This window comes from Sycon ciliatum, chromosome 13 (genome assembly GCF_964019385.1).
Source record: "Sycon ciliatum chromosome 13, ocSycCili1.1, whole genome shotgun sequence".
NCBI classification, from domain to species: Eukaryota; Metazoa; Porifera; class Calcarea; order Leucosolenida; family Sycettidae; genus Sycon; species Sycon ciliatum.
This window is the reverse complement of record NC_088655.1, coordinates 20,994,541-21,128,794: the sequence shown is the minus strand read 5'-3', so window position 1 is coordinate 21,128,794 and position 134,254 is coordinate 20,994,541. Positions and strand designations below refer to the sequence as shown.

The following is a 134,254-nucleotide window of genomic DNA, read 5'->3' as shown; positions in this document are numbered from 1 at the left end:
GGCAGTTAGAGACCCTAACCTTACCTGAGCTAGCTGTGGTGGCAACATGACACGGTGATTGCGTACTCTGACTAACCACCGACGCAAGCATATTGACAAGTGAACTCTTACCAGCACCTTTAGAGAACAACCAGAGAAACAAGACCAACAGCCATCTCTGCACATTCTCAAGGCTTTTCATTCCATGAAGCACTGTATATTGAAGAGGTAGTGGTGATTTCTTGCAGGTTTGTCAAGTTGAAGGTCCGGTTGACATATCGTGTGCGCTACATGGTAGTCAAGAGTCAGTCAAGACTCAAGTCAGGGGAAAGGTGCCAGCTCTAGCAACCACATTGAACAGCAGATCATTCCGGACGATCTGGAGGATGGACGTTTTTGTTGCTGTTTTTACTAGGGCTCAAACGGTTAGTCCGATTAACCGGTTGCAGACCGGTTACGAAGAATTAACGGTTAACCGATTGTTGTGTATCGTGTCGGAGAAAGGTCTTCTGGGGTGTCGTCGAGATTTCGTTGCGACCGTGACTCCTGCTTGTCTCCCTGGCTAGGTGCTGCTTGCTTTGCTTTTTTGCGTAGTGTTTTTGATTATTGTTTACTATTGCGTATTGTTAGTGTTCGTTGTGATTTGGTACAGTACTTGTTACGAGATACGACACATTGTGTAGTGTGTGTTTGCAGCGCGAAGAAGACTGCTCACCAGAACGGTTAGCTCAGGAGCTTGGGCTTACCTTGTGCAATCACAGTTCATCAGCTTGGACATTGCGCTTGGTCCCATGCGAATAACCGACTAGAATAGTAATTATTTCTTCGTTGCATTTTTGAATTGTGTTCTTGCTAGCTCGTTGATTTATTTAGTTGATGTGTTGATTTGTGTTTGATTACTTATTTATTTGATGCGCGATTTATGTGCGCTGATTGCGTGATGGCATGCAATTATGATCATGCTTGCGCCAGCTAGCTAGATGCCTGCGCCGCGCACTGATGTTGAATGAGTTAGCATGCGCCCCGCGCTGTTCATGCATATATGGTACATGGTGTGTAATGTTTGCCGCACACGCGTATAGGTGCCGCGCCTCGTACTGCTCATGTGCCTCGCGCCGTACTATTGCTGTCGCTTGGCCAAATTTAGCTTCCGCTTTCCGAGCGCTGTACGCTCTTCTGTACGCTCATGCCAAAGTTGGACGCACGTTGTGGCTGGCCAGCGCTTTACCCCTCATGCGTTGTTCTTTTCCTTGATGCTGTGGTTTGTTTTTCTTTAGTGTTCTAGAGTTCTCTTTCCGATGTAGTTCGTATTTTTCCAGTCTCTTCTTCTCAATGTATTCTACTGTTCATTCATTATAGTCCGTAAAGAATTACGTGACCTTTTGTCTTGTGGCGTCTGTGCGATCCTGAAACTTTTGAGGTGTTAGTAGTGAACACAACATTTTGGCGACCACGCCAGGATCGAGACGCGTGAACATGGATGAGGTAGAAGCGAAGCTGATCGCAAATGGTCAAGCTTATGGCTACACTGGAGAGGCATTGCGTACTTACGTAGAGGAGCGTATCGAGAAGCACGAGGAGAAAGTGCGTGCAGAAAGAGAGCGCGACGAACGAGCAGGAAGTAGATTGGAAAGGAAAGATGACGAGCAGCTGCTTGCGAGGATTGCAGATTTGGAGTTGCAAGTCCAGCACACACGAGAGACTCAGAGTGATGAGAGCACTTTGTTGAATACGACGAATGGCAGTTTAGCGAGCAAGAGGGCTGCCATCAAGATGCCGAAGTTCGACGGTAAGCAGACTGTTGAGACCTATCTCGAACTGTTCGAGGATGTGGCAAAGCAAAATGAGTTCAGCGACGACGAGTACCTGATCCGCTTGCGCGTGGCTGTTGCTGGCAGCAAGTTGGAAGGTGCATGCTATGGCTGCAACACCTTTGCCGAAGCGAAGCGCGAGCTGCTGATGGCGCATGGGAAGACCGCCGACAAAGCGTGGCAAGCCCTGATGGCCATACAGCAGAAAAGTGATGAGAGTTTCTACCAGTTTGTGGTACGAGTGACGCGCGAGACGGAGAAGTGGGCAAAACTCGCCAGGCCTAGCCGTACCTCTAGCCGCGGACAAATCGGTGAGCTGGACGACACTGAATTGTTCGGATGTGTCGTACGTCAAGTCCTGCTAGAAGCTGTGTCGGCAGAAACTAAGGCCTTCTTGATCGAGAAGAGATGTTACGCGAAGGACTTGAAGGCGTTTGCGGAGGATGGTATGGCTTACCAAACAGCCCACGGACGTAGCAAGCTGAAGCCTGCCAAGTCTAGCACCAGCGACAAACGTATACCGTTTGCGTCGGCAGAGTGTTTGACGGTCAGCGTTGATGATGCTAACAAGAAATTGTCAGCTATGGCGTCTGAGCACCGAAATGCGTACGTCAAGGCAGAGGGACTGTGTTTCAACTGCCTGAGACCAGGACATCGAGTGATGAATTGTCAGAACAAGGGTCGTTGCAAGCACTGCAACAAGCGACACCACAGTCTACTGCACAGAGAGGACAAACAGGTAACATCCGAACCGATAGCCGAATCGAAAGTCGGTACGTATGAATGTAGTGCAAACAGCGTGCACTTGATGACCGGCGTGGCTGAGGTACAAGGACCTAGCCGAAAGGCCAGTGTACGCATATTCATCGACCCAGGTGCGCAGGCATCGTTCATCACCGCACCACTGGTGAACTCGCTGCAACCGGCACACCTTGGATCGCAAACTGTTAGGCTGAAGGCGTTTGACGTGGAGCCGAAGTTTGAAAAGATGGACAGGTACCGTGTCACCATCAAGGGTGCAACGAAGTCCATTTCCGTCAATGCCTGGCAAAAGAAGTCGCTAGGTCTCCGGTTCGATCCGTTAGCAGACAGCACAATTGCACGTTGGCAGTCACAGGGATTGCAGCTGTCTGATGACTCGACAAAGGCCGGATCAAGCGAAGTGCACATGCTGATTGGAGCTGACTACTGCAATGAGTTCCTTCTCCGCAAGGAGCAAATCAATGGAGAGACGGCCTGGCACACTGAAATAGGCTGGGTGCTGTCAGGACCGGCTAATAGTGAAACCAAGTCAGCGACCGTCAGTGTGAGTTGTATTGAACTTGACCGACTGTGGAAGATGGAAGAGGTGCCGGAAATAGCTGAGACGTTACCGGACTTCCCGATAGAGCGGCAAGGCCCTCATTACCAAGTGGGATTGCTATGGCGATCTGAGAAGCGTCCGCCAGCCAACCTCAACCAAGCGATGGCAGCGGCACAATCACTGCTGAAGCAGCTACAGAGACGAGGTCAACGTCCAGCGTATGATGACGTCCTCATCACTGAGTACTTGAAGCTGGATGCCGTTGAAAAGGAACCGCATCCGGAGGAAGCCGGCTATTACATGCCGCATCATGCCGTATTCCGTAGCGACGCCTCAACGACGAAGACACGGGTCGTCTTCAATGCATCCGCCGCCTGCACCGGAGCACCATCCCTAAACGACATGGTCGATCCCGGGCCATCACTCCTACCGGATCTCACTGGTATCCTCCTCAGGTTCCGTGAGTATGAATGTGCTGTACAAGCCGATATTCGCAAGGCTTTTTTTATGATCGGAATGCGTGAAGAAGATAGGCCATATCTGCGTTTTGTTTGGCCTGAGATAGGTAGCGAAGAAATGTGTATCTGGCGTTTAAAGAAGCTGCCTTTTGGAGTGAATTGTTCTCCTTTCATACTTAGTGCTGTGCTGCGCTTTCATCTCGATAGTGCATTCGAGTCTGCTTCTGCTGCTGAGCGTGATATCATAGAGCTGTTGCTGCGTAGTTTTTATGTTGATGATTGCGTTTCTAGCTTGCCATGCTGTGCGGATGCTGAAAAGCTGCAGGAGTATAGCATTAATGTTTTGCAGGGAGCAGGCATGGAGTTGCGGAAGTGGCGAGGGAACACGATGACCTCAGACCCCGAGGCTGGTTCCAAGGCACTGGGTATTGTGTGGAACACCGAGTCAGATTGTATTTCGGTGGCTGCGCTCGGTGATGTTGAGTGTCCCAAGGAAGTGTCTGGTTGGTCTCGTCGTGCTTTGTTGCGTTGTGTTGCCGCTGTGTTCGATCCGCTAGGTTGGGCGTCACCCGCAGTTGTGCCAGGCAAGATGATGTTGCAAGAGAGTTGGAAGCTCGGCGGTGGTTGGGATGACCCATTCCCTATTGATTTGGCTGTCCGATGTGCTTCATGGTGGGGAGAGCTCGCAGCGCTTTCTTCCGTTAAAATCCCCAGATGGATCGGGTGTACTCCAGATGCTCCAGTCACGTTGCATGTATTCTCAGATGCATCCGAGAAGGGCTATGGCTGTTGTTTCTATGTTGTGTCCGGTTTGACGTCTTCCTTGTTGTGTGCGAAGGCGAAGGTTGCACCTGTTGTACGTCCCACTCTTGCGCGTCTGGAATTGTCGGCTGTGTGTCTTGGCGTGAAGATGTTGTCCTTTGTCGTCAATGAATTGAGAGTGCCAATTGAAAGGATTGTGGGGTGGACAGACAGCCTAACCACATGGCACTGGATCTCAAAGCCGTCGTATCACTGGAAGACGTATGTTGCTAATCGAGTTGCTGCAGTGCAAGAAGTTTCGCAGAAGCTGCAAGTAGAATGGCGTCACTGTCCAGGAGTTAGCAACCCTGCAGATCTTGTCTCGCGTGGTGTCCCAGTGTGTGACTTGCAGAAGGAGATGTGGCTGCATGGTCCGTCATGGTTGAGCGATGAGACTCAGTGGCCACCAGTCATCTCGTTTCAGAGCACCAATGAGTCCGTCACCGAAGCACGTGTGTCGGCTGTGGAGGTTGACACTCCAGTTGTTTGGCCGTGGGAGAAGTTCTCCAAGTGGCAACGAGCTCGCGGTTTGGTCGCAAGTATGCTGTCATGGCGACACAAGGGTGTTTCGCGTGCAGAATTGATTCCATCTGCTGAGTCTGTGATGTTTCGCGCCATCCAAGAGCAATGCTTCCCCAAGGAGTTGTCCCAGTTGCGGAGCAAGGAGCCACTGAAGAAGGGTTCGAAGCTGTTCAAGTTGTCTCCGTTTCTGGATGAAGCTGGTTTGCTCAGAGTTCGTGGTCGTCTGCAGGAGAGCGATCTGTCCTACGAGGTTCAGCATCCGATCATCCTGGGCAGATGTTATCTAAGTGAGTTGTTTCTGCGTGATGCTCACCTTCAGCGAATGCACCAGGGTGTAGAGAGCGTGCTTGCGTTTCTACAACAGCAGTTCTGGATTCTCGGAGCTCGTCGGTTTCTTCGTAGCGTGTCGGAGAAGTGCATTGTTTGCCGCAGATTTCGCGCACAGACTGCTGCTGAGGAGATGCCGCCGTTGCCCTCAGACAGGGTGAAGCACCACCAGCCATTCGGTCTCACAGGTATTGATTATGCAGGTCCGTTGTACTTGCGCAGTTCATCAAATGTTCAGAAAGTGTGGGTCGCACTCTTCGTGTGCGGTACTACTCGCGCAGTGCACCTAGAGCTCGTGGATAGCCTGTCGACAGAGGTGTTCCTGCTAGCATTGCGTCGTTTCATCGCCCGTCGTGGGAAGCCGCTGCGTATACGTTCAGATAATGCTACGACGTTCAAGTCCGCCGCAGACAAGGTGGCAATCCCGTGGTTCTTCAATCCGCCATCTGCCCCGTGGCATGGAGGGTTCTATGAGCGTCTGGTGGCATGTGTGAAAGCTCCCTTGAAGAAGGTTCTCGGTCGAGCGTCATTGAGTCGAGACGAGCTGTTCACTGTCTTGACGGAGATCGAGAGAGTCGTCAACTCTCGACCCCTCACTCCGGTTTCTACGGATGTAGCTGACGAGTCGCCGCTGACTCCAGCCATGATGTTGGGAGACATCTTTGCAACCGGTATTGCCTCGTCTGGCAGACCACTCGATCCACGGCAGTTGTCCGCTCGAGTCAAGTATGTCCACACCGTCTACGAGCACCTCAACCAGCGTTGGTCGTCTGAGTATCTCATTCGTCTCAGTGAGTATCATCGGTCGAAGTCAACTCCGATTGTCGTGAACGACGTTGTGTTTATTGCCGACGACAACCGGAAGCGGCAATCATGGCGCTTGGGTAGGGTCGCAGAGCTGTATCCTGGAAGAGATGGCAAGTGCAGGGTGGCCAAAGTCCAAGTTGGCCAATCGTCCATGCTACGGCCCATTCAACGCTTGGTTCCGTTGGAAGTGTTGTACATGTGGTCGCGCTTGTAGCTCTGTGTCGTACATGCGGCTGCGCGGGTGTCTCTTGTCGTACATGTGGCTGCGCTTGTGTCTCTCTTGTCGTACTTGTGGCTGCGCTTGTGTCTCTTTTGTCGTACACGTGGCTGCGTATGTGTCTCTGTGTCGTACATGCTGCTGACCCGTGGTACACGCCGCTGCGCCGTCTTGGAATGCTTAGTACATGCCGCTGCACCGTCTTCTGTCCCCTCCGTATGCATTATTTATCCTCTCGTCCCCGTTGCATACACATTTTCTCGTCTTGTCTCCGTTGTATTTGTCTGGTTGCCGTCTTGTGTCCGTCGTATTTCCCCGTCGTTCGTCTTTGTCTCCCGTCCTGTTCAGGCCTTGTTGTACTTTGCACAGGCACCTCTTTAGTATCCCTCACCCCACTTTTTCCCCTCTTTTCTCCACGTCCCCATAATATATTCTCTTGTCCGTTTTGTTGGAGCGCAGTTCTCCAGTCCCTTTACTGAAAGCCAGTTAGAGAAAACGCTCTCTCTCCCAGTGTGCACGAGTCTTTTGTTGTTGTGTGGAGTGGCGAGGAGAGCCGCAGTTCGTCGGATTAAACTGACGACATTTGGCGCCCAACGAATCGAATCCACGACCCTGAAGCTCGTCGACGCGTCGCCGTCAGCTCGTATTCTTCTTCTCCTCGCCGTACCTCCGTATCGATGACGTACTACGAACGACCAGGCCCCGCATTGGCGCGCCTCCTCAGGTGAGCACCCGGTCTTGCTAGTTTGCTTTGTGTGTCGTTCCTTGTCCGAGCGTGCATGGTATTGGGTCCCGGCTTAGGTCCGTGGTCCCTTCGATAGTTCATTGAGTGTATGTACCGTAATTTTAGAGGCCTACTTTCCAGTAGCTCCAGCCAGTCGGTCTAACAGTGCAATCTGTCTTTCGTAAATCTTGTGTCGTTGTACCTACTTGCCCTGCAGAATGCCGTGTTGTTAGAAAAAAAATTTTGAAAAAAAAAAAAAAAAAATTGTTTGGCACTTTGAAAAAAAAAAAAAAATTAAATAAAAAATTACTGTTTCGTAACACCACCTGATCCGGGGTCTCGTACTGGTGTAGTCATTATGGCTCAGCCAGCCCTGAGTAAGGTCACTGTTGAGGGCGCGGGCAAGTGGCTCATGCCCAAGCCATTTGCGGGCTCATCAAGGGAGGACCTGCAGTCCTTCCTAAACGACTATGTGCTATGCCTAGAAGCTAATGGGTATGTTCCAGTGGCGCAACCAAACGATACAGTGGATGCAGAGTCAAGGCAAAAACTCGAGCTAATGGCCCGGGTTATCCTGTGTAAAAGCCTCACCGGCAGTGCTGCTTTGATGCTGCAGTCCCTGACCGCAACCGAACGCGGAGATAGAGGAACCATTGAGCAGGCATTGCAGGCTAGGTTTGGGGACCAGGGGAAGGAACTGTTACGCCAAACCGAGCTCCAAGCTCGCAAACGGCGGGTGGGCGAAACCCTAACGGAACTCGGGGACGCCATCCAAGTCTTAGTGGCAAAAGCCTACCCTGGGGCCCCCTCCACCATTGCGGACACGGTTTCAGTCCGGGCTTTTCTTGATGCATTAGACCCAGAAATGCGACGACGGGTGGGGGACCACGAACCAACAACCTTACTGAAAGCGGTCCAGAAAGCGGTAGTTCTGGAAACTCAGGATAGGCTTCACCCCGCTAGCGAGCCGGTCTTCGTAGCGGCCGCGGCACCTGAGGTAGAGTCTCGGCTCCATAGTCTCGAGAAATTGTGCGCCACCCAAACCCGTCTCCTGGAGACTTTGTGTGAAACCAGGGGTGATCTGGGGTCCTACCAGAGGGGTAAGGGTCCCCGTTGTTATGAATGCGGGAAGTTAGGGCATATTAGGGCCGAGTGCCGGCAGTGGCGGCCGCAGCCGCAAGGCCGCCGACAACCGTTTTCCACTAAGCGCCAGGCGCCCGAAAAGCCACAACAGGGGTCGGGTAGGCTCCCCCACCCTCAACAGGATTTAAACTAGGCGAGGCGGCTGGTGCGGGTCTTCCTGCCGCCTCGACCATGGAACCACAGCCAACTGATGAATGTGATGAAGAGTGTATTGCTGTGGCTTTGCCGATCTTTACCGATGATACCATGGAATTGTGTGACCCTTTCCTCCCTTTGTCTTTGGGGGAAACCGAGAATTTGGCAGCTTCGGCTGCGCCCGAGTGTCCGGACCTGTTGTCCCCGGTGCCTGAGGGTGGTATTGTTACGGTCCCAGATGTAGGATGTCCTGCTAATGCTGCCTCTGTGTCTGATGCGTGTGATGTGTGTGACATATGTGCCTTCGAGCATTCTCCGGCGGAGGCCCATCTCTGCACTCCACCTGCCGCTCCACTGCCCTCCCCTCCGTCTATTCCGGTCGAGTCCTCGGATGCCCTCCCGGTGGGTGCTGTCACGGCCGTCACCGATGCGGTACCCTTCTACATCCACCGTGCTGGCACCAGTCTCTTCGCGCCCGGTAAGTTGAGTACTGATGTGTGTAACTCGGTGGTATCATGTCTGGTCGACACGGGTGCGGCCATTACCTTGGTGAATTTTGCGGTAGTGCAGAAATCGCATGCGGAGCATTTATTACGACCCGCTTCAGAGTTGGGTGTGTCGGCACTGTACACTGCAGGCGGGGGTACCCTTGACATGAAGGGCTGTTTACCCCTGACATTTAAGTTTGGCAATATTTCGTTTTCCGCCCGTGTTTTAGCTGTCGCGGGGTTAACTGAGGAGTGTTTGTTGGGTGCCGACATTTTGGCAGCCCATGGGTTTTCGCTACACCTGGATGGGTCACCCCGTTTAAAGTTAGCAGGTAACACCGTCCCATTGTCTAGGGGACGGGGGGATGTAGTTCCGGTTCATGCCGCAAGGTTCGGCGGAGACGTGCAGAGCACGTTGTGGTTTGGGTTTTCGACCCTGTTGCTTTTAATAGCAAGTGTTTGCGGTTCGGCTCGGCTGATATTAGTGTGCAAACTCGCGTTAGCTTTTAGTTTTATCATTGCGTTTATTGTTCGGGGTGGCATCACATGGCCTGTGTATTCCCCTACCCCGGTGGTCCCTCCCAGGGTCTGCCCCCCTGCTGCTCCGCCGGAACTGGGCTACTCCATCTCCTTAGTGTCTGCTGTGGAAATTCCCCCATGGTCACAATTGCTGTTGCGGGGCGCAGTCAACGCCCCTCCCGAGATGATTGGTCTGGTAGAAGCTGTTGTTGATTCTGATTTGGGGTATGCCCTACCCCGTGCTGTGTGCGCTGTATCTCCTTCGGGTAGTGTCCCCTTGTGTGTAACCAATGTGTCTGATGTGCCGGTGTGGTTGGAGCGTGGTATGCATCTAGGGCAGTTCCTACCGGTGGAGGACCCTCGGCCGGATGTCTCAACAGACGAGGGTGTGGCAGTGGGCGTGCAGTCAGCGACGTCCGATTCAACACCAGCGGATCGCTTTGATCTCTCTCGGTTTGCTGGCACTGCGGACCAACGCCAAGCTCTGGTCAGTTTACTGAACGGTTTTAATGATGTCATAGCCGTAGATGATTGTGATGTGGGAGAGACCCCCCTCTTGACTCATTGCATCGACACCGGCGCTACACGCCCAATTCGTCAGGGGCCGAGACGCCTCCCCCCTCCCAGGGTCAAGATTGTGGCCGAAGAGGTCGAGAAAATGTTAGACAAGGGTATAATATCCCCTAGCGTGTCCCCGTGGGCTAGTCCGATTGTGTTGGTACAAAAACCAGATGGTTCAATTAGGTTCTGTGTCGACTACCGTAAATTAAATGATGCCACGCACAAGGATTCGTACCCCTTGCCTAGGATTGACGATACCCTGGATAGGCTGGGTGGGGCACAGTACTTTTCCACGTTAGACCTACAGTCGGGTTACTGGCAGGTGCCAGTGGAGGGGAAGGATCAGCAGAAAACGGCGTTCATCACTCCGCAGGGGCTATTTGAATTCCGCCGCATGCCCTTTGGCCTCTGCAATGCTCCTGCCACGTTCCAGCGGATGATGCATGCCGTGCTGCGGGGCCTTTCCCCCCTCTACTGTCTAGTGTATCTCGATGATGTTATTGTGTTTTCTCGCACATTCGCGGAGCACTTGCGCCGTTTAGAGGCTGTGCTAACTGCATTACGACGAGCGAAGCTTAAGATAAAACCTAGAAAGTGCCATTTGCTGCTGGCCGAGGTCCATTTCTTAGGGCATGTAGTCTCGGCTAAGGGGATTTCCACGGACCCGGGAAAAGTTAAAGCGGTACAGGAATGGAAGCAGCCAGCGTCTCTTAAGTCTCTACAATCATTTCTCGGATTTGCGTCATACTATCGACGGTTTATTCCGCATTTTGCGTCGGTGGCCCATCCACTGCATGACCTGTTACGAAAAGAGACTCCATTTGTCTGGGCAGAGGCTCATCAGTTAGCGTTCAAAAAGTTGTGCACAGCGTTTAGTTCAGCACCCATTTTGGCATTTCCAGACTTTTCGCGCCCGTTTATTGTGGATACGGATGCCTGCGTTTCAGGCCTAGGTGCGGTACTGTCACAGGTGACTAATGATGGCCTGGAGCGCCCCATAGCGTACATAAGTCGGTCGTGTTCGGCGGCGGAAAAGAACTATACCATCACCAAATTGGAGTTGCTGGCGGTAGTTTGGGCGTGCCGCACTTTTCGACCATACATTCTGTTACGGCCATTTTTGTTGCGCACAGATCATGGTAGCCTGAGATGGCTAATGAATTTTAAAAATCCAACAGGACAGACTGCGCGATGGCTGAGCACGCTGGCTGAGTTTCATTTCACTGTACAGCATCGCCCCGGGTTGCAACATGGAAACGCCGACGGTTTGAGTCGCCAGTTCGAAGCGGAGCCGTCCGTAAATGCAGTTAGTTTTTCTACGCCAGATGTCTCCGAAATTCTTCAGGCACAACAGGCGGATGCGGATATCCATGTAGTTGTAGATCGGCTGGCGGCCGCTCAGCCCATTCAGGATGGTGACAGCCCCGTCGTGCGCGCCCTCATGTCACAGACTGAGAACCTAGCTCTGACCGAGGGAGTTCTCTACCGCGAAACACTGCCATCGCTAGCACGGCAATTAGTAGTTCCGGCAGTTTTACACACCAAATTTCTAAATGAGGCGCACGCCGGCCGCACTTCTGGCCATTTTGGCCAGGATCGTACATTAGCCCGTTTAAGATCGGTAGCATATTGGCCGGGGATGTCCGTGGATGTGGCCCTCTATTGCAAAAGCTGCACGACTTGCGAGCGCGGTAAAGATCCGCCCAGGGCTGTGAAAGCCCCGCTTGGTACTATTTGCGTAGGTGCCCCATTTGAAGTTATGGCAATGGACATCATGGGACCCCTTCCCCTCACGGCTCGTGGAAATAAGTATGTGTTAGTGGTAGCAGACTATTTTTCTAAGTGGGTAGAAATTATTCCCCTCCCGGATATGAAGGCCGAGACCGTAGCAGACCGTTTGGTTGACCGGGTATTTTTGAAGTTTGGAGTCCCCTGCCAATTACATTCGGACCAGGGCCCTAATTTTGAGAGCCGCCTAATCTCCTCTTTATGTAAATTGTTGGGGGTTTGTAAGTCCCGCACCACCCCTTACCGGCCACAGTCAGATGGTCTTGTCGAGAGGGCAAACCGCACGATTCAGGTGGCCCTCCGGGCCTATGTCGCGGACGACCAAACATCCTGGGACCGCCACCTTCCTCTGGTACAATTTGCTTACAATACGGGTGTCCACCGTGCTACGGGATTCACCCCTCATTTTGTGCTCTTTGGGAGGGAGGCCCGTTTACCCCTTGATCTTTTTCTCCCTGCCCCGGGGGTCCCTCAAGTTACGCCTCTGCCCGCATATATCACAAATTTGCGGTCATCTTTGGCTAGGGCGTTTGGTGTAGTCCGGGATCGCCTGGGAGTGGCACATCGGGTGGCTAAATCTACTTATGATAGGCGGGTGAAACCCCCCAGTTTTCAACCAGGTGACTATGTCTGGCTCCATGCAGTTCCGCCCCCGGGTGCCAGCCCTAAGCTATTTCGCCCCTGGACTGGGCCATGGCAGGTAGAAGTAATTAAGGGAGTGGTGTGTTCCATTGTACGGGTGGGATCCCCTCCTTCGGCCCGCCATGCTAAGCATTTAACGGTACACACCGATCGGTTACGGGCTGTCCACGGTAAGGTAGTGGTTCCCCCAGGGGTACAGCAGGGAGCGTCTCCGCCTGGAATTACGGCGATGCCATCTATGGGGGGTCCAGCCATGTTTTTGCCTGCCCCGTTTGGTGCACCCCACCCTGTGGCTCCGGCTCCTGTTCTGGTTCAGCCCCCGGGTTCGGTCCCCACCCCTCCTCCTTCACCCCCGGGTTCCCCTCCGGGTACGCCCCCGTCTCCTCCGGGTTCCCCTCCGGGTACGCCCCCGTCTCCTCCGGGTTCCCCTCCGACCCCGCCCCGACCTGGTACACCCCGACCCAGACGTTCATGTGTGTTGTCGCCTGGGGGTTACGTCGCCTTAGAGGCAGGACAGGGTCAGCTTCCGTGGAAGGGGTGGTGATTGCTTGAGGCTGCGTGCTCCAGTTGTTTCGGTTGTTTTTTTTGTCATTTTTTTTTGCTCGTTCTAGTTATCGCGCCGCCGCGGCCCCGACGTCTATCTATTTTGCCATGACGGGGTCGGAGTGCTCTCTACCGGTTGCTCCGTTGCCTCCCCCGCTCTGTCCACCGGCACCTCCAGCACTCCCGTTGCTTCGCCGTGTGCGCCGTCGGTCTCGCCGCTCGAGACAGCGCCGCAGAGTCCGCCGGGCAGCACAGCACACAGCACCATGCATGTCACCTGATTCACCTACTTGCGCACGCATGTTTGCCATAGCTACCCAGGCCCTTTATATTGCGTTGCTGCTCTCTCAACTGTCTCTTCAAATAATCGCTCTCTTCAGTCGAGCTCTCTCACATAATGTAGTTGTTGCGTTGCGTTGCGTCTACCATAATAAATGTTTTCCCCCCTCGTTCCCGTCGTCCGTTGCGTTGCGTTTGGGAGGATTGAGGTACCAGGATGACCAACATAAGATACAATATACATGTAGCTCGAAAAACCTTTCTGTTTCCAGCTCATGCGCCTGAACTTCACCTGTATATGGTATTACTTATGATTTCCAGAAAAGTCACGTCCACTGAATCATGCACCCTGCCCATGCACCCTGTCAACATGTCGGAGACTCATAACGTCTCTAATATGTTGATACGTGTAATGGATGGACCGTAATATTGTACCGCCTGCACCTGCTCAGGTAAACGATTCTGGCGTGATGGCGTCTCTCAAGAATATGCCAATCTTGCACATATTGTATGCAACAGGAGTGAGGCCGATTAAAATATAATAGACACGACACCCTGGGGCGAAGATCTGCCCACATTGCAGTGTTGAAGAGGCAGTAGATTGAAAATTGCTCCTTCATGCAAGGATTCCAATTTGGTGAGGGTCTGTGGAACACATGAGTTGATTTTTTCTCGATAGTACATTATTAGCACAGACCATAATCATCATGGTTCATGACACCCTTTTATACTGTCCTTGACCGCATTCTTGATGTCACAGTCCGCCCCTGCAGCGAGCAGCGCTGGCACACATCGATTTTTTCTGCCCAGGCAGCATGGTGCAACGGAGTGTATGCCATGCTGGAAGCAGTTAATTTTACAGAGTAAAGCAGAACAGGATCAGCATGGTTCATGGCACTCTAAATCCGGTTCTTTACCGCATCATTGATGTTACAGTCCGCCCCTGCAGTGAGCAACGCTTGACACACGTCGATTCTACCTATCATGGCGGCATGGTGCAACGGAGTGGATCCATGCTGGAAGCACATGCAAGAAACAACAGTACAGGAAAAAGTTCTTGGGAAGTCTGAGTATAGATCACAATCACAATTGTAAATCAAAGCAAAACAATGCAGAGTGGAATTCAACAATTGGTTGATATGGTCCTACTTGTCTGGTACTGCCGTGGACATGGAAACCCGGTGGCACGTCTAGCGGCCCCTGGGCGCTGTCCATGCAGCCTTGATTCGGTACGCCTAGTCTACGGTGCACACATGCAGTGAGCTGGTCATATCTTTTTTTTTTTTTTTTTTTTTTTTTACTATTGTTCACAAACCCAACTCGTAAAATAAATAATTATGTCTGATCAACATGTGCACTGCATGCAACGTTTTGTACTCACTGAGAGCGCCGGTCCCGGTCATTCGACTGGATTTCCATGTCCAAGACAGTATTTTCTTTTGGGTTTGCGTCCTGGTGGGTCTGGCATTTTTTGGTCGCTGTGTGCAGGTCCAATATGGCATTTGGTACACTAAAAGACGGTCACTGGTCACGCAAGGCAGGTACAGTTTCCTTGTAGAACTGTCCATGCATGGAAAAATGCTGGTTAAAAGCAGATGGTGGCTAAAAGCAGAGGTCGCTTACACCAGGTTTTACTGTAGAGTGAAATCTGGCCAAGTTCATACGTCCACAGATTTGTAGTACATGTCTAGTATGGTATTACTTATGATTTCCAGAAAAGTCACGTCAACTGAATCAGCCGTGGGCCAAAACCGAGCAGAGTTGCCCATGCACCCTGTCTCTAATATGTTGATATAGAGCAGCGCAAGGAACAAAATGAGAAACGCAACTTGCAGAAGTCCTAAGGGAGCATCTCATCAGTTCGCATTTTGTTTCTAAACATAACGCATTTCGAAACAGGGGTAGGGAGGGTAGCGCCCTTTTCGAATAGAAAAATGACTGTTCGCACATTTTCTGGAACTGTACAATCTACTACCGTGCTAGATCCCTGCAGCAAATGAGTGTGTTTTGGTGGAGATCTACCTGTGTTTGCAGATCAGCTAACCCTTGCACAACATGCATGCAGGCTACTCAGAGGTGTCAAATGTCACACCGGCCTGATCAAATCGTGTACATGTGCCTGGCCAGCGTCTACAGCAGTACAGTTGTTGTGGAGGAACTATGTTTATGTGCGTGTACATGTCATTGATTGTACTTGTACGCAGTAAATGCGGTACTACTGGATGCCATTCACGACCGCTCTAGCAAAACATTCATATCCATATACATGTACATGTACAATCATGTACATAAGCATACCATAGCATGGGGCCGCATGGACGTGTACAGTAGATAAACACAGAAAATGTGCGATAAGACTTTCGAATAGAGGGGGGAGGTAGGGGGTAAAGTCTATTCGAAATGCGTTACGTTTGCAAAATAAATACGAACTTATGAGATGCTCCCTAACTTCCCTGGTTTTGTGCTTTGCTCTCAAAACAAGTTTGTGCAACTTTTTGCTTTTCGGTTTCCAGATCATGCACCCGAAGTTCTCCTTCTACTCCTCCCGAAGTCATTCCAAGTTCTTGTACAGGTAGACTCCCTCTAATTCGAATACGGTATAATTCGAGCATTCCGTGTAATTCGAACTTTTTCTTCGTACCGATCTTCTGCAAGTCACTTCAAGTTAAATTCGAATGCATAATTCGAAGTACGAAAAGTGCACCCGCTGGATAATTCGAACTCTGCCTTCGTACAGAAGAGCAGTTTACAGTACAGTGACTATGTCCTTCGAGCGCTTATTTCGAAGTGAGATGGAGTTGCTCTACTCGTAATTCGAAGTACATTTTTTCTCCTTCTCTAGCCAAGAGTAACTCAGAAATTGATCGTTGGTCCGCTCCAGGATCGACAATAGCGTTGAAGAAACCCACCTTCTCTCGAAATTTGATCCAAGCCTGTGCAAGGCAAAGTGCAAAGATTTGATTGAAGACGACTTTTTCCAGGTGATTGGCTCCCTTCGCGGATCTCAATGGCTTGTCATGCCGCGCCAGCTCATGCGCAAAGAATTTTAGGACTGAAGAACAACTGGAAGTCATAAAAATTATCTATGCCTATGCTCCACTTCCGTTCTTCAGAACGACCGTGCTGCTCTCCAAGGGGCTTTCATGGCGCAGAGAAGGCAGCGCTGTTCTTTTGCGTTGAAATCGTTCCAGGAGAACTGCAGCGATTGAAAACTGCTTCACTAGAACTTAATAGAAGATGAAAATAATGTCCAATGACTTCATGTCGATCCAGTGTTTTGGTGAAATGAACTGATTTCGTTGTTCATGACCACCTATGGCACTTGTGCCAGTGGTAGTGAGACTTATCCACTCACCCCCACTGTTAGGCGCTGCATCTGCCGCTAGGGTTTACCGGGTGTTAGCGGCAGTCGCGAGTACCCTTCTGGAACGGACACGATAATTTCCTTTAATTTTTTACTTTTTTATGTTTCGTTGTTGCAAATAAAATATGCAAAAATAATCAGCACGCAATTTCGAGCATTTTCACATACATATCAGTACATGGGACTGCATTTTGGATAATTAGAAGTTCCGGATACTTCGAGTATAGTGCCTGGCAATTTAAGGTTCGAATTAGACGGAGTCTACCTGAACTTCGACAAACTAGCAGCTAATATATGTAATGGATGGAACATAATATTGTACCGCCTGCACCTGCTCAGGTGAAAGATTCTGGCGTGATGGCGTCTCTGAAGAATATGCCAATCTTGCACATCTTGTACGCAACGGGAGTCAGGCCAATTAAAAAAATAGACACAACACCCTGGGGCAAAGATCTGCCCACACTGCAGTGTTGAGGAGGCAGTAGATTGAAAATTGCTCCTTCATGCAAGGATTCCAATCATAGCCAGCAATCGCATGTCATCACGTACATTCAAAATCAACATAATTTTGCGAATCGACCTTTTTTTCAGGATCACTTTTCAACGAGGGCGAAGCAAAGTGGGCCGAACGAAGCCTAGAGGAAGAAAATCACCCTCTCCACTTCACCATCACGATACTGACATAGATACGAGATGAAACAACTAAAAAATCCACAGGAAAACTGTACGGCCATCATCGCGCTGACTTTGGTCTGACTTTGGTCTGAGAATTTCTATCACGATCAAAAATGTACGAGGAGCACTCAAAAATAAGCCACAGACGTACCTTTATCGCTCTCTACTCCTTTTTCAAGGCACAAAAGTCGTCTCTCCACTTTCAAACCAGGAACCAGACATACCAGTGGTCCTTTTCAGCTGCTCCACGAGCGCAGGAAATGTTCACCAAGGGGCGCAGAGCAGCATCCATTCCAGAAAAAGAGCTAAAATACGAGTGAGACTGCATGCCTGAGTACATGAGTACATGTATGAGTACATGCAGAAAATAGTCAATTTCAGCGTTTCTGCTCCAAACAGCAACTAGCTTCGACTAGAAACAAAGATTACACCAAAGGATCAAACAACAACCATTTTCTGCAGTTTTTTTGCAGATGGCTTCCTTGTGCTTGGCCCAGCACGCCAAAAATCACACCTCGGAGAAGTACAAAAATTACAACTCTCAGATGTCCTCGATTGCTGGCCATGTTGGTGAGGGTCTGTGGAACACATGAGTTGTTTTTTCTCGATAGTACATTGTTAGCACAGACCATAATCATCATGGTTCATGACACCCTATTATACTGTCCTTGACCGCATTCTTGATGTCACAGTCCGCCCCTGCAGCGAGCAGCGCTGGCACACATCGATTTTTTCTGCCCAGGCAGCATGGTGCAACGGAGTGTTGCCATGCTGGAAGCAATTAATTTTACAGTGTAAAGCAGAACAGGATCAGCATGGTTCATGACACTCTAAATCCGGTTCTTTACCGTATTCTTGATGTTACAGACCGCCCCTGCAGCGAGTAACGCTTGAAACACCTCGATTTCACCCCAGACGGCTTTGTGCAACGGAGTTTCGCCATCCTGGAAGCACATGCAAGAAACAAGAGTACAGGAAAAAGCTCTTGATAAGTCTTGTCGTAGATCACAATCACAATTGTAAATCAAAGCAAAACAATGCAGAGTGGAATTCAACAGTTTGTTCATATGGTACTGCTTGTCTGGTACTGCCGTGGACAAGGAAATCCGGTCGCACGTCTAGCGGCCCCTGGGCGCTGCCCATGTAGCCTTGATTCGGTACGCGTAGGCTACGGTACACACATGCAGTGCGCTGGTCCTATCGGATCAACATGTGCACTGCATGCAACGTTCTGTACTCACTGAGAGCGCCTGTCCCGGTCATTCGCCTGGATTTCCATGTCCAAGACAAGACAGTATTTTCATTGCATGAATACCATTAGTGTACAGACATACATGTATGTCTTTTTCTTATCCGTGTGTTGTTATACAAATTGGATCAACGCCCAGGATGTGGTAGGAATGTGGCTAGACATGCACATATGCAAGTGCAGTGATGTAATCTGAACTGGTCCAGGGTGACAGCTTTGCACTTTATTAGTTCGGATTTCAACACTCACGACCGTACTTGCTCGCTGTTTGGGTTTGAGTGCATACTTTCAGAGCGTGGTGAAGGTAAGTTACGTGATAAAGGCAGAGAGCCGCGCACTGACCCATAACCACAGTTGCATACTCTTGTTTATGCACTCTTGCTACTTTCCACGGGGATGGAGTCTGTGCTGCACTAGCCTGTGGCAATGTAAGATACAATATACATGTAGCTCGGAATACTTATCTTTTTTCAGCTCATGTCCCTGAAGTTCACCTGCATACTCCTCCCTAAGTCGTTCCGAGTTTTTGTACTTCGACATACTAGCCCCCAATACGTGTAATGGATGGAACATTATTGTTCTGTCGGGACCTGCTGAGGTGAAAGATTCTGGCATGATGGCGTTTCTCTACACTATACCAAGCAATGGGAGCGTGACCGATTTTGAGAACAATAGACACAACAAACTGGGGCAAAGACCTGCACACATTGATGGGGTGAGGAGGCTGTAGGTGAGAATTTTCGGGTTAGGACAGGATTCCACCCGGATAAAGGTCAAGGAACAGATGATTGTTTGCACGTTAATTGTACAGTGCAAACACAGAACATGATCATCCTGGTTCATGACACTCAATGTCACTGTGCTTTACCTCATTCTTGATGTTGCAGTGCGGCCCTGCAGCGAGCAGCGCTTGACACACATCGAGTTTACCTATCCAGGCGGCATCCTGCAACGGAGTGTTGCCAAGCTGGAAGCACACGCAAGAAACAAAAGTACCGGAAAAAGTTCTCAATGAGTTAGATTGTGGGTCACAGTCACAGTTGTAGATCAAAGCAAAACAATTCAGAGTGGAATTCAACAGTAGATGAATATGGTACTACTTTTCTGGTATTTACATTGCATGATTGCCATTAGTGTACAGACATACATGTACACTTATACCTCGGTTATCCAGACCCCAAAGTTACGGGCATTTCAGGCTACCGGGAAAACTTTAGCCGAGGTTCAGGGAAATGATAGTACTCTTTTGGCGATTTTCGTGGAAATAGTGACGACATACGCCATATTTATGGCCATTCCCCGTCAAAATGTATGTCATTCGGGGAAACAGACATTTCGAAGTTACGGGTAGTGCCCGGATAAACAAGTTATGAGTGTATTTCATATTGTCGAATCATTGTGTCGTTGTACAAATTGGATCAACGCCCAGGTTGTGGTATGAATGCGGCTAGACGTACACATAATATGAAAGTGCAGTGATGTGATCGGAACTGGTTCATGGTACCAGTTTTGTGCTTTAGGTCACATTTCGGTGAAGAGAATTGTACGTCGCTGCCTTAATCTGGTCCCTCCCGGGTGATTCAGCGTCAATTTTGGAGTTTGTGCTTTTGCCACTTTCAAAATGGATGTATTTGCCTTTTATTCTGCATGTGGAATATTAATATCGTACTCGTAATACAGGTTCAGCGAATCCCAGCCTATTCATGCGGCTGCAGATTCGTAGTACATACTGTAGAACAGGTAATTTAGCGACTAGTTGTATTTTAGCGTTTTACCATTGTCAACTGGTTAAGCCTAGTTCACATTCGACGGGGCGCGACGGGACGCGACGTAAGGATCGACGGGAAGCGACGGGACGGACTGACGGCGTCCAATGTGAACACCAGGAACGGGAACGCAACCGTACTACCGTACAGATCGGGAAGCGACGGGAAGAGTTGGATCGATCCACCTTTTCATACCGTAGACGGGCGTAGACGGGGACGCAAGCGTACAAAACGGTTACAATTCGAGTGTGAACAGGAGACGGCGTCGTGCGCCGACTACTCCCGATTCGTACTTGGAAATTTTTAGCATTTTGAACACTGCGCTTCCCATGATAAGTCACAGAATGGCTAGCACGACTGGAGTTGAATTTTAGCAACATAAGATCTCATGTCACTTATTGTATTTAGGGATAGTAGAAGCGTGACAGACGAACTATTCTATCATTTCCTGGGGCTATTATTTGAATGCCACAACTTTCAGGGCTAATTTGTTGGTCTTCATGAAAATCTCGTATTGTGAACTTGATTCCGCTTCTTTCAAGGAGAAATAATTGAAGAGAAGTCCCGAAAAACGAGAAATTAGGTCGGAAAGTCACCCCGTCACGGACCGTGCCTTATGACTCGCGCCGTTCGACGACTGCTGCATGTCGTGTCGTACGAATCGTACAGGATTTTACAGCTCACCCCAGCCCTCCCGACAAGCCCTTACGTCCCGTACCGTCGGCGTTGCGTCGAATGTGAACTAGGCTTTAGCGACGTTTTAGTTTCGCTATGTGCAGCGATTTTACTCACGGATCACCAGTGCACTACTTGTCTCAACGGATTAAGGACTTGAAACTTTAGCGAAAATGAGTCGATCGCTAAATTCGCTAGGGTTTTACGTCGCTAAAATTACCCGTTCTACAGTACCTCATACGGTGTTACTGTCTAATGATCTGGAGAAAAGTTTCTGTCAACTGAATCCACCCAGGGCCAAACCAAGCGGAGTTTAGCATGCACTCTGCAAACGAAATAACACTCACGTCGTCTCCGGCATGTTGATATAAAGTGGCGCAAGAAATAAAATGAGGAGGAAGGCATGCAGAAGGCTTAGCTTCCGTGCTTCTGTTCTTTGCTCGCGAAACCAGTTTGTGCAGCTAGTGCACCTAAACCCTACGTGGGGGTTCTTGTATGGAAATCCTGTATTCACATCTGGAATGCTCGAGGTTCTGTATGCACAGCCTACTATTCACGAGGATGGAGCCTGCGCTGCCCCAGCCTGCAGCAATGTAAGATACAATATATTTGTAGCTCTAAATACTTTTTTGTTTTCAGCTCATGCGCCTGAAGTCCACCCGTAGACTCCTCTCGAAGTCGTTCCGAGTTTTAGTACTTCGACATACTAACCCTTCATACGTGTAATGGATGGAACATGGTAATCATTGTTCCGTCTGGACCCGCTCAGGTGAAAGATTCTGGTATGATGGCGTCTCTCAAGAATATACCAAGTAATGGGAGCTTGACCGATTTTGAGAACAGTAGACACAACACCTTGGGGAAAAGGCCTGCACACATTATAGTCATGAGGAGGCCGTAAATGAATATTTCCGGTTAAGACAGGATTCCACTCGATCGGGTGAAGGTCAGGGAACACATGATTTATCGTACGTTAACTGTACAGTGCAAACACAGAACAGGATTATCCTGGTTCATTACACTCAATGTTACTGTGCTTTACATCATTCTTGATTTTACAGTCGGCCCCTCCAGCGATCAGCGCTTTACACAACTCGAGGTGACCTCTCCTGACGGCATTGTGCAACGGAGTGTTGCCACGCTAGATGCACACGCAAGAAACAACAGTGGAGGAAAAAGTTCTCAATGGGTTTGATTGTAGAACACAGTCACAACTGTAGATCAAAGCAAAATAATTCAGAGTGGAATTCAACAGTTGGTGGATATGGTACCACTTGTCTGGTATTTACATTGCATGATTGCCATTAGTGTACAGATATACATGTACACTTATACCTCGGTTATCCAGACCCCAACGTTACGGGCATTTCAGGCTACCGGACACCCTTTGGGTTAGTTTCAGTGGAAATGTTACTACTCTCTTGGCAATTTTTGTGGAAATAGTAGCGACATATGCCATATTTAAGGCCATTCCCCGTCAAAATGTTCTTCCTCCACGTGATCGAAATTGTTGCAGTTTGACTTTTGATATAAAACGGGGGATTTACTCACCAGCACTGGTACCAAAGGCAAGGAATCAGACATAGGCGATAATCATCAGTATTGGGTGACGGCAAAGTTCTATTTTCTGTTATTGGAAGCTGGAATATTTGAACTAGACGCAATTTCTTCGCTGATGTCGCTGCGATGGTAATTTCGACTCGCTGAGATCGGTCAGGCATTGCAGCCTGTACATTTCTCGTGCTTATGGCCATTCACTCAAGCCTCATTACTGTTTTACCTTAGCTGGGGTGAGAATGACTTCGTGGAACAAGTGGCAGCGCTTGGAGAAACATCGAGGGGTCAGCAAACTAAATGCCTGCAACAGCGATAAAATTTGTCGCTCTGGCTGAGACACTCAGTACATGTTTGTACCTGCAAGCGCCGTGTAGACTCTACACACAGCGCTAGTGATGCACGCGCAGGTGCCGTACCATGGTATACCAGTGATGCTGAAAAAGAGGGCGCGCTGGACGTGATAGTACACTTACCTTCATGTGACCACACAGCTAAAATAAATGGGCATGCCACGGCTAAAAAAAGTTCATTTCAAGATCGAGGTGATTCCGCCGACGGTAATCAACCGACCTCGCAACGATCGTGTATTCTTACTAGGCTTCGTTGGTGGTGAAGTAGAAATCATCCAGAGCTAGCAGACGACAAGCATAGCAGCTCTTGTCCTGTGGAGAAAGTCAAAGCGTTTGAGATGAGGCACGACCAACTTTCAACCTTCCTTGAAATATTTCGGAACGATATTTTTGCGTCCATTGACATCAGCGACGACGAGGACTTCATCTCTGCATGAAAACTTTCAGTCCAACAGTCCTGGAACGTTACTCTAGTCTTCAGACTATCATCCTGTGTAATAAGGTTTGAATGGCTTAGCTTATGGAGTTCTGCGACCATTTCGATGACGCGGAGGAAGTATGTGATTCGGGGAAACGGACATTTCGCAGTTACGGTCAGTGCCTGGATAAACCAGTCATGCTCCTGAAGTTCATCTGTATACTCCTCCCGAAGTCATTCCGAGTTTTTCTACTTCGACATACTAGCCCCTCATACGTGTAATAAAATTTCACGGTTCGCGTGAGACTCGGCCAAAGGCCCAGTTTTCCGCATCCGCAGGAACGCCACCACCCTCTTGGATCAAGGCGCAGATGCAGCTCCTAAGCGGTGGGAGGTGAGTAGATCAGACCCACCACAAAGTGGTCAAAGACCGAAATCCCATTCACTGCATCCATGTTTCCCTCGTGCCAGGCCACGAGTTCCCAATTAACTGTGGGTCGCAGCATGGCTGGAAAAAATCCTTCCGCTTCCAAGCAGGACTTGAACCTGGTACCCTCTGTTTCTCAATCATGGTCTTAGACCATCCCACTATGCCTGCCTGCCTACGTGTAATAGATGAAACATAAAATTGTCCTGCATGGACCTTGCTCAAGTGAAAGATTCGGGCATGATGGTGTCTCTCAAGAATATACCAAGCAATGGGAGCGTGACCGATTTTGAGAACAATAGACACAACACCCTGGGGCAAAGACCTGCACACATTGATGGGGTGAGGAGGCAGTAGATGAGAATTTTCCGGTTATGACAGGATTCCACTCGGGTATAGAACACATGATTGTTTGTACGTTATTTGTAAAGTGCAAACACAGAACAGGATTATCCTGGTTCATGACACTCGATGTCACTGTGCTATACCTCATTCTTCATTTTACAGTCGGCCCCTGCAGCGAGCAGCGCTTTACAAATCTCGATTCTACCTATCCTGGCGGCATCGTGCAACGGAGTGTCGCCAAGCCGGAAGCACAGGCAAGAAAAAACTCCATAGCTGGTTATCGTGTCATCTTGACGGCCGTTCACTCCAGTGCTTAGTTGGCGGGCAGATTTCTTCTCTCTACCCAATCTCTGCAGGGGTGCCCCAGGGCAGTATCTTGGGCCCTACGCTGTTTTTAACCCTTTGAGGACTACCCAAAACCACCTGGATTCCTACCATTTTCAGGCGAAAAATCAATATTTTCAAAAATTGATCTAGTGTCATAAAATTTGGTTCTAAAGAGACATAGACATCAGTAGGCAACAAAAACCAATGTTTCTACATCATATATCCATTATAGAGGCCAGATTGGTCAATTCAAAATAGGTGTATGTTGCGATTTTCTCAAAAAATTGAGATTTTCAAAAATTGGATATGGTGTCCTAAAGTTTGATTCTAAAGAGACATTGATATCAGTGACATCCTCAGAAAAGTAAAAAGGATCACACTGTTCATCCTCACTATCGCTTCTCATAAAGATAATGCCGAGGGCCTCAGACAAGGAGACACTTGACAGGTTACGTGCCATCGGCACTCTCAACAAACTAACAAGTTAGTTTAAATTTCCAAATAATTTCTCGATCGGCGCATTCTCTGAGTATACTCAAATGTGGCCCGTTCTCCACGGGACCGACGCGGATCGATTGCGACATGTCTCACCTTGACGAAGAATCAGATCGTACTTGTCTGAGCAACATATGAGCGACTTCAAGCACCTAAAAATTATATCGATATCGCAATTTTCTAAAAAACGGATATACTCGTCTTAAGGAATCCAGCTATACCTTAAAAAACGGATATATTCGTCCTTCGTCCTCAAAGGGTTAATATACGTGAATGACGCTGCCGATGTTCTTGATGGCAATGCTAAGCTTGAGGCCTACGCGGTCGATACCACACTATACAGTCTAGTATCCTCAGCTCAGTGCCCTCGGGACGCTGCACACACCTTGCAGGTATCTACAAACCGCCTGCATAAGTGGGGTTGCCGGTGGAAAGTGTCTTTAGAACCCACCAAGTCACAGGCTATTAATTGCAACCCTCCGACGCACTGACCTAGACCTACCCCAAATCCTGTTTGGTGGTACCCCTGTACCGGAGGAAACCAGCATATCACTGCTTTGTGTTCGATTTGACTCCAAATTGTCCTTTGCTAGTCACCTCAGCACCGTGACCATCCGCGCCCAGCAGTGCCTCGGCTTTCTCCGACGAGCGGCCCACATTCTAACGCCAGCTGGCCGAACAACTGTCTACAAGGCATTCGTGAGGCCCCTGATGGAGTATGCCCCGCTTGTGTGGATGGGCGCGCCAGCCAGCCACATCCAACGTTTGGATAATGTTCAACGCCGCGCACTGCGCATCATTGGCCCTGGTGCAATTCCCCTCAGTCTGGCTGTCCGCCGGACTGCTGCTGCTCTCTCGTGCATGTACAAATTGCATTTCATCACTGGTCCTCCTCAGCTTTTTGCTGTATTGCCACCGCATCGCGTTTCTCCAGCCAACCCCAGAACCAGGAACGAGCACAATAATGCCACTAGCCACGCCTATCAACTGTCAGACACGCTCCCTGTCTCAGCTCCATCCGTTGTGAAGCGGTCGTTCCCGTACTGCTGTAAAGGCGCATGGAACTCCCTTCCTGACAGGCTGCTGTCGCAGCGCCCGCACAAAACACGTTATCAGTCATTCAAGACAAAGGTCTACTGACACCTGAGAGACAGCAACTGGTACTGGGCAACATATTCCCTGTAATGTTTCGAGCTCGTCGCTTGCCCGACCCGCTAATCCGCGTACCTTGCCTTGCTCAGAGTGCTCAGCTTTGTTTTTGCATACGTGTACATGTACATGGTACATGAGTCCAAACACTGATAATTTACAATCTCTTTTTATCTAGTTTTTATTTTTCTAAACACCAACCAGCACTTTTACCCATTCTACTTCCCCATAGCTAGATCTAGCTTCGCTTTACATTTCTGTTTCTTTTCCTGGTGCGTGCTTGTGGCATTGAAGCCGAGACCTTTCATCGGTGGAGCCCCTGGTATCTCACCATCACTGCTGCCCAGTGCAGCTGCTACTCAGTAGCTGTTTGTTTTTGTCCACAGAATTTTTTATGTTACGAGTTACAAATCTTACAAATTGAAGGGCACTCACGTCGTCTCCGACATGTTGACATAAAGTGGCGCAAGAAATAAAAGGAGGAGGAAGGCATGCAGATGTCTAAGCTTCCGTGCTTCTGTTCTTTGCTCGCGAAACCAGTTTGTGCAGCTAGTGCACCTAAACCCTACGTGAGGGTTCTTGTATGGAAATCCTGTATACACATCTGGAATGCTCGATGTTCTGTATGCACAGCCTACTATTCACGAGGATGGAGCCTGCGCTGCCCTAGTCTGCAGCAATGTAAAATACAATATACATGTAGCTCGAAATACTTTTCTTTTTTCAGCTCATGCGCCTGAAGTCCACCTGTATACTCCTTGCGAAGTCGTTCCGAGTTTTAGTAATTCGACATACTAACCCTTCATACGTGTAATGGATGGATCATAGTAATCATTGTTCCGTCTGGACCCACTAAGGTGAAAGATTCTGGTATGATGGCGTCTCTCAAGAATATACCAAGCAATGGGAGTGTGACCGATTTTGAGAACAATAGACACAACACCCTCGGGCAAAGACCTGCACACATTATAGTCATGAGGAGGCCGTAAATGAACATTTCCGATTAACCCACAACCAACTTACACTGTATAGTGCAGTTAGCTTTTTTTTGAGCTCCGTAGTTTTTCGCAGGTTTTGTAGCAGCCAGCCGGCAGCAGGCCGGTCTGGAGCAGGGTAGGCGCTGGATAGTTTAAAATTAGGTAGTAGAAAGTTAGAGCGTTCCAAATGCCCACGTCCGGTGAAAATCGCAGTTGGAGTTCGGTCTCTCCGAAAGTTCTAAAGAGGAACACGGGGACTTTCCACGTTCCACTGCACACGAAAACCCTCGAAGTTGCTGAGGCCCTGATAGAACATGGCTACTCCGACCTGATATCCGTGCAGCTGACCAGTAACTTGAGCTGCAAGGCCACGTTTCATTCCCGAGACACTCTGACACGACTTTGCCGAAACGGTTTCCATCTCATGTCAGTGGAAGTGCGCGTCACTCAACTGGTGCCTGATTCCGTGGAAATCCAAATTCACGATGTGCCTACCTGGGTCCAGGATGACGTTATTATCGAAAGCCTGGGTGTCTTTGGATCGGCCGTTGGGCCTCTTCGCCATGGATTTGTCAAGACGAAGTCAGGGCTCGCCATTGCCACTGGTATCCGCTTCGCCACATTCTCTCTTCACCCCAACATGCAGATTCCGTCGTATGTGAAAACATCTACGAACAACTTGTTTCGTGTACGCTACGAAGGCCAGCCTGCAACCTGTCGTGAATGCTCCCAACCGGGACACATCGCTGCAGATTGCAAACTCGCCACAGGAACGACATACGCCAAGCGAACCGCGCACACCAGAACAAGCGCAACTGCAACTGTCGGAGGGCAACCTGGTGAACTTACCGTACAGACCGGAGTCCACAACAAGTCGCCAGACTCGGCACGCTCCAGCAGAAGGCCCAGCACCAGCCCGAGTACTCTCTCGAGTATTGGATGTAGTACGAGTGCAACTCCTGTGGGGTCAAATGTTGGAGAACCCGCAGTCAGCACTGAAGTGCTCGAAACGGATTTGAATTTGAAAACTACGAAAGTCGATGAGGGGACTACTGAGGTTACTTCAGCGTTGAACAACCTGACAGATACTGAGCCAGACATGTCGTCCGCACAGGGATCGCTGTCAAGCATGACAGCACACCCCAGATCTCCCCTCGCGGACGTCGAAGTAGACATTGCAGAGCGAGATCTAGAACGGACAGAGCGACTCCTATCAGAAGTGGCATCAAACATCAACACCGAAGCGATCCACACTTGGTTCACGCCTGAACGACGAGGCAGGAATGCCAGCACTGAGTCCTCACCAGAGTTGGCAACTGGGGGGAAGAAGAAGGATTCCAGGAAACCAACAAATCTAGCTCCAGGCTCACGATTTAGTCCGCTTGCCAGAGTCTAATCGTGACTTTAAAAAAAAAATGCAGAACTATAACTATAATGTAACACCCACAGCACCATCTACCTTCTCGACCCAGTCACTGCGCCTCCTGGTGACTAATGCTTTTAGCTTAGCAAACAAATTTGGAGAATTTGTCCACACTGTCACGCACCACAATGTAGACATCGCTGTTGTGACCGAGACCAAGTTTGATGCAACTATCATGCCAGCTAAAGAGATGCGAAAAGACCACCAACAATCTATTAGATCATGACTAGTTCACATTCCACGTTGAAAGTACTGTCCCTGAACATCTGCAGCCTCGCCAGAAGCTGCAGGATCTAATGCAACTGGCCTCTACTTGTGTGCTCAATGTAATAGCTGTCTCAGAAACTTGGCTCGATGGTACCATTACAACAGCAGAAATGTCCATACCAGGTTACACCCTACATCGCCTAGACCGTTGCGGGAACTTGGGTGGTGGTGTGTGTATATACACTGATGTCGGACTGAAATGCCTTCCCCGGCCAGATCTTGCCACACAGGGTATTGAGTGCTGCTGGGTAGAGGTGAAGGCCCAGCCGAAGCCTTGTCTCATTGCCTGTCTGTATCGGCCACCTCATATGCGAGTGTCTTACTGGCAGGCCCTGGAAGCGACGTTCACTCGTGCGATGAGGGAGCCAAAGGATGTGATAATCTGTGGTGACTTCAATGTTGACTATAGCTGCCAGAGTGGTCAACTCTCATATCTATCTGACATCGCGAATACCCTCGGACTGTCACAAAGTGTGAGTCAGGCCACAAGAATCGGAATTACGGGATCACAAACCACCCTGGACTTAGTATTTAGTACGTTGCTGTGCAGAGCCCCAACCATTGTCTCCCCAGTATCACTTAGTGACCATTCGGCTGTCATCTCCACCCTGCTACCACTGCTGACTGTGCACCCCAGAGTGCTCAACCGCAGACTCGGCACCTCCGAGGCATCAACATGGAAATGTTTCGCAATGACCTCGTGGCTGCAAACTTGTGCTCCTTGGATGGATCGTGTGATGAGATGTGGACTCGATGGCTGCAGAAGTTCCTGGATATCCTAGACAAACATGCTCCTTTGAGAACCCGCCGCACCAAAGCACGCAAGCATGTTCCTTGGATGGATGCAAACCTGCTGGCCACAATATCTAGTCGAAACCGGGCCCACCGCAAATGGCTACGCACCTGCAACCCTGTGGACCATGAAGCTTTCCGCCAGACCAGACGTGATGTGAACCAGCTTAACCGACGCCTCAAGGCCTGCTACTATCAGGATCAGTTTGCCAATGCGGAAGGCCAGCCAAGACAAACATGGAGAGTGATTAACCAGGTATCAGGCAGAACACGGACCCACACTGCTCCTCAATGCCCCCCGGATGAAATCGGACAAGTGTTTGCGGACATCGTCACCGCATCACCAGCAATCAGCGACATCGCGCCTGACAAAAGTTTTTCAAATAAAATATTTCCACCCAAACGTCACTGCTGGTGTACCGGTGTGCTGAGCTCGCGCGATCGAGTGTGAAGTTTTTTTGTGATCTCAATGAAAATGGTGTACTAGCTGTGCTAGTACTTGTTAGCAACAATCCGAACTAGCGCACACACTGCACTGCATTGCTTTGTACTGCATTCAAGACTGACGTCATGCGCTTTGTTTTGCTGCGTAATCACAAATGGCACCAGCCCATTTTGCGGAAAAGAAAAACAAATCTTGCTTGCCCTGTTGTGCTCTTCCAGACAACGGATCGTGCTTCAGCAGTGTTTCTTTTCCTTTCGTAGCTTTGCTGCCAGCCCGAGTGTCACCTCGACACTGTATTTCTTCAGTATGTCTGACCTAACTGTCGACACTGTCAAGGCAATGCCTTGCCAAGCCCCCGCGGCGAGCCTTCTCAGCGCGGCTTGAATCCGAAAGGAAACTTAGTAAAAGTATTTTACAGGACCGTTTGCTGGCACAACTAGCCCTTGGTAGTGAGGTCTGCTCCGGCCAGGAGAACCAGCAACATGACAGTGCGGACACGGCTCGCGAGCCCAGAAGCCCGACTTGCACCAATGCCTCCTCCGCCAGCTCAGGTGACGCGGGCTCAACATGGGATCTGCGCTCCCGTAGATCTACGTGACGAGGTGTAGTCGGCTTTGTCGGCCGCCATTTTATTATTATCGGAGAGCATTGTGCCGCTCCTCACTCAAGGCCAAGGCAATGCGGCTGCTGCCGCCACTACGCCAGGCCAAGGCCTTGTAACCCACCCGATCAGCCACCTGCACCAGCTGTGCCCAAGGCTGTGCAAGAACGTATCTTGCGAGGGGAGTTCGTAGATTTTTCAAGTTGGTTGCCTGAAATTCTTGCACACTTCCGGCCCAACATTCCGGCTGGTGCACAGCCCGAATAACGATAGCCAGCTAAATATCGTTGAGTCGGATGACCGTACGCGAAGCAGGTGCGTCGCAAGGTTCACGATAATTATACATGTAACTACCCGGCTCGAGGCATGGACCACATACATGTCTGTTATCACGGCTGCTGCCCTACACCGCACTGCTGAACTGCTGAACTGATTGCGTACCAGCAGTTGATCCTGACTGCTAACCGCCAGTTCTTCCCAAGCGCGTGGCTAGAGTACGACCGCCAGCTGCGGCTGCTCGTGGCCCAGTAACCAGGCACGAAGAGGTTGGACACCATCGACGTGAACCTATGGCAGATAGCTGTCACAGGCCATGCACACCCAAAATGCGCTCAATGTAAGACGGCCCATCCAGGGGCGGTTTGTGTCCTTTTCGTCCCCAAGCCAGCAGCATTTACCTCCAGTGGGCGCAACCATACCAGCGACAGCCAAGAAATCTGCCGCAACTTCAATGGAGGTCGCTGTTCTTCGTCGTCGTGCCGCTTCTCCCACACCTGCAGCCAGTGTGGCAAGGACCACCCATGCATCATGTGCAACCAGCAGCAGCGCGGAACCAATCGGCCACCCCGCCGCTCCTAGCAGAATGGCTACTGAATAGCTTGACTCGGTACGTAGCTTCTTTCCTATACACTCTGCAGACACCACACTGCTAGCTGACCACTTTGCCCGCCTGTTACCTAACCACTCATATCAATAATGCGTTGCGTATGTTCTCCATGGGCTGCGCCGTGGCTTTACTCTTGGATCTGCCGGCCAACACGACATTTCGGTTTTCTCTAATAATCTACCCTTGGCTTTCACTCACTCGGCATTTATATCCGAGCAATTAGCTGCTTCCTGCGCCCGCAGCGAGACCACAGGCCCATTTCCGTCACCTCCATTTCAGTTCATGCGCCGCTCTGGTATTGGTGCCATCCCCAAAAAGAACGGCAAGCTGCGAATGATCCACCATCTGTCTAGTCCGGAAGGCACCGGCGCGAACGACAGCATTCCTGCCGAGCCGCTCTCTCTCTGCACTACGCGAGCATTGACAACGCGATCAACATCATCATGTCATGCCCACAGCCTGTGTATTTGTCCAAGCTCGATGTACGCAGTGCATTTCGGCAGATCCCAGTCCGCCGTCAGGACTTCGCTGGGAAGGCTCCTACTACTACGAGCGCTTTCTGCCTTTCGGCCTCCGCTCCAGCCCAGCCGTCTTTGACTCAGTAGCCACAGCAGTCAACTGGATCATGCAGCACGAGTTTGCTATAGATCACCGGCTTCATTACCTCGATGACTTTCTCGATATCTCCACTGGTTTGGCTGCAGCCAACCAGCAACTCACCACCCCCCTCCGGGCATTCACGTATCTCGGCACTCCTCTTTGCTCCATCCCAGCTCGAGGGCCATCACCATCATTGACCTTGGTATTTTCCTAGACTGCGGCTACCAGAGGACAAGCTGTCCGAGATCCGTGCGCCACTCATGGCTACTATCAGCGAGCGCAGCATCGGCCAGCGTCAACTCGAGTCCCTCCTGGGGAAGCTCACTTTTGCTGCCCGAGTCATCGTTCCTGGACACACATTCATGCGTGAACTATGATCAGCGTGCCCTGAACTGTATCTGTGTATGCGAGTGCGGTGCATAAAGCCCACCTTGAGAATGGGTTTGCCGGCCCCTTAGTAGATGCGTGGCTTCTGGAGAGGGTGTTGAAGGGCATCCAGCGATGCCATGGTACGGCTGTACTCACCCCTTGCCTTCCTATAACTATGCCAATCCTACGACACCTGACGGATGCACGCCGGAAAAGTAGTATCCTGAATGGCCATGACAAGCTGCTCTACCAAGCCTCCATGCTGCTTCTTTGGATTTCTTCGGTGTGCTGAATTCACTAATGGCATCACACGGGGCTGTACTAGCTCCCCTGGTGACGGACGCTTGCAACTCTTCCTGCTTTCATCCAAGACGGACCCATTCGGTAAAGGCGTTACTAGTGACATTGGCCCGTCTGTACCGCCGTACTGCCCGGTCCGTGCCATTGTTAGCTACCCATTTGTCACTCGTCGCGAGGGACCAGAGCAACTCTTGTTCGTACTCTCGAACAGACAGCAGCTGACCAGGCAGTCATTCACAGTAACAGTATGGTCTCTTGTCGCTGCGGCCGGTGTACCATCCCAGTCGAACTACTCCGGGCATTCGGTCTACATTGGTGCAGCCACCACCGCTGCTATGGCTAGTGCCCCGACTCCTTCTTCCGAGTGGCAGGTCAGTGGAAAGAGCGATGCGTGTCTATGCTACATCCGGACTACAACAAGCGCTAAGCGCCAGCTATCGTCCCGGCTTGCTGCCGTGCCATGGATGCCATGATCCCCAACTCGGGTGAGTAATGAGCTACTGAACTCTAGCTGCGCAATGCTTGCCTGTGCTGACATAAATTGACCCTTGCTGTGCGTCAATAGTGCTTAGCTAACGGAGTGCTCGTTTCATGGGTCCACTCTCACAACTGGTGTTATCTAGCTATTTGCTGCGGCTCTGCCTTGCGCTATATTACATCCATTTAGCATTGCAGCTCTACGTTGAGCTAACAGCAGCTCTACTTTGAGCTAACAGCAGCTCTACTTTGAGCTAACAGCAGCTCTACTTTGAGCTAACAGCAGCTCTACTTTGAGCTAACCGCAGCTCTACTTTGAGCTAACAGCAGCTCTACTTTGAGCTAACCGCAGCTCTACTTTGAGCTAACCGCAGCTCTACTTTGAGCTAACAGCAGCTCTACTTTGAGCTAACAGCAGCTCTACCTTGAGCTAACAGCAGCTCTACCTTGAGCTAACAGCAGCTCTACTTTGAGCTAACAGCAGCTCTACTTTGAGCTAACAGCAGCTCTACTTTGAGCTAACCGCAGCTCTACTTTGAGCTAACAGCAGCTCTACTTTGAGCTAACCGCAGCTCTACTTTGAGCTAACAGCAGCTCTACTTTGAGCTAACAGCAGCTCTGCTCTGAGCTAACAGCAGCTCTGCTCTGAGCTAACACCAGCTCTACTTTGAGCTTCAAACCAGTTGTTTCGAAACCAGCACTCCTCAATCCAAAGATGCCTCTTTGTTGACTTGTTTGTGTGAGGGATGGGGCTAATGGTGTACTAGCTGTGCTAGTACTTGTTAGCAACAATCCGAACTAGCGCACACACTGCACTGCATTGCTTTGTACTGCATTCAAGACTGACGTCATGCGCTTTGTTTTGCTGCGTAATCACAAATGGCACCAGCCCATTTTGCGGAAAAGAAAAACAAATCTTGCTTGCCCTGTTGTGCTCTTCCAGACAACGGATCGTGCTTCAGCAGTGTTTCTTTTCCCACCATCCCTCCCTATTCCACTTATTCACACCATCATAATTATCGTAAACACTAATCGGGTCCACTCTCACAACTGGTGTTATCTAGCTATTTGCTGCGGCTCTGCCTTGCGCTATATTACATCCATTTAGCATTGCAGCTCTACGTTGAGCTAACAGCAGCTCTACTTTGAGCTAACAGCAGCTCTACTTTGAGCTAACAGCAGCTCTACTTTGAGCTAACAGCAGCTCTACTTTGAGCTAACCGCAGCTCTACTTTGAGCTAACAGCAGCTCTACTTTGAGCTAACCGCAGCTCTACTTTGAGCTAACCGCAGCTCTACTTTGAGCTAACAGCAGCTCTACTTTGAGCTAACAGCAGCTCTACCTTGAGCTAACAGCAGCTCTACCTTGAGCTAACAGCAGCTCTACTTTGAGCTAACAGCAGCTCTACTTTGAGCTAACAGCAGCTCTACTTTGAGCTAACCGCAGCTCTACTTTGAGCTAACAGCAGCTCTACTTTGAGCTAACCGCAGCTCTACTTTGAGCTAACAGCAGCTCTACTTTGAGCTAACAGCAGCTCTGCTCTGAGCTAACAGCAGCTCTGCTCTGAGCTAACACCAGCTCTACTTTGAGCTTCAAACCAGTTGTTTCGAAACCAGCACTCCTCAATCCAAAGATGCCTCTTTGTTGACTTGTTTGTGTGAGGGATTGGGCTAAAGGATTTTTTTGAACTCACGCGTGCACGCGCGCTGTACACAACAAAGCTCTCTGCATGTCTTTTTCGGTGGAGGTGATTTTTGTTGTTGTTATTGTTGTGGCTGGCGACGAGAAGGCTCTCATTTACGCTAGGTATCTCATAGACAGAATGAGCCTGGTTTTTACGCCAAGCTGATGTTTTCAGCAGCAGTCCACTGTGGAGAAAATTCAAGCAGTCTTAGGGGCCTGAAGTTTTCGCTGCTTCTTACCGGATCGACAGTGGGAAAGAAGGTACGTTTATTTTATTGTAATAAATCAGGTCGCGAGGTCGACACAATTGAGCTGTTCGTTGCACTGTGAATTTTGTTGCTTTAGGGTGGCAGCGTGCAGTACCTTGTGAAATGGAGAGACTTTATCCTCTACGAATTTGGGAGTATGAAGAAGATATCAGTGACGATCTATCAGGTGATTTCATTTCATTTTGGGTGAATTTATTGAATGTATTCTTGCATGAATTTGAAAATCTCCCTTTTGTTTGCTGTAGATATTTTGATGGTTCGGGGAATGTTGGGCCCTTTCTCAGATGACGAATGTTTGAGGCTGCTGATGGAGCTTGCACTGCTGTGCAGTGAAAAAATAGAAGTGAAATAGTCACAAAAGGCAGAAAGGAGTTTTACGTGTAATAGTGCTCCACATTATTGTGTCGAGCCCTCTCCGCTGGCAGAAGGAAGTTTTCCTACTTGAAGTGAAATAGTGTATTTCTGACTTTCGAATCAGAAACTGGACAAAGGGGGTTGGGACCGAAGAATTTCCCTGTGAAGTTCTTTCCTCCAGGTTGGGATGCTTGCATGAACGTACATGGACAAGGCCCACGGGCTCACTACCTGATTACCTTCAAGCCTATGATTCGCCGTAGTCCATGTACGTTCCTGCAGTACTCCTCTGGATCTATGACAGGAGGGGATCGTGCTGCCCGGCAGTTTGTCTCTTCCACAGAGAAGGGCATTGATTAATCATGAGCTTACCGCAGACCACAACGAAAGCATTGTAGCATGAAACTAATTTGTCTGAATACAAATCTGCACAATGGCACAGACGGCTAATGGAGGTAAAGCATAGCATCACCAGCATTGTATTCCTGGAAGCAGTGCAAGTTATAGATTTAGGTATCAATATTTATCTAAGCTTTAGCGAAGTCCGGACGCAGTACATTACTAGTGTGAAAGATAGAAGAAAAAGCAATGATATCCGTATATACCCGGAAAGAGAGGTGAGAGTGGGTGGGAGTAAGTGAAAGCACTTGTACAAGCTAAACATCTGTGCAACCGGAAAGAGCAGAGAAAAGACTAAAGCAATTACACAGGCCATGTGTACGAGGTAATTTAGCAGTGAGACCCAAACATTCTTGTAAACCAGAATGCAGCTTCAGCACACATTTTCTATTTCTTCATGTTGTGCTGCTGTTGCCGTTTCCCAACGATATGATGAGGCTCTCCGTTATGCTTCTGCTGGTTTTCCTGTGCAGGTATGTGCTGCCGTAGCTCAGAGAAATCTTTGGCCAGGGTAGCCAAGATGGCATCATCCACATCCTCCTCTCCTTCAGGTTCACTTGTAGGTTTGGCATTCATGCTTGACATGTCCTTCAGTACTGTGTAGGTCTTCTCCTATTGGTTTTTGTCTGCCCATACCATTTGCACTGCTCAGTGATGTCGGCGACAGTCGCCTCCAGCTCACCATTTTCCATTTTTTTCTTTACTTTTTGGATACGCTGTGTGTCCTTGAGGTAGCATTTGAGGCTGACTCGTTCTTCTACCTTTGTTTTGCAAACATTCTTGTCTAGTGTTCAGTGATCGAACCCAGTCAACGTTGAAGCACCCTTGTTATTTCTTTCCGTTTCTTTTTATTCTTGTACGCCGCTGCCTGCAACCGTGCATTTTAATAGGTTTGCGAGAATCTCTTTTCGCCTGCAGCAACCAGAGTTTGAAAGTACCGACACAAACTGGAAGCATGCCCAGTTTCCAGACAACTAGCTGCTTCAAAAATTCTTATGTCAGATGAGTGACTGGTTGCGCAGCTGACATTATGGTGACATAATGTGTCCTTGTAGTTCTGTTTATTATTACTTGTATATTTCACTGTTCGCGTCAAACTCGGCTAAAGGCCGAGTTTTCCGCATCCGTAGGAGCGCCACCACCCTTCAAGGATCGTGTGTTTTAATATTATAACGGTGTATTTTGGTATTTGTTTTGACCATCAGTCCTTGGCTGATGCTGGTCATACCTTCAACATGTTGACGCGTTTTTCAAGGCATTCAATATACGTAGGCCGCAAGATTCTATCTTTTCATACCGAATACCGATGGCTAGTGCTTCCCTACTAGCCGCGCAAGTGTCACATCTGGCTGCGGCCAACTACCCTTTAATTTGTGTGTTGCCGCTATTGCTGTCTATGTCTCTGTGTGTGCCAGTATTTGAGGAACGAGAATTGGTGTTATTGTTGTTGTTGTTGTAGTCGTTGTTGTTGTTCTGGTTGTCATGGGCTGTGGCTGTTGAATGTAGGCTGTTGCTTTTGTTGTTGTACTTTTAGTTGAAGCTGCATCACAAACAGGTAACCACCTTGATGATGGTACACAATATCCGTTGAAGAAGCCGCAAAAAAACACTGTATTCTCAAACCAGTGGGCTGCAGAATGAAACCAAATATCAAGCTGGGCAAGCTGTTAGCCACTCTAAACGAAATTTACACCAAACAAGTTGCTATTTGTCAACAGGAAGTCATAAAATTCGACTCCCTGACTCAGTCACTCTACATTCATTAGACTACAGAGTAGTGACTGTAGTCACTGAGTAGTCTACGTCCTTGTACATGTACATGACAGCATGCATGCATCATTTCATGTCAGTACATCGCATGCATCCAGCTCATGGCCATGGCCATGGGAAAGCCCCTACAAAATGGCCTTCAGAGAAAGCCACGCGGTTGGAGAGGTAGTTCACTCGAAAAAACTGAGAAAGAAGTGCTTTTCATCTTCTTGCTGTTCAATGTCAAGCCAGAAACAATTGAGAAGCTGCTTGAAATGTGCAGAATGAGGCGATTTCCTAGATCTTTGAAGTTAGAAAGCGCACTGGACCTGCAATCTTTTGGAACTGGTCCTTCTTGAGGACAGAGATCAGACTAGCCAGGTGACAATGCTGTGGTTTGTTGGCTGACAATATTTGGAGGAAGCTTCAGAAATGACCATGAAGAAGGTCAATTCTTGCTATTTCCTCAAGATCACCAAGGTAACAGATACTTTTCAGTGGAGAAGAAAATCATGATTCTTAGGAGTTGAGATCGCATCGGTTGTTCAATGTTTTTCACTTTCGTTTTTTTCGTTGTGTAACTGTTTGTCTTGTTGGCGTGATTCACTAGTTTGATGCATTACATTTCGATTATGGCCATAGTTCAGAGCAATTTTCTTCCTTCCAAGATCAATCTCTGCAGTAAATGCGCAAATATTTTACGGAATTTCGGACTCTGTGGGATGTCATATAATTGCTGGTAATGATGCGACTCGCCCAAAGGTGCTGTCCATCCCCTCTGGTCCGCATGCAAGTACTGATCTCTGCTGCTTCAAGCCAGTATCCATCGCATGTGTACGCAAGTTGCTCAGCAGTGTAGATACGACAAAGTCAACGGGCAGTGATGGCGTACCTGCTCTTGTACTAGCAGCATGCTCTGACCTCTTAGCTCCATCAGTAACTCTCATCTTCAACAAGTCACTTTCCGAAGGGAGATTTCCACTATCCATGAAACTTGCAAATATCACCCCTGTGTACAAGAGCGGCGACCCTACTAAGGCCACCAATTTCAGGCCTGTTTCTCTGTTGCCTATTATCTCAAAGATCCTTGAGCGCATCGTACATTCGCAACTCACTGAATTCTTGACCACCCACAGCTTCTACCCAGATTGCCAGTTCGGATTCCGGAAACAGCACTCAACAGAGGATGCTGTTGTGATGGCATCAGAGGCCTTTGCCAATGCCAAAGACTCCGGACTCTCAACTTGCGCCGCCTTTGTTGACATGTCGAAGGCATTCGACAAGGTTCAACATGGCACCCTCATCCGCGACCTCTTCAGTATTGGTGTTGGTGGAAGTGCGCTGAATTGGCTGGCAGACTACTTAAGTGACCGGCAGCAAAGAGTTGTCATTGGGAACCAGCACAGCAAGGTATTCCAGCCCAGCAGTGGTGTGCCCCAGGGTTCCGTACTTGGTCCTCTGCTGTTTGTCCTCTATGTCCGTGGTGTGGCAGCTGAAGTGCAACCGTGTGGTGTGCGGACAGTTCAGTTCGCAGATGACATCATGCTCTATATTAGTAGGAGGGACAAACATCATCTGGAACGCAGTATGTCTTCTGCAGTTCCACACCTGGCCAGATGGCTTGCCAGCAGGAACCTGGTACTAAACGAGAGTAAAACACAGATTTTGTTCATCTCTGCCCATCGTTCTGTGAATCCTCGTGTCAGCGTTATGTGCTCTGGAGTTCAACTGGCACAAGTAGAATCCGCAAAGTATCTTGGTGTCCACATGGACCAAGATCTCAAGTGGACCACAATGGTCAACCAGATCGCCAAGCAAGCTGCCTGTAAAATAGCTGTCCTGTTTAGAAACAGGCGCTGCATGCCCCTCCCGTGCCGCATCACGTACCTGAAGTCCCTGATCCTTCCTGACTTCCTGTATGCTAGCAACTGTTTCTCTGCTGGCCTCACCTCACATCAGCTCGAGCGCCTAGAGCGGCTACTCAAGTGCGCAGTCCGCTGTGTTTACAACGCTCCATTTGCATCCCCATCTGCGCCGCTGTATTGCCAACTGCGATTGCACTCGCTAGAAGTTATGTACTGCCACAAGCTTCTTGGCTACACTTGGCGCTGCCTTCAGGGTAAATGCAGCACATTGCTTACCGATATGTTCAGTCCTCTTAATGCCGGCCGTGCTACACGTAGTAAGGGAAATCGAGCACTTAAATTTCCAGTCACTAAGACATCCGCTGGCACACATTCTGCCTCATTCCAATGTGTATCACTGTGGAACAGGCTCCAGCCCGACATCAGGAAAATCCCACAGTACCACCGATTCATGCGATCCCTCCCAGCACATGCTGCTTTTCAGTAATGCCACTGCCCGCTGTATTATTATTTCCTTTACTGGCCTAACTGGCTTTTACAATGTAATACTTTACTACCCACTCTACTCAGTGTCATTACCTTCATTGGCCTTTTATAATTTATTCTCCTTTTTAGTCGATATCATGTAAGTAGGCAAATTTGCCTGTTTGGTCTTCGACTCTAAATAAACAAACAAACAAACAACAAAACCCCTTTGGAGTCCATGGTTTGATTTCGAACCCTGGGCATTTTGTACTCATGTGGGTGCAGTCAAACTTTCGGTTCTCGGCCAAATCTTGACCAAATTCAACACTCGAAGGGACTAGGTGGTAGAGAAAACTCTCAGCTATCGCCTCAAACAGGTCCGAAGTCTCTCCGATGAAGTTGCAGTGAGCGGCGAGCGATCGAACATTTGAATTTTCTGCGCTGCGTGCTGCGAGTCAGCAGTGCGTGCAAAAAGGATTTTCCCAGCTTCATGACAGGCGGCACGTGCCAGGACAGGCGCGGCGCGAAGTCACGGCAAGGTAAGCTTCCACTCGAAAAAATTTGAACAGTTCCGAGCTAGATTCAGTGAAATGGCTACAGGAGACCGATTTCGTCTCAGATCTGGAGCTGGACTCGCGTTTTGAGCGCGTTGTGCCGGACAATGAGTATTGCTCTTGGCGAATTTAGGCTCATTGTATTTCTCTTATCAAGAGCTTTCTAACGAGCCCAAGATCTTCAAAATCGGTGAAGTAGAACCAAAGTTATGTTTGAAATTGAGTGCGCATTTTCGTCACTGCCACAAATTCCGAGGAAGCAAAAAATCTATGGACACCAAAGGGTTAAGACAGGATTCAACTCGATCGGGTGAAGGTCAGGGAACACATGATTTATCGTACGTTAATTGTACAGTGCAAACACAGAAAAGGATTATTCTGGTTCGTAACACTCAATGTTACTGTGCTTTACCTCATTCTTGATGTTACACTCGGCCCCTCCAGCGATCAGTGCTTGACACACCTCTAGGTTACCTCTCCTGGCGGCATCGTGCAACGGAGTGTCGCCACGCTGGAAGGACACGCAAGAAACAACAGTACAGGAAAAAGTTCTCAATGGGTTTGATTGTAGAACACAGTCACAACTGTAGATCAAAGCGAAACAATTCGGAGTGGAATTCAACAGTTGGTGGATATGGTACTACTTGTCTGGTATTTACATTGCATGATTGCCATTAGTGTACAGACATACATGTACACTTATACCTCGGTTATCCAGACCCCAAAGTTACGGGCATTTCAGGCTAGTGGAAATGTTACTACTCTTTTGGCAATATTTCTGGAAAACGTGACGACATACGCCATATTATCTATGGCCATTCCCCGTCAAAATGTATATGATTGGGAGTTATGGACATTTCAAAGTTACGGGCAGTGCCCGGATAAACAAGTTATGAGTGTATTTCATATTGTCGGATCATTTTGTCGTACAAATTGGATCAACGCCCATGATGCAGTACGAATGCGGCTAGACGTACACATATGCAAGTGCAGTGATGTGATCGGAACTGGTCCCTGGTACCAGTTTTGCGCTTTAAGTCGCATTTCAGTGAAGAGAATTGTATCGCTGCCTTAATCTGATCCCTACCGGGTGATTCAGCGGCAATTTTTGAGTTTGTGCTTCTGACACTTTCAAAAAGGATTTTTTGGCCTTTTATCCTCCAAGTATAATTTGATATCGTGCTCCTTATGCAGGTTCAGCGAAACCCAGCCTATTGACGCGGCTGCACATTCGTAGTATATACCTCATACGATGTTACTGTCTTATGATCGGGAAAAAAGCTGCCGTCAACTGAATCCGCCGAGGGCCAAACCAAGCGGATTAGCATGCACTCTGCAAATTTAAGGGCACTCACGTCAGGTGAAAGATTCTGGTATGCTGGCGTCTCTCAAGAATATACCAAGCAATGGGAGCTTGCCCGACTTTGAGAACAAAAGACACAACACCCTGGGGCAAAGACCTGCATACATTATAGTCATGAGGAGGCCGTAAATGAACATATCCGGTTAAACACGGAACAGGATTATCCTGGTTCATAACAATCAATGTAACTGTGCTTTACCCCATCCTTGATGTTACAGTCGGCCCCTCCAGCGATCGGCGCTTGACACACCTCGAGGTCACCTCTCCTGACGGCAACGTGCAACGGAGTGTCGCCACGCTGGATGCACACACAAGAAACAACAGTACAGGAAAAAGTTCTCAATGGGTTTGATTGTAGAACACAGTCACATCAATGCAAAACAATTCAGAGTGGAATTCAAAAGTCGGTGGATATGGTTCTACTTGTCTGGTATTTACATTGCATGATTGCCATTAGTGTACAGACATACATGTACACTTATACCTCGGTTATCCAGACTCCGAAGCTACGGGCATTTCAGGCTACCGGACACCCTTTGGTTGAGTGTTAGTGGAAATGTTACTACTCTTTTGGCACTTTTTGTGGAAATAGTGACGACATATGAGCCGTCAGATGCGAAAAGGGTGCTTATGGCATCAGGGAGCAAATAGAGTAAAGTGCGTCAGAGTGACAGGCTGTCAAGTACCTGTCACATGCATGAGTGAATCTTGATGTGACGTCATTTTTTCGATCGTTGCGGGATATGGATGAGTGTGAGTGTGCATCCCCGGCCCGGCGCTGGTATGTACACTAGCGCACTGCTGAGATTCCCAGCTTTTCGTAGATACTTCAACCGGCCTGAAACTCCAAAGCACGGCGGATTTACATACAAAAGAAACTGCCTTTTTTTGTGGCGCAGTTCTCACGAGCTCCATTCTGATTCTGAACGAAATTCTTTTGTCTCCTGACCTAAATTGATGATATCTTCATGATGGGTTTGAATTTTTGAGTCCGGTTTTTTGGAGGTGAAGCATAAAAGCCTATAGAGTTTGCTTGAGTCCTTATCTCAATTTGACCAAAATATGCCATAAGCACCCTTTTCGCATCTGACGGCTCATATGCCATATTTATGGCCATTCCCCGTCAAAATGTATGTGATTCGGACTTACGGACATTTCGAAGTTACGGGTAGTGCCCGGATAAACAAGTTATAAGTGTATTTCATATTGTGGGATCACTGTGTCGTTGTACAAATTGGATTGTCGGCTGAAGAGGTGCTCCAGTCCATCATGGACTCGGACAGTGATGACTGGAGCTGCGATAGTGAGGTGTCGATGTCGAGTTTGAGCAGGGCGCAGCAGCACAAGCTACGCCAGCGCAGGACAACAAGTCGGTTTGAGTTGATACGAATAATTACAAGAAAATGGCCCGGCAAACCGCGTGCATCTGGCCTGGCACTGAAAGGGATTTCAAAGGATCAGACAGGGAAGTGAACTGCCTGAAAGGAGATAAAAATGCCAGACCCACCAGGGCTCAAATCTGGGACATTGTTTTTCATGAGCAAGGCTCACAAAACACTTCCTTTCACCTCTCGTAGTACATTCCAGAAAACTGACCGTGGTTTGTCCCCCGGGAGAGGAAAAAGACCCAAGCGCCATCAGCATGTGTGGCATGTGTTGTGAGCCGCATTTGGAGTGAAACACTTGTCAGCACCTTCTGGGTTCGACCTGGTCCCATAGCTTACATATTTAGAGCATTTTTCTCTCAACACGACTGTTCACACAGCATGGGGCTGTGTTCCCAAAAATACGTTAAAGAAAATGGACAAAACAAATCGAATACAAACAAGAACACGATAAGCAGCAAACGCACAGGAGGGAAGTGAGAAATGGCAACTAGTTTCAAGAGATGTTTAGAGCATTGCTCATGACAAGCAAGGTCCCGGGTTTGCGTCTTGATGGGTCTGGCATTTTTTTGGTCGCTGTGTGCAGGTCCTATATGGCATTTGGTACACTAAAAGACGGTCGCTGGTCACGCAAGGCAGGTGCAGTTTCCTTGTAGAACTGTCCATGCATGGAAAAATGCTGGTTAAAAGCAGATGGTGGCTAAAAGCAGAGGTCGCTTACACCAGGTTTTACTGTAGAGTGAAATCTGGCCAAGTTCATACGTCCACAGATTTGTAGTACATGTCTTGTATGGTATTACTTATGATTTCCAGAAAAGTCACGTCAACTGAATCAGCCGTGGGCCAAAACCGAGCAGAGTTGCCCATGCACCCTGTCAACATGTCGGAGACTCATAACGTCTCTGATATGTTGATATAGAGCGGCGCAAGGAACAAAATGAGTAGGGCTGAAACGATCGTGATATTTCCTTAGTGGCTCAGCTGATATCATAACGATCGGCTTAGCGACATATTTCCACGCACGTAATACATGTAATATTGTCATGGTTACTTGAATTAATTTTTCAAATTCCAATAAAGTAATAATTATGTCATTATAGGTGATATCAAGAGTAGATAAACAAGAGTGTGCAACTCGCGGATGGGTTGGCCCACGGCGGAATTGTTTGTTGACGTAATCTTTTCGACGACGCACGCGCTGCGAGCCTTTCGGAGAGGTTTCCCTCGTGCACTTGGCGGGGCTTTGCACTACAAGGTCGGTGCCCAGCACGTGCTCTCACACTGCTCTGCGGCAAAGTCCGCGTTTCCCTGAAAAAAGGTGACGTCAACAAAAAATTCCGCCGTGGGCGGGGGCATCTGCAGATTGTGCAGAAGAGATCCGGAGTTGCACACTCTTGTTTATCTACTCTTGGTGATATGTTGATTGCAACAGAGATATTTTACTATCCTTTCTAATTTGAGCTGCCACAAATAACTTCAAAGTACGCAATTCAATACAGGCATGCACACACACAGACACACACACTACATACAGACACACACACACACACACACACACTCACACACACACACACTTCGAAAACTGCAGCAGTTACACTGATGGCAATGCAGGCTCTGCAGCAAACTCCTCTGCGGATGCCTCAGTCAGGTCAGCAGCGACTTCCTCAGCTGCCGACAGCAAACGTGTGGAGCGGTGCAAGCTGGGGAGAATCACGTTCTTCCTCAGAAAGATCAATGCGTCAACATTCGAAGGGTGGAGGGAGCTGCGGGTTTTCGTAACGATGGCACCAGCAGCAGACAAAACGGATTCGAATGGCACAGACGAGCCAGGAATGGCCAAGAATTTCCTGGCCACGGGCGCCAACAGCGCAAAGCAGTCGCTGTGCACTTTCCACCAGGCAAGTACATCAGTCTCCATGCCTGTTGGCTCCTCGGTAAAGAACACAGCAAGCTGTCGCTCAGCCTTTTCCAGGTTATCAACTGGCTCGTCATGCCCATCGTCGACGTTCGCTGTGGTGCTCATCAGTTGAGCAAGGCTGCTCAAACAGGGCTTCTTCGCAGCTGGCTCAGTAACGCTAGAAGCCGGGCATGTGGGCAGCTTCTCGCTGGCCAGTTCAGCAAGATCTTTCTGCACTTGGATGCGCTGTTCAACCTCCAAGAAGTTCAGGTTCCGGAACCGAGGATCCAAGGCGCTAGCCAGGACCCCCGGACTCCGGACATCCAAATTGTCGTGGCGGAACTTCACCTTCAGCCGTGAAAGTAGATTCAACGCGAACGACCGTGCCATGGTGGAGTCTGTTTCGCCAACCAAAATTTGAAGCCGTGTTGCCAGCTTTGTGGTGATGGGGAGCATTATTGAGAACGTGACGTACGATTGCAAGCTCAAACGGCTTCAGAATTGTGACCAGGTGTTCAGCTGCGGCCCATTGCTGGTCCTTCAGATGAAGGTCACGGTGTTCCTTCTTTGGAGTGCAGCTGCTGTCCGACAGCACAACCGTCAATGCTGTCCTTAGCTGTAGGTGGCGGCTCAACATGAAGAAGGTGGAATTCCACCTTGTAGGCACGTCCTGGACTATGGTTAGTGGCTGCTTGGCGCTGTCGAGCTGCAACTGCTTGAGCCTGAGCCTGAGCCCGATGACGTCCCTGATGACGGTCTGCAGCATGTGGGCCATGCAGACCTGGTTGTCGATATCGTCATCACGCAAAATAGCTGCAGTGGCAACCATGTTTTGGGCCTCATCGTGAGTCACACAGCTCACTTGTTGGCGTGGAATGCCGAAAGCATCCACAACGGATAGCAGATGTGCAGCCAGCTGTACACTGGTATGGCTGCCGTGGAATTGGTTAGTCTGCAGGACACAGCTCACCAGAGACCAATCTCTGTCAATAAAATGTGCAGTGTATGTGACATAGCTCTGCGTCGCCATAGAAGTCCATCCATCGGTGGTGAGGGCTATGCCACACACTCCCTCGTTCTTCAACAGCTTTTTCAGGTCAGCGATCCCTATTTCATGGCGCTTGCGCAGCAGCGAACTGAAATGAGTTCGCGACGGGAATGGGAAGGCAGGCTCCACAAACTTCATCAGAGCAACAAACCCACGATCGCCAGCGATGGACAGTGGTCTGGTGGAGTCCACAATCCAATCAAAAAACAAGTCGGCGGGCTCCTCGGAGCGAACGGACGAACAGGGACGACTGGTGGAAGTTGCCGAGTTCACAACCCAACTCGACAAGCTGCTGCTGCTGCTGCGCTTCTCCGCTGCCACCGATGACGCATTACTAACATCTGACTCAGTAGTCGCACCCGAGGAGTGAACCAATTGGAACTTTGAAGGGTGAGCCGATTTCAGATGAGCGAACAGGTTGCTGGTTCCGCTCTGTCGAGAGTAAGTCTTTTTACAAAGTTTACATGTGTGCCTCTCCACACCGCGATTAAAATACGTCCACACCAGACCTTGCTTGCCTGGAAAACGCCATGGCAGTCAGACGATACCTACCTACAATATAACTACGAGTGTCAGAGAGAAGACGAACTACAAGTAAAAGGAAAACTACAAGTGTCAGATAGAAGGTAATTCCGTCAATCTGCACCTCATCACCTTGTGCAACTAGTATTTCGTCTGTGCTCGTCGTTCCGCAGTGCACCGTAGAATGTCTACAAGTGCAGTTCAGTTCACATGGTTCACGGCCAGTCACACTCACAGTGACAGTCTGTGAGTGTGACTGGCCGTATTGACCCGAGTAGATATTGTAGACCGCGCAAGTAGTTCCGCAGTGCACCGTACCAAGTCAACTAGCATGACTGCACTGACTGACTAGACTGTACATCACTGCAGAAGGGCCCCACACGCGAGCCGCCGGTGGACGAATAGTAGTAATATTTACACACTTATCATCCAAATATGTACTCATTTCAAGCCGATAAGCCGATAGCGAGTAAAAATGCTCGCTCGGTAGCTTTTCTAACGAGTAAATACCGAGTAATCGGTATAATCGTTTCAGCCCTAAAAATGAGTAACCCAACTTGCAGAAGTCTTAACTTCCCTGCTTTTGTGCTTTGCTCTCGAAACAAGTTTGTGCAACTTTTTGCTTTTTGGTTTCCGGATCATGCACCCGAAGTTCTTGTTTCTACTCCTCCCGAAGTCATTCCAAGTTCTTGTACAGGTAGACTCCCTCTAATTCGAATACGGAATAATTCGAACATTCCATGTAATTTGAACTTTTTCGTCGTACCGATCTTCTGCAAGTCACTTCAAGTTAAATTCGAATGCATAATTCGAAGTACGAAAAGTGCACCCGCTGGATAATTCGAACTCTGCCTTCGTACAGAAGAGCAGTTTACAGTACAGTGACTATGTCCTTCGAGCGCTTATTTCGAAGTGAGATGGAGTTGCTCTACTCGTAATTCGAAGTTCATTTTTTCTCCTTCTCTAGCCAAGAGTAACTCAGAAATTGATCCCTGGTCCGCTCCAGGATCGACAATAGCGTTGAAGAAACCGACCTTCTCTCGAAATTTGATCCAAGCCTGTGCGAGGCAAAGTGCAAAGATTTGATTGAAGACGACTTCTTCCAGGTGGTTGGCTCTCTTCGCGGATCTCAATGGCTTGTCATGCCGCGCCAGCTCATGCGCAAAGAAGTTTAGGACTGAACTACAACTGGAAGTCGTAAACATTGTCTATGCCTATGCTCCACTTCTGTTCGTCAGAACGACGTGCTGCTCTCCGACGGGCTTTCATGACGCAGAGAAGGCAGTGCTCTTCTTTTGCATTGAAATCGTTTCAGGACAACGGCAGCGATTGAAAACTGCGTCACTAAAACTTCGCAGGAGATGAAAATAATGTCCAATGACTTCATGTCGATCCAGTGTTTTGATGAAATGACCTGATTTCGTTGTTCATGACCACCTATGTTTCGTTGTTGCAAATAAAATGTGCAAAAATAATCAGCACGCAATTTCGAGCATTTTGACATACATATCAGTACATGGGACTGCATTTGGGATAATTAGAAGTTCCGGATAATTCGAATTTAGTGCCTGGCAATTTGAGGTTCGAATTAGAGGGAGTCTACCTGTACTTCGACATACTAGTGTAACGTGCGTCGGCGAGGCTAGGAGGCTACTACCCACAGTCAGTCAACTACAGTAACGTATCAGAACTTACTCCGGCACGGCCTGGAGGTTATCTTATATCAAAGTGAAAGTGAACTTGCTCTCTCTCTGATCTCTGCTCTCAGCTCTAATCTAATCTGAGCTAATCTGATGGTGGCAGAAAAGACAGCAGCTTTTATAGGCAAGCAAAGTATGTATAGCAAAGCAGGCGGCGGTAGGAAAGTAAGGTTAGTAAGCCATTGCAGTGATTACGAAATCATCCTTCTAGTACAAGTTCTAGAATAGTGGAGAAGTAAACCTAGATCATCATTGCTATACAGGTAGCTGAAGTGAGCATTGCGTAACATTAACATAATGACTAAGCGAGGTGTTCTAGAAGATGAGATATCTATATTATGCAATTTAGTCAGCAACATTACTCATAGGGCATTATGACGTGGAAGGTCTGGAATAGTCCGGAACAACATGACATACATGTACATGAGTCATGACTGTACCAACTAGTAACTAAAAGGAAGTGATACTAGAAGTGATTACAGCAGCATGCATGGAATCTATGATCTTCTAGAAGCGCGGTACTCCTGATGTAATCAAATCATATGTGACTTGTGAGGTACATGATGTAGGACTTGTCCGAAAGTAGTAACAAGAGTAATTATAAGAGTCATGCAAAGTACTAGTCATGCGTTAACTGTAAAGCAGGGATACTACACCCTCCCTTCCTACACTAAATCACGCCCTCGTGATTTGACAGAGAGTTCGATGATGTATGATGAACAGTACTCACTAGAACTAGAAGGCACCGTCAGTAGGTGGACTGGACAACTAACTTGCATTCACGTACATGTATTCTTGAATCTTGAACAGAGTGCTTGATATTCGGACGAAAGGGTGACAACTGACAGTACTAGTAGTAGTAGTAGCTCGAGCTCAGCAGCAGATCATAGGAGGCGGTGTGAACGTCATAGTAGATAGCGTATTACTTGTAGAGCGTCAACCGGAATATGGCAAATAATATCGGAAATGATAACGTTTTAGAGTAGACAGAAGAACTGAACTGATAACAAATCAAAAATAGAAGCACACCAGGTTCTCACCATCTCACGGGGTCAAAAAGGGAATATTGTCCTCCAAACAGGACCGAAAAACCACAGTTCACTTGCTGCACAACCCTGGCACAACCTGCCAGCCAAATCGCAGTTCCAAGCCGAACTGAGTACACAAGGGCATTCTCACACACATTGTCCCAGGTTAGCTAGGTAGACCGTGGCTCACCATGATCGGACGCCTACCGGACTAAACTGGATTCACTCACTCGCATAAAGGAAGACTGAAGAGAATAGGAAGACTGAAGGAAGACAGGAAAGAGAATGCCATACCTAGAATTAGCTTACGTTGGACATGGAGCTTGATCGGTAGAGACGCTGTCCGTCATCATTTCGGGCTAGGGGGAGACATGGCGGGCGAAGGAGTAGCGGCGACTGACGCATCAGGTTGGCCCATGCTGGTACCGGTTACACCAATAAAACAATTTACCGCTGCCATCAATTCTGTAGCGCGGCTGCCATCATTGCAGTACAGATACTAGATGGGTTCGAATCTAGCAATTATAAAATTGAACCACCGCTGCCATCAATGTAACGTGCGTGATCTAAGGCAATCCCACCGCTGCCACCAATGTAACGTGCGTCGGCGAGGCTAGGAGGCTACTACCCACAGTCAGTCAACTACAGTAACGTATCAGAACTTACTCCGGCACGGCCTGGAGGTTATCTTATATCAAAGTGAAAGTGAACTTGCTCTCTCTCTGATCTCTGCTCTCAGCTCTAATCTAATCTGAGCTAATCTGATGGTGGCAGAAAAGACAGCAGCTTTTATAGGCAAGCAAAGTATGTATAGCAAAGCAGGCGGCGGTAGGAAAGTAAGGTTAGTAAGCCATTGCAGTGATTACGAAATCATCCTTCTAGTACAAGTTCTAGAATAGTGGAGAAGTAAACCTAGATCATCATTGCTATACAGGTAGCTGAAGTGAGCATTGCGTAACATTAACATAATGACTAAGCGAGGTGTTCTAGAAGATGAGATATCTATATTATGCAATTTAGTCAGCAACATTACTCATAGGGCATTATGACGTGGAAGGTCTGGAATAGTCCGGAACAACATGACATACATGTACATGAGTCATGACTGTACCAACTAGTAACTAAAAGGAAGTGATACTAGAAGTGATTACAGCAGCATGCATGGAATCTATGATCTTCTAGAAGCGCGGTACTCCTGATGTAATCAAATCATATGTGACTTGTGAGGTACATGATGTAGGACTTGTCCGAAAGTAGTAACAAGAGTAATTATAAGAGTCATGCAAAGTACTAGTCATGCGTTAACTGTAAAGCAGGGATACTACACTAGCAGCTAATACGTGTAATAGATGGAGTGTAGATCGCAATCACAATTGTGGATGGAAGCAAAACAATGCAGAGTGGAATTCAACAGTTGGTTGATATGGTACTACTTGTCTGGTACTGCCGTGGACATGGAAATCCGGTTGCACGTCTAGCGGCCCCTGGGCGCTTTCCATGCAGCCTTGATTCGGTATGCGTAGTCTACGGTACACACATGCAGTGCACTGGTCATATCGGATAAACATGTGCACTGCATGCAACGTTCTGTACACATTTAGAGCGCCGGTCCCGGTCATTCGACTGGATTTCCATGTCCAAGACAGTATTTTCATTGGGTTTGCGTCCTGGTGGGTCTGGCATTTTTTTGGTCGCTGTGGGCAGGTCCAATATGGCATTTGGTACACTATTAGACGGTCGCTAGTCACGCAAGGCAGGTACAGTTTCCTTGTAGAACTGTCCATGCATGGAAAAATGCTGGTTAAAAGCAGATGGTGGCTAAAAGCAGAGGTCGCTTACACCAGGTTTTACTGTAGAGTGAAATCTGGCCAAGTTCATACGTCCACAGATTTGTAGTACATGTCTAGTATGGTATTACTTATGATTTCCAGAAAAGTCACGTCAACTGAATCAGCCGTGGGCCAAAACCGAGCAGAGTTGCCCATGCACCCTGTCAACATGTCGGATACTCAAACGTCTCTAATATGTTGATATAGAGCAGCGCAAGGAACAAAATGAGAAACGCAACTTGCAGAAGTCCTAAGGGAGCATCTCATAAGTTCGCATTTTGTTTCTAAACATTTCGCATTTCGAATAGAAAAAAGACTGTTGGCACATTTTTCTGGAACTGTACAATCTACTACCGTGCTAGATCCCTGCAGCAAATGAGTGTGTTTTGGTGGAGATCTACCTGTGTTTGCAGATCAGTTAACCCTTGCACAACATGCATGCAGGCTATTTAGAGGTGTCAAATGTCACACCAGCCTGATCAAACCGTGTACATGTGCCTGGCCAGCGTTTACAGCAGTACAGTTGTTGTGGAGGAACTATGTTTATGTGCGTGTACATGTCATTGATTGTACTTGTACTCAGTAAATGCGGTACTACTGCATGCCATTCACGACCGCTCTAGCAAAACATTCATATCCATGCACATGTACATGTACAATCATGTACATAAGCATACCATAGCATTGGGCCGCATGGACGTGTACAGTAGATAAACACAGAAAATGTGCGATAAGACTTTCGAATAGAGGGGGGAGGTAGGGGGGGGTAAAGTCTATTCGAAATGCGTTACGTTTGCAAAATAAATACGAACTTATGAGATGCTCTCTAACTTCCCTGGTTTTGTGCTTTGCTCTCGAAACAAGTTTGTGCAACTTTTTGCTTTTCGGTTTCCAGATCATGCACCCGAAGTTCTCCTTTCTACTCCTCCCGAAGTCATTCCAAGTTCTTGTACAGGTAGACTCCCTCTAATTAGAATACGGTATAATTCTAGCATTCCGTGTAATTCGAACTTTTTCGTCGTACCGATCTTCTGCAAGTCACTTCAAGTTAAATTCGAATGCATAATTCGAAGTACGAAAAGTGCACCCGCTGGATAATTCGAACTCTGTCTTCGTACAGAAGAACAGTTTACAGTACAGTGACTATGTCCTTCGAGCGCTTATTTCGAAGTGAGATGGAGTTGCTCTACTCGTAATTCGAAGTTCATTTCTTCTCATTCTCTAGCCTGGATTTCCATGTACAAGACAGTATTTACATTGCATGATTGCCATTAGTGTACAGACATACATGTATGTCATTTTCTTATCAGTGTGGTGCTATACAAATTGGATCAATGCCCAGGATGTGGTAGGAATGCGGCTAGACATGCACATATGCAAGTGTAGTGATGTAATCGGAACTGGTCCACGGTACCAGCTTTGCACTTTATTAGTTCGGATTTCAACACTCACAACTGTACTTGCTCACTGTTTGGGTTTGAGTGCATACTTTCAGAGCGTGGTGAAGGTAAGTTACGTAATAAAGGCAGAGAGCCGCGTACTGACCCATAACCACAGGTGCATACTCTTGTTTATGCACTCTTGCTACTATCCACGAGGATGGAGTCTGTGCTGCACTAGCCTGTGGCAATGTAAGATACAATAATACATGTCGGAATACCTTTCTGTTTCCAGCTCATGCTCCAGAAGTTCTCCTGTAAGCTCCTCCTGCAGTCGTTCCGAGTTTTTGTACTTCGACATACTAGCCCCTCATACGTGTAATGGATGGAACATAATAATTATTGTTCTGTCTGGACCTGCTGAGGTGAAAGATTCTGGCATGATGGCGTCTCTCTACACTATACCAAGCAATGGGAGCGTGACCGATTTTGATAACAATAGACACAACACCCTGGGGCAAAGACTTGCACACATTGATGGGGTGAGGAGGCAGTACATGAGAATTTTCGGGTTAGGACAGGATTCCACTCGGATAAAGGTCAAGGAACAGATGATTGTTTGCACGTTAATTGTACAGTGCAAACACAGAACAGGATCATCCTGGTTCACGACACTCAATGTCACTGTGCTTTACCACATTCTTGATGTTGCAGTCCACCCCTGCAGCGAGCAGCGCTTGAGACACATCAAGTTTACCACTATTTGCGGCATCGTGCAACGGAGTATCGCCCCACTGGTAGCACAGGCAAGAAACAACAGTACAGGAAAAAGTTCTCAATGAGTTTGATTGTAGATCACAATCACAACTGTAGACTAAAGCAAAACAATTCAGAGTGGAATTCAACAGTTGGTGGATATGGTACTACTTGTCTGGTATTTACATTGCATGATTGCCATTAGTGTACAGATATACATGTACACTTATACCTCGGTTATCCAGACCCCAAAGTTACGGGCATTTCAGGCTACCGGGCACCCTTTGGGTGAGTTTAAGTGGAAATGTTACTACTCTTTTGGCAATTTTGTGGAAATAGTGACGTCATATGCCATATCAATGGCCATACCCCGTTAAAATGTATGTGATTCGGAGTAACGGACATTTCGAAATTACGGGCAGTGCCCGGATAAACAAGTTATGAGTGTATTTCATATTGTCGGATCATTGTGTCGTTGTACAAATTGGATCAACGCCCATGATGCGGTACGAATGCGGCTAGACGTACACATATGCAAGTGCAGTGATGTGATCGGAACTGGTCCATGGTACCAGTTTTGCGCTTTAAGTCGCATTTCAGTGAAGAGAATTGTTCGTCGCTGCCTTAATCTGAGCTCTCCCGGGTGATTCAGCGGCAATTTTGGGGTTTGTGCTTCTGACACTTTCAAAATTTATTTTTTTGCCTTTTATCTTCCATGTATAATTTGATATCGTACTCCTAATGCAGGTTCAGTGAAACCCAGCCTATTCACGCGGCTGCACATTCGTAGTACATACCTCATACGGTGTTACTGTCTTATGATCGGGAAAAAAGCTGCCGTCAACGGAATCCGCCAAGGGCCAAACCAAGCGGAGTTTAGCATGGACTCTGCAAATTGAAGGGCACTCACGTCGTGTCCAACATATTGATATAAAGTGGCGCAAGAAATAAAAGGAGGAGGAAGGCATGCAGAAGTCTTAGCTTTCATGCTTCTGTTCTTTGCTCCCGAAACCAGTTTGTGCAGCTAGTGCACCTAAACCCTACGTGAGGGTTCTTGTATGGAAATCCTGTATTCACACCTGGAATGCTCAAGGTTCTGTATGCACAGCCTACTATTCACGAGGATGGAGCCTGCGCTGACCTAGTCTGCAGCAATGTAAGATACAATATACATGTAGCTCGAAATACATTTTTCTGTTTGCAGCTCATGCGCCTGAAGTCTACCTGTAGACTCATCCCGAAGTCGTTCCGAGTTTTAGTACTTCGACATACTAACCCTTCATACGTGTAATGGATGGATCATAGTAATCATTGTTTCGTCTGGACCTGCTCAGGTGAAAGATTCTGGTATGATGGCGTCTCTAAAGAATATACCAAGCAATGGGAGTGTGACCGATTTTGAGAACAATAGACACAACACCCTGGGGCAAAGGCCTGCACACATTATAGTCGTGAGGAGGCCGTAAATGAACATTTCCAGTTAAGACAGGATTCCACTCGATCGGGTGAAGGTCAGGGAACACATGATTTATCGTACGTTAATTGTACAGTGCAAACACAGAACAGGATTATCCTGGTTCATAACACTCAATGTTACTGTGCTTTACCACATTCTTGATTTTACAGTCGGCCCCTGCAGCGAGCAGCGCTTGACACACATCGAGTTTACCTATACTGGCGGCATCGTGCAACGGAGTGTTGCCACGCTGGATGCACACGCAAGAAACAACAGTACAGGAAAAAGTTCTCAATGAGTTTGAATGTAGAACACAGTCACAACTGTAGATCAAAGCAAAACAATTCAGAGTGGAATTCAACAGTTGGTGGATATGGTACTACTTGTCTGGTATTTACATTGCATGATTGCCATTAGTGTACAGACATACATGTCAACTAATACCTCGGTTATCCAGACCCCAAAGTTACAGGCATTTCAGGCTACCGGACACCCTTTGCTTGAGTTTCAGTGGAAATGTTACTACTCTTTTGGCAATTTTGTGGAAACAGTGACGACATATGCCATATCTATGGCCACTCCCCGTCAAAACGTATGTGATTCTGATTTAGGGACATTTCGAAGTTACGGACAGTGCCCGGATAAACACGTTTTGAGTGCATTTCATATTGTCTGATCAATGTATCGTTGTACAAATTGGATCAACGGCCATAATACGGTAAGAATGAGGCTAGATGTACACATATGCAAGTGCAGTGATGTTATCGGAACTGGTCTATGGTACCAGGCTTGTGCTTTAGGTCACATTTCAGTGAAGAGAATTTCACGTCGCTGCCTTAATCTGATGCCTCCCGGGTGATTCAGAGTCAATTTTGGAGTTTGTGCTTTTGCCACTTTCAAAATGGATTTTTTTGCCTTTATCCGGCATGTGTAATTTTATAACGTACTCGCAATGCAGGTTCAGTGAAACCCAGGCTATTCACGCGGCTGCACATGCGTGGTACATACCTCATACTGTGTTACTGTCTAATGATCTGGAGAAAAGTTGCCGTCAACTGAATCCGCCGAGGGCCAAACCAAGCGGAGTTTAGCATGCACTCTGCAAACGGAATGGCACTCACGGCGTCTGCGCCATGTTGATATAGAGTAACGCAAGAAACAACGCTTTACATATCTCAATTCTACTTATCCTGGCGGAATCGTGCAACGGAGTGTCGCCAAGCTGGAAGCACAGGCAAGAAAAAACTCCATAGCTGGCTATCGTCTTATCTTGACGGCAGTTCACTCCAGTGCTTAGTTGGCGGGCAGATTTCTTCTCTCTACCCAATCTCTGCAGGGGTGCCCCAGTGCAGTATTTTGGGCCCTACGCTGTTTTTAATATACGTGAATGAATCTGCCGATGTTCTTGATGGCAATGCTAAGCTTGAGGGCTACGCGGGGCGATACCACACTATACAGTCTAGTATCCTCAGCTCAGTGCCCTCGGGACGCTGCACACACCTTGCAGGTATCTACAAACCGCCTGCATAAGTGGGGTTGCCGGTGGAAAGTGTCTTTAGAACCCACCAAGTCACAGGCTATTAATTGCAACCCTCCGACGCACTGACCTAGACCTACCCCAAATCCTGTTTGGTGGTACCCTTGTACTGGAGGAAACCAGCATATCACTGCTTTGTGTTCGATTTGACTCCAAATTGTCCTTCGCTAGTCACCTCAGGACCGTGACCATCCGCGCCCAGCAGTGCCTCGGCTTTCTCCAACGAGCGGCCCACATTCTAACGCCAGCTGGCCGAACGACTGTCTACAAGGCATTCGTGAGGCCCCTGATGGAGTATGCCCCACTTGTGTGGATGGGCGCGCCAGCCAGCCACATCCAACGTCTGGATAATGTTCAACGCCGCGCACTGCGCATCATTGGCCCTGGTGCAATTCTCCTCAGTCTGGCTGTCCGCCGGACTGCTGCTGCTCTCTCGTGCATGTACAAATTGCATTTCATCACTGGTCCTCCTCAGCTACTTGCTGTATTGCCACCGCATCGTGTTTCTCCAGCCAACCCCAGAACCAGGAACGAGCACAATAGTGCCACTAGCCACGCCTATCAACTGTCAGACACGCTCACTGTCTCAGCTCCATCCGTTGTGAAGCGGTCGTTCCCGTACTGCTGTAAAGGCGCATGGAACTCCCTTCCTGACAGGCTGCTGTCGCAGCGCCCGCACAAAACACGTTATCAGTCATTCAAGACAAAGGTCTACCGACACCTGAGAGACAGCAACTGGTACTGGGCAACATATTCCCTGTAATTTTCGAGCTCGTCGCTTGCCCGACCCGCTAATCCGCGTACCTGGCCTTGCTCAAAGTGCTCAGCTTTGTTTTGCATACGTGTACATGTACATGGTACATCAGTCCAAACACTGATAATTTACAATCTCTTTTTATCTTGTTTATATTTTTCTAAACACCAACCGGCACTTTTACCCATTCTACTTCCCCATAGCTAGATCTAGCTTCGCTTTACATTTCTGTTTCTTTTTCCTGGTGCGTGCTTGTGGCATTGAAGCCGAGACCTTTGATCGGTGGAGCCCCTGGTATCTCACCATCACTGCTGCCCAGTGCAGCTGCTACTCAGTAGCTGTTTGTTTTTGTCCACAGAATTTTTTATGTTACGAGTTACAAATCTTACAAATTGAAGGGCACTCACGTCGTCTCCGACATGTTGACATAAAGTGGCGCAAGAAATAAAAGGAGGAGGAAGGCATGCAGATGTCTAAGCTTCCGTGCTTCTGTTCTTTGCTCGCGAAACCAGTTTGTGCAGCTAGTGCACCTAAACCCTACGTGAGGGTTCTTGTATGGAAATCCTGTATACACATCTGGAATGCTCGATGTTCTGTATGCACAGCCTACTATTCACGAGGATGGAGCCTGCGCTGCCCTAGTCTGCAGCAATGTAAAATACAATATACATGTAGCTCGAAATACTTTTCTTTTTTCAGCTCATGCGCCTGAAGTCCACCTGTATACTCCTTGCGAAGTCGTTCCGAGTTTTAGTAATTCGACATACTAACCCTTCATACGTGTAATGGATGGATCATAGTAATCATTGTTCCGTCTGGACCCACTAAGGTGAAAGATTCTGGTATGATGGCGTCTCTCAAGAATATACCAAGCAATGGGAGTGTGACCGATTTTGAGAACAATAGACACAACACCCTCGGGCAAAGACCTGCACACATTATAGTCATGAGGAGGCCGTAAATGAACATTTCCGATTAACCCACAACCAACTTACACTGTATAGTGCAGTTAGCTTTTTTTTGAGCTCCGTAGTTTTTCGCAGGTTTTGTAGCAGCCAGCCGGCAGCAGGCCGGTCTGGAGCAGGGTAGGGGCTGGATAGTTTAAAATTAGGTAGTAGAAAGTTAGAGCGTTCCAAATGCCCACGTCCGGTGAAAATCGCAGTTGGAGTTCGGTCTCTCCGAAAGTTCTAAAGAGGAACACGGGGACTTTCCACGTTCCACTGCACACGAAAACCCTCGAAGTTGCTGAGGCCCTGATAGAACATGGCTACTCCGACCTGATATCCGTGCAGCTGACCAGTAACTTGAGCTGCAAGGCCACGTTTCATTCCCGAGACACTCTGACACGACTTTGCCGAAACGGTTTCCATCTCATGTCAGTGGAAGTGCGCGTCACTCAACTGGTGCCTGATTCCGTGGAAATCCAAATTCACGATGTGCCTACCTGGGTCCAGGATGACGTTATTATCGAAAGCCTGGGTGTCTTTGGATCGGCCGTTGGGCCTCTTCGCCATGGATTTGTCAAGACGAAGTCAGGGCTCCCCATTGCCACTGGTATCCGCTTCGCCACATTCTCTCTTCGCCCCAACATGCAGATTCCGTCGTATGTGAAAACATCTACGAACAACTTGTTTCGTGTACACTACGAAGGCCAGCCTGCAACCTGTCGTAAATGCTCCCAACATCGCTGCAGATTGCAAACTCGCCACAGTAGTCCATCAGCCAGTGGTGCCAAAGTGAGTCCCCTGTTGCACTTACAAATCGAACACCTGGAACTGACATCAATCGATAGCAAAAGCATCACTGAATCCGACCTGCCTACTTTCCCTGGGGAAACTCTTGCACTCCTTTTGCAGTGCGCCTTGGAAATTCGACAAATTTCTTCTTCTTCATCAGCCATTACGAGGTTTTCCATCCGTTTTATCAGGACATCCAATGCGTCTTCAGTGAAAAACGTGGAGTTTTGTCAACGTTTGGTGTGGTTTTCCGTGGCGATCGACCTAAAATCGCGAAATAAATCGCCGTCGATTTGAGCAGAGGTGAGTTGGCTTGGAGCACGTACAGATTCCAAAAATATGTGTACATGCGCACCGGGAAGAAGATGAAGATGCTCACCATTTTCAAATAACTAATTCAAAAAACTACATGACTATTGTACTGCAATTGTTGTAGTTACTTGTTTGCAACTACAATGGTATCAAGTAGATAATCAAGCGAGGTACAGAGGAATTGATGGCTGATCAAAGCCCAAGGGACCAGCCCGAGGGCTTTGATCAGTCATCAAGCCCGACTGTACCTCGCTTGAATATGCTTCAGACGATCCCCAACAATTTTTTTGATTTTGAATTCAATCGCTTTATCTTTGGGTGATCTCGAGTGTGGTAGATAGTACTTCGAAGTAGTACAACTGTAACTGTACTACTGCCTGGTTGCAACATGTTCAAAGCAGCCTTGCCTTTATTTCAACTGTTTGCTGTCAGCATCCAGAGTCATGGCGTTTGATAGTTGGTCGTAATGGAGAAAAGAACTGCAGGGCATTCACTCGATGTAGAACATCCATCGCCGCAGATTCCTTACTTTTAGCTCTCCACGTTCCTTATATTTCCAGGGATCAGGACCTTCCCGGGGTGATTCCATTCAGGGTGGAAGCGTAGATCACTTTTGCCAAACAGTAAAAACTACGCTTCAAACCTGCTTGACATGACTCGGGGTGCATACTTCGGAAACCCGAAGGTGGATGATGTTCAATACTAGCTCATTGTAATCTTCCTGAAGGTATGTATTCGGATGCTCAATTAAATAGAACAGTGAAAGAGATGTGTAATGGAACAACACTCTACAAGTAGGCGAACAACAATTTTATTGTAATTTGAATCCAGGCACACGTGTAAGACGGAAACTGCAATGGTTTACACTGCAAATCTTCTCGATTTGCAAGATTTTTCCCGTAATTCACAAAAATCTGAAAGTTCATTCCTGAAACCCGCATGGCACTGATTGGAGATTGGGTTTAGGTCACAACAATGGCTGTCGATGAAATGCCAAAAATGGTCACTTTGTCGGCTTCCCCCTGCAGAGCGTGCAAGTCGTTTACTCTTTTTATTTGCGGATTCGGTGTACAGGGTACCTAAACTCCCCATTGAGGCCATAATCAAGTATTCGATTTCTAAGTGCAACAGGGTGCTTGAATTTGACGACTTCTGAGTTCTTGGCTGATGGACTACAGGAACGACATGCGCCAAGCGAACCGCGCACACCAGAACAAGCGCAACTGCAACTGTCGGAGGGCAACCTGGTGAACTTACCGTACAGACCGGAGTGCACAACGAGTCGCCAGACCCGGCACGCTCCAGCAGAAGGCCCAGCACCAGCCCGAGTACTCTCTCGAGTATTGGATGTAGTACGAGTGCAACTCCTGTGGGGTCAAATGTTGGAGAAGCCGCAGTCAGCACTGAAGTGCTCGAAACGGATTTGAATTTGAAAACTACGAAAGTCGATGAGGGGACTACTGAGGTTACTTCAGCGTTGAACAACCTGACAGATACTGAGCCAGACATGTCGTCCGCACAGGGATCGCTGTCAAGCATGACAGCACACCCCAGAACTCCCCTCGCGGACGTCGAAGTAGACATTGCAGAGCGAGATCTAGAACGGACAGAGCGACTCCTATCAGAAGTGGCATCAAACATCAACACCGAAGCGATCCACACTTGGTTCACGCCTGAACGACGAGGCAGGAATGCCAGCACTGAGTCCTCACCAGAGTTGGCAACTGGGGGGAAGAAGAAGGATTCCAGGAAACCAACAAATCTAGCTCCAGGCTCACGATTTAGTCCGCTTGCCAGAGTCTAATCGTGACTTGAAAAAAAAAATGCAGAACTATAACTATAATGTAACACCCACGGCACCATCTACCTCCTCGACCCAGTCACTGCGCCTCCTGGTGACTAATGCTTTTAGCTTAGCAAACAAATTTGGAGAATTTGTCCACACTGTCACGCACCACAATGTAGACATCGCTGTTGTGACCGAGACCAAGTTTGATGCAACTATCATGCAAGCTAAAGAGATGCGAAAAGACCACCAACAATCTATTAGATCATGACTAGTTCACATTCCACGTTGAAAGTACTGTCCCTGAACATCTGCAGCCTCGCCAGAAGCTGCAGGATCTAATGCAACTGGCCTCTACTTGTGTGCTCAATGTAATAGCTGTCTCAGAAACTTGGCTCGATGGTACCATTACAACAGCAGAAATGTCCATACCAGGTTACACCCTACATCGCCTAGACCGTTGCGGGAACTTGGGTGGTGGTGTGTGTATATACACTGATGTCGGACTGAAATGCCTTCCCCGGCCAGATCTTGCCACACAGGGTATTGAGTGCTGCTGGGTAGAGGTGAAGGCCCAGCCGAAGCCTTGTCTCATTGCCTGTCTGTATCGGCCACCTCATATGCGAGTGTCTTACTGGCAGGCCCTGGAAGCGACGTTCACTCGTGCGATGAGGGAGCCAAAGGATGTGATAATCTGTGGTGACTTCAATGTTGACTATAGCTGCCAGAGTGGTCAACTCTCATAATTATCTATCTGATATCGCGAATACCCTCGGACTGTCACAAAGTGTGAGTCAGGCCACAAGAATCGGAATTACGGGATCACAAACCACCCTGGACTTAGTATTTAGTACGTTGCTGTGCAGAGCCCCAACCATTGTCTCCCCAGTATCACTTAGTGACCATTCGGCTGTCATCTCTACCCTGCTACCACTGCTGACTGTGCACCCCAGAGTGCTCAACCGCAGACTCGGCACCTCCGAGGCATCAACATGGAAATGTTTCGCAATGACCTCGTGGCTGCAAACTTGTGCTCCTTGGATGGATCGTGTGATGAGATGTGGACTCGATGGCTGCAGAAGTTCCTGGATATCCTAGACAAACATGCTCCTTTGAGAACCCGCCGCACCAAAGCACGCAAGCATGTTCCTTGGATGGATGCAAACCTGCTGGCCACAATATCTAGTCGAAACCGGGCCCACCGCAAATGGCTACGCACCTGCAACCCTGTGGACCATGAAGCTTTCCGCCAGACCAGACGTGATGTGAACCAGCTTAACCGACGCCTCAAGGCCTGCTACTATCAGGATCAGTTTGCCAATGCGGAAGGCCAGCCAAGACAAACATGGAGAGTGATTAACCAGGTATCAGGCAGAACACGGACCCACACTGCTCCTCAATGCCCCCCGGATGAAATCGGACAAGTGTTTGCGGACATCGTCACCGATGCGACTCGCCCAAAGGTGCTGTCCATCCCCTCTGGTCCGCATGCAAGTACTGATCTCTGCTGCTTCAAGCCAGTATCCATCGCATGTGTACGCAAGTTGCTCAGCAGTGTAGATACGACAAAGTCAACGGGCAGTGATGGCGTACCTGCTCTTGTACTAGCAGCATGCTCTGACCTCTTAGCTCCATCAGTAACTCTCATCTTCAACAAGTCACTTTCCGAAGGGAGATTTCCACTATCCATGAAACTTGCAAATATCACCCCTGTGTACAAGAGCGGCAACCCTACTAAGGCCACCAATTTCAGGCCTGTTTCTCTGTTGCCTATTATCTCAAAGATCCTTGAGCGCATCGTACATTCGCAACTCACTGAATTCTTGACCACCCACAGCCTCTACCCAGATTGCCAGTTCGGATTCCGGAAACAGCACTCAACAGAGGATGCTGTTGTGATGGCATCAGAGGCCTTTGCCAATGCCAAAGACTCCGGACTCTCAACTTGCGCCGCCTTTGTTGACATGTCGAAGGCATTCGACAAGGTTCAACATGGCACCCTCATCCGCGACCTCTTCAGTATTGGTGTTGGTGGAAGTGCGCTGAATTGGCTGGCAGACTACTTAAGTGACCGGCAGCAAAGAGTTGTCATTGGGAACCAGCACAGCAAGGTATTCCAGCCCAGCAGTGGTGTGCCCCAGGGTTCCGTACTTGGTCCTCTGCTGTTTGTCCTCTATGTCCGTGGTGTGGCAGCTGAAGTGCAACCGTGTGGTGTGCGGACAGTTCAGTTCGCAGATGACATCATGCTCTATATTAGTAGGAGGGACAAACATCATCTGGAACGCAGTATGTCTTCTGCAGTTACACACCTGGCCAGATGGCTTGCCAGCAGGAACCTGGTACTAAACGAGAGTAAAACACAGATTTTGTTCATCTCTGCCCATCGTTCTGTGAATCCTCGTGTCGGCGTTATGTGCTCTGGAGTTCAACTGGCACAAGTAGAATCCGCAAAGTATCTTGGTGTCCACATGGACCAAGATCTCAAGTGGACCACAATGGTCAACCAGATCGCCAAGCGAGCTGCCTGTAAAATAGCTGTCCTGTTTAGAAACAGGCGCTGCATGCCCCTCCCGTGCCGCATCACGTACCTGAAGTCCCTGATCCTTCCTGACTTCCTGTATGCTAGCAACTGTTTCTCTGGTGGCCTCACCTCACATCAGCTCGAGCGCCTAGAGCGGCTACTCAAGCGCGCAGTCCGCTGTGTTTACAACGCTCCATTTGCATCCCCATCTGCGCCGCTGTATTGCCCACTGCGATTGCACTGGCTAGAAGTTATGTACTGCCACAAGCTTCTTGGCTACACTTGGCGCTGCCTTCAGGGTAAATGCAGCACATTGCTTACCGACATGTTCAGTCCTCTTAATGCCGGCCGTGCTACACGTAATAAGGGAAATCGAGCACTTAAATTTCCAGTCACTAAGACATCCGCTGGCACACATTCTGCCTCATTCCAATGTGTATCACTGTGGAACAGGCTCCAGCCCGACATCAGGAAAATCCCACAGTACCACCGATTCATGCGATCCCTCCCAGCACATGCTGCTTTTCAGTAATGCCACTGCCCGCTGTATTATTATTTCCTTTACTGGCCTAACTGGCTGTTTACAATGCAATACTTTACTACCCACTCTACTCAGTGCCATTACCTTCATTGGCCTTTTATAATTTATTCTCCTTTTTAGTCGATATCATGTAATTAGGCAAATTTGCCTGTTTGTTCTTTGGCTCTAAATAAACAAACAAACAAACAACAAAACCCCTTTGGAGTCCATGGTTCGATTTCGAACCATGGGCATTTTGTACTCATGTGGGTGCAGTCAAACTTTCGGTTCTCGGCCAAATCTTGACCAAATTCAACACTTGAAGGGACTAGGTGGTAGAGAAAACTCTCAGCTATCGCCTCAAACAGGTCCGAAGTCTCTCCGATGAAGTTGGAGTGAGCGGCGAGCGATCGAACATTTGAATTTTCTGCGCTGCATGCAGCGAGTCAGCAGTGCGTGCAAAAAGGGATTTTCCCAGCTTCATGACAGGTGGCACGTGCCAAGACAGGCGCGGCGCGAAGTCACGGCAAGGTAAGCTTCCACTCGAAAAAATTTGAACAGTTCCGAGCTAGATTCAGTGAAATGGCTACAGGAGACCGATTTCGTCTCAGATCTGGAGCTGGACTCGCGTTTTGAGCGCGTTGTGCCGGACAATGAGTATTGCTCTTGGCGAATTTGGGCTCATTGTATTTCTCTTATCAAGAGCTTTCTAACGAGCCCAAGATCTTCAAAATCGGTGAAGTAGAACCAAAGTTATGTTTGAAATTGAGTGCGCATTTTCGTTACTGCCACAAATTCCGAGGAAGCAAAAAATCGATGGACACCAAAGGGTTAAGACAGGATTCAACTCGATCGGGTGAAGGCCAGGGAACACATGATTTATCGTACGTTAATTGTACAGTGCAAACACAGAAAAGGATTATTCTGGTTCGTAACACTCAATGTTACTGTGCTTTACCTCATTCTTGATGTTACACTCGGCCCCTCCAGCGATCAGCGCTTGACACACCTCGAGGTTACCTCTCCTTTCGGCATCGTGCAACGGAGTGTCGCCACGCTGGAAGGACACGCAAGAAACAACAGTACAGGAAAAAGTTCTCAATGGGTTTGATTGTAGAACACAGTCACAACTGTAGATCAAAGCGAAACAATTCGGAGTGGAATTCAACAGTTGGTGGATATGGTACTACTTGTCTGGTATTTACATTGCATGATTGCCATTAGTGTACAGACATACATGTACACTTATACCTCGGTTATCCAGACCCCAAAGTTACGGGCATTTCAGGCTACCGGACACCCTTTGGGTGAGTTTTAGTGGAAATGTTACTACTCTTTTGGCAATATTTTTGGAAATAGTGACGACATACGCCATATTATCTATGGCCATTCCCCGTCAAAATCTATGTGATTAGGAGTTATGGACATTTCGAAGTTACGGGCAGTGCCCGGATAAACAAGTTATGAGTGTATTTCATATTGTCGGATCATTTTGTCGTTGTACAAATTGGATCAACGCCCATGATGCAGTACGAATGCGGCTAGACGTACACATATGCAAGTGCGGTGATGTGATCGGAACTGGTCCCTGGTACCAGCCAGTTTTGCGCTTTAAGTCGCATTTCAGTGAAGAGAATTGTATCGCTGCCTTAATCTGATCCCTACCGGGTGATTCAGCGGCAATTTTGAGTTTGTGCTTCTGACACTTTCCAAAAGGATTTTTTTGCGTTTTATCCTCCAAGTATAATTTGATATCGTACTCCTTATGCAGGTTCAGCGAAACCCAGCCTATTGACGCGGCTGCACATTTGTAGTACATACCTCATACGATGTTACTGTCTCATGATCGGGAAAAAAGCTGCCGTCAACTGAATCCGCCGAGGGCCAAACCAAGCGGATTAGCATGCACTCTGGAAATTTAAGGGCACTCACGTCAGGTGAAAGATTCTGGTATGCTGGCGTCTCTCAAGAATATACCAAGCAATGGGAGCTTGCCCGATTTTGAGAACAAAAGACACAACACCCTGGGGCAAAGACCTGCATACATTATAGTCATGAGGAGGTCGTAAATGAACATATCCGGTTAAACACGGAACAGGATTATCCTGGTTCATAACAATCAATGTAACTGTGCTTTACCCCATCCTTGATGTTACAGTCGGCCCCTCCAGCGATCAGCGCTTGACACACCTCGAGGTCACCTCTCCTGACGGCAACGTGCAACGGAGTGTCGCCACGCTGGATGTACACACAAGAAACAACAGTACAGGAAAAAGTTCTCAATGGGTTTGATTGTAGAACACAGTCACATCAAAGCAAAACAATTCAGAGTGGAATTCAACAGTTGGTGGATATGGTACTACTTGTCTGGTATTTACATTGCATGATTGCCATTAGTGTACAGACATACATGTACACTTATACCTCGATTATCCAGACTCCGAAGCTACGAGCATTTCAGGCTACCGGACACCCTTTGGTTGAGTGTTAATGGAAATGTTACTACTCTTTTGGCACTTTTTGTGGAAATAGTGACGACATATGCCATATTTATGGCCATTCCCCGTCAAAATGTAGGTGATTCGGAGTTACAGACATTTCGAAGTTTCGGGCAGCGCCCGGATAAACAAGTTATAAGTGTATTTCATATTGTGGGATCATTGTGTCGTTGTACAAATTGGATTGTCGGCTGAAGAGGTGCTCCAGTCCATCATGGACTCGGACAGTGATGACTGGAGCTGCGATAGTGAGGTGTCGATGTCGAGTTTGAGCAGGGCGCAGCAGCACAAGCTACGCCAGCGCAGGACAACAAGTTGGTTTGAGTTGATACGACTAATTACAAAAAAAATGGCCCGGCAAACCGCGTGCATCTGGCCTGGCACTGGAAGGGATTTCAAAGGATCAGACAGGGAAGTGAACTGCCTGAAAGGAGATAAAAATGCCAGACCCACCAGGGCTCAAATCTGGGACATTGTTTTTCATGAGCAAGGCTCACAAAACACTTCCTTTCACCTCTCGTAGTACATTCCAGAAAACTGACCGTGGTTGGTCCCCCGGGAGAGGGAAAAGACCCAAGCGCCATCAGCATGTGTGGCATGTGTTGTGAGCCGCATTGGGAGTGAAACACTTGTCAGCACCTTCTGGGTTCGACCTGGTCCCATAGCTTACATATTTAGAGCATTTTTCTCTCAACACGACTGTTCACACAGCATGGGGCTGTGTTCCCAAAAATACGTTAAAGAAAATGGACAAAACAAATCGAATACAAACAAGAACACGATAAGCAGCAAACGCACAGGAGGGAAGTGAGAAATGGCAACTAGTTTCAAGAGATGTTAAGAGCATTGCTCATGACAAGCAAGGTCTCGGGTTTGCGTCCTGATGGGTCTGGCATTTTTTTGGCCGCTGTGTGCAGGTCCTATATGGCATTTGGTACACTAAAAGACGGTCGCTGGTCACGCAAGGCAGGTACAGTTTCCTTGTAGAACTGTCCATGCATGGAAAAATGCTGGTTAAAAGCAGATGGTGGCTAAAAGCAGAGGTCGCTTACACCAGGTTTTACTGTATAGTGAAATCTGGCCAAGTTCATACGTCCACAGATTTGTAGTACATGTCTAGTATGGTATTACTTATGATTTCCAGAAAAGTCACGTCAACTGAATCAGCCGTGGGCCAAAACCGAGCAGAGTTGCCCATGCACCCTGTCAACATGCCGGATACTCATAACGTCTCCGACATGTTGATATAGAGCGGCGCAAGGAACAAAATGACTAAATGAGTAACGCAACTTGCAGAAGTCTTAACTTCCCTGCTTTTGTGCTTTGCTCTCGAAACAAGTTTGTGCAACTTTTTGCTTTTTGGTTTCCGGATCATGCACACGAAGTTCTTGTTTCTACTCTTCCCGAAGTCATTCCAAGTTCTTGTACAGGTAGACTCCCTCTAATTCGAATACGGAATAATTCGAACATTCCATGTAATTTGAACTTTTTCGTCGTACCGATCTTCTGCAAGTCACTTCAAGATAAATTCGAATGCATAATTCGAAGTACGAAAAGTGCGCCCGCTGGATAATTCGAACTCTGCCTTCGTACAGAAGAGCAGTTTACAGTACAGTGACTATGTCCTTCGAGCGCTTATTTCGAAGTGAGATGGAGTTGCTCTACTCGTAATTCGAAGTTCATTTTTTCTACTTCTCTAGCCAAGAGTAACTCAGAAATTGATCCCTGGTCCGCTCCAGGATCGACAATAGCGTTGAAGAAACCGACCTTCTCTCGAAATTTGATCCAAGCCTGTGCGAGGCAAAGTGCAAAGATTTGATTGAAGACGACTTCTTCCAGGTGGTTGGCTCTCTTCGCGGATCTCAATGGCTTGTCATGCCGAGCCAGCTCATGCGCAAAGAAGTTTAGGACTGAACAACAACTGGAAGTCGTAAACATTGTCTATGCCTATGCTCCACTTCTGTTCGTCAGAACGACGTGCTGCTCTCCGACGGGCTTTCATGACGCAGAGAAGGCAGCGCTCTTCTTTTGCGTTGAAATCGTTTCAGGACAACGGCAGCGATTGAAAACTGCTTCACTAGAACTTCGTAGAAGATGAAAATAATGTCCAATGACTTCATGTCGATCCAGTGTTTTGGTGAAATGACCTGATTTCGTTGTTCATGACCACCTATGTTTCATTGGTGCAAATAAAATGTGCAAAAATAATCAGCACGCAATTTCGAGCATTTTGACATACATATCAGTACATGGGACTGCATTTTGGATAATTAGAAGTTCCGGATAATTCGAATTTAGTGCCTGGCAATTTGAGGTTCGAATTTGAGGGAGTCTACCTGTACTTCGCCATACTAGCAGCTAATACGTGTAATGGATGGAACATAATATTGTACCGCCTGGACCTGCTCAGGTGAAAGATTCTGGCGTGATGGCGTCTCTCAAGAATATGCCGATCTTGCACATATTGTACGCAACGGGAGTGAGGCCAATTAAAAAAATATTTTTCAGTTCGCGAACTGGATTGCGAACTTTCGCATTTTTCGTTCGGAAAAGTAGTCGGAACACGAATCGTGGGTTCGTGTCAGGGCAGTCATAAATTTACCACGCTGTACTGCCTACGTCGTGTCAGCATCATGCATGTGCGAATTCTGTTTGCTAATCCTTCTCATAACGCGAATTCCGTCACTGAGTTCGACTTTCTTTGGAGAGCGAACGCGAACGCGAATTTCGTCTTGCTAATCCTCCGTATTAAAACCGAACACGGATTCGTCGAACGAATAATCTATCGAATAATTTCGCCCTCAATCGAACGAATAATCTACATGTATATTCTATCATACGCATGATGGCATTTTTCAACACTTTTTCAGCACTTTTTAAGTAGTTTATTTTTATTTTTTGCTGATTAATATCGGATTTTGTTATGTGGAGGTGCAAAACCGGTTAACCTATACCGCCAAGAGTACATAACCCCCCAGAGTGTGCAACGCCTGATCCAGCTCTGCATAGGGTCTTGGTCGAAAGTGGTCAAAAACCGAAAATCACATTCATTGCATCCATGTTTCCCTCGTATGGAAAGAACAGAAGTATTACTACTAGATACCGATAGGAGATTAAAACTTGGAGGCGAGGAGATTGAGAAGAAATACTACGAGCAGATCTACGCCGTGCAAATATCAGCATATCAGCAGGGTCAGCACTGAGCATAGACCTTTTTTTTTTTTTTTTTTTTTTTTTTTTTTCGATTTCTGATAATTCCTACTACTATTCGATTATTCGTTCACCCCACGAACATTCTAAATTATTCGATTATTCGATTATTCGTTTCAACACTAGTTTTCACCTTCGCTAATCATCATGATCATGGTGAACCCGGGCCATACCATCAAGAGTACATAACCCCAGGTATGATGTAGACCTACCAGGCATGATGTACTCTTGATACCATGCATACTGCCATAGCATAGGCCACATGACATGGCCATACGTAGCATGCAGAACGGGTAGATCTACGTGATCAGCTGGTGATCGTACGTCACTAGCGCTATACTACCCCCCTAGCCTATCACTGCACTGTCTGTCGTCAGGATAAGGAGTTGCAAACAATCTTCTCGACTCAAGTACCATGAGTACTACTACTACTAGTATGACTATGACTATTATAGTGAGTACTAGTACAGTGTAGTAGTACAAGTACTAGTACATGATTGTAGTTCTCATCTGTCAGTCTTGGTACAGCCGTCCACCACACTCCACAGTACCAGTGCCAGTGCGGCAGTTGTAGGCCTAGGCAGTAGGCTGTAGGCTACAGCCTGTACAGCCTACACTTGGCTACAGTCAGACTGTACAGGGTCAGGAGTCGAGTCAGGAGTCGAGTCAGGACTCAACTAGTGTTACTTCATCTCAAGCCAAGGACGCACTTATTTTTTCATCACTCGCAGTCAGAGTAATGCCTCCTGGTCTGTAGACTAGTAGTAGTGCTGGTACAGACAAGTATTATGGTTATGCGGCATTTGCTGGTCCAAGCTGAAGTCCATTCGATTCATATCGCCCTGAACTCAAGTCACTACACTCTCTGTCGGTACTTGTGCAGGTTCTGATGTTTCGATTCTAGTAATAATTTTTATTCTTACCGGTACCTCTCCGAGGATGTCCTCCCCCAAACCGGACGGTACTTCACACGTGAGTGCGCCAGATACTGCGACTGGTGCGCAGGATTCGCGTACAACTTCAAGCGGAGACAGGCGCTCAGTTTCGGTGACCGGGGATTCGTTAGGTGAGAGCTAGCGAGAGATCGTTTGAAGTACATACATACATGCATGTGTACTTTTATCCCCGAGCCCAAGGGATTAATTATTTGCGAGAACAAAATTTAATCTCTCAAGTGATGCCCACAGTGATGCACAGAATAATGCGGCCAGAAAGAGTGAATAATGCGAGGATTGTAAGTGTGCGAATGAAACTACACCAAATTAATAATAAACTACAATCGACTCTTGATAACTATACCGAACACCATTGCGCGGAAGAATTAGTTCTTTATAAGGCCATCCAGAATTAATTCGTTGTTTCGGGTCACCCGACCGACCGTCTTTTTTCACCCGACCGCAAAATGTTTTTTTTTATAGCAGGGATGAATTTATCCTGCATCGCATCGCAGTTTGCGATGCAAAATCAATCTACTGCTACTCAAAAGTCACCATGACTCGCAGAAAACTGCGATACATACAGACTGTCCATGCCTAGCCTGTGCTCAGTGTCAAGGAACATGCATACAGTGCAGTGTATGTGGTGCAGGCACTCAATCTGCGTGCACATGCATGATTCAGTCGGTTTTTTTGCAAATGGGCCTTCAGGCATCACTCTCAAGAAGGACAATGTGGTAAACACCCAACCTTCAAAGAAAAATGCTAATCAAAATCAAAGAGTGCTACACAATTGTGATTTTGTATAGCAGAAACTGCTATGCAAAAATATGACAGTAAATCCATCCCTGTATAGTGCATGCAAATGTACAGACTAGACTATATACACACACGACCCTAATAATAGCAGTCCAGATATCGACCTCAGAAGCAGCCATGGCTAGCCAAATGACAGGATGCAGCGCTTGGTGACGACGTTGTCTTCTATCTCCGATCCGCAATCGGTCCTGAAACAGCATCAGCTCCGCCACCTTGTCGCTATTTACAGAAGTTTTCAAGGTGAGAGCTGCTCGCCGGTCAGACTCGTTTGCCAGCGAGGCCAATATCTGGTCCTGGAGGGGACCTGGATCTGGTGGGGCAATGCCTGCGCTGGATTGTATACACTACAGTCTGATTTGATCGACTGGCTAGATGGACAAAAGCTATTTGATGTACATGTGCATGGACGTAACCAAAATAAAAAATAAAATAAAATAAAAAATATACCCGACCGACCGACCCTGGTACGGATGAGTGAAGTGACCCGAAACAACGAATTAATTCTGGGTGGCCTAGCCGAAGTTCTTTATAGCCGAAGTTCTTTATAGCCGAAGTTCGTTATAACAGAAATGCACTCACACTATACAAGCAGCAAAATAATCATGACTGACATAATTCCCCGTGATAATTTAACTGCACTTGGGTTATGGAGCCCTACAAGATTTGGTTCGTTATAAACGAAAACGGTTCGCTATAAAGAGTCATTTTTGTATGGATTCTAACAGGGACATGGACACTGGTTCGCTAAATCACGAAATTCGCTAAATGCGAGCTCGTTATAAGCGGAGTCGACTGTATAAACACCCAATGACTTGCCAACTCCACTGCAGTGATTTCCAAGTTGCCGCCAGCACGTGTGAGTGACCGTGACAGTTAGACAGAGAACTGTAAGACGATATTTTAACATCGACTATAGTTAACGATCTCCGGATTTTTGTAGGTTAGCGAGGTGAAATGCTAACGAATTCTGTCGGCAAAACTGGCAAATGACTGTACAATATAGTTTTGCACGTAACGACTTCAAAATTAATGTTAAAGGGGAAGTATACCCTAAAATCAAATTTTCACCAGTTGTAGTCTTCGGGGTGCTGAGTCGAATGGTCTTGGTCCGAGGAAGCTGAGATGCTCCCTTCCTCCTTTATTCCCAATCGAACTCGCGCACTTCCACCGAAACTGGGTGACTGCGCCCTACTAGATGGGGATTTGTATGCAAAATGTCACTAAAAGCGCCATTTCGTTCTTATAAAAGCACGGATGACCGCGATTGGCCCATATGTTGTAGTCTTTTGGACGCTGAGTCGACTGGTTTTGGTCCGAAAAGGCTGCGATGCAGCGTTCCTCCTCTATTCCCAATCGAACATGGTTGAACAAGCGGTCACGTGCTCCTGCGTACACCAGTCACCTGGTCACCGTGCCGGCAGGGTACAACTTACTAGCCTGTTTGACCTTTTTTGGGTGCAGTCCTGTCACTCGAGTTGAACTCGAGTTGAACCTTGGTGTGAAAGTTGTCGCCTGCTGGCGCGGTGACCAGGTGATTTGGGCACCCAGGAGCACGTGACCGCTTGTTCAACCATGTTCGATTAGGAATAAAGGAGGAACGCTGCGTCGCAGCCTTTTCGGACCAAAACCAGTCGACTCAGCGTCCAAAAGACTACAACATATGGGCCAATCGCGGTCATCCGGGCTTTTATAAGAACGAAATGGCGCTTTTAGTGACATTTTGCATACAAATCCTCATCTAGTAGGGCGCAGTCACCCAGTTTCGGTGGAAGTGCGCGAGTTCGATTGGGATTCAAGTAGGAAGGGAGCGTCTCAGCTTCCTCGGACCAAGACCATTCGACTCAGCACCCAGAAGACTACAACTGGTGAAAATTTGATTTTAGGGTATACTTCCCTTTAACAATTCGTTAAATCTTTACAGGTTACGCTATACTGTCCACTAACACCACCAGTTACTAAACAATCAGCTCATGCGATAACATTGCATTCTCTTTTGTATAAATTAAACCTTGGCTCTCCATCCGAGTCAATTAAATGTTTGTTAACATTACTGGTCTTACAGCATAGCACAGTACTATCGGGTGACGAAGAACTGGCGTCACCCTCGTATGCGGAACCCCTCTTATTTTCATGTACAGCAGTCCATGCGCAGTAGAGTAGAGTCACCTGGCATATTATCGCTATGCTGTGCTTGGCGAAATTCTAGCAACGCCGTTCTTGGGCACTGCGTTCTCCTGCACACGCCAGTACTGTACTATGCAATTACATGTACAGTCAACTTCGCTTAAGTTATAACGACACTCGGCGGGGCATCAGAAAAGTGTCCTTATTCGCGAAGTGTCGTTATACTCGAAGTGTCATTATATGTGTCACAGTTAGATTGGACTTTGTACTGGGCATGAAAATTATGTCGTTATTCGCAAATTGTCGTTATATCCGCAGCAGTCGTTATTAGCCAAGTTGACTGTAGTACGCAGTAGCGAATCTTCCGGAGTGTTAGCCGCACACCCCTTTTCGGGTCCAAAATTCGTATTTTTGTTGACACTCGGTCTATAAGCCGCATGTCAGACTCTTGAATTTGTTGGCACCCTAGTGTGATTGGTATCGGTCATATATCGGAGGGTGTACCCAGTGTGCTGACAGTGCTCAACACCATGGCGGAGGGTGTACCCAGTGTGCTGACACTGCTCAACACCATGGCGGAGGGTGTACCCAGTGTGCTGACAGTGCTCAACACCATGGCGGAGGGTGCACCCAGTGTGCTGACAGTGCTCAACACCACGGCGGAGGGTGTACCCAGTGTGCTGACAGTGCTCAACACCATGGCGGAGGGTGTACCCAGTGTGCTGACAGTGCTCAACACCACGGCGGAGGGTGTACCCAGTGTGCTGACAGTGCTCAACACCATGGCGGAGGGTGTACCCAGTGTGCTGACAGTGCTCAACACCACGGCGGAGGGTGTACCCAGTGTGCTGACAGTGCTCAACACCACGGCGGAGGGTGTACCCAGTGTGCTGACAGTGCTCAACACCATGGCGGAGCATGTAGCCAGTGTGCTGACAGTGCTCAACACCACGGCGGAGGGTGTACCCAGTGTGCTGACAGTGCTCAACACCACGGCGGAGGATGTAGCCAGTGTGCTGACAGTGCTCAACACCATGGCGGAGGGTGTACCCAGTGTGCTGACAGTGCTCAACACCACGGCGGAGCATGTAGCCAGTGTGCTGACAGTGCTCAACACCATGGCGGAGGGTGTACCCAGTGTGCTGACAGTGCTCAACACCACGGCGGAGGCAGAGCGTAATACAGAACAGAACAACAAGGACAATCAAGGCTTGTTTGCTGCGACTTGAAGTTTCATGCTCTCGCAATCATCAGGCAACACATTGTTGTTCTGTTCTGTATCGGTAGTATAAGATGTTACCAATGGTTAAAACGTTGTCTTTCCCCCTTGTCAATGTACTAGTATAATATTATGTTGGGCTGGGGATGTGGTGTTGGCTTGAGTTGACTGATGTGGTCTTTGAACACAGGTCAGTGTATACATATGTTGGGTTACGGCGTAGGTCTGAGGTGGTCTTTCACTGCAGGTCAATGTTGGGGCATGGTGTGGGATAGCGTGGCTGGACTCTCAGGATTTAGTCACAAGTTGTGAACCTGACGAAGGCAATTTGCCGAAACGTTGTGATATTGTGAAACGAGTTGAATTATTGCAGTGTTAATGGAAAAGAGCGTGCGGACTCTACTCCTAACTGTTTATGAAACTGCTGGAAGCCTCCTCACTTTTACTGAATGGTGACGTGTTGTTGTTATAGGATTCAACAGCATGTGACAGTGAGACTCAGAGTGTTTCAACTCACTACTGATGACAGTGCATCTCAACTGCGTATGGATGTTAGGATTTGTCAACTGCATATGCGTGTGAGGGTGTTTCAACTTCAAAGGCTGTTCAACTGCATGCGGATGTGAGGGTGTTTTGAAAACTGCATGCGGATGTGAGGGTTAAGAGTAGAGCCCACACGCTCTCTTCCATTAACACTCTGCAGTAATTCAACTCATTTCACAATAATTATTCCAACGTTTCGGCAAATTGCCTTCATCAGGTTTACAATAGGATGTGAGAGTGTTTTAAAACTGCATGCGGATGTATGTGAAGGTGTTATGTGAACGTGTTTCAACTGCATGCGCGGATGTACGGGTTTTTCAACGGTGTGCAGATGTGCGGGTGTGTTCATAACTGCATGTGCATGCGAGGACGTTTTGAAACTGCATGCAGATGCGAGGGTGTATCTAACTGCGCGTGGATGCGAGGGTATATTGAAACCTGCATGCAGATGCGGGGGGGGGGGGGGGTGTCTAACTGTGCGCGGATGCGAGGGTATATATTTAAAAATGCACGCGGATGTGAGGGTGGTTCAACTGATGTCCTTACTGACATTGTTGTCACTCTTTGTCTCACTGCATCGCAGACAAACCTGTCCCGGTCACCACTGTAGATCGAACAGTCACTGCTAGTGCTACAGACCAACATGTATCCGTCACGTCCACAGATCAGCCAGCACCGGCCAGTACTCCGGATCAGGTTGTCCCCATCGTCGCCGATAGTGTCCCGATGTCACTACGGACCCGCAGCACACTGGACATCCTCTCTCTGGCCTGCAGTCTGCCCCATGTCAATCATGTCTTTGAGAAGCTGCCGCAGCTCGAGAACAGACAGGCACACACACTTGCAGTCACCCTGCTCAGCCGTTACAAGGAACAGGTACGTATCGAAATGAGTGAGGGAGAGACAGACAGACAGACAGAGACAGGGAGGTAGAGACAGACAGAGACAGAAAGAAAGAGAGAGGGAGAGGCTGAAGGAGCGAGAGTGTGTATGTATGTGTGTTTTTTATTGTGTGTGTGTGTGCGCGCGCATGCGTGTGTGCATGCATATATGTGTACATGTGTGTGTGTGGGCGTGCGGTCACGCACCTGTTTGCGCGTACGCCTCTCCAAGTGTACAGTACGAGCTTGTAGACGCTGTGATATCTCTACAGTAGAGTTTAGTGCTTGTGTGGGTGCATGTGGAGCTGGCATCATCTCGGGATGTATGCTAATCGAATATGTTGTAGATGCATGTACATGTACAACATGCTTTTCTCAAACCCCTCTTCCGCCATATGTGCACCGACCACCGCAGTACAGTAAAACCGGTGACTAACGACCGTCCCTTGGAGCCGGAGAAAGCGGTCTTTAGTGGCAGGGGGTCCTTAGAGGTTTGCACCGCACAACCATAATATATGAATGTGAGACCGCCACGGTTCCTGGCAAAGTGGTCTGTAGTACCAGGCTGGTCGCTAGTCACGGTGGTCTTTAGTTACAGGTTTTACTGTAGTACCAGGCTGGTCGCTAGTCACGGTGGTCTTTAGTTACAGGTTTTACTGTAGTACCAGGCTGGACACTAGTCACGGTGGTCTTTAGTTACAGGTTTTACTGTATATGCAGAAAAATGGAGTACAGAAAGTGCTAACAAAAAGTACACTAATACCTCGTTTATCCTGGCGGGCCGGGGACCGGGCACTGGTCGTAACTCCCAATCACATGAAAAAAAATGTTGATGGTGAAAGGCCATAGATATGGTACAATGACATCACTATTTCCACAGAAAGTGACAAAGGAGTAGTAACATTTCTACCGAAAGTCTCCCACGGCGTGCCCGGTAGACCGAAATGCCCGTGACTTCAGTGTCCGGATAACCAAGGTATGATTGTACAATAACGCGCATCACTGCACGCACAGCAGAAAACAGTTGACAAAAGCACGGTTGCGCATGCACTGATGCCACGTGTGCATTATTGTGCATGCTTGTGTGCGTTTTCTACTATTCAGGGAGAACAATACACGTCATTGCTGAATGACATTGCAGCTGGCAAGGTGGTGGACCCACGAGACCGAGCACTGACCTTTGCCCTAAGTATGTAACCACTGACTGTGGTGTCTGTACGTGTGTGTATGGGTGTGTGTGGAGGGGGGGGGGGGGGGGGGTGCGTGCGTGTGCGTGCGTGGATTCCAGCTAGTTTGGTTGGTGAGTACACCTTTTCCAGATAGGGTTGGGTATGTTGCAAGCAGGCTCGGCTGCTTGAAGGTGTAATGTTGTATCTGCCACCTTTGTTGGTTCCAGGGTTCAAATACTGTCTATTTGAAGTATGCATACCTGTTAACCATGGACTACTTCTGGCTAGATTAACTGTAATCATGGTACTAGTGAAGCTCGTATCAGATCCACTCTGATTTAGCCACCCACGCTAGTAGCAAGTATTACCTACACTGGGGGAAGGGGTAACTGCAGTTGGATCCCGGGACGGATACCCTGATGCCGTCAATCCTATTTACAAGTTTTGGCAGTGAGCAAATACAAGTTTGTGTGTGTGTGTGGGTGTATGTGTGTGTTTGTGTGGGTGTGTGTGTGTTTGTGTGGGTGTGTGTGTGTGCCTGGTTGAGTGTGTGTGTGTGTGTGTGTGTGTGTGTGTGTGTGTGTGTGTGTGTGTGTGTGTGTGTGTGTGTGTGTGTGTGTGTGTGTGTGTGTGTTCTTCCATGCCCGCAGGCGGTGGAACTTACGGGGTAGTGCAACAAGGCACGAGAAATACGGTCAACGTTGACGGAAACCTGGTGCAGGATGAAGACGTGTCCATTATGCAGCAAGGCGTCGACAACACACTCAACATTAACGTCTCCATCGACGCATTGTCCGTTGCAGGCGGGGAAGGCTATCGTCCTGCATCCACCAAGGATGCACGCGAATCGATCACGACCGAATTGATGCGCTTTGTGCAGCGCTTCTCCAGAGGTGGTGGACTAGGTACGGTTGGTGGGCTTGTCAAGGGGGAACTACCCCCCCCCCCCCCCCCCCCATGTCTGCTCAATCTTGCTGCCCCCCCCCCCCTCTCTCTCTCTCTCTCTCTTTCTCTCTGTCTCTCTGTCTTCCTCTTTGAATCGTGTGATTTGTCACAGGTCTGTTGGGCATCGCGTTTGCTAAGTGTGTGTGTGTGTGGGGGGGGGGGGGGGGGGTATGTGTATCATCGTCTCAGCGATGATCATGTGTGAATGGATTTCCATCACTCACGCTACTGACACTACTGTATTGAACGAACCACGTTTTCCACCAGCTTCCTTGTGATTTAATGGAATGCATCGTTTCATGCTCTAAGTTTACTCTTTCTATCGAGCGAGCCCCCCCCCCCCCCCCCCCCCCTCTCCCCAGCACTTCAGATGGTTGACCGCACCACACTAAATAATGTGTGTGTGTGTGTGTATGCACACGCTCGTGGGTGCTTGAATGGGCATGCATGTACGTGGGTGTGACGTAGTGTGACGTTATCCTGGCCTGGTGTCTGCCGCTTGGGTTAGTGAACGCCGGAACACAGTCTTGCCATGGGTGCATGCGTGTACTTTGCAAATGTTATCGTTTTCTTCTCACTTCCACAATCTTATCTCCCCTCTCTCCTTCTCTCTCTCTCTTTCTCTCTCTTTCTCTTTCTCTCTTTCTCTTTCTTTCTCTCTCTCTCTCTCTCTCTCTCTCTCTCTCTCTCTCTCTCTCTCTCTCTCTCTCTCTCTCTCTCTCTCTCTCTCTCTCTCTCTCTCTCTCTCTCTCTCTCTCTCTCTCTCTCTCTCTCTCTCTCTCTCTCTCTCTCTCTCCCTCTCTCTCTCTCTCTCCCTCTCTCTCTCTCTCTCTCTCTCTCTCTCTCTCTCTCTCTCTCTCTCTCACTCTCTCTTGCTCTCCCTCTTTCTTGTGTACACCCTATATTTTCTTTCTTGTTCTGTTGGCATTCCTACACAGGCTCACAGCAGGATCACTCCTCACCAGTCACTGGAACACCAGTGGACGACACTCCTGGCGAGGGAGATGCGAACGATCGCGGCAACTACACCGTCCGTCCCTCCTCGCTCTTCTCCCTCGGCCAGAACTGCAAGCAGGTGATGGAGAGGATGCTAGGACTCGGCGATGCCAGCCCGGTGAAAGTGAGCAACGTCCAAGCGCTAGGCGAGGATCGCATACGCATCACGTTGACGGAGAAGGACCCGGCACCAGCTTACTTGGGTATGGCATGCACAAGCCTGATGCAGCCTGTGATCATTGTTAAATTTGCTCCACCTCCAGCACATGCACTCTCTGGCCAACCGCATTCATACCAGCAACATGACTCTAAGTCGCCGATCATGGCAAATGCAACTTCCTCTATACACTGAATCATGTAACTGTTATGAAGTACAATGTGATCATTGTGCCTATTTGAAATGTCAGTGGACCAGACCACATCTCAAGAAAGGCCAACACATGCACTGAATTCACTGAATTCACTGAATTCGGGCCTTTCCAAGTATGCCTTTGGTTAATTCCAGTGGTGTGCACGGGTAGTCGGGTACCCGTGCTACCCGTGAGGACCTCGGGTAGACAGGTACCGAATAGTACCCGAAAACCCGAAGTCGCAGATGACATCATGTACAGTGCACGTGTACAAATAATTCACGCATGTCTACCCAGTGCGCAAGGGAAGGGGCCGGTGTGCATTGTGGTCTTACCATGGAAACATTACCCGATCGGGTACCCGTGCTACCCGTGGAAAACTACCCGGACCAGATACCCGAAGACAATGCTACCCGACTCAGCCCTAGTTAATTATGCCTTTGGTTGAGGCCGACCCCCCCCTCTCTCATGGCTTGAACTACAGTAAAACCTGAAACTAATGACCACCCCTTAGGACCAGAAAACTGGTCTTTAGTGGCAGGTGGTCCTTAGTTAGAGGCTTTCACCGCACAACCATTTTATGAATGTGAGACCGTCTGTGCCGGGCAAAGTGGTATGTAGTACCAGGCTGGTTGCTAGTCACGGTGGTCTTTAGTTACAGGTTTTACTGTAGTAGCAGGCTGGTTGCTAGTCACGGTGGTCTTTAGTTACAGGTTTTTACTGTAGTACCAGGCTGCTTGCTAGTCACGGTGGTCTTTAGTTACAGGTTTTACTGTAGTACCAGGCTGGTTGCTAGTCACGGTGGTCTTTAGTTACAGGTTTTACTGTAGTACCAGGCTGGTTGCTAGTCACGGTGGTCTTTAGTTACAGGTTTTACTGTAGTACCAGGCTGCTTGCTAGTCACGGTGGTCTTTAGTTACAGGTTTTACTGTAGTACCAGGCTGGTTGCTAGTCACGGTGGTCTTTAGTTACAGGTTTTACTGTAGTACCAGGCTGGTTGCTAGTCACGGTGGTCTTTAATTACAGGTTATACTGTAGTACCAGGCTGCTTGCTAGTCACGGTGGTCTTTAGTTACAGGTTTTACTGTAGTACCAGGCTGGTTGCTAGTCACGGTGGTCTTTAGTTACAGGTTTTATTGTAGTACCAGGCTGGTTGCTAGTCACGGTGGTCTTTACTTACAGGTTTTACTGTAGTACCAGGCTGGTTGCTAGTCACGGTGGTCTTTACTTACAGGTTTTACTGTAGTACCAGGCTGGTTGCTAGTCACGGTGGTCTTTAGTTACAGGTTTTACTGTAGTACCAGGCTGGTCGCTAGTCACGGTGGTCTTTAGTTACAGGTTTTACTGTAGTACCAGGCTGGTCGCTAGTCACGGTGGTCTTTAATTACAGGTTTTACTGTAGTACCAGGCTGGTCGCTAGTCACGGTGGTCTTTACTTACAGGTTTTACTGTAGTACCAGGCTGGTTGCTAGTCACGGTGGTCTTTAGTTACAGGTTTCACTGTAGTACCAGGCTGGTTGCTAGTCACGGTGGTCTTTAGTTACAGGTTTTACTGTAGTACCAGGCTGGTCGCTAGTCACGGTGGTCTTTAGTTACAGGTTTTACTGTAGTACCAGGCTGGTCGCTAGTCACGGTGGTCTTTAGTTACAGGTTTTACTGTAGTACCAGGCTGGTTGCTAGTCACGGTGGTCTTTAGTTACAGGTTTTACTGTAGTACCAGGCTGGTTGCTAGTCACGGTGGTCTTTAGTTACAGGTTTTACTGTAGTACCAGGCTGGTTGCTAGTCACGGTGGTCTTTAGTTACAGGTTTTATTGTAGTACCAGGCTGGTTGCTAGTCACGGTGGTCTTTAGTTACAGGTTTTACTGTAGTAGCAGGCTGGTTGCTAGTCACGGTGGTCTTTAGTTACAGGTTTTTACTGTAGTACCAGGCTGCTTGCTAGTCACGGTGGTCTTTAGTTACAGGTTTTACTGTAGTACCAGGCTGGTTGCTAGTCACGGTGGTCTTTAGTTACAGGTTTTACTGTAGTACCAGGCTGGTTGCTAGTCACGGTGGTCTTTAGTTACAGGTTTTACTGTAGTACCAGGCTGCTTGCTAGTCACGGTGGTCTTTAGTTACAGGTTTTACTGTAGTACCAGGCTGGTTGCTAGTCACGGTGGTCTTTAGTTACAGGTTTTACTGTAGTACCAGGCTGGTTGCTAGTCACGGTGGTCTTTAATTACAGGTTATACTGTAGTACCAGGCTGCTTGCTAGTCACGGTGGTCTTTAGTTACAGGTTTTACTGTAGTACCAGGCTGGTTGCTAGTCACGGTGGTCTTTAGTTACAGGTTTTATTGTAGTACCAGGCTGGTTGCTAGTCACGGTGGTCTTTACTTACAGGTTTTACTGTAGTACCAGGCTGGTTGCTAGTCACGGTGGTCTTTACTTACAGGTTTTACTGTAGTACCAGGCTGGTTGCTAGTCACGGTGGTCTTTAGTTACAGGTTTTACTGTAGTACCAGGCTGGTCGCTAGTCACGGTGGTCTTTAGTTACAGGTTTTACTGTAGTACCAGGCTGGTCGCTAGTCACGGTGGTCTTTAATTACAGGTTTTACTGTAGTACCAGGCTGGTCGCTAGTCACGGTGGTCTTTACTTACAGGTTTTACTGTAGTACCAGGCTGGTTGCTAGTCACGGTGGTCTTTAGTTACAGGTTTCACTGTAGTACCAGGCTGGTTGCTAGTCACGGTGGTCTTTAGTTACAGGTTTTACTGTAGTACCAGGCTGGTCGCTAGTCACGGTGGTCTTTAGTTACAGGTTTTACTGTAGTACCAGGCTGGTCGCTAGTCACGGTGGTCTTTAGTTACAGGTTTTACTGTAGTACCAGGCTGGTCGCTAGTCACGGTGGTCTTTAGTTACAGGTTTTACTGTAGTACCAGGCTGGTCGCTAGTCACGGTGGTCTTTAATTACAGGTTTTACTGTAGTACCAGGCTGGTCGCTAGTCACGGTGGTCTTTACTTACAGGTTTTACTGTAGTACCAGGCTGGTTGCTAGTCACGGTGGTCTTTAGTTACAGGTTTTACTGTAGTACCAGGCTGGTTGCTAGTCACGGTGGTCTTTAGTTACAGGTTTTACTGTAGTACCAGGCTGGTCGCTAGTCACGGTGGTCTTTAGTTACAGGTTTTACTGTAGTACCAGGCTGGTCGCTAGTCACGGTGGTCTTTAGTTACAGGTTTTACTGTAGTACCAGGCTGGTCGCTAGTCACGGTGGTCTTTAGTTACAGGTTTTACTGTAGTACCAGGCTGGTCGCTAGTCACGGTGGTCTTTAGTTACAGGTTTTACTGTAGTACCAGGCTGGTCGCTAGTCACGGTGGTCTTTAATTACAGGTTTTACTGTAGTACCAGGCTGGTCGCTAGTCACGGTGGTCTTTACTTACAGGTTTTACTGTAGTACCAGGCTGGTTGCTAGTCACGGTGGTCTTTAGTTACAGGTTTTACTGTAGTACCAGGCTGGTTGCTAGTCACGGTGGTCTTTAGTTACAGGTTTTACTGTAGTACCAGGCTGGTCGCTAGTCACGGTGGTCTTTAGTTACAGGTTTTACTGTAGTACCAGGCTGGTCGCTAGTCACGGTGGTCTTTAGTTACAGGTTTTACTGTAGTACCAGGCTGGTCGCTAGTCACGGTGGTCTTTAGTTACAGGTTTTATTGTAGTAGCAGGCTGGTCGCTAGTCACGGTGGTCTTTAGTTACAGGTTTTACTGTAGTACCAGGCTGGTTGCTAGTCACGGTGGTCTTTAGTTACAGGTTTTACTGTAGTACCAGGCTGGTCGCTAGTCACGGTGGTCTTTAGTTACAGGTTTTACTGTAGTACCAGGCTGGTTGCTAGTCACGGTGGTCTTTAGTTACAGGTTTTACTGTAGTACCAGGCTGGTCGCTAGTCACGGTGGTCTTTAGTTACAGGTTTTACTGTAGTACCAGGCTGGTCGCTAGTCACGGTGGTCTTTAGTTACAGGTTTTACTGTAGTACCAGGCTGGTTGCTAGTCACGGTGGTCTTTAGTTACAGGTTTTACTGTAGTACCAGGCTGGTTGCTAGTCACAGTGGTCTTTACTTACAGGTTTTACTGTACGCAGCAGCTGTTATTGTTCTGGCTGTTGAAGATGAAGACTGTCATTTCCCAGTCTTTCTGGTGGATAGTCGGTGGTGTACCACTGGAGAATCACAGACAGACTGCTAGCATGGCGAAGCTAGGCTGGCGTGACCGATCTGATGCATACGTCATTGTTTTGAATTGCGTGTGTTTACTATGTAATGCAGACTGCTATAATGGCAAGCCGGGTTGGCATGACTATAGCCTGATGCACACGTCATTGTGTTGAACTATGTGTACATGTATTTATTTATATGTATTTGTTCTGTATGTCCATGTCTGTTTGAACTCTGTAAAGGCAAGGCAGCCGACCCGTCGACCCTTGTCATACTGAAGCTGCGCGGTCCGCTGCACGAGTTTGATCAGAAGAAGGACCTGTTCCGTCTGCAGACTGCCGGCCTGCTGGGCTGCCTGCCCGACGCCATCAGCTTCATTCAGGCCACGCGCTCCGGCAGCGTGCGTATTCTGGTCGCCATGCCGACCAGCTGCTACGCACGTCTCCTGCAGCTGGCTCTCTTCCAGCCGTCCGTGCTCCGGGCCCTCGGCATCTTCTGGCTGCAGCCCGTCTGCTTTCCGGCGTCCATCAACGTAGCTGAGGCTGTCGACGTGACAACCGTGACTAGCATACTCGGTGAGCACCCACGTTCTTCAATCCTGCCTACTCGGCCTTGTGTGAGTTTGGCACAGGTCCGAGTTGGGGGGGGGGGGGGGGGGGGGGGCGTCACCTGCCCCGCCCCACTCCGCCTGACTGCGGACCCCGCCCGGTTTCACCCCACCACATCCTCCCCTTTCATGCTAGTCTTGTTTCTGTCCACCCCCCCCCCCCCCCCGTCACACACACACACACACACACACACACATGCATACACACACATGCATATACACACACGCACACGCACACACACACACACACACACACATGCACAGACCACTCCATCGCCCCAGCTTGCAATACTGATAACTGTTTTGAGGTTTTCTGTTACCCTGCTAGCTAGCTAAGTATCCCAGTCTTTCATTCTCATCTCGCCGCCAGAAGAAACAAGTTGCCATGTTCCTTCAGGAAGCGTGCTTGGAAACCGAAATTATGCATAGCATCAGTTGTCTTATGTTTGCCTTGCGGCATGAAACTCGAAGTTTCAAGAAACCTCAAAGTCCTCCGCTGAGTCTGCTATGTTATAGAGTAGTGTTGAAACGATCTCACCGGATACTCGTTAGCTCGCTCGCCAGAAACTCGGCTCGTTTGTGCGGCCAGCTCGTTTGCACTAACGAACACTGTACACCGTACTCCGTACACATGGCAGTACATGTCGACCGGAGAGTCGTAAAATATTTTACGACTCCCTGGTCGATCGAGAGTCCAGTCCCGCGCAAAGTGAAAATCACTCGCAGTTACAGTGACTGTATGCCTGCACGACACTTGAGTTGTTGCAGTTGTCGTTGCAGCTTTGGTGGGCTCTAGTGATGTCTTGTTCCGCATCTGCTGACCTGACGCAGGATATTCTTCGGTCACCTCTCCATTCGAGTGAAAGTTTCGCTCAGTCATTTGGAAGTTTTCTCCCGCAATGCAGCGAAGACCTTGCAATCTTTGCAAAACGGTCTATTCTTACAAAGGCTACTCAACGACGGCGCTGAAAAGACATCTCGACACCAAACAGCAGTCCGAAGTGAAGCAGCAGCAACCCCAAATGCCGGCGGTGATAATTTGAACCAGCTGAAAAAATCGGACTAAGAAATTTTTTTATTCAAAAAATCATATTTGCCACATCAATGAAACTCGTTAGCTCGCTCGATAGCTTGCTCGTTTGTGAAACTGATCGCTCGTTTGTTATAGATACGCTCGTTTCAACACTATTATAGAGCATATCAATATTTTCCCTGTTTCCTGTCCCAGGCCGTGCGTGCTGCCACGCGATCTGTGACAGCCTATACGACGCGTATCAGATAAGTGCCGATCAGCGCGTCGGCTTGTCCTCGCTCTCGCTGGTCTCTCACCTTCACGACCGGCTGCTCGACGCGCAGATTCCCGCCGACAAAGTCGTCACGGCAACCAACGAAGCGCACGCCAAGCTCGCCCGTTGCCTGGACGACATTCGGCATGCAAGTCCCGACGGCGCGGACGATGGCAGCGGGCAACACCGCCAGTGCATTGCCGAACTCCTGGCACTGGAGTTTGAGACGGGACGAGCGCACCGCGGTGTTGATATATCCGCTGTGGCAAAGGTACTTAGTCAATAGACACACATAGAGTTATCCGGTGTATGTACTGTATCATGGTGTGCTATCTCTGATATTATGCTACAGTGAGGCCTGCCTCAAGGCGACCACTCGGATAAGGCGACTACCTGTCCCAGAAGACCACAGAAACCAGGACCCAGGGATGCTATTTCCAGTCAAATGACCATGGATAAGGAGACCACCTGGTAACAGAGACCACACTTTGAAGCTCCCTTGAGTGTTCGTCTTAAAAGATAGGTTTTTCTGTCTACAGTAACGGTTTCAGTCTACAGTAAAACGTGTCTGAGACGACCGCTCAAGGGACCTTCAAAGTGTGGCCTTATCCGAGTGGTCGCCTTGACAGGTTTCATTGTACACTGTGTTTGATTTCTTAGCTGGTTACCAGTGTTCTCGAGCCCTGCTCTATGAGACAAGCATCATGGATGTGACTGTGTGAGGATTGCTTGTATATTGTCACTTACTCGCTTTTGGAGCTGGACTGGTTAAGTTAGGATCATCTTCATCTTGGCTGTATGTATCCGACCATAGCAGCTGGATGTGTCAAGCATTGATTTCGATTGTTTGTTTTGCTCCTTTCTCTCTCTCTCTCTCTCTCTCTCTCTCTCTCTCTCTCTCTCTCTCTCTCTCTCACTCTTTCTTTCTTTCTTTCTCTCTATCTCTCTCTCTCTCACACACACACACACACACACACACATACCTGCCGCAGACTGTGCTTCAATCGTTCCTAGGGAGCCGTGACGTTCACCTTCTGTCGGCGTCAGCTCGATCCACGGGATCCAGTGACAACACGCACAGTGTGTCATTCCTGCAGCTTGCTTCACCGTCATACAGGCCTATCAGTACAGGTGAGTGCTATCTCAACCATGACAACCTCCGCGCCTCTGTATCTACCTGCAATCTATGTACTCTCAAATTGCTCCCTGTACATCGGCACGTCGTCCCTACATCCCCTGTGTCTTGTTTTGTTTTGTGTCTCCACATGTCTCTTTGTAGGGCTGTGTTCCCAGTAAAAAAATCCCTTTAGGATGAACACCAAGGGACCTCGAGCGATGGTATTTGTTTGCAATAGTGAGAGCTCTTCTTATCCATATGTTATACCCAGTGAATATCCAATGCTGTAGACAGCAAGCTGCTTTTGCCGTAAAGGCCTCATCAGTACAGCTACGAGCGTTAAGCAAGCCGAGCTACAAGCCATGGTGCAAAGGAGGCACCACAGACATTAAGATAGCTCGTCGCTCTAGCACCAGAGTGCTCTAACAATGAAATGTAGCCAGAGTAGCCAGAGTAGCCAGCAGCCAGTAAATAGACAGTCTACATCGGTACAGCAGCTTTTGTAATGTTCCAGAGCAGTTGCTCATTGGAATTATTTCCGGAACCGCTTGAATCTCAGCGAGTCATTCCTGTTCTCCTGGCAGTTGTGAGCTCACAGATCTCGCGCTGGGCTAGATTGCTAACTCTGCCAGACATTGCCAGACCACCATGGGTGATGGTGGGGTTGTTGACCAGATGAAGTCAAATTTGCGAAACCAATTTACTCTTTCACCTTTAATAATTGCTGGTACAGTACCTGTCCAGTGTGACTTTGAAATGTTAAAAAGCCAATAGGCCCATATGATGCCAACCAAGCAGCTCAGGAAGTAAAACAACCCGTTCACTACTAGCATTTCCATCAACTTGAATAGAACATGGGCCTCAGGATGGCCAGAACATTCGAAGAGTATTAAATCCGATTTATATTATTACCGGTATTTATCTCAGACAGCGTTTATAGGGTTGTGAGGATACATGACATAGATCCGAGTGCGTGTTTGTTTGTATCTCCCAATGCTATGGACATGCAGAGGCCAAGGAGGCCCTTCGGCTCGACACGCACGCACTCAGCCAAGATGCTGCTGCGGCTCTGTCCGCTAGCCTGGCCAAGTGCCTGGCCCAGCTCTGTGCCGTGCAGGCAAGCAACGTGTCCGTCTGCACGCTGCCGCAGCCTCAGGCCAGTGCTCAACCCGGCTCCGCAACCGTTACTAGCGCTGGCACCACCACCACCGCCACCATGACGGGTGCGTCAGCTCCCGGACGATTTCTTGCCATTCTGCCGGCCATGCTTGCACGCTACATTGGCGAGCAGTGTCGCAACAAGGACAGTGAGGTGTACAAGACTCTGGCACAGCATGGCGTGTTGTCCGTTAATCGCCTCCGTGGTCCGCAGATAACGCTCTCTCAATCTGGTAACTCAGTGCTACGTGTATGCAAAGTTCTTGCCTGTACTCAAGGGTTGTGGCCGATTTCGTGTGTTGTCTATCTGCTGTTGTATGTGTGTGTGTGTGGGGGGGGGGGGGGGGGGGGGGGGGAGTAAGTGTGCGTGCGTCCATGTGTGCAGAATGCTTGCATGTAGTAAAATTAAATTAAAATAAAATAAATCTGCAATGTCTCTTCAGTATGAAGTACCCTGGGTATAGCATACCCTGTTGTAACAATGCTCCCCCAGTTGCAGTGGATCTAAAGTATAGTTTTGAGGACCCTGAATGTCAATGTACTGTCATCTGACATTGGATATTGTGTACTACCTCGTCTATACATGTACAGATATTCACGTTCCCTGGAGGTATGTTATATAGTAAAACCTGTAATGGCGACCACTCGGCCATGGCGACCACTCGACCATGGCGACCACTTTTCCTTGTCACGGACGCTTTCACATTCGAAACAACTCGGATTTGTACTGATGGTGTGTATGTTGCCCTTCTCCAACATGCCATGTGAATGTTTATGTAGGTGCAAGCCGATCCTCCATTGGCCAGTCTCTGCGCCGTGTCTTCTCCAGGCTCGGCAGGAAGAACACTTCCGGTGAGGTGCTGCGTGTGTATACTGCGTTTCTTTGCTGTAGCGAGCGGGAAGATTTGTCTCTGTTTCGTTAACTTCAGCAAGCCTCAGAATCGTCGTTTTCCTTTCTATGAAAACCTGCACCCAATAGCAGCACAAACTTCAGGCTCTTCAACGTCATGATTTTCATATGGTTATTTGTTTTGGTTTATACTTGTGAAAACCATGTTGTTGAAGAGCCTGAAGTTTGTGCTAACATTATTATTGAGTGTTATATGAGTATTTCGCTCCTGCTCTTGTAGCAGTTGAGCACTCTTTTGTGGGGTAGTGCCTTTGCTGTGTGCGTTATGCAGAGCTCACTGACTTTTCAGTTTGAGCACTCTGGCAAGGTACGTTCGGGCCTGGTTTAAATCTGGCTTTGGAAAATTCCTTTTTCATTGCTAACAGGTTCGGCCTCATTTCCTCTATGCTGCGCTGATGAGTCCACAAAGGACGAACCTCCGCAGATTGAATATTGAGTATTATAGCTATTTGTCTCCAAGGACAATATTACCTTCTGTTTATATTGACCCTATGAAAGGTCATGTTTTCGTACCCCTTTTTCCAACTGCTCAAAGGGATCTTCAACATGTGGTCCCTATGTATGGGTGATCTTCTTATCCAAGACCTTTAGACTGGAAACAACGTCCCTTGATCCTGTCTGTAGTGGTCTTCTGGGACAGACGACCACTACAGTTTTTACGGTATCCATGTGCAGGTTCTGTACATTAAGAAAAGTATTCCACATTGGTGAGACCAGGGGGGGGGGGGGGGGGGGGGGGGGGAGGGGGGTTACCATGAGAACATTTTGCAAAAATTGAGCCCTAATAGCCCATTTTGTTTGGTGTGGCTTTGGCCGCACCTGCCGCACTGGTTCAGATGCCCCTGCGATATGCGTGTGTGCTTATTGTAACTTATCACTGTTGTATGATTTTGGCCCATGTCAAAAAACCCACCGTGCTCTGTGTCTGTTCTAAACTTGTAGGCCAAGATGTTGTGGACGCTATCTCGGCGCGGCGGGAGGAGATCGTCAACTACCACTTCCCGTCGGTGACGACAGCTGCGCGGTTTCACCTGGCCGGACTGCGTACGGGAGACATTGGCCAGCTGAACATTGCAGTGGTGGGCATGCAAGGTACAGGGCTTACTCTATCTGTAGTCAGTGTCGCCTCGGGAAATTCTTCATCATTTTGCGAGAACTGTGGCAATACGCACAGTGAGAAGGCAGATTTTGCCTGTGTCTATGGTGGAGTAATAACTAGGGCTCAGACGGTCACGGTTTTACCCCTAACGGTTAACTGCTAAGCTAACGGTCGGTTTAACGGTTATAACCTATAAGCCACGGCCCGGCAATCCTGGGGACTCTTTTTTAACCGTATATTTGACTGTCTCCGGGGAAAATTGCGATTCCGCGGCCGAGTTTTTTTCCGCGTTTTTTTGCGATTTTTTAAAAGACCGCGTTTTCCGCGATTTTCCCCGCGTTTTTTGAACTTTTTTGTTGCACTACACGTACACACAGTGCACTGTTCGGTCAGCAACGTCTCATCGTGGCGGCTTTTTACTCAAATATGACGAGTGCTTACACCAGAGACTTGTAACTGATTGATTTAGTAGTAGTAGTAGTAGTAGTAAGAAAGGGTTTGCTCCCCACACCGGAACTCGCGCTATTCCGCCGACTTTACTTGACACTTGACTGACTCACGACTGCCATCCAGAGCACACGAGAAGTCCATCGAACCTTCGACTCGGCAAACCTGCAAGAAAGCACCACTCCCTGCTCAATGCACAGTGTTTCGGGGAATTCACCCCTCATCAGTTGAGCTTGAGTAGGCTGAGGAAGATTGTGCCTGAAGAGCACCACTTATATAATGCTGTCCAGGCACAAACATCACCAGGGATACAAACTTACAGAGACGCTCCATTTCCAGCGCGACAAACACCTCGTGAACACCAGATAGCAGCGTGAGTCAGTGTCGCTCCTGGACGGTGAGACCAGACGTTGAGGACCCTCGGTCATTCGCAACGCTGTCACCTCCAAACCAACTAGTCGCAAGCCCGCGCTGGGCACAACAATACGAAGTAGTGGTTGCGACTTCGGCGATGATTTGTAAGAAAGGGTTTGCTCCCCACACCGGAACTCGCGCTATTCCGCCGACTTTACTTGACACTTGACTGACTCACGACTGCCATCCAGAGCACACGAGAAGTCCATCGAACCTTCGACTCGGCAAACCTGCAAGAAAGCACCACTCCCTGCTCAATACACAGTGTTTCGGGGAATTCACCCCTCATCAGTTGAGCTTGAGTAGGCTGAGGAAGATTGTGCCTGAAGAGCACCACTTATATAATGCTGTCCAGGCACAAACATCACCAGGGATACAAACTTACAGAGACGCTCCATTTCCAGCGTGACAGTAGTAGTAGTAGTAGAATTTATTATTTTGATAGGGAAGGCCCTACAGACATATTTCACTACATACTCACTGAAAATTGCCGCACATCAATATTATTCACCGCATATTTACCGCATATTTACCGCAAATTCACCGCAATCTATGCCATATTATGCCGCGTTTTTCCCCGCGTTTTTTTGCGATTTTTTCCGCAATTTTCCCCGGGGACAGATTTGACTATACTCATTCAAAAAATGTACCCTATTCAGTACAACGCACACATGTACATTCTCTTGCATGCTCATTCATACATACTCTCACACCAAGAGACCAGATATGACCTAGTTGACAGCCCAGAAATTGCGTACACGTGCGACAGCCTGCGAAAGTGCATACTTTGCAACGACCTGATACTTGAAAAATTGACTGAAAATTTACTGCGTAACCGTTATCTTTATCGGTGTTGTGTTCACTACTAACACCTCAAAGGTTTCAGGATCGCACAGACGCCACAAGACAAAAGGTCACGTAATTCTTTACGGACTATAATGAATGAACAGTAGAATACATTGAGAAGAAGAGACTGGAAAAATACGAACTACATCGGAAAGAGAACTCTAGAACACTAAAGAAAAACAAACCACAGCATCAAGGAAAAGAACAACGCATGAGGGGTAAAGCGCTGGCCAGCCACAACGTGCGTCCAACTTTGGCATGAGCGTACAGAAGAGCGTACAGCGCTCGGAAAGCGGAAGCTAAATTTGGCCAAGCGACAGCAATAGTACGGCGCGAGGCACATGAGCAGTACGAGGCGCGGCACCTATACGCGTGTGCGGCAAACATTACACACCATGTACCATATATGCATGAACAGCGCGGGGCGCATGCTAACTCATTCAACATCAGTGCGCGGCGCAGGCATCTAGCTAGCTGGCGCAAGCATGATCATAATTGCATGCCATCACGCAATCAGCGCACATAAATCGCGCATCAAATAAATAAGTAATCAAACACAAATCAACACATCAACTAAATAAATCAACGAGCTAGCAAGAACACAATTCAAAAATGCAACGAAGAAATAATTACTATTCTAGTCGGTTATTCGCATGGGACCAAGCGCAATGTCCAAGCTGATGAACTGTGATTGCACAAGGTAAGCCCAAGCTCCTGAGCTAACCGTTCTGGTGAGCAGTCTTCTTCGCGCTGCAAACACACACTACACAATGTGTCGTATCTCGTAACAAGTACTGTACCAAATCACAACGAACACTAACAATACGCAATAGTAAACAATAATCAAAAACACTACGCAAAAAAGCAAAGCAAGCAGCACCTAGCCAGGGAGACAAGCAGGAGTCACGGTCGCAACGAAATCTCGACGACACCCCAGAAGACCTTTCTCCGACACGATACACAACATTCTCCCCACCAAAGGGCTTCAACCACACTGATCACAAATCAAGACGAGGTGGTGGTCGAACGGTACGACGAGATCGACGCGTAACTTGCGGTTCAACGGTCGTCGAAGGTATTTCAACATCATCGACGACGTTGACTGGATCAGCGCTCGCGGGTGTCTGCGGCTGCGGCTCAGCGTCCACAGCAGGCGGCTCAACATGCTCCTTCGCTACTTCTGTCGTCAGTTTAATCCGACGAACTGCGGCTCTCCTCGCCACTCCACACAACAACAAAAGACTCGTGCACACTGGGAGAGAGAGCGTTTTCTCTAACTGGCTTTCAGTAAAGGGACTGGAGAACTGCGCTCCAACAAAACGGACAAGAGAATATATTATGGGGACGTGGAGAAAAGAGGGGAAAAAGTGGGGTGAGGGATACTAAAGAGGTGCCTGTGCAAAGTACAACAAGGCCTGAACAGGACGGGAGACAAAGACGAACGACGGGGAAATACGACGGACACAAGACGGCAACCAGACAAATACAACGGAGACAAGACGAGAAAATGTGTATGCAACGGGGACGAGAGGATAAATAATGCATACGGAGGGGACAGAAGACGGTGCAGCGGCATGTACTAAGCATTCCAAGACGGCGCAGCGGCGTGTACCACGGGTCAGCAGCATGTACGACACAGAGACACATACGCAGCCACGTGTACGACAAAAGAGACACAAGCGCAGCCACAAGTACGACAAGAGAGACACAAGCGCAGCCACATGTACGACAAGAGACACCCGCGCAGCCGCATGTACGACACAGAGCTACAAGCGCGACCACATGTACAACACTATCCCCAACCAAAAAAAAACATCCACTCCTGTGGATGGAAGTGTATATAGAAAAAAACAGGAGAAGACAGACCGGAGAAGAAGACAGAAAGACCAGGGAAATGAAATGTGAAACAACATAAATAGGCGACAATAAAACACAAAAGAAGTGGGGTCACGACTGTTGAACGCATGACGAGTAGGCCAGGAGGGTTAACACCAGTCGGGAGCCCCGCAAAACTGTGCATCTATCAAATGGAACCTGCAAGCAACAGATTTTGCAGAGGACCCCGGCTGGCGAGCTGTTCGACCTGTAGTTGTCCCTTTGGATCTTGATTATTTGAACAGCACCAACCTAGTACGCCACCCACCCAACAGTCGAGACAAACAAAATTACACATGCAAGAGAAAAAATGCAGCTTACGCAAGATCGTTATAGCAATAAATGTCCACCAACGGAACAACATCGGATAAGTCCTCCAGGACAGGAGGCGTAGCCGGCCGCGGTGCAGGAGAAGAGGGTGCGGATAGTGCTGACAGGGCTTCCACGGTATTCATTGCTGTTACCTGACGATGGCCAAGTGCCGAAACGTTGTAAAAATAACGGAACTGGTTCGGATGTGATGTGCAGCGCTATGGGAATGGGTGTGTCCACCCGAATTCTTTTCACAGATGAAGCTGCAGGAAGCCTCAGCCCTTCTTCAAATTTTACGAGAACAAAACAAAGTGCTAAAATAGAATGAGGGAAGGTGAGACAATAGAAGTAAAGTGAGAGCTAAGTGCAACAGGGGTGAGGAACTAATTGCAACACTAGAACTATGTAGTGAGACAAACAATCATGCTGTGCACCTACGAAAACAATCTTAACGCAACTACATGTTTCTTCTGCTTACAAAGATCAGGCTTATGCAAACGAATACAAACAGCCTCAAGTACTTTCAACTGACTAGCATACCGTGCACGACAAAGAACAGAAAAACAAAATCATCATACACCTGCAGACACTTAGGGTGAGACAACAGATGAAGAAAAACGGCAGACTTCTTACGACCACAATCACCATCCGATTCCTCGTCTCCACCAACCGCAACCTCGTCCCCCGTCTCATCTTCCAACTCGTCCTCAGTGTCGTCCTCCGTGTGATTTTCCTCATCAACACCGATCGGTCCGAGGCTCGCTTCACGTTGCTGAACCTCTGTTCGTTGACTCCTCCTTTGATCTTGATGGTAATTTGTTACCATTGTTGTTGTTGTTGTCATTGTTGTTGTTCCTGTTGTTGTTAAATCTTCTGTTCCCAGTGTCTTCGCCGGTGCTTGACATCCAGTACTGTAATAATTCATTGAATAATTAGCCTTTGATCGTCTAGGTCTTTGAATGTTGATCGTGTTGTTTTCTCTGTTGAATTCCGTTTCCTTCAGCCTTCTTTCTTCTTGTTCATGTTCAGTGCTTACCTCATCCATATTTGCCCGTGCCAGCGACACCACAGACGCAGCCCCAGCACTGCCGATGACAGATGCAGGTGGCGGTTCTGGGGGAGGCAACGGCAACGATGGCGATGGGGGCATCACCTCGTCGCAGCGTCCACTTTGGTCTTGAGCTGGATGTTGTTGTGGTGCCGTTGCCTCCCCCAGAACCGCCACCTGCATCTGTCATCGGCAGTGCTGGGGCTGAGTCTGTGGTGTCGCTGGCACGGGCAAATATGGATGAGGTAAGCACTGAACATGAACAAGAAGAAAGAAGGCTGAAGGAAACGGAATTCAACAGAGAAAACAACACGATCAACATTCAAAGACCTAGACGATCAACGGCTAATTATTCAATGAATTATTACAGTACTGGATGTCAAGCACCGGCGAAGACACTGGGAACAGAAGATTTAACAACAACAGGAACAACAACAATGACAACAACAACAACAATGGTAACAAATTACCATCAAGATCAAAGGAGGAGTCAACGAACAGAGGTTCAGCAACGTGAAGCGAGCCTCGGACCGATCGGTGTTGATGAGGAAAATCACACGGAGGACGACACTGAGGACGAGTTGGAAGATGAGACGGGGGACGAGGTTGCGGTTGGTGGAGACGAGGAATCGGATGGTGATTGTGGTCGTAAGAAGTCTGCCGTTTTTCTTCATCTGTTGTCTCACCCTAAGTGTCTGCAGGTGTATGATGATTTTTGTTTTTCTGTTCTTTGTCGTGCACGGTATGCTAGTCAGTTGAAAGTACTTGAGGCTGTTTGTATTCGTTTGCATAAGCCTGATCTTTGTAAGCAGAAGAAACATGTAGTTGCGTTAACCCTTTGTGGACGGACTGTACGAGTTTCGATCTAATAAGATCGAAAGTCTGCAGGCGGTAAAATCTTCGTAACTCCATCGTTTCCTGAGCAAATTCCACAATCGAAGGGTCTACGTGGTAGCGGAAACTCCAAGCTGTCCAATGCAACAATCGCCGAAGAGTTACGATGTCGGACGCCAGAGATATCGCACGCTGTATTCTTACCTCGGCAAATTCAAATTTTTGATCGATCATTTCGCCATTTTGGGGGAAAACCCCTTTTCGTGTGCTCTTTGAGCGACTGAGCACATGATAATGACGTAGCTGGCTGAAGTTTGAATCGTCTCAAACAGATTTGAGCGTTCTGCGATGAAGGAGAGTGGAATGGCGTTGATGGGACGAATTTGCTTGCATATCAGGCTTGGAGACGACTTTGCTGTGTTACCGCGCCTGATTTGTGGCGGCTGGATAATGGAGATTGGTACCCTGGCGTTGCTCTCGTCAAGCGCTTTCCAATGAGCCCTTGATTGTGAAAATCAAGTGAAGGACACCAAAGTTATGACATGGTAAAGTTGAAAATTGTACTGACATTTTGTAATTCTGGTGCGTACTGTGCTAGTAATCCGTCCATAAAGGGTTAAGATTGTTTTCGTAGGTGCACAGCATGATTGTTTGTCTCACTACACAGTTCTAGTGTTGCAATTAGTTCCTCACCCCTGTTGCACTTAGCTCTCACTTTACTTCTATTGTCTCACCTTCCCTCATTCTATTTTAGCACTTTGTTTTGTTCTCGTAACACATTTTTGAATGTATATAAATAAATGATTGAGCATGGTTATTCTTCAGTCACGGCTTTCCACTGATGATTGTGACAAGAAAATCGATTTTGGTAAACCTTCACGACTTTGTTGTAGTGTGGCGATGACAACAGAATTTGTTCTCTTTATAGCTATTTTTAAAATTGTTGTCTCCGCGTCGATTATCGAAGAATCGCTAAGCTTTTCGACGATTTTGGAAAGTTCCCTTGAGATTCGCGGAAAATCTACCAAATATTGTTCCAAAGTGCGTTTACGAACGAATGAGGTTGCTGCAAGCATGGCCGCTTGAGCTCTCTACTTCAGTGCTTGTAGTCCTAGTGCGTTGAGGTCGTGTGACTCGTGTCCTTTGACCTCTTCTCAAATAAACATTGCCATTAGGAAGATCGTTACTAGTAAAGTATTACACTACAGCGTACAGTTGTGGCCAGTAAATCAGAGCAGAGTTGTATTTCGAAGATCTCACCAATTCTGAAACCAAAATGCCAACAATTCCTGCAGCCGATTTTCCAATATATTCCAATTTTGCAGCCGATTTTCGACAAATTAGCTGATTTTGCAGCCGAATCTGATGTATTTTTGAGCCTAGCGAAATATCGTAAAGGCGAAAAAGGACCGATTTGGCGAAAGCCTATTGAACCAGGCAGGCACAGTGGGTTCGTCAAGGACCATGATTGAGATACGAGAGGTACCTTCTTCAAGTTCTGCCTGGGAGCGGCTGTTCCAGCCGTGCTGCTACCCACAGTCAACTGGGAACTTGTGGCCAGGCACAAGGAGTACATGGATGCAGCTATTGAGGTTTCTCGGCACTTGTGCCAGTGCTTATGAGACTTATCCACTCAACCCCACCGTTAGGCGCTGCATCTGCCGCTGGGGTTTGCCGGGTCTTAGCGGCCGTCGTGAGTTCCCTTCGGGAACGGACATGATAATTTACTTTTTACTTACTTCTTGAGCATGATCCTATTGCCAGTGCAGTTGAGTACAGGTCTTTCCAAGTCTCCTTTGTTTGTGTTGGCGACGAATGAAACGTATTTCTACGTGTAGAAAGGTTTTCAAATCCTCAATGAGGACGGTGAAAACTCGCAGTAGGGGCCTCATATAAGTCATACCAGTCATGCACATGTCAGATGATGGCAGAATAGTGTAGCCCCTTTCCCCGCAGGATTTAAAGCGGAATTTAAAATTTTGTCCATATCATATCAAAGGTAGGCACGGTAGGATGGTCTATAATGACCAAGATTGATAAACAGAGGAAAAGAGGGCACCAGGGTTAAATCCTGCTTGGAAGCGAAAGTGCATTTACAGCCGTGTTGCGGCTCAATCTTAAAGGGAAACTGAACGCCAAAAATAAGTATGGCTTAGCCGAAGTAGAATTGGGCACTGATTCCGATGAGTTATGTCTCGAGCCGATCAGAGAAGAGGAACCGTATCAAATTTCATAAATAACACCTTCCATATTTGGAAATTGGGCTTGATGACGTGCGTACTGCTTAGCTGTCACCATGCTGTGCATGCTCAGCAGTGTAATTGAATGGAAGAAAACAATTACTTTGGTGTTTTGCAGCTCTATTTCGTTCCCTGAAGGTAACCAAATCTAGATGTAGGAATCTGTTGAGCAGGAGAGTGACACATGTCTTCCCGAAGGCTGTCCAGGCTGCAGTGGTGATGAAGAAGACACGAATATCACCCCAAGATCGATTGTAGTGAATTGGAAAACTCATGGTGAATTTGCTTCAACTCCAAGGCAATGTCGAGGTATGAAGGGTGCTTGTACTGCCTTCCAAAGTGAAGCGGAGATGAACATGGCTTTGCATAGCTGTTGCTCTACGCCAACTTACCTACTCTTGCTGGTTCCGTAGTGGTATATTGCAAATTTCGTGGACGAACAACTCGAGTCACTAGTGGCTAGTGAGCAACACTAACAGGTGAGATTTTCAATTTGCCAAAAATTGTTCTTGTTTGAGAACTGACATTAACAGTCATTAGACTCAGTAGGTGTCTCTCTGCTGCTTCTTTCCCTTCATCGGTAGGGTTGTGCTTGAAGTCAAAATAAATAGAACATGTGGAAGAAAAATCTGATCATGTAATTCGAATTTCAACTTCAAAGTATGTGTACATCAAATCACAAAAACTTCAAGGTGGTGCTGTGCACTGAAAAATACTGGGGGCTGGCAGCAATGGAAAGGGTAGAAACGAAACCAGTAAAGTAGAGTATTCATAAGGTAGAGGGAGTTGCAAACGGGAGACGAGAAGTGAGCATTTCAGTTCGAAGTAGTGTCAATAGACAGCATCGTGTTGCATATGTTGTGAATATTGTGCGAATTTAATAATTGACAGAGGGTAGTGATTAAGCAGAGTATTGTTACAATACGAGGTACTTCGTGAGCAGATAGCAATCAATATCACGGCATGGTTTAGACAAGAACTCATAAATGTCAAGAAATTGATAGGCGTACATTATAATTATTATCCCCTGAGTAGTATAATTATTATGGTGTTCTCCTGTGTTTACATGCAGAGCCTTGACGTTGCTGGACGAGCGGCAATATAAATTACATAAACTTTTAGCTCTTAATGTGGGATGACTGCCGTATTTCATTGCCAACGCAAAGCCATCCAGCAACTTGTACTCCCGGACCAGATGCCGCTGCAGCTGAGCACCATGCGGATGGAAAGCCAGGTGTTATGAACCCTCTGAGATTCTCTAAATTGTGAGGATCGTACGACCACACGGCACGAGGACAACTCTTTTCCTTTACACAGTATATTTCACTTCATCGAATAATTAACAATGAACACTAATAACACCAGCTATTTATAGCATGCAAAAACAGCGTACATGCAAAACATACGCATATAAAACTGGACATAACAGCGTATACAGCAAAACGCACATAGCGCATATAGCGTATGCCATGCAGCAACATCAGCGGTACGGCGGAGTCGAAATACAACATTGCAACGAATACAATGCCATAAGCGCGAAGGCCTTTCCCAATTGAGAACTGGTGGTTTGCAACATTCTCCCCACCAAAGGGCTTCTCACCGCCGTACAACAATGCACACAAGTCAAAAACGATCCGGGGCTCTGACTACGCGCCCAGAACGCGTCATCTCCTGCTGCCGTGGTGGTGGTAACGGTGCTGACGGCTCATACGCTGGCTGCTGAGGGACGATAGCAGGTTGAGCGGTATCTGCAAGCCCAGGAGCCACGTCCTGTGACGATACTTCTAACGGCACTAACCTTTGGATCGGCCTCAACAGGGTACTGGTACTCAACTTAACCTTGGCAACACGACGCTTACCATCTCGACCAGGGAATAACTCGATGATCCGTCCCAAACGCCAGAACTGTTTACTACTACTCCCACGCGATGGTAAATCTGCTGGGTTGTGAAGGCCCGGGCAATGGTTCCACACAATGCCGACCTTCTTCGATATCTCTTGACGTGGTTAGCCACAAATGTTTTCCATTTGTACGATGGATTACTGATCCAATGAACGGTAGTGAGACTGTCAGTCCAGCCATAGACTTGCGTGACGATCACACGCAGCTCCTTCACCACAAACTCAGCGCAGCGAGCCGCTAGACATACTGCTTGTAACTCAAGGCGGGCTAACGTGGGTGGAGACACGGGTACCACTTTGGCCTTGGCAAATACCAAGTGCGACTGTCCATTGACGACTGCATACAAACAACATCCAAACGCTTTCTCACTGGCATCGGCGAAGGCATGAAGCGCAATCGGCGTGTCAAGATTGCAGCAAATCCAACGTGGTATGTCAATGCTTACCACTTCGGCCAACTCTCCCCACCATTGCGCACATGCGGCTGCGATGCCATCAGGCAACTTATCATCCCAGTCGCCTCCGACTTTCCAGGCTTGCTGTAGCAGTATCTTTCCCGGCACAACTACCGGTGCTGCTAGACCTAGCGGATCAAACACTGACGCAACACACTTGAGGAGGGATCGCCGGGTCCAAACAGACGGCCTATCGGACTCGCCTAGCGCTGCTATGCTGAGCAAGTCATCACTGGTTTTCCATTTCAGACCGAGGACTTTATCTCCGGCCTCTGGATCGCACGGGACTTCGTTGCCTCGCCACTTGCGTAACTCCATGCCAGCATCCGTAAGCACATGCACGCTGAACTCTTGCATCTCCTTGGCTTCCGAGGCATTTGAGACACTAGAGACCAAATCGTCAACGTAGAAACTCGTGAGCAAGAGATCAATACGATCTCGCTCTTTGGGTGCAGACAACGCCCGTAGCTCCTTCAAGTGATGCTGAATCACCGCAGTAAGCATGTATGGCGAGCAGTTTACGTCAAATGGCAGTTTCGTTAGCGTCCAGGTTAACAGTTCATCGCTGTCGCTTCGACCGGGCCACAAGAAACGCAGGTACGGACGGTCTTCGGGATTAACCGCGACCATGAAGAAAGCCTTGCGGATGTCCGCTTGCAGCGCGCTCTTGTATTCACGGAACCGTAATAGCATTCCTGCGAGACTCGGCAATAGCGACGGTCCAGGGTCAACCATGTCGTTCAACGACTTGACATCTGGCGCCGTCGCCGAGGCATTGAACACCACTCTTAACTTCGTGGTTGCAGCGTGCTCGCGGAATACACCATGATGCGGTACATAGTACCCGGCATCGCTCTCACATGGCTCCAGCTCAATTGCTCCAAGCTCGCGGTACTCCCTGATCAGCACATCATCATAGAGCGCACGCTTCCGATTCCTCTTCAGCTTTTCAAGAAGCCGCGTTGCGATGACTCTAGCTTGAGCATAGTTATCCGTTGGGCGACGCTCATTTCGCCACAAGAGACCCACTTGGTACCCGCTGCCCTGGCGACATAGCGGGAAAGATGGCAGGTGCTGATGTTGTTCTGGAGGTTCATCCAACTGCCATAGTTTGTCGATGTGGGCTGTGACACATGACACGGTCACCGGCTGACTGTTACGACTTGGTGCAGACGCTGGACCAGATAATACATTACCTATCTCTGTGTTCCACACCGTCTCACCATTAACTTCCTTCTTGCTGTGCAGTGCCGCGTTGATATAGTCTGCACCAATCAGCATATGTATTTCGTCTGATGTCCCTTGTTGAGGCTTGTCACTCAGCTCTACTCCCCAACTGTGCCACTGCGCAATGGTCTGCGGACTTGCGGACTTCAGGTCCAGCTCCAGCGTTGGTTTCACGAACGCGCGTACCCGAATGCTAGCGGAGCTACCCTGGATCGTGATTGCGTACTTATCCATGCGCTGTTGGGTTGGTTCCGCGCCGAACGGCTTCACCTCTACATTTTCAACCCCAACGTGTTCTGCATCGATTGCTGACACCAACGTTGCAGTCACGAATGACGCCTCAGCACCCGAGTCCAGGAACACGCGAACCTTCGCGTTTCGAGTTCTTCCCTCAACTCGTGCCACTCCGGTCATCAGCCGGACACTTGGCGAGTGTAGACAGCACGATCCAACATTCTTCTCCGTTACTATCTCAGTCGGTTTCTCCCGGCTGTAACCTGCTCTATCCAACACATCATGTATTAGCAGGTGGTGTTTCCTCTGGCATTTCGTGCATCTCGCGCCTGACCGACATTCTCTGGCCATATGGCCATACTTAAGGCAGTTCCAGCAGAGTTTCTCTCGCTGCAGAAAACCCTTTCTCCCTTCCTGTGGCAGCGACTTTAGCTGCTTCTCTGCATCTGCGACCGATATCGCCATGCACTGTGCCGACGCCGTGGGCCTTGGCACGGATCGTTCTACTGGCTTCCTGGCAGTATCACCCTGTCGTCCGTGTGCGACCTGGTAAGACGCGCCGTGCTCCTGTACCTGGCGCAGAGACATCCCGTAGCACTGCCGTTCGACCAGGTACGTCTTCATCTCAGGTCCGCATTGCTCCAAGATTACCTGCTTTGCCATTGCTTGCAGCACCAGGGCCATTTTACCTATATCGGCGTTGGTGTCCACCTCACCATCTTCTGTCATAGCGAGTGTGGCCCACACCTCTACCTCTCGGCAAACACGGACAACGTATTGATGAAACGACTCATCTGACCGCTGCTTGCCTGTCAGCAATGTCTTCCACGCTTTATCCGGAGTCTTTCCGAGCGAGGCAAGCAACTCTCGCTTTGCTTTCTCGTAATTGTTGTATCCAATACATATCCTCTCCGCTTTGCTACCCGCTAGCGCGATGCGCAGTCGCAGCAGCCATTCGCTTTCTTCGAACTCGTTCTTGGAACAGATGTCCTCGAACAGGTAAAGATAACGCTCCAATGGCTGCGTTCCATCATATGAGGGGATTTTCATCAACGTTTGACGCCCCCCGCTGTGACAGGAAGCTTCCTCTGTACCTCCCATCGTGGCTTTACCATCACCCTCATACGCATTGGCGATGCGCTCGTTAATCTCCTTTAGTGTTTTGTCAAACTCGGTGCGGAGCGCTTCCTCTCGCCGTCTGGCACTGCGCTCCTCACGCTCCTCGTACTGTTGGAGCCTCTGCTCCACATGTTCCATCAACAACTCGCCTTCTAATCCTAACCGAACTCCATTGGCGATAAAGCTGGCTTCCAAATTGTGTAGTTGCTCTGCCATGCTCGCTCCTATCCTGGCGTGGTCGCCAAATGTTATGAACCCTCTGAGATTCTCTAAATTGTCAGGATCGTACGACCACACGGCACGAGGACAACTCTTTTCCTTTACACAGTATATTTCACTTCATCGAATAATTAACAATGAACACTAATAACACCAGCTATTTATAGCATGCAAAAACAGCGTACATGCAAAACATACGCATATAAAACTGGACATAACAGCGTATACAGCAAAACGCACATAGCGCATATAGCGTATGCCATGCAGCAACATCAGCGGTACGGCGGAGTCGAAATACAACATTGCAACGAATACAATGCCATAAGCGCGAAGGCCTTTCCCAATTGAGAACTGGTGGTTTGCAACACCAGGAGTTGATGGCGAAGCATTCTGGTCTGCACAGTACAAGGCAAAGAACAATTATGAATTATAACGCATTGCAATCCTTCCCACACGTCTTTGTAAAAACAAACAAGCAGTGCCATTATCACAACACTTGATCAAGCATATTTATTGATGGAGGTATTTTCCATTGTGCTGGCCAAGCATCTGCACCAGGAAGACCATGTACACTTACAAGTATCTTGTGTGTGTGTTTCTGCGTGTGTGTGTGTGTGTATCCGTCTGTGCACACGTGTGTGTGTGTGGGGGGGGGTGGACGCATATGTGTATGGGTAGGAGTGTGTGTGTGGGGGGGGGGGGGGGGGGTACACGCACATGTGTATGGATGTGCGCGCTGCATGCATGTGTCTGTGGGATGGGGTGGGGGTGCACGCACATGTGTACATGCGTGTGCGCAATATAGCATGCTTGTATTGTGTTCGTTGAACATAGGGAGTCCTCCTGATTCCATAAACTTTGTGATCATTGTGATTTCATGTGCTTTGAAGTTGAAATTCGCAATACATGTACTAATGCTTGATTAGATTTATATGTTCCACATGTTTTATTTATTTTATTTTACTTCAAGCACTTGTACTATCAAGCACAACCCTACCGATGAAGGGAAAGAAGCAGCAGAGACACCTACTGAATCAAATGACTGCCACCGTCAGTTCTCAAACAATAACAATTTTTGTCAAATTGAAAAATCTCACCTGTTAGTGTTGCTCACTAGCCACTAGTGACTCTAGTTGTTCGTCCACGAAATTTGCAATATGCCACTACGGAACCAGCAAGAGTAGGTAAGTTGGCGTAGAGCAACAGCTATGCAAAGCCATGTTCATCTCCGCTTCATTTTGGAAGGCAGTACAAGAACCCTTCATACCTCGACATTGCCTTGGAGTGGAAGCAAATTCACCATGAGTTTTCCAATTCGCTATAATCGATCTTGGGGTGTTGATCGTGTCTTCTTCATCACCAATGCAGGTTGGACAGCCTTCGGGAAGACATGTGTCACTCTCCTGCTCAACAGATACCTACATCTAGATTTGGGTACCGTCAGGGAACGAAATAGAGCTGCAAAACACCAAAGTAATTGTTTTCTTCCATTCGATTACACTGCTGAGCATGCACAGCATGGTGACAGCTAAGCAGTACGCACGTCATAAAGCCCAATTTCCAAATATGGAAGGTGTTATTTATGAAATTTGACACGGTTCCTCTTCTCTGATCGGCTCGAGACATATATAGCTCATCGGAATCAGTGCCCAATTCTCCTTCGGATAAGCCATACTTAGTTTTGGCGTTCAGTTTCCCTTTAAAATGGGAACACGTGACCTGGCACAAGGGAAACATAGATGCACTGAATGAGATGTTGGGTCTTTGACCCCTTGGGTGGTGGGTTTGATCTACTTACCTCCCACCGCTTTAGGAGCTGAATCTTTACCTCGATCCTTGACGTTGGCGGCTTTCATGCAGATGCGGAAAACTTGGGTTAGCCGAGTCTCTACGAGACTCGTACCGCACAAATGTCGTCCAACGGGACAGCAACCAAACCAGCACATGCACATCACGTGACCACAGAGGATACTATCTCATTTGGTTTCCATAGTTGGAAAATCTTCGGACAGCTGTTTCGCTTGTTCATGCCCAGTTGTACACGGGTAAGTGTGATAGAAAAACTAAAAATAAATATTATCACGGTTCGCATTAGACTCGGCTGGAGACCGAATTTTCAGCATCCACTGTCATCCACTGGGACGCCAACACCCTCACAGATCAACGAGCAGATGCAACTTCTAATGCGGTGGGAGGCGAGCAGATAAGATCCACCACCAAAGTGGCCAAAGATCGAGAATCACATTCGCTGCATCTATACCTCCCTCGGTCCAGGCCACGAGTTCCCAACTAACTGTGGGTCGCAACACGGTTGGAAAAAATCCTTCCACTACAAAGCAGGACTTGAACCTGGTACCCGGGCCTCTGTTTCTAACTCATGGTCCTAGACCATCCCACTATGCCTGCCTGCTATTTATGAGAATGAAGGGGCTAACTACTGGATGTGCACAACACAGGGCGGCAAATTGACTCAAGAAATCACCAATCATAGCAATTACTGCAAGTACAACTCAGTGAAAGCTACAATATGTGGTGCAGAGGCATCAATAAAATCCATGTAATGAGCATTGCAGAATGTATTCACAGCAAGAAGTTTGACAGTTGATATACATGGATGTACATGTACATCAGAACAAGTCAGTGTAAATACCGAACTTGCCAAACCATACCACTTTGTAAAATACTGCTGCAGGCAAGTAGAAAACGTGCTTGAAGTATAACACACTACTACAAACAATAGGCATCAAGCAGGGAGTAGTAAAACACCGGAATTTTATTACTCTCTGGTACATGTATCAAGTTTTTGTCTCCATACCGATTGCGGGAAAAAAACGAAGGCTGTTTCCAATGGAAATCACGAAGCCCGCTAATAGTCTAGCCAAACGACTTGAAACGACAAATTGATAAAAAAAATTAAAAAAGGAGAAACGTGTTGAAAATACATCCACTGACGATAGGATGTCAGTTGATTCTAATAATTATAATGCTAGCAAAGCACTACTGTATCGACATTGTACAATTTTCTATTCAAACATTGTAACTTCTAGTAAGGATCTGCATGGAGTGCAAGACGATCTGCAAAAGATACTTGGAAGAGAAGAGGAAATGGAAGCTAGCATGTCTAGAAATGTATGGTATCATGCACTGGCATTGTGGGCAGGTACAGCAAGACAACACCGCAGTCCTACCTGCCCATTGCTCAAATACATACAAAAACATGTATATGTGACGATTAAAGCTCTGGATTCGCCAGGGAAAGATAGCTGCCATGTTCCTACATCTGACAGGAAATGATCCGCAGTGTGTGCATAGTCACTTTACACTTAGTAAAGGTCTCATGATGGCTTTGGAGTGGTCTTCTCCAATAGCTCTACAACCGCATGACGTTCCCATAATCTCGCCTCGTCCAATGGTGTCCTGCCATTCTAAACACAAGACAGTTGCAATATACACATAACACACCTATCAGTATATACATCATGTCATACAGGTACTGTGCAGTTGTGCTCGGTGAAATCCCACCCAAAGTACATTATTTGGTGCCATGAACTCGCACAGCCCTAGACGCCCAGGATGTGATAAAAATGCAACTGGACATACACATGTGCAAATGCAGTGATGTAGTTAGAACTGGTCTAGGGTGTCAGCTTTGCACTTTAGGCCGGATTTCGATACTCACAACTGTACTTGGTCACTGTCTTAATCTGACCCCTCCCGGGTGATTCAGGAGAAATTTCGGAGTTTGTGTTTTTGCCGCTTGGATTTTTTGGCCTTTTATCCTGCATTCCTTGCATTCCCAACTCATCACAACCACGCGCTCTTCAGCCGAACCATACAGACACCAGCAAGGACACTTCCGTTGAGAGATAATATTATTGCTCCACGCCTCTAGACAGCTGTTTCGCTCCCTGTCGGAGCTCATCAGTAGAGGATGATAATGATGATAATGGAGAAATGATCATTCTTATACACCAGAAATGGCGCAAGTGCACGCTTTCCACATATATCAATGGCATATGCAAGCTGCTAAAATGGTAAAGTGTGAGAACAGCGATAAATAATCATAGTACGCGCTCATTGGTGGAGAAACACACCATACAAGCGACGAAAATCTTACGCGGAATACTGATGCCAATGGAAAGTACATGTATGTTGTTTATTATTATGATGTCGCAATGTCCATGTATGCAGGCGAGGCGAGACTCACCGCCGAGATCCCCCAACGCGACAGGCTCGGTTGCCGTTCAGGATTCACACCGACCTGTCCGCCCGTCAACAGGATCGACAGCGGGAGGCCCCACTGATGGCGATGTCGATGCACACCAGGAAAATAACTTGTAGTCGTGAATGTGATACTAACAGGTCTAGTAGCAACCACTGACAAACGAGAGGCCAGCTGGGGCATTCACTCCAGTCAGGGATGCTTGGTCGACGCTTCGTATCAGCAGCTCAGCTCAGTTTGATCAAAGATGTTGCAGATGTGTCTTGCTTTCCTCCTTCCTTCTTCATAGACTCGTCTTGTCATCTCTCCTTCTTTCTTCACCGACTCTTCGTGTCCACTCTGCTCTGCCACTAACGGCGCTCTGCCAAGCATCCCTGACTGGAGTGAATGCCCCAGCTGGCCTCTCGTTTGTCAGTGGTTGCTACTAGACCTGTTAGTATCACACTCACGACTACAAGTTAGTTTCCTGGTGTGCATCGACATCGGCATCAGTGGGGCCTCCTGCTGTCGATCCTGTTGACGGGCGGACAGGTCGGTGTGAATCCTGAACGGCAACCGAGCCTGTCGCGTTGTGGGATCTCGGCGGTGAGTCTCGCCTTGTCTGCATACATGGACATTGCAACATCATAATAATAAACAACATACATGTACTTTCCATTGGCATCAGTATTCCGCGTAAGATTTTCGTCGCTTGTGTGGTGTGTTTCTCCACCAATGAGCGCGTACTATGATTATTTATCGCGTTTCTCACACTTTACCATTTTAGCAGCTTGCATATGCCATTGATATATGAGCCGCAATCAGCGAAAACGACCCTTAGAGGTTTCGTAATTTTTTAAAGAAAAAGGTCGATTTGTGACGTTCAACGATTTTTTGATCGCGCTGCAAACAGCGCGACGAGTTCTTCTTGAACTCCTTGCTTGAATTTATTTGAAGTAAATTTAGTTAGTTAGTTGAAGTGGTGTCGAGTGGCGACTCGAGTGTTCCTTGATCTTGTTGCGATGGCTGCGGACGCCAGAGCTGTTCGCAGAGCACACGCGGCAACCATTGTGTACAGCTAGCTCGAGCCTGGTGGGGAGGGGATGCTGAAGTAGCCGCTGAAGTTCAGAGTGAGGATGAGACGTTTTTTTGGTTCCGACATCGATTTCGACAGCGAGGCGGAATCGCAGCCGTCATCTCCTGCTGCGTTGCGGCTCAAGGTGGTCGATGACTCGTTAGAGTCGGAAGATGAGGAGTCATCACCTGAGATAAATTCTAAGTCTGGGGCTAGTGACGGCAGCGACGTCGTGTCGTCAGCTGCGGAGGAAGAAATGGAAGACATTGCGGAACGACTCCACGCAGGATGCAGCTGCAAATAAGTCGATCATTTCTCCGCACTCTTCAGCTATTCTTTGTCATTCTAGCTGCTTACTGCACTATTTCAAAGGTATTCAAGCTGCCTACCCACCTTAGAATGCTGAATATTTATTGTATACATACATCGTATACATACATTGCACCAATTTGGAGTACACCTTGTATATTGGTGTATACACCCGTTTTGAATCGGAATATTGAACTTTTTCTTGGCTGAGGTCCTTCAGTAGATGTGTTTCAACAAATTTCTAACCAAAAAGGAAGTTTGAAAAATTTGACCCTAAGGGCTGTTTTCGCTGGTTGAGGCCCATATGTGGAAAGCGCGCACTTGCGCCATTTCTGGTGTATAAGAATGATCATTTCTCCATTATCATCATTATCATCCTCTACTGATGAGCTCCGACAGGGAGCGAAACAGCTGTCTAGAGGCGTGGAGCAATAATATTATCTCTCAACGGAAGTGTCCTTGCTGGTGTCTGTATGGTTCGGCTGAAGAGCGCGTGGTTGTGATGAGTTGGGAATGCAATGAATTGAAAATATGGCCGAAAGCTCTGTCGCAATATTTAGTTCTGAAGTTTTATCCTGCATTTGTAATTTAATATCGTAGTAGTAATGCAGGTTCAGTGAAACCCGGCCAGTTCACGCGGTTGCAGATTCGTAGTACATACCTCGTACGGTATAACTTCCTTATGATCGGGAGAAAAGTTGCCGTAAACTGAATCCGCCCAGGGCCAAACCAAGCGGAGTTTCCCATGCACTCTGCAAATTAAATGGCACTCACGGCGTCTCCGACATGTTGATGTAGAGTGATGCAAGAAACAAAAGTAGGAGGAAGGCATGCAGAAGACTTAGTTTCCGTGCTTCTGTTCTTTGCCCGCGAAACCAGTTTGTGCAGCTGGTATTTACATTGCATGATTGCCATTAGTGTACAGACATACATGTACACTTATACCTCGGTTATCCAGACCCCAAAGTTACGGGCATTTCAGGCTACCAGACACCCTTTGGGCGAGTTTAAGTGGAAATGTTACTTCTCGTTTGGCAATTTTTGTGGAAAAAGTGGCGACATATGCCATATCTATGGCCATTCCCCGTCAAAATGTATGTGATTCGGAGTTACGTACATTTCGAAATTACGAGCAGTGCCCGGATAAACAAGTTATGAGTGTATTTCATATTGTTGGATCATTGTGTCGTTGTACAAATTGGATCAACGCCCAGGATGTGGTATGAATGCGGCTAGACGTACACATATGCAAGTGCAGTGATGTGATCGGAACAGGTCCAAGCCAATTTTGGAGTTTGTGCTTTTGCCACTTTCAAAATGGATTTTTTTTGCTTTTATCCTGCATGTATAATTTAATATCGTACTCGTAATGCAGGTTCAGTGAAACCCGGCCAGTTCACGCAGCTACACATTCGTAGTACATATCTCGTACTGTGTTACTGTCTAATGATCTGGAGAAAAGTTTCCGTCAACTGAATCCGCCGAGGGCCAAACCAAGCGGAGTTTAGCATGCACTCTGCAAACAGAATGGCACTCACGACGTCTCCGACATGTTGATATAAAGTGGCGCAAGAAATAACAGGAGGAGGAAGGCATGCAGAAGTCTTAGCTTCCGTGCTTCTATTCTTTTCTCGCGAAACCAGTTTGTGCAGCTGGTGCACCTAAACCCGACGCGAGGGTTCATGTGTGGAAATCCTGTATTCACATCTGGGAGTCTCGAGGTCATGTATGCACAGCCTACTATCCATGAGGATGGAGCCTACGCTGCCCTAGCCTGCAACAATGTAAGTGTTAGGTACCTCCGCCCGTACAGTATACCCTTTTCCCCTAGCTGGCCTGCATGCACCCGTACTACGTCACACTCACCTTTCGTTCCGCTGGCGCACAAGAGCAGTATATACGCAGAATGTAGCGCCAAAAAAGATGCGAATTATGTCACCTAGTATGCAGAAGGGGGGGGGGCGGAGAGAGAGAGAAGGCGCAACTAGCACATCACGGAGGAGAAGCAGCAGAAGGTAGCGCGCATTGTGCTCTGTGAATGGCGTTCCGCAGAGTGTAGCGCCAAAAAATGAAATGATGCGAGTTATGTCACCTCTATACAGAGGGGGGAGAGAAGGTGCAACTGTGCACATCACGGAGAAGAAGAGCGCGCCGTTGTGCTCTACGAAGTGAGGGCACATGCCAAATAATATTATTATGGTGTTAATTCTAGCACAGGAGGGGAGCACGGAGCCCCATGTGTCAATGCACTATGAGGTTAAACTTCCATGCCAAACTGTTACCACCAGGGACGCGACGAGGCATCAGGAACAGAATGGATTTGAGTGACCCGCCTCATATTATAATTATTCAGTGATATTGAAGTAGCAGCAGGGGAAGCTGAGAAAAATTCACAACAAATCCCATCCGGTGCTTATGTTCACATGGGGCTTGGCATCACGAATCTCAATCGCCTCGCGCAGTTTGCGACGGACTCGATCAGGCTCTCTTCCTATCACTTCAACTGCGGAGAATGCACTTTGCCCATAGTTAAGCTTAAATCCAGGGTGAGTGGTACGAAAATGTTGGCCCCATGGCTTGTCGAGTTCCTGTCGTCTTGCCTCACCGTTATGTTCTTCCAGGCGAGTTTCCAGAAAGCGGCCAGTCTCACCAACATAATTGTTCCGGACATTCTTTGCACTTCAGCTGATATACAACATTCTTCTGCATACATACATCCTGTCCCCCGGATATACACGAGATACACGGCCCCTTTGGGCGACCTCTCTTTTTCGGTTGTAGTGGATTTGCAGCCTTGACACATAGAGGAGGAACGAGGGCGGAGCGACACAATGTGCGCCTCAGGCTACCAGTGTGCTCATATACGACTCTAACCGGAATTTTATACTTTCTGATTGCTTTATTCACTGCTTGATGTACTTTATCTGACTTATATGGAAGCTTTAGAAATGCGCAGCATGGGTTGGCATGGTGACGACGCTTTGGCCTTATGGAGGCAGTGCGTGCCTCTTCAATGATTCTCTCTGGGTAATTGTTCAATCTTAATTGTTCATGAACCCTCGCTTCACTTTCTGCACGCATTCTGGTATTCGATGAGAGCCTCTGAGCTCTTAGGAATTGTGACGAAGCAACTGCCATTTGATATGGTGGGGAACTGCCGAAGTATAATCAATGAGTAGACCACTAGCACATGCCTTCTGGTACAGCTTGTATGCCAGCTTGCCTTCCTGGATCATAATTGTGATATCCATATAATTTATGGAGCCACTCACCTCGCTGAGCTCATATGTGAAGTTGATACTTGGGTGTGCACAGTTGAAATGCTGCACAAACCGCATCAAGCTCTCTCTGCCGTGGGTCCATAGCAGCAGGATATCGTCGATGTAGCGTTTGTAGAGGAGCGGTACTAACGGAGAATCCTGCAGAAGCCTGGCCTCAACCGTATGCATGAATAGAATCGCAAATGGGGGTGCAAGATTGTTACCCATTGCAACCCCGTCCACTTGGCGATAGATCTGATGGCCGAATCTGAAATAGTTGTGGCTGAGAACAAACAGCAGCAGATTCCGTACCCCGCTCACACTCAGCCCAAACATGTCGATCCGCTGGGAATACTGCTGCAGCATATCCACCACTGCCTGAACGCCCTCCCGAATAGGTATGCTCGGATATAACCCGACTACATCCATGGACATAACAATGGTGCCATCGGGGGCGTTCAATCCCGGACATGCGTCACAGATGTGGGTTATTGCTTCCGTCGTGTTAGCCAGGTGGGCTGGGACAAATTGAATGAGCTGCTGTAGGATGCGCTCCAATACAATAGATACTCCAGTCGTTGGGCTGTCGCACGCTGCTACCACGGGTCGCAATGGTAAGTTCTGCTTATGGTCCTTTGGAAGACCGTACCACTCCGGGAACTTCGTACTGCTTGGTAGGATTGACTTTAGGAGTTTTGAATCCATGTTCTTGCACTCTGACAGTATTACTTCTCGAGTCTTGGTCTCGTAGGATCAACGGCTAATTATTCAATGAATTATTACAGTACTGGAGATCAAGCACCGGCGAGGACACTGGGAACACAAGATTTAACAACAACAACAACAACAACAACAATGGTAACAATTTACCATCAAGATCAAAGGAGGAGTCAACGAACAGAGGTTAAACAACATGAAGCGAGCCTGGGATCGATCGGTGTTGATGAGGAGAATGACACGGAGGACGACACTGAGGACGAGTTGGGAGATGAGACGGAGGACGAGATTGCGGTTGTTGGAGACGAGGAATCAGATGGTGATTGTGATCGAAAGAAGTCTGCCGTTTTTCTTCACTTGTTGTCTCACCCTAAGTGTCTGCAGGTGTATGATGATTTTAGTTTTTCTGTTCTTTGTCGTGCACGGTATGCTAGTCAGTTGAAAGTACTTGAGGCTGTTTGTATTCGTTTGCATAAGCCTGATCTTTGTAAGCAGAAGAAACATGTAGTTGCGTTAAATTTGTTTTCGTAGGTGCACAGCATGATTGTTTGTCTCACTACACAGTTCTAGTGTTGCAATTAGTTCCTCACCCCTGTTGCACTTAGCTCTCACTTCACTTCTATTGTCTCACCTTCCCTCATTCTATTATGGCACTGTATTTTGTTCTCGTAACACATCATTGAATGAAGTAGTGGTTGCGACTTCGGCGATAATTTGTAAGAAAATGTTTGCTCCCCACACCGGAGCTCGCGCTATTCCGCCGACTTTACTTGACACTTGACTGACTCACGACTGCAATCCAGAGCACACGAGAAGTCCATCGAACCTTCGACTCGGCAAACCTGCAAGAAAGCACCACTCCCTGCTCAATACACAGTGTTTCGGGGAATTCACCCCTCATCAGTTGAGCTTGAGTAGGCTGAGGAAGATTGTGCCTGAAGAGCACCACTTATATAGTGCTCTCCAGGCACAAACATCACCAGGGATACAAACTTACAGAGACGCTCCGTTTCCAGCGCGACAAACACCTTGTGAACACCAGATAGCAGCGTGAGTCAGTGTCGCTCCTGGACGGTGAGACAGACGTCGAGGACCCTCGGTCATTCGCAACGCTGTCACCTCCAAACCAACTAGTCGCAAGCCCGCGCTGGGCACAACAGTACGAAGTAGTGGTTGCGACTTCGGCGATAATTTGTAAGAAAGGGTTTGCTCCCCACACCGGAGCTCGCGCTATTCCGCCGACTTTACTTGACACTTGACTGACTCACGACTGCAATCCAGAGCACACGAGAAGTCCATCGAACCTTCGACTCGGCAAACCTGCAAGAAAGCACCACTCCCTGCTCAATACACAGTGTTTCGGGGAATTCACCCCTCATCAGTTGAGTACTGTTGTGCCCAGCGCGGGCTTGCGACTAGTTGGTTTGGAGGTGACAGCGTTGAGAATGACGGAGGGTCCTCGACGTCTGTCTCACCGTCCAGGAGCGACACTGACTCACGCTGCTATCTGGTGTTCACGAGGTGTTTGTCGCGCTGGAAACGGAGCGTCTCTGTAAGTTTGTATCCCTGGTGATGTTTGTGCCTGGAGAGCACTATATAAGTGGTGCTCTTCAGGCACAATCTTCCTCAGCCTACTCAAGCTCAACTGATGAGGGGTGAATTCCCCGAAACACTGTGTATTGAGCAGGGAGTGGTGCTTTCTTGCAGGTTTGCCGAGTCGAAGGTTCGATGGACTTCTCGTGTGCTCTGGATTGCAGTCGTGAGTCAGTCAAGTGTCAAGTAAAGTCGGCAGAATAGCGCGAGCTCCGGTGTGGGGAGCAAACCCTTTCTTACACATCATTGAATGTATATTAATTTTAATCATTGTTCAGCATGGTTACTCTTCAGTCACGACTTTCCACTGATGAATGTGACAAGAAAATTAATTCTGGTTAACTTTCATGACTTCGTTGTAGTGTGGCGATGACTGCAGAGTTTGTTCTCTTTATTGCTATTATAAAATTGTTGTCTCCACGTCGATTATTTGCATATAATATACTACACAAGCATTGTTGTATCAGTGTGTAACAATGTACAGCACTTTATAAATGCAACCATGATATCACCTTGCAGTGGGTGATCTAAGAACGAGAACAGCTAGAGCTATGCAGTTGTATCCTTTGAGCATTACGCGACACGCGCAGTTGCATGAATGGACTACACGTCCTGGCAAGCGTTCTACGCCGGCTGTGATGGCATGCTAATCTATATCAGCTCCTACATGTCGTCAATACTTTTTTAAATTGAAGCCCGGTTTGCGATTTTCGACACCGACTCCCTCCCGCCCCCCCCCCCCCCCAAACGTACATGTATGCTCTTCGTTTCAGGGGCTTCTGCGAACTTTTGCGATGGTCCCTAAAGTGTGATGTTCTAGAGCTTCAATGAATTATGCTTTTGCTCTAGCTCTCTAAGTTGCTGTATTTTGACATTTTTCCATTATTCCCTGCACTTACCCATGATGAGAAGGAAACGAAAACGTTCAGTTACTGAGAGAATTGGCTTTACTTGACTGTGTGGATTGCGTCGGTGGAAAGAAAGAAGGAAATATTTTAAAAGGAAGAATAAGACATAAGAAAGAGGAGGCGCCGGTGATACACTGAGAGCTAGGCTACCAACGGATTATGATCACGAAATCATGGAACTATGCTTTCATGGATTCTCGCATTATGCTCGCAAAATCCTCATATTATGCTTTGGCACGCAGGGATACATTATTCACTTTGTTGTACTTGTGGAGCCTCAAAGTTCGGAAAATTGTGTCTTTTTCGTACTTGCAAGTGGCCATAAGTACAACAAAATACATGAGTATCCCCATACCAAGGTGTCCGTGCATGCTAGAGATCAACATGGAAAAGAAAAAAAACATTTCTTCTTCTTTTGTTCATTGGCAAATCAGTTCGAGTTACATATACCTTCGAAAATAATCATGTTCAATTGTCTTCGTAATCGCCATACTTACTCGTCCAACTGATGTCACCCTCATCATGCGAATAATCAGCTCATCTCTCCCTGAACATGATAACTTTTTCGAAGGTACATGTAACTCAAACTGACCAGGTTAAGCTCCATCTCTCCTTCCATCATGACCGAACATCAACTATACCTCAATTTTTTTTAATTATTAGAGCAATTTCCATAGCCTGCTCAGTCATGGCTGCTAAAATTCAGAGGTCATGACTTCATAACAAGCATAATGTACATGCGCGCGGAGTTTTGCGGACTACATGTACCCATCACTATCTCATCTGCCCCAGGGTACCTGATAAAGGCTGATTCTGTAGCCGTTACACTTTCTTCTGCCTTCCTATCACTGCACCTCTTGTACGCGCCTATCACTGCACAGCTTGTGCGCGTCCATCAGTTGCACAGCTTGTGCACGCCTATCAGTTGCACAGCTTGTGTGCGCCTATCAGTTGCACAGCTTGTGCACGCCTATCAGTTGCACAGCTTGTGCACGCCTATCAGTTGCACAGCTTGTGCGCACCTATCACTATCAGTTTCACAGCTTGTGCACGCCTATCAGTTGCACAGCTTGTGCAACTTCTAGCACTTACTATTCACGGCTACCTTTAGCACGGTGCTAAAGGTAGCCGTGAATAACAGGTGGCCGCCACCTGTTATTCTACTTACTGTATAAAACTGCTTTTTTACTAATAGAGAGACGGATTATTCCTCAGCCGACTAAGTGAGACGTTTACTTCCTCCGTTAACAAAAACTTCGTGATGGATTTTTGAGGGGCTGATTTGGGCACAAACTGCCGTGCAATGAGTCGCAATCACTTTCTCGGCCTTCCCTGGCATGCCATGAAAGCAGTACAATGCAAGGAAATCGACCTTTCACAACAAGTCGAGCGGAATCGATGGTTGCGCTGTGGAAACGTAGGTGATGACAGTCATGGCGAGCGAAACTGAAATACCACTTCTCCGAGGGGATATTGCGCTGCTTGGCCTCTCTACCACTTTGGCACTAAGTGAGTTGGAGAGCGATAGAGAGCGATAAAACGGAGCAGCGAGCCCACATAATGAGCGAGTGAACAAGGGCTGCTCCGATCGCACGGCTCAATGAAAACTAATTCTGAACTCAAGTTCTTGTTCAAACTGCGCAAAGACAAGATTCGAATGATGATCACCATGCATTCTTTCAGAAGTCTGCAGTCCGATGCGAGTCTCATGGCTAAAGAAAGTCGACTGGACTTGCTAGCCGCTGCCGTTCAGTGCTTGCAGGGGTATCCATTAGAGAAAATGGAACCAGTTTGGCTGTGCCTTTACTCCTCGTTTCCCGGAGTTCTGGAGAGCGAAGATGAAACCAGGGAGTCGTAAAATATTTTTCACGACTCCCTTGTGGAAACGAGTAATCGCCATCGCGGCGGATCACGCAGCTTGAAAGCCAACTTACTTGAACGACGGCGACATCAAGGTCAGCAGAGTGTGATCAAAGAAGCCGAGGCAAGGCTGAAACGAGCTGAACAACGACTCGAGAGAGATGACGACTCGCGTGCAGCAGATGACGACTCGGGGGCAGCAGATGACGACAGCGACGCAGGTCAAAAATGAGTCGAGCGAAAGCGACGCAAACTGAACTCTCTGCTCTTTCCTCCAACAGTTTCTCTTGAAAAGACGCTGTACATAGGCCGATTCACCTTCGTCTAGTGATTTGCAGTCGATACAAACTGTTCTTGACCTGTTCTAAGCGTTTTCATATCCATCAAAATCCATCACGAAGTTTTTGTTAACGGAGGAAGTACATTGGTAGCAAGAGGATGGTTACCTTCAGTTTGCACTGGTTCCTTCTAGTGCTTGCTTTCTTATCGCTCCTGGTACTCGGTTTACTGGGTTTCGCGCTGTTCGGGAGCTGCTGCGAGTTGCTAGGCTACTAGCCAACGGTCCAACGCTAGCAACAGCACCTCTGGCTCCTTGGGAAGGTATCGGAGCCGCGGTCCAGAATCGGCCTACCTCGAGACCTCGGCCTTGTACGAAGGAGCCTCAAGTGTTGGGTGACGAGGCAAACCAGTTCCAGGAGTGGTCTTTCACTATCGAATTGGCTCTCAAGTCCCTGGAATTAGGCAGTTCGGATAGGGAAGTGCACTATGCCTCTAGTTTTCTTGTAGGCAACGCTCGCCTTTCGCTCATCTCTTCCCTGGAAGCTGGTGACAACTTTCCTGACTGGCCATCACTAAGAGATCTGCTTGCTAAGATATACGGTCCAAGCCAGGGTATAATGAAGAGCAAGTACGTTTGGGTTTGTTGTCAATTAAATGCCAAGAATCATTGGAGTCATACATTGCTGCCTTTTCTCGTCTCGGCCTTCATATTTCTAAGTTGGACGAGCACTCAAGAGCGCTGCTGTTCACCAACGGGCTGTACGAGGATTTCCGAGAACTGGTACTTCGTGACCATCCGAAAACCTTGTCGGCGACCATACAGTCAGCTCTAACCTACGTCACCGTTAGTTCCCGTACTCGACGCCACATAGACAGCCACTCACCTACATCATCTGTTACATGGGGCATTGGCAAGATTTCGCCTCAGGAGCGCGAGAAGCTCTTCTTGGAACGAGGATGCTTCAGATGTCGCAAGCCAGGTCACCTTGCACGGAACTGCCCATGACAAGGTCACCCAAACGCTGGGCGTCCGTAAGTTCGGTGCGTTTGCCGGGGCGACATAGGGCACCTTCAGAACCGACTCCGATCACCGTTCACAACCGGTTTGCTGGCCTGGTCGTGGAAGTACCTGTGTACTGCGACATTGATGACGATGAACTGGACTGCGACCCGCTGCAACCTAGGACTACTGAAAATGTACACCTCAGCAATGTCGTCGTCGACAAAGAGCACGACCTGTTGCGGGTTGTTGGGAAGATTAACGATCGCCGCGCAACTATGCTCATCGATTCTGGGTCCACCCGCGATCTGATATACGAAGCTCTCGCGCGTCAGCACCAACTCCCAACAAAATCCAGCTCAGAAGTCCTGAATGCTTCCCTGGCTAACGGCACGCCATGTCGGATGTCAGGTGTCACGGAACCACTCAATATTGTATTGTTGTTGCAGAGTTCAGTGACCATCAGGCCTTCAGAGTGTTTCCACTTGCCAAGTACATGTATGACGTAATACTCGGAAAGCCCTGGCTCACCAGGTATAACCTGGATGTCAACTTCCGTACCAACCAGGTAACACTCGATGGAAGGCCAATCGCAACCGGTAAGGCGCTTGATTGCTCGGAACGGGATTCTATTGAAACCATGTGTCATTTCTGGAACAAAGACCTGCCATGAGCTGTGACGTGGGGCGAAGGGTGTCATAGCATGGGTGTCTGTAGTTTGTTTGTTTCTTTTATTTGAATTCGTTTAGAGCACAGGCAATTCTGCCTTCTCACCAGAGGAAAAACCTCCCAGTAGTTGACGATATTGTTCCGGAGTCTCGCAATAGGGTCCCTCCGGATATACTAGAAGAGATTGATGAAGTTATTCGCCAGTTTGCAGATGTCTTTCCAAACGATTTACCGAATCAGTTGCCTCCCTAGCGCACTATTGACCATGACATAAGGGTTCATGATAACGTCACACCGCCCTCCAGGTCAGCATATCGACTTCCAAAGCCCGAGTTTGACGAGTTGCAGCGACAGTTTGCGAAGCTGCTTCGAAAGGGGTTCATCGAACCAAGTAGGTCTCCATATGCAGCCCCCGTGTTCTTTGTGAAGAAGGCGGATGGAACTCTCCGCATGGTTTGTGACTGGAGACTTTTAAAAACAAAAATAGGGCTTGTTTTCCAAACATTGATGACCTGTTCGACGCCGTTCAAGGAAGTTCATTCTTTTCTAAACTTGATCTGAGATCAGGCTACAACCAAATCCATAATATATATATTATCAGTGAAGAAGATGTGCCTAAGACAGCCATAATTACCCCGCATGGGCATTTCCAATTCCGAGTGATGGGTTTCGGTTTAACGAATGCTCCTGCCACCTTCCAATCATTCATGAACACCATTTTACGACCGTACCTGCGTGACTTTGTTGTGGTTTTCTTGGACGACAATACTCATCTACAGTAAACCTTGGAGTGAGCATCTGCACGACATTCGTACCGTATAGGCCACATTGCAGAAGTCCCAGCTCTTCTGCGAGCGTTCTGTGTGAATTTCGTTTACAAGATGTTATTCTTAGGACACCAGATCAGTGGTCATTCCATCTCTCCAGATCCCAAGAAAATCGCAGCTGTTCAAGAATGGTCTCCTCCGTCCTCCGTCAAGGAAGTAAGACAGTTTCTTGGTTTTGCAAATTATTTCAGTCGATTTATTGACCACCATTCTACAATTTCACGACCGTTAGAGGAGATTACAGGGAAACAGGCCCGTTTTGAATGGAATCTTACTCGCCAAAGGGCGTTACTCAGCAAGCGCCCCAGTTTTGCAGGTATCGAATGTCACGAAACCCTCCAGAGTAGGAACCGATGCCAATGACTTTGCTATCGCTGGAGTGCTTCTTCAGGAAGGAGACAAAGAGAATGAGTGGCATCCAGTTGCGTACGCCAGCTGAAAACTGTCAGCAGCTGAACGGAATTACACTGCAGCAGAAAGAGAAACGCCGGGTGTAGTTCAAATCTTGAAGTGCTGGCGTATTTACTTTTACTTTTATAAAACAATTTTACAAATATCTACGCGAAACGAAAGCAGAACGCGTTAACGGTAGCCAAAAATAATAATTTAGTGCGAAAATAAGAAAAATAAAATAATAACACCCGAAAGCGCTAAATACAAAATCAAGAAAAAGGGAAATTATAAACCATGTAGCGCTAATGTGCACCAAATAATAAGTTAAATGATAATAAAGCCGAGTGAAAAACACAAGAAATCATAACAAAAGAAACAAACTAATAATCATCGTGACGAAAAAAGAGTAATAATATTAATGGGAGAACTCTCATAACATCGATTGCAGGAGTCTGTTCAAGGAGGATCATTCAGTTATCGGAGCCTAGCCTCGGCAACCACGAGATCTACCGAAGCAGCTGTGACGGAGGGAGTGAAGATCGGACGACGAGCTCCACGTAGGCAGGCAATGCAGGCACGAAGAAGCGCAAAGCTTACCCGGCAGCGGATCCATGCCATTACCCTGGAGTAGGGGTCCTGGCACTTTTCCGATAGCATGTCAGCAATGCGCTTGTATAGCGATGTCGCTGACTTCCCCATGCCTCCAGATGTGGAGAGAACGACGGGGCAGAAGGAGCCATGCTCGACTTCACAGACTCGCTCCTCATAGCAACGCCGTTTCTCTCGCTCGTGACGCTGGTAGCTGGAGGGGACTGAAGTGGTACGGTTTGAGCTCGCAAACGGGTTAAAAACCCTTACATCAAAAAAGGTGCGATCAAACCGTCCACCCCAGACACCACTCGCAGCTATATCCAGCCGCGCTTGAGGGTTGGTGATGGCAGAACGATGCCTGAAGGATTCGCCAGTGATAGGTTGCAGGTGTGGCTCGAGCACGACACTGTGGGCAACACGCTTGAGGAGAGACGCCGTCACATCACGAACCTCATTATGCCGGAGCGAGGGAAATCCTCCTCGAGAGCACGACAGAGCATGGCAAATGGTGAAGGATTCACCACAGGCACAATGTGTTGGAAGATGAGATGGAGTCCAACCATACCGAAGTGCCAGGCCGTCCCGAAATTCGCCCTTCGACAGAGCGAATGCGTGCGCCTTCAGGGGGCGACATGTGAGCCAGGAGGAGGCACCTTTCTCGCTGGCTAGCCTCATGCAATGCTGAAGACCCGACGGGAGTGACAGCAGAAATTCAGTGGCAGCTCTTCCTGTGGCCAGTCTGGTGTCACTAGCCAGTTTCCGCTTGGTCTGGCGGACAGTGTCGAGGGTGTCACCTAGGGCTGGGTCCTGGCAGCTGATCTTTGACACCAGCGCAGCGGTGATGGTGCATGACGCCTTGTACTGACCAGAGAGTGCAGTGGGATCGAGGAGTCCAAGGCCACCATCTCTGCAAGGGAAGCTTAGCAACTTCCGTTCAACGGTGCCCACCGAGCGACCACAAAGCGAGGGGATGAGGCGGGAGGCAATTGCTTCCTCCAGCGTGCCTAAAGCTGAAGCGGCCCTCTCCATCACACGGCACAGAAACGACCAACGGTGCTTCAGGCCATGCGTAAAGGCAGAGAAGGCAGCTTGCGGCTGGGAGTCGGCGATCTCAGCGAGGGTTAGGACCTCCTTCCTCCAGGACTCTGCTTTTTGGCTGAGGTAGCCATCCACAAAGCCAGAGGTGCCAATAGCTGCTCCAAGAAAGCGGTGACCGTCGTCGGTGATGGTGACACCAGTACTCTCGAAGATTCTGCTGGCTTCTTCGAGGTGCGGTGGCTTGACGACCAGCACAGACTTTGATGGATTCGGCTTGTATCCGTACAACGGACCCCGCTGGCAGAGAAGGTCCCACCATGCTCGCAGGCGGATGATCCTCCCCGCAGCTGACGAGTCGTCCGCATACCAGAGCTGAGTGGCCTTCGCTGCTGACAGGGAACGGATCAGTGGAAGAATGGCAACGGCGTACATGGGCATGGCTAAAGGATCACCCTGGGTTGTTCCTTCAGCCGACATGATAAAGCTACCTCCAACAAACAGCTTGGCTGAGCAGCGATACGTGTTGATAACTACTGTGGCTAGGGATGGGCAGAGGTGGCGCAGGTTGTGTAGACAGACTTCCCGGTTAAGCTGATTGAAAGCGTTTGTGGCATCCGCCATCAACACTGCTTCGGTGTCGTCTTGGTCAAACATCTGCTGCATTGCATGGATTGCGGCCTCAATGCCGCATTCCTGTCCAGCACACAATTGGAGACTTCCTGCCGCTTCCTGGATGTCGCTTCTGATGAGGGCAAGGATGGCTTTGCCAATATATTTACCTATTCAAATTTTTTGATGTTTTCATGGATAACATGGCAGTTCTTTATCTGGGAAGTAAGTCCAGTCTTACCAAACGGGAAGCGCGTTGGGTTGGTTTCCTGGCAGATTTCTATTTCACTGGTCACCATAAACCAGACAGAACCAATGTTGCTAATGCATTATCACGGCGGCCCGATTTACAGCGATGCCCAGAGTTTGCGAGTTGCATTTTTATTTTTTTTATTTTTTTACATTTTCACATTGTCTCCACAGTTTTACAATACATGAATACAGTGTACACAAATGTCGATCCAGCTTGTATTACTGATTGCGGTTATCAAATTGTTGTCTCCTCGCCGTTTGTTCAAATATTTTTTTACAACTATTGTTTTTATTCCATTTCTCATTTTTCATTCGTGTTGGGTTTAACTATTCACTGTACTGATACATGGTGATGATTGTGCTGTGATTTGCCCGTAAAAGAGGCTTTCCCTGGTATAGAGTTTGCGAGTTCAGAATGCAATAGTATTGAGTATGTTCTCGCGGTGAATGAGGAGCTATCCAAGGATATTGCTGAACATCTAAACATGACTCTGAACTTTGACCTATCATCGACAACATGTTGCAATCGCAGCAGGATAATCTCCATAATACGCACTATTGGGATGCTGGGTCAGACCATCTCTATTTGAGGGCATCCCCATGTTACAGGCTTTGTGTTCCTAAGTGTGATGTTAGGCTCAAGCTTCTTCAGGAACACCATGACTGCGCATCTGCAGGGCATCCTGGCAGGGATCGTACCTATTTCCAATTGTCTCGCTATTTTTATTGACCTCGTATGGGCATAGATTTTAACTTTAAAAGGTTTGTTAAATCATGTGACATTTGTCAGCGTATGAAGGGTGGTCAGTTGCGATCTGGACTTTTACAATCACTTCCAGTACTTAGTCAACCATGGACTCACATTTCGATGGACTTTATTGCTGGGTTGCCCCGAACAAGTGAAGGGTATGATGCAATTTACACCATTTTTGATAGACTCACGAAATGCGTTCCCTTAATTCCAACCATCAAGTGCAGAATTGTAATTCAGAATATTTTCCGCCTTCATGGCCTATCTTCATCTATTGCATGTGATCGTGACCCTCGCTTTACAGCTGGCTTTTTACGGAGATATTTCAGAGACTTGGTACCAAGCTGTCTTTTAGTACTGCTAATCATCCCCAGACCGACGGACAAACCGAAAGAATGAATAGGTTATTAGGTGATAGCCTCAGAGTATTTGTAAACCTTAAAACAAGACAACTGGGCACAGCTATTACTCTTATGTGAGTTTGCTATTTAATAATTCCCGACAGGCTTCTACTGGAAATTCTCCTTTCTATTTGAATTATGGTTACAATCCTAAGGCCTCTGCAGATTGTGTTTCTGGGGCAGATTCACAGGGTGCACCAAATGACTGGCTGCAAAGTAAGTCTGATGCTCTCAGGATGGCCCGAGATACAGTTGTGGCCGCCCAAGCTCGTCAAGCCATTTACGCTGACCAGTCAAGATCGCGGATTAAGTACAAGCCAGGAGACAGCGTGATGGTGTTTCGGGACTTTATGTTGACCCCCTAGGCGCGCCAACAACCCTCGTCAAAACTTCGTCCCAAGTGGTTTGGACCTAGGTCAGGGCAACAGTTGGCGACAATGCATATCGCCTAAACCTGCCGACAACCTTACCCTGCCATCCTGTGTTTAATGTGACTGCGCGGAAACCATACGAAGCGAACGCAATTCCTGGGCGCCGCCAGCCGCCCCCGCCGCCTATAACTGATTTGGACGGCAACACAAGGTACATTGTCGAGGAAATCTTGGATCACCGAGTATGCAAAGGCACACCCGAGTTTTTGGTGAAGGGGGCAGCCTGGTCGTAAAATCCCTGAAAAATCGAATTGTAAATTCATATCGAGTGCTACATCAGTTGAAAGAGCATGAACAGCTGCAAAATCTCTGAAAAATTTGTGCAGTGTGCAGAATTTTGCTCCAAGTCCAAAAATCACGTTTTTTACCCATGTGTTGGGCTGCACGGACTTTTGCCAGCACCCTCGTGACGTTGCAGATATGTGGCTTGATTACAGTTGACGTTGACTTAGTGACTTTGGCAAGTTTGAGTCGTGTCAAGAAGTCAGGTAGGATTCAGTACTAGGCAGTAGTGGAACGTGAGTGGTAGTCTTTGCCGATTTTTGAGGGTATCCTGGATTTGGTTTGCAGCGCTGTGGAAATGGCTTGCTTTGGAGATCCCAGCACTGGATATTGTATCAAAGGTATGACCTCGTAGTCGTAGAACGCCCTAAACCTAAAAAAATTCAAAAACTGACTTCGGTCTGTGGGAGTCTGTGAGAGAAGGCCCACTCGTGCCGTTGTGACAGATTCCAGGGCGACGTTGAGGGGCCCTATTCCACAACCCATGGCTGCTTACTTTTTTTTAGGTTTGGATCCCGCGCACGGACAAAATGGGCAAGAAAATGTGAAAAATTGTAAATGCATTCTTTTGCTCCTGAGTGACTCGCACACCGTAGCACTATGGCGGAATTTTGAGTTTTTCCGGCCTGGAAAGCCTGTCAGTGAGACGCAAGAACTTTTAAATCATGTCCAGAGGAGGGCCAGCGTAGTGGCAGGAGTATATGGTGAAAGTATCACTGAAATCCATTAAGAGACACCACAGTTATGGTCAATTGAATGCCATGAAATTTACGAACAGGCAGCGGGCAGCCTACCCATTAGTTATGGCATTCAATTGACCGTAACGTTGGTGTTTCTCAATGGATTTGAGTGAAAATTTGACCACAAACTCCTGCCACTATGCTGGCCCTCAAGACATAATTAACAAGTTCTTGCGCCTCACTGACAGGCTTTCCATGCCGGAAAAATTTCCGGCATAGTGCCACGGTGTGCGAGCCACCCAGGAGCCAAGCAAATGCATTTACAATTTTTTCACATTTTCGTGCCCATTCTGTCCGTGCGCAAACCTAAAACAAGTCCAGAAGCAGCCATGGATGCTGGGGTAGGGCCCTCAACGTGGCCCTGGAATCTGTCACAACGGAACGAGTGGGCGTTCTCTCACAGACTCCCACAGACCCAAGTCAGTTTTTGAATTGTTTTTAGGTTTAGCACGTGCTACGAGGTCGTACCTTTGATACAACATCCAGTGCTGGGACGTCCACAGCAAGCCATTTCCACAGCGCTGCACACCAAATCCAGGATACCCTCAGAAACCGGCAAAGACTACCACTCACGTTCCGCTACTGCCTAGTACTGAATCCCACCTGACTTCTTGACACGACTCAAACTTGCCAAAGTCACTAAATCAACGTCAACTACAATAATCAAGCCACATATCTGCAACGTCATGAGGGTGCTGGCAAAAGTCCTGCTGCACGGCGGCGGGCACCATGCAGCCCAGTACGTGGCTCAAAAACGTGATTTTTTGTACTTGGAGCAAATTTCTGCACACTTTCGCGTGTTTCCATGATACATGTACGACAAGTTGCGCACGGTCTGCTCACATTCAAATACAGTACTGCCAACAAATGACAGCGTGCAACAAAAAGATCTTTCCTTGCAAGGACACATTTTCGGCCATAACTCTTGAACGGCTGGTCAGATCGGGACACAATTTTCAGAGAATTTGCAGCTATTCATGCTCTTGCAACTGACGTAGCACTCAATATGAATTTACAAATTCGATTTTCAGCGAATTTTTGGGTAGTCTGCCACCTTAGGTGGAAGGGTTGAGATGAGACAACCTGGGAGCCAGAGAATTTTTTCAAGGACGAGTACGGAAGAGACATAGTTCCACTTCGAACTTATAAAAGGAATTTATCCTGAATTGTTTTAAAAGTATAAATTTCATTCTATTGTGTTTTTCCCTGATTGTATTGAGTTCTAGCAGCTTTGATTTGATTTTCGTCTACTAGGTAGTACGACTCGTATTGCACAATCGAGAGGAGGGGGATGGCGTAACCGTTACACCTTCTTCTGCCTTCCTATCACTGAACTCCTTGTACGCGCCTATCACTGCACAGCTTGTGCGCGCCTATCAGTTGCACAGCTTGTAGCCCTTTCCCAAAGGTGCTCTTTTAATTCGCACTTAGTGCTTTTCGCGTCCCTCAAAATATGCTGAAAAAGTGCTCTTTTTTCAGTGAAAACAGGCAACAAGTGCTCTTTTTTCAGTGAAGCATAGCCATGATACATGTTCAGATATGAACCCAAGCTGAGAAATGAATACGCCCTCTTCCATTTATGGGTCCACGAAAGCCAAAACAGGAAGTAAATTTCAAAAACCCCACTTTTTACAGCATTGTGTTCACCTGGTACAAGCTTCACCAACTTGTTGCCCCCAAAAAAGCGGCGTGCCAAGGCCCATCGAGCACTCGGAAACTGTGATCGCATGCATGAGCATTATATACAAACAGATTTTAGCACTTTTTCAGCTAAAAAAGCTCAAAAAGGGCGATATTCACCAAAAAACGCTATAAAGGGCGAAAGAAACGGGCTTTTCCAAACAGGGCCAAAAAGGGCGAGCACCTTTGGGAAAGGGCGAACAGCTTGTGCGCGCCTATCAGTTGAACAGCTTGTGCGCGCCTATCAGTTGCATTTGTGCAACTGATAGCACTTACTATTCACGGCTACCTTTCGCTTTAGCACCTATTATTCTACTTACTGTATTTTTTTGCGCTGTTTTACCACCTTCTTACTGTATTTAATCCACTGTTCCTGTTCCTTTTCCCTTGCCTGTATTTCACCTGATGAGAAGGCTTGAAAGTACACTTGTGAAGACAAAAACTTTCAAGATGTTTGTAATGAGCCTGAAGTGTGTCCTTTTCATGAGTATTATCGCATTTTTGTCTCAGAGGAAACTGTTTACTGTATAAAACTGCTTCTTTACTAATAAAGAGACGGATTATTCCGACTAAGTGAGACGTTTACAGATTCATTCGCATCTTCTGCTACATGCACTGTATCAGTGCTGGAAAGAACTTTGAAGAATGTATTGCCATGATTTCTACCCTCTTTTCATTGAAACCAGGGAGTCGTAAAAGCCCTTACGACTCCCTGATTGAAACCATTATCTGCACGACTTCCGAACCCTTTGCCATGCAGACCACCAGCACTGATCATTCAGGTGCATTGTACACAATTGTGTAGCTTACATACTAGAGCTGTGGTACAATCATGTAGTTATGCTCCTCCCTTCGAAAGGATGCCAAAATATGTTCAAATTTTCAACCACCTAATGATTATGCCGGCATAATCCGCCGGTGCCTACTGAGAGCATGAGGGGTGAGACGAGTACTGCCGTGTACTTACCGGCTCTAGTAGGATTTTTTCGCTGTCGGCAAGCGATGACACATACTCAACCTTGGTAGACTGTCTACAAGGCCTCTCTGTGACTGTCTCATTAGCTTCCAAAGCTTGCTACTATGCTAGACCAAGAACACAGGCCTTAAAGGGGAAGTTAAGGCAAAAATTAAAATTTCACCAGTTGTAGTCTTCGGGGTGCTGAGTCGAATGGTCGTGGTCCGAGGAAGCTGAGACGCTCCCTTCCTACTTGAATCCCAATCGAACTCGCGCACTTCCACCGAAACTGGGTGACTGCGCCCTACTAGATGGGGATTTGTATGCAAAATGTCACTAAAAGCGCCATTTCGTTCTTATAAAAGCACGAATGACCGCGATTGGCCCATATGTTGTAGTCTTTTGGACGCTGAGTCGACTGGTTTTGGTCCGAAAAGGCTGCGATGCAGCGTTCCTCCTTTATTCCCAATCGAACATGGTTGAACAAGCGGTCACGTGCTCCTGCGTACGCCAGTCACCTGGTCACCGTGCCTGCAGGGTACAACTTACTAGCCTGTTTGACCTTTTTTGGGTGCAGTCCTGTCACTCGAGTTGAACCCGAGTTGAACCTTGGTGTGAAAGTTGTCACCTGCTGGCGTGGTGACCAGGTGATTTGGGCACCCAGGACCACGTGACCGCTTGTTCAACCATGTTCGATTGGGAATAAAGGAGGAACGCTGCATCGCAGCCTTTTCGGACCAAAACCAGTCGACTCAGCCCCAAAGACTACAACATATGGGCCAATCGCGGTCATCCGTGCTTTTATAAGAACGAAATGGCGCTTTTAGTGACATTTTGCATACAAATCCCCATCTAGAAGGGCGCAGTCACCCAGTTTCGGTGGAAGTGCGCGAGTTCGATTGGGATTCAAGTAGGAAGGGAGCATCTCAGCTTCCTCGAACCAAGACCATTCGACTCAGCACCACGAAGACTACAACTGGTGAAATTTTTACTTTTGCCATAACTTCCCCTTTAATGGTGAATGTCACACCTCACATTGTGAGAATCAACACTGTTTGGCCGGTCGCAGTTTGAATGGCTACATGTAGATCTACGTGTACGTTGTCGATTATCACACTCGCTCAGTGGCGCGAGTCGTGGGTACTGGAGCAGTGGAGGGCAGACAGGTGCAGGGAGGAGGTAGGGAGCCTCGCGCCTTTTCGGGACTGTCACTTGGTTGCTTGGGACGCGTGATCTGGTTGTCTAGCTCTGCAGACAAGACTGTCACAGTGTCAGTTGGTTTGAGACACCAGCGCGCAAAATCGAACCGTGGACTGATGCCAGTGGTGGACTGGTAGGTCCCTGTCGACATGTCCTTGCCTTACTGCAAGTATCTCCACGATCATGGCAAGTCGCCTGGTAGATCTACATTCACACAGAAGCTCCGAGACCGGTACTACATGTATACATGTAGAGTCTACCACAGTCTACAGTCTACATGTAGATCTAGTACTACACGATGTCATGTCGTCGCTCTGTTTGCAAAGCTCCACCCAACCTCCCCCCCCCCCCCCTCCACACCACCTAACGATGTGCGTAATGACTTGAGAGGCACCTCATACTCGGTCATAGAAAAGGTAGAGAGAAGAGTTCACCGAAAATTTCCCCTAGTGCACAGTAAAAAATAAATAAAAAAAGTACAGTGATTCACCAGAAAGGCTTTTTCTCTCTTTTGTCTTCATTGTTGTCATCATGTCGCTTTGATACCGACGCCCCTTTGTAGTGTTGCTGGAAAGCAGGCGAAGGCAGCAAGGCATGCAAAGCTGAGGCTGCGTTTACACGACAACGATTGAAAACGATTTGCGTTTACACGACAACGAAGTAGGACCTTAGGGCGCGCTCACACTGCGACCAAAACCAGCGTCCATGCGGCCATGCGGCCAAGTTGCATGGCAACGGCATGAACTTGACCAAAACGTCGCGGCCACGTTTCAAATCGTGACCGCGACCTCCGGAGGGGGGTGCCACGACTTGGCGGCAACATGATCGTAGACGTGAAGCGTATTTGTGTACAACCTGGCCTGAAGTATGTTCAATTTCTCAAATTCCGGTGTGTTGATTCATGAAAATCGGCGGTTGTCGATGTCACCTCGACATTTGCACATTTTTAAAATTTTGTAGTTGTGGTCCTGCACGCACGCACCGCCATATATGCATTCTTTGCCCTTTTTGGACGATGTCGATTTTGTTTTTGTTTTTGTAGTTGCTTCGTTGTGACCGGGTCAGTGACCAATTTATTTCTACAGTGTACTCGTTCAATACGATGGCAGCTTGGTCTGGCTTTTCGGTTTCGGAAATTATCTTTCTCTACTTTTCTGCGATGATGGAATGCCATACCTCAAGACATTTCAGTTACATATCATCGGAAAATACAGTTCTCATCTCGGCAACAGACGAAAGAAACCACTACCGGAATTTCCACTGCACTAGCACTTGCTCTGACCACGAGGTCAGGAAAGCGAAAGCGCTTGGATGTGAGCGGCAGTCCCTCAAGAGTACAAACCTACCTGATTGTATGAATTATTTTCGTCGACTTCAAGAATGATACGAGCCACGAGGCACTTCCTCCAACATGCAACATGCGAAAAATTACATCCAAAACGGGCCACAACTTTATTAGGAAACGCACGAACTCTTTTGGATACGAACTGCAATTCGTAAAGTTTGTGTGACAACTTCACGTCTACGCGTGTACGAGGCCTAGTGTGAGCACGACTGCCACGTTTCTGCGTTTTGCTGACGCATGGACGCGTGCTCATGGTCGCAGTGTGAGCGCGCCCTAAACGGAACGAAATCGTTGCGTTTACTACTATCGTTTACACGACAACGCCCGAAAACGATAACTAAACGGAACGAAATGGAAACGCACTTCACTTCAAAGTGTTTTGAAACGTTTTCAAAACGTTTTCGTTCTCGTGTAAACGGTGAAAACAGTGAACACGATTGGAAACAGAGCGCGGTCATGGAAACCATTCCGCGCGGGACTATATTTCGCGGGAAATGCCTGACCTTTGCGACCACCAGCACGTAGAATCTACCGTACCAACTCCAACTACAACGTGTTACTTCCCGCCCTTGCGCCAAGCCAGCACGTGCTAACTCCAGCCTGATAGCCCGTTTTCCGTTTTCGTGTAAACGGTTCAAAACGATTTGCCGTACTCGAGTAAAGGGTTTGAAAACGATTCGAGGCTAGCCCGTTTTCGTTCCGTTTCGTTTCGTCTCCGTGTAAACGCAGCCTGAGGTAGCGACGGCAGTTCGGCAGTCTGTCCGGGTGACGGTAAGTTCGTTCGGTGAATCAAGCACCCCGTTGGAGTATTGCGCTCTAGCATAGTTTGGCTTGGAACAGCGGTAAGCAGGAGCCGTTCTTCCTTCCCCGTTTCTCTACCTTCGGCTGTGGGTCGATGTGAAGCGATAGCACACTCCTAATGACTTCATTGAAAGATTATTTGGCGACACAACGATTGCCTTTCAAATCTACGTTCCGGTTGGCTTCGCCACATGGGGATAGTGATTGAATGAATTTTCATTTTGACCATCATTGTTACACCTTGACGTGGGTTCACCTGTGTTTGAGAATGTGTTGATCAACCCAAGGTAATGAATCGTGTGAATGCTTCATTTCCAAAGTTAGTTGCCGCTTTCCTAGGAGAGTAGATCGATGCTTTTTCCGTTTCTTTGTGGTTGTATTTTGATCGAATACACCACACCACCACTTGTATTTTGTTGTCGTGCACTAGCAACAGCTCAGTGAAGAGGATTTACGCGTGCAGACGACTCGTGCTAGTGCGTAGGGAACCACAGTTGCTGGCAGTCGCGTCCTGCAACAGAAAATTTGTCGGAATGCTAGTACCTGAGCAGCTGTCCAATCGGATGTCGAAGGACTAGGTGAGTTTTATTCGTGGCACTAACTGTCATCGCCCAACGGGTTGATCGCTGTGGATGTAATTCATTCAGTCGTTTGCGGCGACACAAATCGGTTTCTTACTTTTTTTTCATGTTTTCACAAAGCTCAGAAAAATGTTTCCATTGGATTCAGACGGTCCTTCATGTCTGAGGTATGTGGACACTTGTCAGTCCGTGGGTGTCACCCTCAAAGGCACGTTAGATCTAGTCCAGAAAGTTTGTTGAATGACGTCATACACTGTGTATGTATGTACACAGGAACACCTGATACACCTACTACAGGGTTTTGAGGAGGCGAAAACTCACATCACGTGGTGTGCTGTTCCTGTTGTGCCTTTCCAGCACATTTTTAGTGAGCAGCGGAGTAATAAGATTAGCACTCCCTGACAGAAAATCACTGTGATTATGCAACTCCCCAGTACGATCATGGCAGAAAGTCAGATTGCGCTCACGCTATCCTCCGTTCTACGTGCAGTAGTACACAACGTATCTGAAACACATGATGCGAGTTCTCGCAGTCGTAGATCCCATGTGCATCGAGGCACACTCTTGTGAGCTTGTTTTAGTCTTTATGGTACAAATAACTGCATGCTCTGTACATTCCTGGAGGCCACTATTTCTACATTCCGTATTTCCCGGAGTATATGCCAAACAGGAGCATAAGTCGCACCCAGATTTTATCCTAAATTACAGTCATCTACCCTATTTTAGCACCACATGTTCCGTGTACCTCTTTTTCTTCTTGTTATGGATTTGACATTGGTGATCAACAACTGCTTGTCCTCTGATGACTTCCCTTCATCTTATTATAGAGCGAAACAAGACTTATCAGGAATAATTAATTGCTGTTATGGAGTGGCTAGTGAACAGTTTGTGCTAATGGCTGCAAGCATCTTGCGGTCTCATCTAGGCACAAGTATAACTACAAACTATATTGATGAATGGACCAAGCGGGGTATGACGTCACCAAATTACCATCCTTTTTTGGATTTAGCCATTGCTTGGCCACTGTTCTGTTGTGTCGTTGGTCCAATATTGATGTTGAGCAGACCCCCCCCCCCCTCTCCCCCACACACACCCACACGCACCCATGCGCGCACACACGAATGCACACACACACACACACACACACACACACACACACACACACACACACACACACACACACACACACACACACACACACACACACACACATACACAGACATGCGTGTGCACACACACACATTCTCGCTCTGTCTTTTGTCTGACAATGGGCGTCAGTTGTACTTTGTAAGTAGTGGGTATTGAAGCACAAGTGCCACTGACTAGCCACTCTCTAAATCACCATGATTGGTCTATTTTGCTACCTGCGAGGGACTGAAGCACACATGCTGTTCTCTACTGTATGATTCAGAGAATAAAGCCACCCGAGTACCAGACCATACATGAGTATAGTCCCATGTGAAAGGTGCAGTCTAAGAAGCGTCGGCCCATGATATATCTCAACTGGGATCCAGTTTTTACTGAGTCCACTATGATCTCGAATGAATACGGAAAGTGGTGGCGTGGCCCTGCTGCTCAGCCGACCTTGGTGGTCTCGGCGTCTGCACAGGCGAAGCGCGCCAAGAAAAATAGAGAAGGACATAAGAGAGAGGGAAAAACAAGACGAGAGCAAGACATGTATACGGAAGTGCAGCGCCCAGTTTTGTCCTTTCCTGGTGTGAATGCACAGGCATTGGCTTGTAAATTGGAAAATTGGCTACAAGTACTAGCAAGATTCCTTGACTGTCTGTTTGTCTGTTTGTCTGTCTGTCTGTCTGGTTGACCGTCTGCCTGTCTGACTGATTGACTGACTGACTGACTGACTGACTCTGTGTTTGTTTCTGTGATTGTCTCTGTCCCTGTCTATGTCTACGTCTCAATCGTTTTCTGTCTCTCCGACTCTCGCTCTCTCCCTCTCCTACCGTACTCTCTTTCTGTGTCTGTCACTGTCTGCATAGGCATTGGTTAGTAAAGTGGACATTTGGCTACAAGTATTAGCAAGAGTCCCTAGCCAAAAGTAAGTAACTCTTCTCTCTTTCCTAAGGGTCAGCTGTTGACCGTGATGTCTGAAAATGTTCTGTCTGTCTGTCGGCCTGTTGTCTGCTTTTCTCTGTGCTTGCCTGACTGTTTGTCTGTCTGGCTGTCTGACTGATTGACTGACTGAATTTCTGTCTCTCCCTCTCCTGCTGTTTTTCTGTCTGTCTGTCTCTTACTCTCTCTCTCTCTCTCTCTCTCTCTCTCTCTCTCTCTCTCTCTCTCTCTCTCTCTCTCTCTCTCTCTCTCTCTCTCTCTCTCTCTCTCTCTCTCTCTCTCTCTCTCTCTCTCTCTCTCTCTCTCTCTCTCTCTCTCTCTCTCTCTTTCTCTCTCTCTCTCTCTCTCTCTCTCTCTCTCTCTCTC

The 134,254-nt window shown here is 47.9% G+C and overlaps 5 protein-coding genes and 2 long non-coding RNA genes across 7 annotated transcripts in view; 4 read left to right on the top strand and 3 right to left on the bottom strand.

Annotated features, from left to right (window-relative positions):
• Positions 1-138, bottom strand: part of LOC135829683 (uncharacterized) — a 7,469-nt gene extending 7,331 nt beyond the window's left edge. The window contains exon 1 of the mRNA XM_065342073.1: positions 25-138. Within this exon, the coding sequence (XP_065198145.1) occupies positions 25-91 (67 nt within the window). The 5' untranslated portion in view covers positions 92-138. The remainder of the gene's footprint in view (positions 1-24) is intronic.
• A 1,317-nt stretch (positions 139-1,455) lies between these two features.
• On the top strand, positions 1,456-6,222 carry LOC135829268 (uncharacterized). Its single transcript, XM_065341671.1, has one exon. The coding sequence runs from the start codon at positions 1,456-1,458 to the stop codon at positions 6,220-6,222; it is 4,767 nt and encodes a 1,588-aa protein (XP_065197743.1).
• Positions 6,223-13,946: 7,724 nt separating this feature from the next.
• On the bottom strand, positions 13,947-55,695 carry LOC135829267 (ankyrin repeat, PH and SEC7 domain containing protein secG-like). Its single transcript, XM_065341670.1, has 9 exons — positions 55,630-55,695; positions 54,834-54,932; positions 53,166-53,264; positions 41,882-41,980; positions 40,732-40,830; positions 21,819-21,917; positions 19,204-19,302; positions 17,935-18,030; positions 13,947-14,063 (listed from the first exon to the last, which is right to left on the bottom strand). The coding sequence occupies exons 1-9, from the start codon at positions 55,693-55,695 to the stop codon at positions 13,947-13,949; spliced, it is 873 nt and encodes a 290-aa protein (XP_065197742.1).
• Positions 34,713-37,056, top strand: LOC135829521 (uncharacterized). The gene is made up of 2 exons (XR_010555848.1): positions 34,713-34,925; positions 35,010-37,056. It is a non-coding gene; the product is annotated as an uncharacterized LOC135829521 (long non-coding RNA).
• A 14,566-nt stretch (positions 55,696-70,261) lies between the features above and the next one.
• On the top strand, positions 70,262-90,076 carry LOC135829481 (uncharacterized). The gene is made up of 11 exons (XM_065341888.1): positions 70,262-70,622; positions 75,780-76,072; positions 77,182-77,266; positions 77,897-78,151; positions 79,130-79,390; positions 83,964-84,296; positions 85,557-85,885; positions 86,607-86,745; positions 87,742-88,122; positions 88,670-88,741; positions 89,742-90,076. The coding sequence occupies exons 1-11, from the start codon at positions 70,496-70,498 to the stop codon at positions 90,059-90,061; spliced, it is 2,595 nt and encodes an 864-aa protein (XP_065197960.1). The 5' UTR covers positions 70,262-70,495; the 3' UTR covers positions 90,062-90,076.
• A 16,329-nt stretch (positions 90,077-106,405) lies between these two features.
• LOC135829266 (uncharacterized) lies at positions 106,406-112,620 on the bottom strand. Its single transcript, XM_065341668.1, has 2 exons — positions 111,928-112,620; positions 106,406-106,495 (listed from the first exon to the last, which is right to left on the bottom strand). The coding sequence occupies exons 1-2, from the start codon at positions 112,618-112,620 to the stop codon at positions 106,406-106,408; spliced, it is 783 nt and encodes a 260-aa protein (XP_065197740.1).
• Positions 112,621-131,004: 18,384 nt separating this feature from the next.
• Positions 131,005-134,029, top strand: LOC135829969 (uncharacterized). Its single transcript, XR_010555958.1, has 3 exons — positions 131,005-131,207; positions 131,668-131,815; positions 133,816-134,029. It is a non-coding gene; the product is annotated as an uncharacterized LOC135829969 (long non-coding RNA).
• Positions 134,030-134,254: the final 225 nt, after the last annotated feature.

Excerpts from the sequence above, each read along its gene's own strand:
- LOC135829267 (XM_065341670.1), bottom strand. The coding sequence starts at position 55,695 with ATGAGGTATGTACCACGCATGTGCAGCCGCGTGAATAGCCTGGGTTTC. Across the intron at positions 21,918-40,731 it reads AGTGTAACATCAAGAATGAG|CGTGGCAACACTCCGTTGCA; the intron begins GTAAAGCACAGT and ends GTGTGCATCTAG. Across the intron at positions 18,031-19,203 it reads ACTGCAACATCAAGAATGAG|GATGGCGAAACTCCGTTGCA; the intron begins GTAAAGCACAGT and ends ATGTGCTTCCAG.
- LOC135829268 (XM_065341671.1), top strand. The coding sequence starts at position 1,456 with ATGGATGAGGTAGAAGCGAAGCTGATCGCAAATGGTCAAGCTTATGGC.
- LOC135829481 (XM_065341888.1), top strand. The coding sequence starts at position 70,496 with ATGTCCTCCCCCAAACCGGACGGTACTTCACACGTGAGTGCGCCAGAT. Across the intron at positions 84,297-85,556 it reads AACCGTGACTAGCATACTCG|GCCGTGCGTGCTGCCACGCG; the intron begins GTGAGCACCCAC and ends TTCCTGTCCCAG. Across the intron at positions 86,746-87,741 it reads ATACAGGCCTATCAGTACAG|AGGCCAAGGAGGCCCTTCGG; the intron begins GTGAGTGCTATC and ends ATGGACATGCAG.
- LOC135829266 (XM_065341668.1), bottom strand. The coding sequence starts at position 112,620 with ATGGATTCAAAACTCCTAAAGTCAATCCTACCAAGCAGTACGAAGTTC. Across the intron at positions 106,496-111,927 it reads TCACATATGAGCTCAGCGAG|AATGGCAGGACACCATTGGA; the intron begins GTGAGTGGCTCC and ends TCTTGTGTTTAG.